The 131,132-nt window shown below is 48.2% G+C and overlaps 3 protein-coding genes across 4 annotated transcripts; all 3 read right to left on the bottom strand.

The window, feature by feature from the left end:
* Positions 1-16,273: 16,273 nt before the first annotated feature.
* Positions 16,274-17,023, bottom strand: LOC134411594 (forkhead box protein L1-like). The gene has a single exon (XM_063145458.1). The coding sequence runs from the start codon at positions 17,021-17,023 to the stop codon at positions 16,274-16,276; it is 750 nt and encodes a 249-aa protein (XP_063001528.1).
* Positions 17,024-20,507: 3,484 nt separating this feature from the next.
* Positions 20,508-58,171, bottom strand: TMEM201 (transmembrane protein 201). Its single transcript, XM_063145520.1, has 11 exons — positions 58,054-58,171; positions 45,615-45,735; positions 45,096-45,290; positions 42,303-42,479; positions 41,205-41,590; positions 39,792-39,995; positions 27,454-27,677; positions 26,683-26,754; positions 25,549-25,827; positions 23,853-23,984; positions 20,508-22,906 (listed from the first exon to the last, which is right to left on the bottom strand). Exons 1-11 carry the CDS (start codon positions 58,164-58,166, stop codon positions 22,809-22,811), a joined length of 2,001 nt encoding a protein of 666 aa, XP_063001590.1. The 5' UTR covers positions 58,167-58,171; the 3' UTR covers positions 20,508-22,808.
* Positions 58,172-61,888: 3,717 nt separating this feature from the next.
* Positions 61,889-89,737, bottom strand: SLC25A33 (solute carrier family 25 member 33). Of its 2 annotated transcripts, none has more exons than XM_063145125.1 (7): positions 89,702-89,737; positions 75,396-75,575; positions 71,795-71,872; positions 68,390-68,490; positions 65,406-65,472; positions 64,179-64,462; positions 61,889-62,389 (listed from the first exon to the last, which is right to left on the bottom strand). In XM_063145125.1, exons 2-7 carry the CDS (start codon positions 75,440-75,442, stop codon positions 62,187-62,189), a joined length of 780 nt encoding a protein of 259 aa, XP_063001195.1. In that variant the 5' UTR covers positions 75,443-75,575; positions 89,702-89,737; the 3' UTR covers positions 61,889-62,186. The 2 variants fall into 2 exon arrangements, with proteins under 2 accessions (XP_063001195.1, XP_063001194.1); XM_063145124.1 differs by lacking the exon at positions 89,702-89,737 and adding an exon at positions 88,597-88,650.
* Positions 89,738-131,132: the final 41,395 nt, after the last annotated feature.

Raw genomic sequence — 131,132 nt, 5'->3', positions numbered from 1 at the left:
CCTGAACCAAAATAGCCCTCTAAAAAAAATGAACCAATCCAGACTACCCTCTGCCAATCAATCAATTAAAACTTTAGTTGCTTAATCTAGTAATTCAACCCATTAAAACACGTAGCCCTAAAGCCCTTTCAAAACTGTACACAACTGAACAAGTTGCTACATACATATGCATTAAGGGAGGGTGTTGAACCTCTTTCTTGGGGGCCACCTTCATGCAGTGGGTGGGGCTAAAGCAAAGGGGCGGAGCAAATGGCAACAGGGCGGGCCCCAAAAACAGAGAAGACCAGCTTATTTTTAGTTTCAAGCTCTTACTGTCAGTAAACTAAGCCTTAGGCTTTCAGAATGAGGAAGCCACGAAAAAGCCACGAAACCAGCAAACCATTGCCAGTTGGAAGTGGGGTGGTGGTGGATAAGCAGGAACCACCTGGTATGGGGACGAGGGGGTCCAACTGGGGAACCCCCAGACGGCCAAATGAGGATGCAGTGTAAGCCAGATATGGGTCCAGACCTGAGGTTTAATACAACCACATTAGACACTTTCTGATGGCAAATATTTCCATGATATTTCATTCATTTCCCTACATTTATTATGTTTTTATACTGCCCCACAAGCAAAGCTGTTCTGGGTGGTTTGCAAAAGTTTTTAAAAATACATTATATAATTTAATTTTAATTAAAGTTTTTAATTTTTGTGAACCGCCCAGAGAGCTCCAGCTAAATGTAATTAATAAATAAATAAATAATATAAAAGTACAAAAACTATTTACATAAAAACATATAAACAGACAATGCACACAGAGACAACATTTACCTAAAAACAATGTTTAAACCATCAGCCAAAGAGAACCCCGGATAAAAACTCATTATATGTTGCCAAATTTAGCATCTAATACAGTGCCTTTCCCATAGGATTCACAATGCCTCTGTTTTATTGTTTCCAACACTCCAACCACTATACTGCACTGCCTCTCAGATCGGTGTGATGTTTACCATTTAATTTTAAATTTATTAGGAAATGTTTCTCTTGGTCCTGCAGGCGTATGACTCTGAAGCAGGGAACTGCTGAAAGCAACTGGAAAATTAGGATATCATACACTGGAGACTTTTGATATTGTGCTTTTGACCAGCTTCATTCTGTTTTATTTATTTATTTAATTGATTAATTAATTAAAAACATTTCTTGGCCGCCTGTCTGGGCAGAAGCCCTCACAAGGTGGCTGACAACAATAAAATACATAAGAACAGTTAGAAATATTCTAATAAAATAAAAACAGACACAGTTTATGGGGGAAGCTATGTCTGGGACAAAGTTTTGGTGAAAAGTCAGGTATCCTTTTAAATGAAGAAACAATAGAATCAGTAATCCTTACAATATTTATTTATTTATAATATTTATATACAGCTCTCCATTCAAAATTTCGGAGCGGTGTGTGTATATATATATGCTTTACGGTGGATTCCTGCATTGAGCAGGGCATTGGACTCAATGGCCTTATAAGCCCCTTCCAGTTCTACTATTCTATGATTCTATGACAACAGAAGTTTCTCTGTGGTTTTTTAAAAATTCAACCCTCAACTATAGATGTGCGGATATTTCTGAAACTTGCTGTTTACTGGCAGGCTGCTTTCTGTTCTGCTTCGCTGCAGTCATGTTTTGATTCATTATTTTCGCATGCCAGACACAGGACCTACTGTGTATTTTATTATTAAACAGGCAGTTGCCAAGTTTTCAGATGCCCATAATAGCTCAGGAGCATTTTGATTATCTGGTGATGATGGGTTGGACTCAGAACAGGTTATTAATTTCTTGGGTGGAAAGAACAGTATTATATATATGGGCAAATGCACAAAAAAGCAATGTTTAGAAAATTATATTTCATGAGTGTATCCCATCAATTAAATGGGTACATTTCCTTCCTAAAGTTGGCTTCTACTGAATCCCCCCCTTTAACCTAGTACACTCCTAAAATTATCTCCAACTCTGATAATATAAAACCTTCCAGTTTCTCTCTACTTGATTTCCACCTACCAAGAAACCTGGCTGTTTCACCAAAGGGTGAAGACGGTTCCAGTTACAGCTGAATTTTATGTTTTCAAAAACAGGGGATCGATAATTGTCAATTTCTTTGTTTATCCCCACAGTCCTAATGGAAGACCCAGGTATGATCTGAAACTATCACGTTCTGGCGGTGCCTAATTTGAATGCCTGCAACCTCCTCCCATATTTTATCTGAAGACTCCAACCATGCAGGCTTCCAGATTTCACCGCACTCAGCCTTTTCCCCCTGTCTTCTATCCTGCTTTCTGTACTGTCTTGAAGAGATCTGCAGGTCTCAAAAGTTTGCATGTTGTTGGTGACCTTTCAGACAGCTCAATAAAAAAAAAAAGGTACAACCCTAACATGGAGTTTGGAACAAAACAACCAGAAATTAAATTTCACGAATGTACTCCATCTGTAAAATGGGTACATTTTGCTAACCTCTCCTCTAAGGCTTAAAATGCTTGCCTGCTTAATTCCTTGGTGCTCCAGAGAACTTTGGCTATGGGGTAGTAGCATAGATATGTAATAAGTAATAATAAATCATTTCTGCCAACAGGTACATTGGACATGCGATGATCAACACATGGACCTCTTTCAGCCTGTGAGCCGAATTCCTCTTCGGGAAAGCCTTCGGTGAGGGCAGCACCTTCCAGCAGTGTGTGGAGCCAAAGGTAAGGGCCAAAATCCCAGAATCATCAGCCTAATTTTGCTTCGGGTTCTGAATGCCAGTTATTAAACCTTAGGAGAGGTATTTCTGCCTTTGAGAAATGGAGGGGGGCGGGAAATGCCATGTGAAAGTTGCAAAACCACCAAATGGCCAGATTTGGCTACAGGACTAAGGCTCAGTACTCCAAACCTGCAACTTGCAGGGACAGGTAGAGAAAAGATAATCCTTCCACCCCACTCTGGCCAATAGTCACAGAAAAGCCAAGATAGAATCATAGAATAGTAGAGTTGGAAGGAGCCTATAAGGCCATCGAGCCCAACCCCCTGCTCAATGCAGGAATCCACCCTAAAGCATCCCTGACAGATGGTTGTCCAGCTGCCTCTCAAAGGCCTCTAGTGTGGGGGAGCCCACCACCTCCCTAGGTAACTGGTTCCATTGTCGTACTGCTCTAACAGTCAGGAAGTTTTTCCTGATGTCCAGCCGGAATCTGGCTTCCTGTCACTTAAGCCCATGATTCTATGTCCCCTTTCCCTTCCTAAATCAGAAACAAGTCGTCATAAATCACAGTATATTTTTACAGGAACACGCCCAGGGTTGTGTGTAGTAGCTTTTAAAACAACAACAGAGAAACACAACAGAAACATGAACACCGTATCAGTGCCACACGCGGCTCAAACATTGTGAAGACGCTTTCCCAGTTTCAACACACCTTTATTTTGATAGAAAGAGGGTTAACATTGCAATGGAGAAAGATGATTCTTGCTAGGTGTGCAGGCTGGACATATTTCGGTTTAAAGAAAGACAAGAGCAACGCGGAGCTAGACTCATGGAAGGGAGGGGACCCTCACGGGTGACTTCAGCCAGACGCTCTTTTTACTCTGTAAGTATTGTGTTTTTAATTGCTTTTCTTTGTGTTTTAATGTATTTGCTTCTTACAGTTGTTTTCAACATGTTTTGTCAGTGACTGTAAGCCACCTAGAGTGTTTTTTTCCAGGCAGAAAGGAGGGATATGAAATACAAATCAAATCAAATAAATAAGCAAATGAACAAATTGCTCCAACAGCAACTGGATAAATGCACGCGTTTCTCATCCACGGGGCTAGAAAATAAAATTACGCCTAAGAGGAACCGTGGAGGAATAAATCAGGCCAAAAGGATGCCAAAGGGGGTGATTTCTACATAGGTTTTTTGTATATGCGGCATCCTTTGCCAGAAGCCGTGGGGTTTGGCGTCTTTCGGGGTGCAGCTGGACGAACGGCCCTGGGTACCTCCGGAGAGGTCTGAGCGTCGATTAGAACGCAACCATTACTGTCCATTAGGCAACGTGGGGGGGGGGAAGAAACCTCCGTTTTCAGAGCCTTTTCAAATCCCTCGCGGGCACAAGCGACAACGAAAATGCGCTTGAAGGCCACCTCTTAATTGCAGCCACAAGACAAACAGGAAACCTCACGCAGTCTTTGGAGACGGCGCCATCGGCGACAGCTGGGCAGCTGTTTTGCTGCGACAGCTGCATCTTTGGGTTCTGCTGAAAAAAGCACAACAACTGTAGAATCGTTCAGGTGCACGGGGGGGATTTAAGGGGGGGGGGGTCGTTCCAAAGCAGGACTGGATTCAGGGGCGTCGGCAAGGGTGGGCACGGTTGGGCAGCTGCCAAGGGCCCACTATTCAGGAGGGGCCCACTGAAAAGCCCCCCTTGGAGCTGCTCCTTCTCTTCACCATGGCAACCTGCTTGTTCACTGGATCTCGCTTCGGCCTAGACAACAGTGATGGTGAGAAGGAGGAGAAGATGCCTTGGCCTCCTCGCTCACTACCTCTCTAGCAAACAAGTGGGATAAAATCAGAGCCTCCAATAGGGAGGCAGGCAAAGAATCTGCGTCCTTTTGAAGCCCCCCGAACCATGCTTTCCCGAGGGCCGGAACGGTTGGCTGGTAAAGAAAACGGCATTCGATTCACCCTGGTTCAGCTGCTACCCATGTCATCGCCATGTGGCAAAGGCTGAAGAAAATCCGTAGGCCTTTTGGGGATGAAGGAAGAACACAGCCTTTGTTCTAAAATGAGCATCCTCTTTTAATTATCATGATATGGAGGTGGGGAGCAGACAGCAGGAGAGAGTTTTTAAAGCCCTTCCTGGGGGCTGTCCATATGCAGCCAAAGCTTCGTGGTGGCTGCAGATCTGTGCTGTGTTAGTTATAGGACGCAGCCGCAGATTTGCAGCCACGGCGAGGCTTTCCCGCAAAGCTGTGAAGAGAAAAAGTCAGGGGCTTGCTCTGACTTTTTCTGTGGGAGCGAGGTCACCACGGCTCTTACGCCGTCTGACCTCACTCCGTGGCCGATCGGGGGGGGGGGGCGGTCCTGGTGGAAGGTGACTGGCGATTGGTCGCTGGAAATCAGGAAGAGTGGCTCTGGTATCCGGATGACTGCCGGAAACCCCACACTCTCTCCTCGGCATCAGGATTACCTGATGCCCCCTCGAGTAAGTAAAACCGGGGAGTTTGTGGGGAAGGTGGCACCTTCTTGGCTCTGTGAAAACAGCCCCCTCGGTTTCCGGGCCCAGTCCAAAGTGCTGGTTATGGCTTTGAAGGCATGACAGCATTTGGGAGCAGCGTGTGCTATGGGCCGCCTTCTCCTATATGAGAGAAGGCGTTTTGAGATCATCTACGAAGGCCTCCTCCTCGGTTTCACTGAACGCAATCAACCTGGACAGCTTAAAGATGCTGCAAAACCCTCACTTGATTTCCCTTACTATTTACATTTTCATCCTGTGATTCCGCGTGCAACTAGAGTTCAACACGAGGTTGGAGAAGGGGGTTTGACATCTTCCGTAAGAACTTAAGAGGAGCCCTGCTGGATCAGACCAAGAGTCCATCACTCTATTCCCACAATGGCCAATCAGCAGGACACGGGTGCAACAGCACTCTCCCACCCAAGTTCCCCAGCAATTTACTGCCACCTGTGGACCTGTTGCAAATAGGCGTTGAACAGCCTCCTCCAATCCAGGGCGATTCGGATGTCTCGGACTACAATTCCTATCATCCACAACCCGCATGGCCCTCTAGCCCAGCATTGCCTACACACCAGCCTCTGGATGTGCTGGAAGACACCTCCCACTGTCCACAATGAGCAGGTCCAGCTGCCCTGCTGGCTGGGGAAACTGGGTGTTGTAGTCCAACTTGCCTGGAGAGCATCAGGTGAATGCTGGTGTGTAGGATAGGGGCATAGAACTTCTTTCAACTTGAGGGCCAGATTCAATTTTGGAGATGCTCAAGGACAGACAGTCCAGTGGTGGGTGGGGCTAAAGGAGAAGGGTGGGGCCAAAGAAATAGGGCGGAGTTAAAAACACCAGCACGTTCTTCCTTAAAGTTCTTAGGAGAGGCATTTCAAACTTTTAGAATTGGGGTGGGGGGGAGAAAACACAAAAACTGGGAAAACACCAAATGATTGGTCATTGGGGAAGTGGGCGGGGCTAGAGGAAAGGGGTGGGGCTCCTTAGGGAACCCCAGACATTTGCTGGATGTTTCAGAAATGACCATGGAGGGTTTGATTATTAACAGTTCCAGAATTGCCTTGGCAAGGTATTTTATTGACACACGTCACTTTGGAAGACAAGAATTGTCTGAAAATCAGGGGTGGGAAATGCATTAAACAAATAAAAATGAAAAATATTCGAACTCCTGCAGCTCAAAAACAGCAGCTGAAGGCTTTGTAAATTGCTTGAATGCATAAATCAGCAGATCAGACTCGTTAAAGAAATGACCCTAACTTTTTCTAATGGCTCTATTGCTTTCTGGATATATCTTTTTTCATATTTAGTAGGCTGGAGAACTCTTGTACTTAGCATTTGAAATTTTAACAATTACGTAGTAATAAAAATATATAAATATATAAATGAAATAAAAGGAACATGTGGAGCATGGGATGTTCAGGATGGAGGCTCCTCCCCTGCACTGCACTTCACTAGGAAGGACAAATATCAAACCGGTGAAGCTCTCCTTATGGAGCTTTACTGGGTGAATTTCTGCCTGTCCTAAGGATTTTAAGACGCCCCGGGAGGGAAATTTAAAAAAAGCAAAGAGGGAAATAAAAAAACCCGGTGGCAAACCAGGTGCAAAAGAGGAGGCGGTCTCTGGTTATTTGGCAGAAGGGGGAATTTCCAAAGGTGCAAATTCTCTCGCACACCTGCTGATGTTTCTTTGGTCTTCTTTTGCAGCTTTGCAACTACAGAAGGAAAAAGTCAGCCACCTTATCTCCTCCTCTTCCCTCGTAGGCAGGTTGTTTACTTCGAGACCTGCTGCATTTTAAAATAAAATAAAACAAAAAACCGAAAACCAAAAGGAAGTTAGACAAGGGGGATAGAGAGAGAAATAGCATTTCCCCTTCTCCCCCGAAATTACCGCAAGCCTCTCTCAGGGAGAAACAAAACCTAACCAGCATTGCTGGGAAACTGTTGGCCAGCGAAACCCCAATGAGAGAAGAAACCCAGCCAAAAGGAAACGGCTTTCCACCGCCAGCTCAGACTCAAGAGTTTTGTTCTGAGTCCGTAGGTGAGACAAACAAGATCAAAAAGAAAGGGCTTTGAAGGTTGGGCGCTCGCGCCTCGAACGCCCCCTGAGATCACGCCGCACGGATCGTCAGCCAACGATTTGCACAGCCTGAGAATCTCGGCTGTTTTGAAATTTGAATAAAATTTGAAGGGAAAAAAAAAAGGTTGCTAGTCCTCAAGGGTGAAAGGATATGGGGGGGACATAAATAGAGCATGTGCAGAGGAGTGCTGTTGCATTAACCGCCGCTGAGAGGGGGGGAATTTGGTCTGGCACTTTCTTGGCATGCAGGAAGTGATGTATGTATTATTGCATTTATATCCTACCTTTTTTCCTCCTCCTCTCCATTTTATCTTCACAACAACAACCCTGTGAGGTGGGTTGGGCTGAAAGTCTGCGACTGGCCCAAAGTCACCCAGTGGGTTTCCATGGCCGAGTGGGGACTAGAACCCGGATCTCCCAGTCCGACACTTTAGCCACCACACCACGTGATGGCATACAAATAGGATCCCTGGTTGGCCGCTAAAAAGAAAGGCGTTGATAGACTGCACGAAATTTTGGTCTCATCCAGCAAGGTTTTGTAAGTTTCACTAGCACGTGCCACCTGTTGATAACTGTTTCTGAGTGTGGGGATAACTTCTTGGGACAACTGCTTCATGTTAAGTTTCGCACCGTGTTCCAGATCACAGGGGAAAAAACAGAATTGGATGGTGGTGTGTTTCTTCACGGCCAGAACGAGGAGGTGGGCCCCGGTCTCTTGTACCATATGCAGATACAAGAGGGGAAAGGGTGGTTTAAAGACATTTGTAAAGTCAGCCCTAGGAGCTGATAAGAACATCAGAAGTGCCGTGCTGGATCAGACCAAGGGTCCATCTAGTCCAGCACTCTGTTCACACAGTGGCCAACCAGCCATCGGCCAGGGATGAACAAGCAGGACATGGTGCAACAGCACCCTCCCACCCATGTTCCCCAGCAACTGGTGCACACTGGCTTACTGCCTCGAATACTGGAGATAGCACACAACCATCAGGGCTAGTAGCCATGGAGAGCCTTCGCCTGCAGGAATTGATCCAACCCCCTTTTGAAGCCATCCAGATTGGTGGCCATCACTACATCCTGTGGTAGTGAGTTCCACAATTTAACTATGCGCTGTGTGAAGAAGTCCTTCCTGTTATTTGTCCTGGATCTCCCACATCAGCTTCATGGGATGACCCCGGGTGCTAGAATTATGAGAGAGGGAGAAAAATGTCTCTCTATCCACATTCTCCACACCATGCATCATTTTATACATGTCTCCCCTTAGCCTCCTTTTTTCCAAGCCAAAAAATCCCAGTTGATGTAACCTTCCCCCAGTTGATGTAACCCAATGATTTACTCATTGCGCAAGGGTGTTGAGCTCTTCCAGCCCTGGGCCCGAACTTTGGGGGTGGGCGGCAAAAGGGGCATGGCCAAAACACCAAAAATATCCAGCAGATTGTAGCTTAAAGCTCTCACAACCAGGAGCTAAGTCTTAGCAGAGGTATTTCACTTTTTAGAGGGGCAAGATAGGGGGTGGACAAGGCCAGCGTTAAGGGTAGGCGCGGCTGGGCGCTTGCTCAGGCCCTACACCCTAGCAGGGCCCACTGTCACTGACGTGCTCCTCTTCTTCACCTTCCTCTCGCTCTGGTCCAGATGACAGTGCTGGTCAGGAGGAGGAGGTGGAGATGCCCACAGCCATCTTGCTCCGTGGCTCTCACCTTGCCAACTAAGTGGTAGCAATGATGACGAAGAGGAGAAGCTGGTGACAATGGTGGTAAGGAAGTAGATTCTCTGATGGAGGGGACCCATTGAGGTAGCTGGCCCTGACTTCAATTACCCTCCATTGCTTGGGCAGATACGTCTTCTGGTAGTAGTAGTAGTAGTAATAATAATAATAATAATAATATTTCTTACCCGCCTCTCCATTCTGATCAAGGCGAGGAACAACAGTAAGTATAAAATACATAAAACTGAATTAAAAAGTAATATGCATTGTTAAAACATCTTAAGATCATTTTTAAAACACCCTATGGCTGCGAGAGCCGGACCATAAGGAAAGCTGAGAGAAGGAAGATAGATGCTTTTGAACTGGGGTGTTGGAGGAAAATCCTGAGAGTGCCGTGGACTGCAAGAAGATCAAACCAGTCCATACTCCAGGAAATAAAGCCAGACTGCTCACTTGAGGGAATGGTATTAAAGGCAAAACTGAAGTACTTTGGCCACATCATGAGAAGACAGGATACCCTGGAGAAGAGGCTGATGCTAGGGAAAGTGGAAGGCAAAAGGAAGAGGGGCCGACCAAGGGCAAGAGGGATGGATGATATTCTGGAGGGGACAGACTTGACCTTGGGGGAGCTAGGGGTGGCAACAGCCGACAGAAAGCTCTGGCGTGGGCTGGTCCATGAAGTCACGAAGAGTCGGAAGCGACTGAACGAATAAACAACAAAACAAAATTACACTGGGTAGGCCTGCTGGAAGAGATAAGTCTTTATAGCTTTCTTGAATGCTAGTAGACTGTCAAGTTGCCGAATCGCCTCCGGCAGGCTATTCCACACAGTCTGGGAGCAGCAGAAGAGAAGGTCCTCTGGGTAACAGTTGTCAATCTAGTTTTTGCTGACTGAAGCAGATTCTTCCCAGAGGGCCTGAGTGTGTGGGGCAGATTGTACAGGAGAAGGCGATCCCGCAGGTATCCTGGACCCAAACCATGTAGGGCTTTAAAGGTGATAACCAACACTTTATACTTCGCCCGGAAACTAATTGGCAGCCAGTGAAGAGATTTTAAAGCTGGTGTTATGGCAAAGAGGCTAAATTTCTTGACGCCCTGAATGACTCTGCCCTAGAACACTTTGTCATGGAACCGACCAGAGGGGAGGTGATGCTGGATTTAATCCTAAATTGTGCTAACCCAGAGCCTAGTGCAACCCACTGGAGACAGTAACCGCAGTGCCATCAATTTAAAATTCATATTTAAGTCAGAAATGGCCCAGGAAGTCCGACACAGCCGCATTTGACTTCAGAAGAAGGAACTTCTCTAAAATGAGAGAATGGGTAAAAACTAAAAAGGAAGTTCAAAAGGACGATTGAAGAAGGCTAAATTTCTCCAAAATGCATGGAGGTTCCTCAAAACCACAAGTTCAGCTTGAATGGAAACTGCAGGTCAGGAAAGGTAGCACCAAAGTCCAAGAGGTTGCCAGTTAACAAGTAACAGGGAACACACCCCCCAAAATAGTATTTAAGACCTCTTTGTGAACAGCTAAAAAGGAGGCCCATGAAAGGGAGTTTATAGAACTCCCTTTCATTAGATTACACTTGGCCCACTTTTTGTGTAGCTACTGCTACTAAGAAAAGGGACTTTTCTGCTGTGGCACCCAGATTATGGAATGAGCTTCCCAGAGAGTCTCTCCTGGCACCTACATCGTGCTCTTTTCAGCGCCAGGTAAAGACCTTCATATTTCCCCAAGCATTTTATTCCTCCAGTTTCTGTCCTTTTAAACCTGTTTCTGCATTCTAAACCTTGCTACTGCTAGGTTCAAGTTGGTTATTATTTCTTGTTTTATACTTTAGTTTTAAACTTTAATATTGTATTTTACTGTCCTGTATTCCATGGTTTTCAGAGAGCTTTGGCTATTGGGTGGTCTAGAAAGGTAATAAATAAATGTATGAAAAGGGGCTCACCACCAAAAAGGCCCTGAGTCTCCCGTGCCTGCCACCAGGATTGACATTAATGGTGAGACTGAGTGAGGTCTCTGGCAACTGATTGTAAGGCCTGGGCAGGTTCATACAAGTGCAGTGGGTCCTTTGCATAACCTGCTCCCAAACTGTTTCAAGGCAGCGTGGGCAGAAATTAGATCTGGCCTTACTGGCGGACCTCATATAACATTAGCAGTAACAAAATAACTGCCCCCCACAACCATGACAAAATCGTGCTGCTGAAATGAGGAAAACCTGGGGCAACCAAGAGTGGACGCTTGTGTAGAAGGAATGTGAGCTCCATTTCATTCTGGTTGTCAAAACGCACTCCTGAGCTTAGAATCCTTTAATTCCATGTGTCTTTCGCACCCAGCGCCTTACAGGCAGGGCTTTAAAATTAGTCCTACAGTGCCACATAGTGGCAACACGCCGTAAAACGTGACAGAATATTTCTGGAATCTTTTATAAGAAAAAGAAGCACTTTTCAAAGACGAAAACTGGAACATAGCCAAGGAAGCATTTAAACGGTGCGGTCCCACACGTGTCTACTCAAAAGTAAGCCCCACTGAGTACAATGTGGTCATTCCCAAGTAGGCACCAGCCGTTCTTCTCCAACCTTGCACTCTCTAGACGTGTTGGGCTATAAATCTCATTACCTCCAGCCAGCATGGAAGCTGGATGTAGATGATGGGGGTTGTAGTCCCACACACCTGGATTGTGCCGAGTCAGGGGCAGGCTGATATATATCTATTTTCTGAGTACACGTGCAAAGGGTTGCACTTTGGAGGATGCAATGTCCTCGCTGGCAGTAAGAGCTTTATGCAGAAATATACAATTTTTGGCTCCACACACCAAATCTTGATAAAATAGTTAAGAGCAGAGACACCACACTGACAACAAAGGTCTGCATAGTTAAAGCAATGGTTTTCCCCGTAGTAACCTATGGCTGCAAGAGCTGGACCATAAGGAAAGCTGAGTGAAGGAAGATAGATGCTTTTGAACTGTGGTGTTGGAGGAAAATTCTGAGAGTGCCTTGGACTGCAAGAAGATCAAACCAGTCCACACTCCAGGAAATAAAGCCAGACTGCTCACTTGAGGGAATGGTATTAAAGGCAAAACTGAAGTACTTTGGCCACATCATGAGAAGACAGGATACCCTGGAGAAGAGGCTGATGCTAGGGAAAGTGGAAGGCAAAAGGAAGAGGGGCCGACCAAGGGCAAGATGGAGGGATGATATTCTGGAGGTGACAGACTTGACCTTGGGGGAGCTAGGGGTGGCGACGGCCGACAGAAAGCTCTGGCGTGGGCTGGTCCATGAAGTCACGAAGAGTGGGAAGCGACTGAACGAATAAACAACAACAACAACAGAATGTGGGTCCCACAGCCTATGCGGCAGGGTCTTGCTATTTACTGTTTTACTCTGTACAGCACCATGTACACTGATGGTGCTATATAAATAAATAATAATAATAATAAAAGGGATTCAGACATCAGTTCTGCTCTAGAAGTACACTGCCACTGGTCATGAAATCCCCACTGAACAGTCACAGCTACAAGCCTTTAACAGATTTCTTCTAATTCTCACAAGTTTCTAGTCCTCTTTCAACGATATCCACCCTGTCGCCATCATCACATCTTTCTCGGCAAGTACAAGCCACAAGGAATATAGAAAGAGCCCTACTGGATCAGACTAAGGGTCAAGCTAGTCCAGCGTTATGTTCACACAGTGACCAAACAGCTGCCCACAGAAAACCACAAGCAGGACATGAGCGCAACAGCACCCTCCCACCCATGTTCCCCAGCAACTGGTGTACATAGGCAAAGTCTTCAAAGGACATTCTCTGAGGTTGTTTGAGCAAATGCATTATTCGCTCTAGCCAAAAAAAAAACAAAAAAAGGCAAACTCTCCGGGTAAAGAGAGTTTTTGCCAGTGAATAGTACATTAAAAGGGACATTGCGCAACATAAAACACGTTTATTTTCCAGTAAGACTAAAAAAGACGAAGTAACAATTTTGGTATTTATCAACCAGCAAACTTAAACAGTGCAAGAGAAGATGCATCCACACACTTCACGCTACAACTAAAATGATCTCTGATTTGTTTTTCATTTGTGTGTGTATGTGTGAGTGTTGTTGCATTTGAAATATAGTTTTCAACACAGGGAGTGGAATGAAAACAACCTGTGGAGATTTCACCACCATTTTCAGCTTTCCACAACACAGCTGCAGAGTACACCCATACAGAACACATCTGGGGTACATTTTAAAACACACACACACACTTGCACTAAAAATGAAAAATTACATTCTTTCCCCAATATATTTTAAAATTAAAATAAAGAGCACAGTCCTGTTGCAGAGATCTGTTCATGTTCAGACCTGAATCTGGATGTTTTACACATGCTCAGGTCTCCGTTCATGCGAACGGAGGGGAAAGCAAAGTATTCGTGAAGTATCACATGCACAAGTTGATTCACTCCAATGAATGACTGAATGGAGAAGCATTTCTTGGGGCTGAAGTTCCATCAAGATTGCCAACTTTTTTATCAGCCTGTGCTCCTGTGCATTTAACAGTGATTTGGTATGTAGAGATTAGCACGCAGCTTTGCTTATCTCCATTTTGTGGTAAGCGTCCACATCTTGAATTCTGCAGAGCGCGTTTCTCTTAAAGGCACAGGAGCATATAGGTGTGTTTCCCTCATCGGTTGGCAACCCTGTGCTTTATATGTGGGCTTCATAGCTCCTGCATCTAAGTAATTGGATCAGGTTTCTGTATCTAACTCTCCCTTCTTTCGAGTTCAACGTTCTCACTGTAAATTGTATTCTGCCATAAAAGTAATTCAAAAGGCATAAAGAGCCAACTTTTGATTCAAACTTCAAGCACAAACTACATAAATGTTAAAGGCAGCCTCCATATTTTTACTTTTTAAACAAATACCTAAACTCCACACCTTTTCCTAACAGTACTGCCAACTTACCGAGAAAAGATTGCTCTGTACCCTACCCTGCCCTTCTGCTTTTTAGAACAGAGAACTTAATCACTCATTAAGGCCTGCAGAGTTCACCTTTGTTAAAGGCAGAGGTGCAGGACCCAGTGTAAGAAGTTGGCAACTCCAGGTTCAAAATAATCCTCCTACACTCAGACATAGCAAAACTTGAACCATCCGTTTTCCTGCCTTTATCACTCAACGTCCCACATTGCAACAGGCAAAAAAACCTACAACCATAACCAGGTGAAACCCATGGAGAATACTTTCATTTTACTCAGACAAAAATGTAAACTTTAAATTAACACTTGAAAAATCCCCCAGACCAAAAGACACCAGTAAAAAACACACACAGGCCTTGTAACAAAATATGTTCTGCAGTCAACCCGGAATAGAAAGTGTCTAAACTTTTCAATAAAGAAGTGTTTTTCACACACAAAAACAGGGAAGGGATGTTTTATTTTTAGGCCCTACAAAACCTTAATTTTTTAAAAAAAAATGGTTTTGTGGAAATGTGAGGGAAAGATTGAGGGCGTTTCACAGAACACAGTTTGTGGAAATATAGGGGGGAATTGAATTAAACAGGTCCCCAAAGATGTAACCCACAAACCTGTTATTCCGCCGTGGAAGGTGGCTCCTCCAACTTTTTTCAAAAAGATAAAGACAATTTTGTAGGTTTTCCTCTGCAAGCTGCTTCTTAAATACCATTTTCATGTTTTAGAAGGCTCCAGTTTTAGCAGGCTCCAGTTAGAAACCAAAAAGGCCTCTCAGGCCTTTTCCCGTTCTTTTCAGACTTCGAGGTCTCCAGATTTTTCACCTGAAAACAATTCTCACTGATTGCAACGGAGCTCGTGGAGGCGGGTGGCTCCGAGGTCAGTCCGGCAGTGAATCCGCTCCGGGTTTCAGTCACAACTCTAAAGGAGCTGTCCAACCTCGGAGAGCTTCTTTAGAATTCTGGCTGGTTCTGACTGAAACCCGGAGCGGATTCGCCGCCCCACCGGCATCGGAGCCACCAGCCTCCGCGGCATGAAGGTCTGAGCCAGGCTTCCTCAAACTGGCGCCCTCCAGATGTGTTGGACTACAACTCCCAATGGCCATGCTGGCTGGGAGTGATGGGAGTTGTAGTCCAACACATCTAGAGGCCTTCAGGTTGGGGAGGGCTGGTCTGAGCCAGGGGAGAGCAAAAAGTCAATCTCCATATAATTTTGGCCTTCAACTCCCAGCATTCCTGACCATTTGGCCATGTTTGCAGGGGCTTCTGGGAGTTGAAGTCCAAAACGTTCGAAGTGCTTCCTTCTGTCTACCCCTGGTCTAAGCAAGAAACTCCCATTGAACTAAATGGAGCTTACTTCCTAGTAGATATACTTGGGATCAGGGGTCCTGGATGCCACCTCTCTCTTCTCTCCCCCACTCTCATGCTTCTAGCAGCAACAGAACAGGTTGAAATTCAACAGGCAAAGCTCCTAACTGCATCTTCTAATTGCATTCGCTCCAGGGAAAAACTGCACCTGTTGGCTGCCTACCTGCCTGTGTTTGTTTATTTTTTTTAATGATCACTGTCATGGTGGCTGCTTTTAGCATTCTTTGGATTAGGGCTGCCAATTTTTCAAGCAGCCCTCACGCTTCTGCCTGATGTTCAGGAATTTAGCAGGTCAAGCTATTCAGAGTGTAGATTCAATCCTCCGTTAAACCTCTGAAAATTAGGGCACCATTAGAGGCATAGCAGCAATGGGTGGCTGAAAAGTTGGCAACACTTATGGACTACCCCATAACCCTCCTACTCGATTCAAAAATCAAAGCAAAAAATGGCCATGGGTGAGGTGTAATTTCATAGTTCTTGAGATCTCTCCCCTTGACATTCTTGTAAAAGACAACCCTTATATACCTTTACAGGCTTAAAACAAACGTTTGCCAACTGACCCGAAAAGAGGTGGCCTGACCTGCTCTTCTGCCTTTAACAGCAGTTTCGTCAGCAGAAGCTAGCCATCAAGTTTTTCAGCACCTAGGCATAAACTCAATCACTTGCAGACAAAGTGGTGATTAGAAGGCACAGGAGCAGGGTTGATCTAAACAAGTTGGCAACTCGGATCTCAAGAAAACCTCGAATTTGGGAAAGCTGTTCTGGTCAGTGCTTTCCAATTCTGTGCTTGAAGGTCTGAGGGCCAAGCTGAGATAGGACTCCCCCCACCCCATTCCCAAACACCGAGAATCAGAGCTAGAGGACGCTTTCTCACAGGACTAGAATCTTCAGGCACAACAACCAAAACTGTTCATTCGAAATTGCGCCTGATGGGTTCTCTCCCACTCCCCGCCCCCCCTTTTAAAGTGAGCATCAAAGGTCCATGCCGGTGTAGGATCTCTCCTGCCAGTTCCAACAGTGCAGAAGCGACACATTGGGGGGCGACTCAAAAGAGGCGACGGATCTGGTGGAAACGGGACTCAGCTGTTGGTGGGCTGCCCCGCCGGGCAGCAAAAACCTGGGGTAGGCTCCATAGTCGCCCATGGGGCCCATCCCTGGAGGGCTGTTGTTCATCGGATACGGCGGAGGGTGCCCCACAGCTGACGCAGCAAACAGGTAGGCGGTGGGAAGGCTCTGGTGACCGTAAGGCAGGAAATAAGAGCCCGTCCGGGGCTCCGGGTAGGCGAAGCAAGCTGAGGCCGTCGGGTGAGGCGTAGGGAGCGGGACCGAGGAGGAGAGATCCCGCGGGGGTCTCCGGACCCGTCTCCGACGGCGGTAGTTACCCCGCTCAAACATGTCCTGGAAGGCCGGATCCAGCGTCCAGAAGTTGCCCTTGTGCTGGGCTCCCCCGCGGGGCACTTTGACGAAGCATTCGTTTAGGCTCAGGTTGTGGCGGATGCTGTTTTTCCACCCTTTCTGGCTCGGCCGGTAGTAGGGGAAGCGCTGGGAGATGTACCGGTAAATGTCGCTCAAGGGTAAGCGCTGCTCGGGGCTGTCTTGGATGGCCATGACGATCAAGGCGACGTAGGAATAAGGTGGCTTTTGGAGAAGCGCTGCGTCGCTGTCTCCATCTGCGCGCTCCTTGGCCACCTCGATGTCGCCGGCGCTCGCCGGTTTCTCCATGCTTTGCTCCCTGCTTCTGCCTAAAAGAAAGGATTAGTGGATCGTGCCCTTCATCGGCAGCAAACCTCACTCCTCCCGATGGGCCCTCGAACCTGTCCTTGGTGGTCCAGGAGCGCCAGCCTGTGCGCGCCCGCACCGCATCATATTCGCTCTTTCGTGCACTCAGTGAATTTGTTGGTGAATCCACTTATGTTCCTCTGTAGAGTAGACCCATTGAAATGAATGGGGCTCGCTAGTCAGGGCAAACCCGAGCCCCGTTCTTTTCAATGGGTCTCCTCGAAGCAAGATTAAAACGCACCACCACCCTTTTCTTACCTCTCCAAAGCGCGCCGCCGTGCGTAATTGTCCCTTTCCCCGTTTGCGCCCTCGGGTCCGTCGGGGTGGGGAGCGCAAAAGGCAGCGTTGCAAAACGTTCGTTCTTCAGTGACGGGGAAGGGTCAAACGAAGAAGAACGGCCAACGCTGCGGGGAAAGGAAATCCATGAAGATCCAAAAGAATGGGTGCAAACACATACAAAATAAAACTCCTTTTGGATGGAGAAGACCGGAGGTTTGGCGCTTTAAAGACAGATCGCCGTCGTGGGATTTAAAAGGACCCTTGCCTTGATGCCCACTTCTTCGCAGTCTCTCTCATCAGATCACAATTCCTGGAGGATTTTCCCCCCCTTAGTCCTTTTCCTTCTCCTTTTGGTTTCCAGAGTTGTCAGCTCCGCAGGAAATCTTTCCGGCTCCGCTTCGCCAAACCGGGGACCGCAGCCACGTGCGCCTTGGCCAACGCTTTCCGCCTGCTCTGTTTACGCCCTTCCACCGCTTCGCTGACCTCAACGGGCTCGGGGTTCACAGACAGGTCACCGAAATATGTAACGATCATAAAGCACCCGAGTACGGACACGAGCCAAAACAATCCTCAAGGCAAAGAGGGACGTACACCCGCGACACATCGCTCCTGTCCTGAAAGGCCGCCAAGAAACATTACTTTTTAAAAAAAAAATTAAAAAGAGGCCTTCATTTGAACCCTGCACCTGCCTCCGATGCTGGGTTCCAGGCAAAAGCTTGCCAAATTAATAACAGCCAAGCAAGGTCGTCTAGAGCATGTGCAGAGAACACCTTTCCCTCATTCCCCTAGCTTCCACATATTTGGAATGGATAAAATGTGCAAAGCTGCAGGGAAAATGGGTTTTGGAGCATACGCAGAATCCCAGCTGTTCCTCTAATTCAGCAAAAGGGGCAGGGCCAAAAACACCAGACATGGGTTCAACGCCTCCAAGTTACTTAAAGGCGGGGATATTTACCCCACATGTAGAAAGCTAGCTTGTCAGTAGGTGAAAGGGTTCTGGCAGGGACAGGGCCTTCCGAACGTTGGTGGACTGCAAGTCCCATCAGCCCTAGTCAGTACAGCCAATGGTGAGGAGTGATGGGAATTGCAAACCAAAACATTTGGAGGGCTACACATTCCCCATCCCTGCTGTAATACCACTTAAGGAGCAGCGGCTACCTAAGTAGAGAACAAAAGGCACTCTGCCCATGTTCTTGGGGCCTCTTGGTTCCTACTTTGCACATTCCCTTCGCACCACCTGTTTCATAGGACAGCTGAAATTCAAAAGCACAGAAAATCGCAACCAAGAGGCCCCTAGAGTGTATGCAGAGTGCTTCCCCTCCTCGACTTCCTACTAGCCTGGAAAACACTGGATAAGAAAGCAAATGGAAGAGCAAGCCAGAGGGCTGGAACTTTAGCATGCAAAAATGTAAAGCACAGATCACACCCACCTTTTGCTGTCGGGCATTCTCCAGGTGTTGGACTACAACTCCCATTATCCACAATGGGAGTTGTACTCCAGCACACTTGGTGGGCAGCAGGTTGGCAGTCGTGTGCGCCCACACTATTTGAAGTGGTACAGCCCATAGGTTGAAGGACCTCAAGGCTTAAATCAGGTCTTAGTATCTTGAATCTACACTTGCTCTATGAAGCAATTTCTCCTAAACAGGGCTGCTGGCTCTTCAAATCCCTCATGCTTACCTTAAACCTGGAAGATTAGCAGATCCAACACTAGCCAGGGACCAGAGAGAGCTGGGTTCAAATCCCCGCCCGGCTATAAAGCTCACAGGCGACTCTCAGCCCTAACCTACCCCGTAGGGTTGTTGTGAGAACAAAAATGGGATAAAGCCCTCTGCAATGAGCAGCGTAGAAGAAAAGTTTGAAAGGGAGGCGGGGATTGAAGCCGGACGTAAAGGTTCACCTTTGCCATTCCTTTGCCCCCATAACGATGGAATAAAACACTCAAGGTTCACCTTTTCTTTTATTTTTATAATGAAAAATAATCTCTCAAAACACAGAACATAAACCTCCTGGAAGAAAATCTATACCTCCAACCTCCCACACCCACAAATTGTTAACTGTACAGGGTTGCCCCCCCCTCTTCCCCCCCCCCCCCAAAGTCCAGACATACCTACAAAATATACAACTTTTCCCAATGGAAAAGAAATCAAGCCTCAACCATTTCACCTCTCAACCAACTCTCTCCCACCCACCGCAACCCTAAAATTCAAGCCGAACAGGACACAGTGTATTTGATTAAGAGATACCCCTGAAGGCGGTTGCTTGTACATTCAGCAGGCTTCTAGTCCTCATAGAGTTCTGACAGGTGCTCGCGAGACTCTGCACGACAGGACGCATTTACACGGGGCCTGTAAACCTGGAGTTTAAATGGCCATCATCCCATGCCCCGCCAGCCACACACAGTGCCGTAGATTGAGAATAGCGCACATGTGTTTCTCTAGGAAGCTGCTAGGCGAAAAAGCATTTTCCAACTATGGAAATTTGGCTGTTTTAAAACAGATTCCCCCCCCCCCCCCGTTTTCAATCGATAGTCCTTTAAACTCAGAAGCTTCTTGTATCCAAGTTCAAGACGAGGCTGAGAAAAATCAGCCTCCCCGGCAGACACAATGAAGTTTCGTCTTTTTTTTTTAGAGAGAGGCGCCGCGCCCCAAAATATTTTTAAAAATTGGCATTATCAAGTAGTTTTCCTGCACCACGATGAATTTTTGTTTGTTTGTTTTAAGACAGTGAGAAAAAGCCAGCAATAACAAGACGAACAGGGCATTATAAATTGCCTTAAGGCGGATAGAAATTAAGACATGGATGTGGCATTTTCAAGACACCTTTTCCCCCCCCCCTCCCATTTCATGTGTTGCGCACTGTGATTGAAGCGAACAATTTGCACCAGAGTGAAAACGGCTGTGTATTCTAGCACCATAACCAAAGGACTGTTTTTCTACTCTAAGTAGAGAGTGCCAAATAACAGTTGCTTCCCCCCACACCCCGCGGAGAATCCAAGGCGGTTTGCAAGAGGGAAAGCTGCCGGTGGTATATGCACTCGGCTCTGCTTTGGCCTCTGATGAACAGGTTTGGTAGGTTTTGGGTATGGCTTCAAAAACCTACTGGACCTGTTTGCCCAGATGCAACGGTGCGACGGGGGGGAAAATAACAGCGTGGGAGCATCACAGAAAGCAAAGTGTCACACAAACCATTTTCAATTCACATAAAGCAAACAAAAAGAAACAAAACCACATCTTCCGTTTTTAGTCTATGCCAGGGCGGGCAACTCGGATTTTTTTTGCCCTACAAGTCCCTGGAGTTGTAGGTCAACACATCTGGAGGGCTGTAAGTGGCCCACGAGTGCAAAAACAGTATAAGCAAGTGGTTACTAAGCTTATTGAAAAACAATATGCAGGTGTCAAGAGATATTCTGAGGGTGTCAAAAGTGCATGTGGCGAGGTGGGAGAAATTACGGTGGGAAAACAAGGAAAATGAGGTGAAATACTTAAGAGGGGGATAGTGGGTGAAGTGCTGGCTGGGATCTTGAGGTCTTTTAACTCTGAATAGGTTATCAACCCACAGAGAAGAATACAGCGATTACAACACGTTAGAATTGCATTGCCAAGCTATCTACCTGGGCAGACAAAATGGCGGCTCAAAATGGCCGAGGTGTGGGAGAGAGGGGAGCACATGGCAGTTGCCTAGCAACCAGGAAGTCTCCCTTGCCGCTTTCGGGATAGAAAATGCGTTCAAGATGGCCGCCGTCGTGGCTTCCTGCCCCTGCCCCACGGCGGCTAAATTTACACTGCAACCTGTTTGAATGGGTTGTTTTTTTTAAAAAAAGAAACAAAATTAATTGTTCCGCAGGGGGAAATTTCTCAGAGTTAAAGTCAAGTTTCCATCCAGGTTGACTGGTGATGTTGGATGCCTACAAAAAAATGGTACACCAGGGGCAGAACTAGGTCCGTATCGAGAATTACCGTTTGGGGAAACGTGGGGGAAATCTTTGGAAGTAGCACCTATGACCTTAGTAACAAAGAACAGCAGGTGGAGGCGGCCAAACCGTGTTGGGACTCTACCATTTCAGACTGCAGGTAGAGGAGCATAACCAACTGAATGGTCCTTTATATATAAAAAAATGAAAAATCCCCGCATGCAGAAAACTAGAGAAAGAAGCGTTCTAGCCTTGCCTCTTCCCCAAACTGCTAGCTTTCTAGATGCAGGGATTATTATTTTCGAGTCAGGTAAGCCCCTTCACCTAATGGTCTGGAGTGGTACAGTCCCAACACAGGTCGACCCCCTTCGGTGAGCACCAGGTTTTTGAGTTTTCAAACATATGCAGGATTTCTTCAGCTGACCTATAGCTCAGGTTTTGGCTACTTAAGCAGGGAAGGAAACAGAAGTTGTGGTTTTGCGCTAAGAGATTCCCCTGCCCCAAATGTTCCAGGCTGGTGGAGAGAGGCCTCTGGAGCAATGCAGAAACTAATTTCTAGCCACCAAAGTCACGTACACCCTCTCAGTCCCGGCTGCAGCGTTTCCAGGACAGCATGTTGAAGAGAAATGTTCTCAGAAAGCTACCCGGATCAGCCGTCATGTATCCCAGTGACAACGGAACGTCTTGTTTACAGTAGAAATGGCGCCTCTTGGCAAGGTAAAATGGAGTTGCAATATTGGATCGTTATTTTTTTTTTAAAAAAAGAAACACAATTCATTAACAAAACTTCGCAAATGGGTTTCCGACGTACAGCAACGGGGGTCTAAATGGGGGTTCCTTCGGCACCGGAAATGAACCAGAGGGCAAGTGGTTTAAGGTGTCCACGGCGAGAGAGTAGGCGCCACGGAGTACCCCACGTCAACACAGACGTTTCTCTCGGTTTCTCCCAAAGAGACACACAGTGAAGAGCTTTCATCAGGGCTAACAAGGCCGGAAGCAAAATAGAGCGGGATTATCAAGGAACAGCAACTAAATGTCCCAGTTCTTCCCACGGATCAGAATTCAAGAAGGGTTTTGTTGGCGGCAAGTGAGGAAAAGCACCCAAGGGCAGGACCCGAGTCTGGCGCGACAACTTCACCAAACCTCTCCCGCAAACCGGTTCTGTACAACTACGGGGAAAAGGTACAACGAACTGGAAAAGCTCCGCTCTGGCTAGATATCTCTCGTCTCCCACCAACGGTCACGCTAGTTCCCTCGATCGATTCGTTGTTTCTAAAGCGTTCTGCTCGCAGATAGCGGCAAGGTCAATAGGGAGAAGACGGAGTCCTGTGCGGGGAAGAGCAGTCGGAAGTCGTCTGACAGGCCGACGTAGCGGTGGAAAGCAGCGTAGGCCCGTAGCCACGGAGATGCAGTCGGCGGAGTCCTTCTCGTCTCGGGACTGCTCTCTCGGGGTCTTTGGAAGAAAAGAGCGTGGCGGCTGAGACGGAGATGAAGAAGAGGAAGGGGGGGGATTCACCACCGCCCCGGAGACGTGGCTCAGCACAGGTTTTGGTAGAGGTAAGCCGACGTGAAGATGGCGTTGACCGTCAGGCTCACGGCCAGGAGACCTCGGAGAGATGAGCGACCCAAGCAGCCTGTACAGAGAGGCAGGGCGAGAGAAAAGACGAGGAAACACAAGAGCGAACAGATGAAAAATTCAGTTCTACGACCTGCACGAAACGGCACTCCTTCAAAGGGCTTCAGAGCCTGTTAGCCCGAGGGTCGAATTCCGTTCCGGAGCTCTCGGGGCCTGCGTTCGAATGGTGGCAGGGCCGAAGGCAAAGGGGGTATTTTAGCTTACAGCTTTTACTGCCAGAAACTAAGTCTTAGGAGAGACATTTCAACCTTTCGGAACGAAGGAAATTGCCGGAAAACCACCACAGGATTGGTGGCTTGTGGAAAGACAGAGCGATGCAGACCTCTGAGCATCCCGTGAGGACCAGATTAAGTCTGGATTTGAATCTCCAAGGCTTCGACAAATGCTATTGTGTAAGTCCCTGATCATTACACAAAATAAAGTCCTGCCGTATTTTATAAAAGTCAGATATTCTGACTTTAGGAAAGGAAAGGAACCTCTCGTGCAAGCACCGAGTCATTACTGACTCTTGGAGGGACACCACAGGCCTTATAGCGGGGTGGTTTGCCGTTGCCTTCCCTGGCCGGTATTACCTTTCCCCCAGCTAACTGGGTACTCATTTTACCGACCTCGGGAGGATGGAAGGCTGAGTCGACCCAAACCAGCTGCCTGAAACCAGTTTCCGCTGGGATCGAACTCAGGCTGTGGGGAGAGTTTCAGCTGCTTTACCACTCTGCGCCACACGAGGCTTTACCTCTAGGTAATTTCTCTGGTTTAAACGTCAGAAGTTGCCTTAAGATAGGTCAAATTCTTTAGCTCGGAACTGTCTATTTGGATTGGCAACCCGGGGATTCGGGACAGAACCCAGAGAGGCCTTCCGCAGGTTAACCCCCACAGAGCTACGGCTGGCTGCTCTGTTTAACACGCGTTGGCGGAGCTGCGCAGTTACGCCCACAGGCACTCACCTCTCCAGCCCGTCGGCTCCTCCCCTTTCGTCGTGGTGTCCACCACACAGCTGGACGAGTGCGACGAATGGTCCCCTTTCTTAATGGAGGCGTTGCTGCAAATGCTTCCCGCTTCGACCACGAAGCGCGTATCTTAAGGGCAGAAGGCGGACAGACAAGGGTTTGCACGGGCACGCCTTCCAGCCTCTGTGCGCTTTGTTACGCTTCCCTAAAAAAATATTAGATGCTTTTCCAGCCGTTGCCCTAAATGCCTGGCATTAAAACAAGGAGTGTTGAAACACTTTCGGCCCAAGGGCCGGATTCCATTTTGGAGAAGCTCTCGGGGGGACTTACTGCTAGTAACTGAGCCGGAAGAGAAGCGTTTTAGAATAAGGAAACCATGCAAAAGCCAGGAAATCACCAAATGGGGGAAAAGTAGGAACTACCTGATGACATGGAGAAGGTGGCCTCGTGATCTAGGGAATCCTGGAGAGCCAGACTGGGACCCAAAACGGTCTGGATTTGGCCCCCAGGTCAAAGGTTCAACGCCCCTGCTGTAAATGAACACCCCTTCCATCCCAAGGCTTGCTTTTATCGGTTTGGTTCAAGTTGGCTCATTCTACCGAGGGGATGGGCAGACGGTACAGCTCCAGGTGTTTTGGACTTCAGCTCCCAGAAGCCCTTGCCAGCGAGGCCAACGGTCAGGTATGCTGGGAGATGAAGTCCAAAAAATGGGGATGTCCAAAACCTCCTGTCCACCCTTGCTCTAAATCACTTCATTCCAAACCAACTGGATCCCTTATAGCCAGAGAAAGGGTTATGGGCAGCTATAACAGACCTCGCAGGGAGGGTTTTTTAAAAACAACAACAACCTTGTTGTAGGAATTGAGGACTTCAGTTAGAATCCAAAGCACTTTAGGACTTCTGGAGTCCAAACTTAAGACCCTGGTTAGGCCTCATCTAGAGTACTGTGTCCAGTTCTGGGATCCACAATTCAAGAAGGACGCAGACAAGCTGGAGCGTGTTCAGAGGAGGGCAACCAGGATGAACAGGGGTCTGGAAACAAAGCCCTATGAGGAGAGACTGAAAGAACTGGGCATGTTTAGCCCGGAGAAGAGAAGATTGAGGGGAGACATGAGAGCACTATTCAAATACTTAAAAGATTGTCACACTGAGGAGGGTCAGGATGTCTTCTCGATCTTCCCAGAGTGCAGGACACGGAATAACAGGCTGAAGTTACAGGAAGCCAGATTCCGGCTGGACATGAGGAAAAGCTTCCTGACTGTTAAAGCAGTCTGACAATGGAACCAGTTATCTAGGGAGGTTGTGGGCTCTCCCACACTACAGGCCTTCAAGAGGCAGCTGGACAACCATCTGTCAGGGATGCTTTAGGATGGATTCCTGCATTGAGCAGGGGGTTGGACTCAATGGCCTTGTAGGCCCCTTCCAACTCTGCTATTCTATGATTCTATCACCCTGCTGTCCTGCCCACGCAAGGCCGAAGGGCCAGTTCCCTTACATTTATATCGGTCCCAACCAATCCAGAAGCTTCTTACTGCCGGCCAGTCACAGGGGCCCATGTCGCACAGCTCCATTCCTTTCCAAACTTGAAGACAGCTCTCAGGTCTGAGCGCACACAGTCTCCAGCACCTACCAAAGACGCAACCCAGCCCCACAAGTAAGGGGTTACCGGTTCAAGTCCCCGAGCGGTACGTACCCCGCGACCCCGGATCGCCGAGGTTCCGTTTTGCAAATGCGGGCAGCTCCGAGGCGAAAACGGCATTTTCCGAGTGGGCGAGGTCTTCCCCGTGCTGGGCCTCGCTCTGCGCCGGGAAGAGCATCAGCCGTTGGCCTTTCAGGTTGAGGCGCGCAGGACTGATGAGAGGCCGGCGGTAACGCAGCGAACCGGAGCTGGAGGCAACCGATCCGGCCACAGACGGTGCCGGTGATGGCACAGGCGAGGGGACGCAGCTCCCAGAAAGGAAGGAGAAATATTCTGGAAAATGGGCGTGGAGAAAATAGATGGGAAAGCGGTTGAGTACTTGCAAGGAAAGGGTTTTTTTATTATGTTTTATGCTGCCCTTCCTCCTGCCAAGGGACTTAGAGAGTGCCATGTCAGGTCTGGGCCCAATTCAAAGTGCTGGGATTAACTGTCAAAGCCCTAAATGTGTTGGGGGCCAGGTTATCTGAAGGGACACCTCCTCCCATATGTACCTGCCTGGACCATAAGATCATCCTCAGGGGCCCTTCTCCGCGAGCCCCTGCCAAAGGAAGTGAGGCAGGTAGCTACCAGGAGCAGGGCCTTCTCTGCTGTGGCACCCCGGCTGTGGAATGAGCTCCCTAAGGAGGTTCGCCTGGCGCCTACGTTCTACTCCTTTCAACGCCGGGTGAAGACCTTTTTATTTTCCCAGTATCTTAACAGTTTATTATCTTAGTCTTTTAACTTTGCTGTTTTAAATCTGCATTTTAAATTTCTTCATTGCTGCTTGTAATCTAGCCTCAAGCCTTTGAGGTCTTTAAAGATTAAAAACAGCGCTTTGAATTGGGGAGTGTAAACAGACTGGCAGCCAGAGCAGACACCCAAGTACGGTCATATCATGATAAAATAAATAAATTTATTACGGTCATTGACCAGAACCAATAAAAACATTAATAACAAAAAGACAATCTCATCGGTCAGCTCATAACCCGCTAACTCAGTTCCCTCTGGGAATTGAGCCTTGAGCAACCAAGCTTGAAAAACCCTAGGAGAAATATCTGCAGAGAGAAATTGCAATTTGAATAACCTCTAAAATGTCACACGCACGCGCACACACACATCGGCTTTTGCACACAGTGTCTCTGCTCTCACCCGACGCGGGCGACTCCTTGGAAAGAGACGTCTGGGATGGGGGCCGACTTCCGCTGAACAAGTAGCCAGAATCTTGGAAATAAAAAATAAAAATTAGACAGAGCTCCAGCAGTGAGTGCGTAGGAAAATGCTAAAGGTAGGGGTGTTCAGTTTCAGATTCGTAGGGCAAATCCGCCCCTCCCCAGATGGCCCCGCCCCTGTCCCTGACCACGCCCCTTTCCCTGACCACACCCTCTTTCCCCTGATTTTTTTGGTAGCTCCCCAGTTTCTGCACGGGTTTTCCGCCATTCCAAAATATTGAAATAATGGGCTCAAGTGACAGGAAGCCAGATTCCGGCTGGACATCAGGAAAAACTTCCTGACTGTTAGAGCAGTACAAAAATGGAACCAGTTACCTAGGGAGGTTGTGGGCTCTCCCACACTAGAGGCCTTCAAGAGGCAGTTGGACAACCCTCTGTCAGGGATGCTTTAGGGTGGATTCTTGCATTGAGCAGGGGGTTGGACTCGATGGCCTTGTAGGCCCCTTCCAACTCTACTGTTCTATGCTGCCCTACAGGTTTCTGGAACACTGCTTCAATCAGTCCGCGATTGGCTAACGAAGGTCTTCCTCGGGGTGACAGCATAAAAAAGAGGGGCTTGGAGCTGCTCCGCCATGCCTTGCTTGTGAGTTTTGGGACCCTGAACTGGGCCCAGTCCTATTTGAAGAGCAGTACCTAGGTAGAACCTTGAGTAGGCAACAGAGACGGGTGAAGCAAGCCATGCATGCCATACCAGTCCTAGCCAGAGAAGGGATAGTGCCCAAGGAGAGGGCCCGGTTCAGCCGTCCGGGCAGAGACGAGGACGACGTTCGCCGTGGGGAGCGGAAGAACTGCTGTTTCGTCAACTGGAGCACGCTGGGAGGGGTTGGGATGAACACGGATGGAGGAGGAGGCGGATAAGGGAAACCCAATTCCGGACCATGGGTGAAGACTGCAATGGAGTCCCCGGAGAGGTACCTGTGAATGAGACACAGAAGACGAATTCAAGCAGAGAGCCCCAGAAATCCTGCTTCTCTCGAAAATCACCTCCAAGAAACAGGCCAGCCTCTCAGTTCATTCGCAGAGACGTCACACGAATCCTCACGAACAACCCTGCGCGGTAGGATAGTCTCACCCCCACCTGTTTTACAGAAGGTGTGATTTCTGGCCAAGATGATTGAGAGCTTTGCCAAGGCCACCGAATGAATTCTAACCGGAAGTTTCATAGAATCATAGACTAGCAGAGTTGGAAGGGGCCTAAAAGGCCATCCAGTCTAACCCCCTGCTCAGAGCAGGAATCCTGATTCCCATCTCTTCTCTCTAGCTATGCTAGACCGCATTGGTTTATGTAAGAGGTTTGTAAAGGGTCTAGAAGAGAGAGAGACCCCAAAATGTTGGCATCTGGAACTCTTTTTCTTTAAAAACAACCACCACCCAACCAAAATACCTTTTGGCGAACAGAGGAGTATTTAACCAACCTTGGATAATAGAAGTCATATTCTGAAAACTCTGTATTTCCATGTCGAGATCATGGCTGTGTTTTCCATTCCCTGTACAATCTGGTTTCAACCAGAGATTAGGAAAAGGACAGCTAGAAAACAGCACTGGATTGTATTCAGTATAAGTCCTGCTTAGAGTAGACTCATTGAAAGGAATGGGTCTCAAAGTTAGACTAACAATGGATACAACCCGTTGTCTGCCCAGTAGAAGGGTCTGTAAAAAGCGTCCAACGTCGACTCCGGCCAACTCACAGCAATCCAGGTCTACTCAGAAGTAAGACCCATTGACTTCAATGGGGCTTGCTCACAGGTGAGCGGGAATTAGGTCTCGCAATCTTGCCTTTTTTTAAAGAGAGGATCACGTTGCGAAACTTCTCCTAATACAAAATGGGTTGTATTACGGATGCCCTAGCAAAGGATTTCCGAAATGCTTAAATGGTTCAACACACATTCCAAGACAAGTTTCTAGTTCTCATTGTATTTCGGCTGGTTTCTTTTTTAAAAAAAAAAAGTGCGTGTGCGTGTGTGTTTTAATTTAAACACTTTTATATTCTGCCTTTCTTTTATAACCAAAATACACAGGGCAGCTGTGATCTTCTGAAAACAGGAGGGCTGTAACCTCGAAAGGTTTCACCCCATACAGCCTCTCTGGTATTCCCCGTGACCCCTTGCTCGCAAAGGGACGTATTGCCAACAGCAGCGGAGGAGGTGATCCAAATTGATCCAAGCAGAGCAGATGGAGAAAGCGAAGAAGCTACAGCGGTCTGGCTGAAATTCAACAGAAAGCACAGGCTTCTATCAATTCCTCCGCCCCGTTAGAAAAGCACAGTGTATTTACATATTAATACTTTGCCAATTGAGTTTTCACCAGCCGAATCCAAGGACTCGCCCCAAATTTCCTATATAGGACAGGAATCCGTCCGCTTCTGTGCAACATCTAGTGCAGGCGGGTTTCCCTAGAAGGCCCCGCCCCTTTCCCCGCCCACCACAACCATGGTTTGCTTGGTTGTATTTTGTGCAATTTTATTTCCCCTATTCTGAAAGGTTAAAATGCCTCTTCTAAGGTTTCGTTACCAGCAGCAAGAGCTTTAAGCTCAAAGAAGCCAGCAGGTTTTTAATTTTTTGACTCCGCCCCTTTTGCCACACCCACACCAGAATGCGTGCCTCCCCATGGGTTCACTGGAATGACATTTGGCCCTTGGGGTGGAAGGGGTTCAACAACCCTGCTACATTCACACACAGAAGGCTAAGCAATTTGTAAGGGGAGAACCAGTGTGGTATAGTGGTTAGAGTGTTGGACTAGGGCTCGGGAGATCCGGGTTCAAGTCCCCACTCGACCACGACTGGGTGAGACTGGGCCAGCCGCTAACTCTCAGCCCAACCTACCTCACAGGGTTGTTGTCAGGGTAAAGTGGAGAACAGGAGGAGCATGTAACCTGCCTTGGGCTTTGCAGTCCTCCGTGCCACCAGAAAATCTGTTCTGGAGGGTTTCCCAAACCTCTAAAGACGCCGAGAGTGTGCGGGAGGTGAAGGGAACACCCCCCCAAATTCCTGGTTCTGCAGACAGAGCTACTTCCACTGGCGGAATGCCACAATTGGATTCAATGCAAAATCCTCCTTTCCCGCTAGTATCCAAGGTGGTTTCTGTCAAGCGAATAAAATCCGTCAGATAACAAGGGCATCAAAACTAAAATAAATATCTGTAGCTTGTACCTGCAAATTCTGCCACACTCCTCGGATTATTTCAAAAGGGCACCTTTTTATGGACGTTCCGGCAATATGTAAACCACAGTGATTGTTCTGTTGGTTTCAAGGCAAAAGATTGCTTAAAATCCTTCAAAAACACAAACAGAAGGTTCCAGGACTTCAAACTACTCTGGGTCCTCCAGGACACGGAGATACTTGGCTAGACTGTCCATTGCGAATGTTGAAGCCTCTGCAGCCGTTTCCCGCTTGCAAAGGGAAACTTTGTTTCCTCCGTTACAAAAACACGCGCTGCAGGGGAACGGGACAGCGGGCGAGCAATCCCATTAGAGAAATAAAGCCATATCTAGGGCTGTTCCGAGTCAAAAAGGAGCCTAGCCCTTTCTCTCAAATTAAATAAAAGGCAATTTTTAAAAAAAATTAAAATAATGCCAAGGGATGTCCTTGCAGAAGAAAAGCGTTTGATGGATGTAACACAGCCTATAAAGCAAAGGCTACTGAGTAAATTAGCAGAGCACTAAAATGACATCCATATGTCATTTGCTAGGGAGGAAGACCCACTGAACCGGACACGATTTACTTCCCCGTAAACCTGCCCAGGGCTGGGCCACCTTATCTGTGCTTGTTCGACATCAGCGCACGGGAAGCCACGCAGATGAGAGCCCAAAATTATTCTGATCTTTAAAAAGAGAAAGAAACGGATTCTTCTAATGGTGACACAAGGCCGAAACGTCCGTCAGCCTAGATGTAAATGGGGGGGGGGGACATCCCTCGGCCAGTTCTTGTGAGACTCTCACGGCCGCTGACGCAAGGCTCTGCATTCCTATTCCGGCATCTCGGATAGGCCTGCTGGCCCAGGTTCATCTGCATGTCTCCTTGCCATTGGCTAAGAACATCTGGGGGGGTGTATCCCCCCCTTGGAATGCAAAAACAGCCCCAGCTCTCTTTTGCCGCTGCACATGGAAGATAAAACTTCACGGCGAAAATAAAGATAATTTCTTCTTCTCCTTAAGAGCGGAGGAGCGCAGGTGGCTGTCGCGCCGATGGATCCGAGGCGCGGATCGCTGCTGGATATGGAAAACGAAGACTCCCCCTTGCTGAAGTAGGGCTGCAATAAATAAAGGAAGGGACGTTGGGTGGGCTCTTAAATCTGGGATGCTCGTAATTCAAAAGGCCTCTCTGTCTGAATGGGCCCCTCCCTCTGGAGCCGGACAGGAATACCAGGCTAGGGAGGAGGCAGTCTTACGGATCATGATCCAATTCTTAAGAGATCGCTTGGAGCCCGTCTACCGGCTTGTCTGGTTGCTGCACTCATCTGGAGATCCCCTCCCGGTGGTGCCCAAAATTTCGGAGGTCTGGTCCGGGGTGGTTCAGGAAAGGGGGATTTAGCGTCACAGCGACCCCTCTTTTGAACCACCACAAATTAAGACAGGCAGCGAACCACGTGGGGGTGTGTGTTTCCAGCTCCTAGGAAAAACAAGGTTTCCCAGGAAGGGAATAGCATCTTCTATTTTACAAGTGATCACTACAGTCTTTCGTTAAGCCGCGTTGTTGCACATGGCTTAGAAATTTCGTTTCCCGCGAATTCGTAAATACCGTCAAATAATATTGACGAATCGATCAGTTGCGTCCCTTTGGCCCATCCAGACTTCGCAGCCGCAGCGGGGAGAACTCCGCTTCGGGCGTTCCATCCCGCAAAAATAATAATTAAAAATAAAAAGGACAGGCCTCGTTATATAGCTCAGTATCGTCACCGGATGAGCCGGACTCCAGCCAGACGTCAGTCAAAGCGGCTGGGATATGGGCGTAAGGGGTCGGCGGCAGGCAGGAATGAAGGACAAACTAGGCTCACAGTGCTGTGAAGGAGGCCGCAGCACAGGGACAGTGCTCACGTTTGGCAGGTAGAACAGGTCGGGGATCCAACTGCCCATTAAAAATGGACCTTGAGTGAAAGGTGATGGGGAAACTAGGAGGCAGGAATGCCAACCAGGAGAGACAATACTGGGTTAGGCAGACCTTCAAATGCCGTTGGACTACAATGCCCATCAGCCCCAGATAGGAGGGCTTCCAGTCAGGGATGAAGGAGCTTGCATTCCAACATCTGGAGGGCCGCAGTGTGCCCGTCCCTGGCTTTACCTATATTAGTTGTCAAGGAAAATTGCAGCCAGACGCGCTTTTAAGTCAGAGCATTTAAAAACCAAATCGAATAAAGCAAATCGCTCTGATCCCAGCCTCTCAGCCTTGTATTGAAGCAACAGCCCGGTCGCCACAGGCAAACAGGAATGTGATGCGGGCGAGCACATGGAATTCCGTGCAGCCGAGTGAGTGGGCTGGTAGAGGAAGGAGGGAAGGCTCAGGGCTGCCAATGGGTCCAGCATAGAAAGGCCCTCCAGCTGCCTAGCTACATTTTTGGGGAGGGGGGGCCTAATAAATTTTGGAGGATTATTTGCCAGGCTGTGCTAAACGTCTGTGCGTGTAGTTGGCAGAACTCAACAAAAGAGGTGTCACACAGCCTTTCGGGGGAGGAATTCTAGCACACAAGATTATTATTATTTTCAGAAACTTTCACACTTTAGAACAAACTACTAGTCCTCATGGGTTTAGAAGGGTTCAAGATCTGTTTGCTGCAAAAGAGGTGCTCAAAACGAGTCGCCCAACCTAAACCCATGGGGGCCAGCGAAAGTTGGGAAGAGGGTCTCTTAAATTGTATTTTGAGTTTGTTACGCACAGCCGCCGGTAAGGGAAATGAGGTTGGAACGGTGGAAGTAAGCGATGGAACGAACAACAAAAAGGAGGCCAGAGAGTCAAAGACACCCGTTTCCAAAAAAAGGTACGGCTAAGGAGCCCTTTATTTTCAAAAGTTGGCAGCTTGAGTAGTGTTTACAATAACGAGAGAGTGTTAACTAGACAATCAGGCACAGTTATGCTATAGAATGTATGAGATTTTTTTAAGAAATCTTAAAATGGTGGACAATAATAATAATAGTTAATAATAATTAATAATAATTAATAATATAAATAAAGACATATCCATTTGAATATGGGACAGCGTACAGTGCTGAGAACATCTGCTAAGTAATCACACATTTTCACTCTGGGGGGGGAGTCAAGTTTGCAGCGACGGGGAAGACGCTTAATTCATAAAACAAGAGCAGGCAAGTAGATTTTAGTACCCTTTCGTTGGAGGGGTAGAGAGAATCCAGGCCAAATTTGGGGGGGAAGGAGGGGAGGAGAGAAAAGAACCCCCAACTCCACCATCTGATCAAGGTTTGGAAACTTTGTGGGTCTAGTCCCGCTAAGTATCAGCATGCACGTTACGGGCCGACGCGGAGAAAACCCGCCGCTACCCTCACCCGGAGACTCATCTGTAACGCGGAAGAACGGCCACCGTGTTGATCGGGGCCGTCGCGCTGCAGATGTCTGCGACCTTCCCAGCAACCGCCAGGAAAACCTCCCAGCGCGATGGTCCTGATCCACACGTTTCCCCCGTGGCAGAAGTCCTGTCTTACAAGTCCAACAACAACAAAAAGACACACACGAGGTCACACAATGATGCATTAATTAGGGTGACCCTATGAAAAGGAGGACCGGGCTCCTGTATCTTTAACAGTTGCATAGAAAAGGGAATTTCAGCAGGTGTCATTTGTATATATGGGGAATCTGGGGAAATTCCCTCTTCATCGCAACAGTTAAAGCTGCAGGAGCTATACTACAGTGACCAGATTTAAAAGAGGGCAGCTTTAACTGTTGTGATGAAGAGGGAATTTCACCAGGCTCCCCATATAAGCTGAAATTTCCTTTTCAATACAACTGTTAAAGATACAGGAGTCCTGTCCTCCTTTTCATATGGTCACCCTACATTAATGCTTCTCCAGCACTTTAAATTTATTTCCAAAAGCAATTGAGAGGGGACTCAATCTGGATAGGGGCTGTGTGGCGCAACAGGAGTTAAGTCTTCTCCTAAGAAGGGAGGAGTTATGTCCCCCACCCTGCCACGGCATTCATTTTCCAATGGGACCATCCTAGGTTTTGCTACTGAGTGTGTGTGTGATTTTGATTGTGGAAGTAGCAATGGGGAAGTGGGTGAAAGTTACACACCTTTCCCCCCTATTCCACGGTCCCCATCCAGATCAGCTTCTTTCTCCCCCAATGTGTGCGCCTGGAAATAAATTTAAAGACAGACCGAGTGGCATTCACTCCTCTTCGGCACAATGGTTACTTTGCCCCAAACCAATCCACGTGATCCTGCTGGTTTTAAGGGATCTTTACAACAGAAAAAAATCGGCAGTTTGCACCTTGTTCTCCATGCTAATTATTTCTTGGCAAGGCTCAAATTTGAGCCAAATTAGCCCCGGAATCAGGGGTCAACCACAGAAAAAGCGAATCAGTGTAATAGAGTTTCTGAGCCTATTCAAAGTGCTTCTCTTTCACTCCCGAGTCTTGATTCCTGCCAGTTCCTATATAACAGGATTTAAAGGGCCAGGCCTCCAAAAAAACAGCTGGAGGCAGCCTAGCTAAAGTTTAGCTATGACTGAATCCGCACAGCTGAGCTTACTCCAGAGGTTGGACTTACCTTGTAGTGTCTGCAAGAGTAAGACGTCAATGCATTTGCCTGATCACAGAGTGTGTGGCTAGCATGCCCTGCCGCGTCCCAGCCAGCGCACCAGAGCAAAGGATTGTGGGATAAACACTCCGAAGCTTAGTTTGGAGACTGCAACAAACCATGGGCAAGCAAGCTTAACTATGATTTAGTCACAGATCGGAGAGACAGAGGGGATTCTGCCAGGGGACGAGGAATCCATGAACGCTCCACGGGCCAGAAGGGGAAATTCGGTGGGCTGCATCAGGCCCGTGGGCCGGAGGTTCCCCATTCTTGGTTTAGTGCGATGTCTGAACGAGAAACCATAGTTTGTGAACGGCTGGCAAATGTGAATCTGAAACCATGGTTTGAAACAACCATGGTTTTGTGCGGCGTCTTGAGTTGACAAAACCGTCGGTTACAGCCATGGAGGGCTGAATGAAACAGTTCTCCAAAAACCGTAGCCTCGTTCACAGTCGGCCAATCCGAGGGGGCCGTATGGGGTGGGAGGAGTCAAATTTTGGGAAGGAGCTGTTAGTGGGTGCACTTACCCATGGTGGCGAGTCACTGATGGGTTTCTCATTTCGTAAAAACTTTACGCTTTGGCTGCCGTCAGTGACCGTTCTTCTTGACTGCTGCCATCTACCCCACGGCATTCTGGGCGGGGGGAAATGGCAGCTACCAAGATGAGAGCCATCACTGCCATGGCCGCTACACGCGACAGAAAACCACTGCTGACACCAACTGTTAGCGCCACCCGTCCAACCCGTTTATAAAAAAAAGTTCACTCTCCCTGTATCCAAATCGCTCTGTTTCAGGGACCCTTTTTATCTCCCCAGTTCAGTTCCCCAGGGAGAAATTGCCTCAGCTTTATAGGCACTGCTCTGACCTCCGAAACTGCCACACCTCAGGGAGAGTGCGCGTATATGAAACAGGGCACCAAGGCGACAGAAATTGAAAGCAACTTGAAACTGTTTCGTCTCTACATTTGGGAATGCAAACCATGGTTGAGTTCGCGGACCATGGCTGAGTTTGCGAACCATGGCTGAGTTTGCGAACCATGGCTGAGTTTGCGAACCATGGTTGAGTTTGCAAACCATGGTTGAGTTTGCAAACCACGGCTGAGTTTGCAAACCAGGGTTTGTCATGATGCCCGCATAGAGCCATAATATTGCAACAGCCACAGTCAGCTCAATCTTGCACAATTTCCCCTTCTACGCCATTACTGAAAGAGAAATCACACACAGAGGTCCAGGGTCCATCACAGAGCCTGGCAAATTCGGAGGTTGATGGAGAGGGTTGATTCTCACACACACACACCCCTCAAAACTGGACACTGTTCCTTCCACGTCAGGTTTTCAGAGGCATCGCAAGAAACGGGTATTTTTTTCCTCGCCTGGGGTGGGGGAAATAAAGCTACACTTTGCTTGGTGCACGTTGAATGCACAAGCAAGCAAAACGGGGTGTGCGTCCCCCTTTTCTCCCCGCCCGCCTTCAAATTTTCAGAACTCCCCCTCGAAAAATCTTTTTAAAACAGCGCAGAGCTGTTCGTTTCAGTGATATACACGTTACATATAGTAATATTTGAGAATAAATAATCCCACTCAACGTTACATATATGTGCACCGGCTAACGAGACTAAGCTAAACTCTGCCGCCTTCATTTCATGGCAATGTTGCGTGTGCTTATTTTACAAAACAAATGATTAAAAAAAAAAAATCAAAATTAAAGCTGCATTGAAAAAAGAAAAGAGGCATAGGGAGGTATCAAAAAGACATTGCCGGAAGGGGATGTATGAGAAAGGAAGGGAAATGGAAGAAGGTCGTGTGTTAAATCAACGGGGAAAAAATTAATAGGAAGGCAAACACACACATGAAAAAAGAGAAGGAAAAGAGCATGCAAAGACGTCCAGAGCAGCAAAGGAGGAGAAAATGCATCAAGGGTCAAGAAGAGGACGAGTCCCTCCAAATCAGCTGCTTTCTGCATCTTTTGAATATGGGGCAAACTAGTATAATGGGCGTCTTCCCCCACTCCGTTGGGGGCGTGGGAAAAAGCCACGGGAGCGTGGCTTTTTCTCACGCGGCTCACGCGCAGTAATGCAAGAAGCCCTGGAGAAACGCAAGCTGTCACGCCTTCCCCCCTGCGTCAGGGCGGCCTGGGTTTCTGTGAGGTGGTGCCCCCCAGCGGCTTGGAGGAGTCCAGGCTGAACCCCACAAACTTGGCTTCGCCCTACCGGAGAGAAACTGGGCTGCCTGGCTTCCACGCAACACGAGACAGGGCTCATCGGTTCTCGCAGAGGAGGGAAGACACATAACACTAACCCGTAGTTTATTTAACTATGGTTTGTCCAACAGACAAACGAACAAGCCATGGTTTGTCTTTTCACTCCCTGGCTTGTTTATTTCCCCCCTCTTTTGCCGAATTTCGCCCATAAATGGGAGTAATGGTGTGCAGAACAGCTGGGTTTTATTTGGTTTTTTTTACCACTCTTGCTCACCGTCTCTGTTGCCTGGTGAAAACACCCACGAACAACCCTGGTTCTGGGTTCACACGTAACAACAACCCATGGTTTAAACTACCTAGAGTTCACCACCCAACAACAAACTATAGCTTCCCTTTTTGGGGTGGCTTGTGGCTAACAAACCAGGGCTTGTCGCCACGGCTGTGTTCGCACATCACAACAACCTGGAACACAACCCCCCAAACCATGGGTTAGCATTCTGTGCCAACCAGGCCAGCAGCCCAAGGATGCAAGAGTATTTAAATGCCTGCAAAGTTTAAAATACGGGCTGTGCAGCTCACAGAAACTCTGCACACGACGTGTGTGCCCCTTGCATGCACCTCAGCTTCCCAGTTTGACGGACTGACGCAATTTTGGGTGTGTTATGCAATGCTGCTTTATTTTCTAACCAGCGGAGGCTGGTGGCTCTGATGTCATTGGGGCTGAGAATCTGCTCTGGGTTTTAGTCAGAATTCTAAAGGCACTATCCATGCTGCTTGAACCCACTTTGGGGGTTGGGTCCTGCAGCTTGGACAGCGCCTTTAGAGTTCTGGCTGAAACCCAGAGAGGATTCACAGCTCCACTAACGTCGGGGCCACCAGCCTCCACTGATTCCAAGGTGTTCACATGTCCAAGACTGCATATCCAATGGAGGCGCAGAGGAAGATCTGGGAGCATTGGTGAAGCCCTCCCCCCCCAAAGCACGGAGGCTATGTAGGATTTATTTTTTCTCCGTCTAAATATGCATAGGATTCTGCCCTTAATGTTTTTTTAAAAAAATTAATTTTAAATTGGTTGCGTGCTAAAAAGGGTGCTATAGAAATAACAATGATAATAATAATTATTTATTTATTTAAAACACACACCAAATATTGGACAGCATATTAGTTCATAAGGCAAACGCACGTCCAAACCAGGCAGGGAAAGTGAGATAGGGTATTCCGGTTCACTGGAAAACCTACCCAGACACCACACAGGTTGGGCACTGATTTCTCTCTCCCCCTCCCCGGACTCCCCACCCCCCCAAAAAATCAGAGGACATGTAGATGGGAATGGGAGGCAGGAAGAAAAATGGATCCTTTGGGAAGTGCATGAAAAACACAGGGCGGACCTACAAGGCCTTACACCAGGAAAGGGCAACTTGAGGGCCTACAACTCCCAACATCCCCCAAGTTTGGCCATGCTGGCTAGAGCTAATGGGATTTGTAGGCCTGGATGTGGCTCAACCGTGCCTTACGGTTTGCAGGAACTAGATATTTCGGTCAGATCGCTCTATGGCTAGCTACCGTCGTCACACCGTTTGCCCTCTGAAACCGCTATTAGCCAGACCACGAGGTCGCCATCTTTGGCAGTGCTGAGAACCATGGCTCCCTGCATGGCCGTACAAAAGCACTAAAGTTGTAACACGCGTGTCTTTTGAGCCTTTGCTGGCACCTCAGCTGCATAAGGCCGGTTGGAAGGGAAACTGACGGGCACAGGAATCTCAAAGAGTCTTCTGCACCGTCAAAATTCGTGCGAGTTCAACTCGGACAAAAGAGCCAGAAGTGTCCAGAGTTGGAAGATGACTGAGCGGGCAAGTGAAGCGCCACCTAGTGGCTCCGTGCGGCCTAGCACTGGCCCAAGGCTACAACTGTAAATGTTAAATATTAAAGCTGCCCCTTGCGTTTCTCGTTCCGCTACCAGGATTTGGAATGGGGGAAAAGGCACAAGTGCGGACATGTAGCAAAGACGTGAGATAGCCCCGGCTTCAAAAAACGCAACTTTTGATCGAAAGGAAGAGTTATTGCTTAATTAAACCATATATCCCAATAATCCCTGCTACTGGACATTATGTTAAAGGGATAGAAAGGAGGCAGCACGCCGTTAATTGAGGACAGGTAATTAAGAGCAAGGAAGGCTGTTGGGGGGGGGAAATGTGTGTCCCCCTCCATCCTCTCAAAACTCCACTGCATTAAGGGCTTTGTAGTGTTGCGATGAAGTGCGGCCTTAAAAACGCAAGTCAGTATAAAAAGAAGACACGCCAAACAAAAAACTCACTGCACACAACCTGAAAACGACCCCCCCCCCCAAAGGCACTCCGCAGAGCGTGTCTACACGACCCATTTAAACCAGTTTCGATCCCGTTTTCGCGATTGCGGCTCTCAACCGGCCAAGGAATGCCGGGAAGCGCGGTGCCGTGGCGCGCCGCAGCCATCCCGGCCACGAAGTCTGAGCCCTCGCAAAATAAATCGATTAAAAAATACACGCGTCTTGGGATCCTTTCGGGAAAGCCGCGACGACGAAAACGGTGGCGAAGCAGATTTGCAGCTGTAGCGCAATCGTGGGGCGTGTTTAGACCGAAAAGCGTCCTACAATTTCCAGCATTCCCATGCTGGGAGTTGTAGGACTTTTTCTTTTTCCCGTCTGAACATGCGTAGGACTGCCCCCTAAGGTAACGGCTAACGTAGTGAAACGTACACGCAGGTATACACCACGCAAAAGGAGAGAGTAGGATCTCCAGGCCGATAGCGAACGAAAGTGGGACGGATGACCTGGGTTAAGAGATGCATTTCGGAGTTGGATGTAGAATGAGGGAGAACCGAGGCAGCGACACAGAGATCGGCAGCGCCCGCTACAGCCAGCAGGCCCGAAGCAGAAAGGAGACTCTTCGCCGTTGCTTAAAGAAAAAGAAAGACGGGGAAGAGAAACCAAATGAACTGAAAAAAAAGGTAGCGGTGGCAAAGGAAAGAGAAGCACAAGCGGCAGTCGTGAATTTGAAGGCGTGGATATATTTTTTCTCCTCCCCCCATAGTCACTGTTCGGGCTCTGACCTTCGGGGCCGGGGTCTCCGCTGGCCCGTCGGTTTCCGCGTGGCCACGGCCGCGGCGAAGCCCACGAGGCAGCACAGGGCGGTGGTGGAGAACTTGGCCGTGTCCAGCCAGCTGGGGGTGTCGGCCTGCAGGTACTTCTCCGCCAGGTGGAGGCCCATCACCACAAGCCAGAGGACGGAGGCGAAGGCGTCGATCCGCCGGAGCCTGTGGGGAGAAGGGTTGGGGGGGGGGGGGGACAGGCATCAGAGGTGGCCTCAGCTGGATGCGTGGCACGTACAAAACGTCGGGCCTGTTCAGAAGACGTCTTAAACCCTGCTGGTTAAGGCTTTTGGTTAAGCAGCAGGGTTCGAGGGGTCTTGAGCGACGCGTTTTGCTAAACCCGGCTCACTCACGAGCCACAGTCGGACTGTCTGCAGCAGGATTAGCGGCTCTAACCGTGGCTTAAAGAGCTGTGTGCGACGGCACGGCTTGCGGTTAGTGCTTAACCCTGGAGAACCAGTGTTTCGCTAACCACAGAGCCTGACGAGTCGTCTGAACGGGCCCAATGTGTGACGGGGAAGGCGGGTCACGCCCGAGGGAAGCCAGAGGCCCACCCCGATGCTACGGAAATAACCATCCTTTAAGAGCCATCTTTAGAACCTTTTAGAATCAACATCCCTTAAGAAGTTCAACTGGACTCATAGCCCATGCTGCAAATCAAGACAAAACACAGGCGAGACGTAATTTCCAATTCCTTCGTTAAGGCATCGATAGCGCTGGGGTATCCCAACGTATGAACCGCCCAGAGAGCTTCCGCTATGGGGCGGTATAAAAATATAGCAAATGATCATTGTTTGAACAGGGGGTACGTAGGCGCCACTCGCAAATGGACAAATATATTTATTTATTAAATTTATATACTGCCCCATAGCCGAAGCTCTCTGGGCGGTTTACAAAAGTTAAACAAATATATGGATAATTGGTCTGATTTTCTTGAAACTTATATGTAATTTCCTTCTTTTTTTAAGGAGGCTGTACTTGATGGATTATTATTATTATTATTATTTATATACTGCCCCATAGCCGAAGCTCTCTGGGCGGTTTACAAAAGTTAAACAAATATATGGATAATTGGTCTGCTTTTCTTGAAACTTATGTGTAATTTCCTTCTTTTTAAAGAAGGCTGTACTTAACGTATTATTATTATTATTATTATTATTATTATTATTATTATTATTATTTATATACTGCCCCATAGCCGAAGCTCTCTGGGCGGTTTACAAAATATTGATATTTCTAAGAATATAATTCCTTGTTCCTTTTTCTCGTCACGATTTGGTTTCGTTTTGTTAAATTTACAGTAAAAAGGGGGGGGGGGGAGAAATGAATAAAAAAAAATGTTGAAATGAACTATAAATGCAAAGAAACAGATACCTGATCCGTCCCGCCAACAGCATGGCTAGAAAACACGTCAGGAGGCCGAGGACCACCACGGCCGTCTGGTGGTTCTTCCCGTAGGACCAGGCGTCTCCCAGCGTCTCCAAGGCTTGCTCCGGCAACAGCTGGACCACCTCTTGCCAGCCGAAGAAGTCCAGCAGAGTGTCGTTATTGGAAGGTGGTGTAGGTGGTGTTCCGGTCCCGTTCTTGGCGGGCCCCGGACTCGCCGGAGCAGGAGGGCTGGCGGGCCCCGGGGAGAAGGGGTTGCCCGACCCGTACAAGGCCATCGCCACGAGGACGGCGCAGCTGAGGAAGGCCAAGAAGCGCAGCGCAATGACCTGCTTCGGTGTGGTGGCGGAGGCAGACGCCGCAGCGTAGAAACTCTGCGGAAGCGAAGGACAGGCGCGTATTGAGCAGGGTGGGGTCCCTCGCAGGTACAGAGGGGTCAGCTTCCATGACTCCTTGGCGGGCAGAACCCAACTGATTGGCCTGGATCACACAACACGACAAGCCAGAGTAGGGGTTGAGTGTGGGTCGTTGTGGCATTCTGGCTTGTTGTGTGGTCTGAACCCAGCCATGAACCGCGAACAACCCACAAAGAGAAGCCACGGTTTGTCGTTGAGGGTATGAACTGCGGGTTGTTTATTTTTATTTATTTATTTATTTAACGGCCAGGGAAGGCAACGGCAAACCACCCCGCTCTTAAGGCCTGCCAAGAAAACGTCAGCGAAAGCTGGCGTCCCTCCAAGAGTCAGCAATGACTCAGTGCTTGCACGAGAGGGTCCTTTCCTTTCCTACATTTATAGACCGCCCCATAACAGCAGCTCTCTGGGCGGTTTACAAAAGCTTTTAAAAAGGAAACATTAAAAAGTATATAAAAGAGTCTGTGGTTTCACAACCCACGGTTTGTTAGCGTGGCTGGGTTCAGACGACGCAACAACTCACGATTCAACAACCCATGGCTTAATGGCAACCCGACCCCAACCCCTACTCCGGGGTTGTCTTTTTGTGGGCGCCATTCTCTGGGGAACACCTGGAAGGAATCCGCGGCCGTCGCGGCCCGTCCTGGCAGGACGAGGACCACCACTACTCTACCTGCATGTAGGTCTTGTCCGTCTTCCGGTGGCTGAAGTGTTGGCGGAGCAGGAGGGCACGGAGCTGACGGTTCTGGTGCTTGATGTAGTATTCCACCGCGGCTTGGCACGGGCGGCACAGCTTATAGGTCTGCTCCAGGTGGTGCTTGTACACCTCGATCTCTTCGTCGTATTTGCCCTGAGAGTGGGAGAGCCACCACTTAGCTGGCAGGTTCAATCCCCCACCGATCCATATAACCCGGTGTGGGTGTGTTGAACCTCTTTCCGCCCGAGGGCCGCGTTCCATTCCAGAGAAGGTCTCGGGGGCCGCATTCCAGTGGTGGGTGTGGCCAAAGGGGCGGGGCCAACATACCAGCATAACGCATACGCTATGATGGGACAAGGGAGAGGGCTTTCTCTGTTGTGGCACCCCGACTGTGGAATGCCCTCCCCTTGGAGGCCCGACCAGTGCCAACACTGTGGCACAGAGCGGTAAAGCAGCAGTTTCTGCAGCCAAAACTCTCCCCACGGCCTGAGTTCGATCCCAGCGGAAGCTGGTTTCAGGCAGCTGGCTCGGGTCGACTCAGCCTTCCATCCTTCCGAGGTCGGTAAAATGAGTACCCAGTTAGCTGGGGGAAAGGTAATAATGGCCGGGGAAGGCAACGGCAAACCACCCCGCTATAAGGCCTGCCAAGAAAACGTCAGCGAAAGCTGGCATCCCTCCAAGAGTCAGTAATGCACGAGAGGTTCCTCTCCTTTTTTTTCCAAGTGCAAACACGGCTTTTTAACAAAGCCTTTAATGGTTACATTCTCTAAGATGGCACATTGTTTAAACTGTTTTTATTGCTTTTAAATTATGTACTGCTTTAACTTGGTTCATGGTTTAATTTGTTTTTAGCTGTGTATATTAATTGTTTTATACTGTATGCTTTTCTCTGTACGCCACCCTGAGATCTTAATGACATATTAATACAAATGTTTTACATAAATAAACAAATAAACTTTGTTTAAGGCTCCTAAGGCCAGCAAGTCAGCCTCCTGAGGTCCCAATCCGGTCCTCCAGCGTTTCCCCCCAAGGCCACGCCTCCGATCTCTGGCCCCACCCACCAGTAGGCGTCCTGCCCTTTTGCGCAGTTTGCCCGCCGTTCTAAAAAACTGCGATGACTCTACAGTGGCTGAGCTAAGAGTTTTAAACTAAAATACGCTTTTTTTAAAAATAAAAATGGCCCTGACCCCATTGGCACTGCCCGCCACCAGAACGCGGCTGCCAAGAGCTTCCGTGAAATGGAACCCGGGCCTCGCACTGCAAGAACGTCAACACTGCTGAGAACGGTTATTAGCCAGCCCTGAGCTCTCTGAGAAAGGGCGACGTATAAATCAAACGAATAATTGAAGCAGAACCGGGAACAAAAGGAACTCCGCTCTGTCTGGGCGCTGACAAAGAACTACCAGCCGTGGGTTTCCTTCCCTTTCCAGCGATTCTTCCCCTGGAAACTCAACCCAGAAAAAGAAAAAAAACACCCAAAAGGTTCCAGAGACCCACGTGCACTCGGCCATACGGGTTCCCTTTGCCCTGAGGCCCGCCAAGACAAAAAGCTTCTTGTGTTACAGCCGGGGTGGAGTAACGTAGCCTTGGCTGCCAGCACCCACCGGCCGGTTGCCATGGCATCTGAAATAACTGGGGAAGACATTTCATTTCAAGCGGGGAGACGCCCACCGGTGTTTGCCGGCTGGAGACGGAAGGAGGGAGAAGGAGGGACACAAAAAAACCTAAGCCGGTTTGGAACAGGCGGCTAACGTCGAAAGAGCTGCCAATGCCCTCCCAAGCCAAGCTCAAGGCCTTATTATCGGCATATAAAGCCCTATACAACGTAGACCAGGTTTCCTGAAAAATTACCTCCCTCTATTAGGGCCCATCAGTCCATACAACCTTAAGGGGAGGCCAGGCTGTTTCTACCACAGCCTGCAGAGCCTCGTCTGGCAGCAACCCAAAAACGGGCCTTCTCAGTGGTGGCCCCTTCCCTCTGGCATGGACTGCGACCCGTCATGTGCTTTGACCTGTCCGCCTAGGCTTCTCCCAAGCCTTAATTTGTCTGAATGTTTATTTATTTATTTATTTTAGCATTTTTATCCCACCCTTTAGGTTCACTACTGGCTGTCGTGTTTCTCAGAACACTCCTGCCTTCGATGGGACAACGAGGCTTGCTGAGTCATCCACAAAGCTTTTATTAAGCAACAAACGTCTCTTCTACCTGAAGAGAGTCTAACCTCTGGGAAACGTTCCCCTAGGCAAAACTATGCAAACTAAGCAAGACAATTGTCTGTTCAAGAAGAAAAGGAAGCCACTTCCCAAACTTCAGACTGCCTGGTGCGGAGGCAGTTTCTGGTATAATCGAACTGACTTTCTCACGCCTTCCTTCCGCCCCGTGCGCTTGAGCTTTCAGCGGACCCTAGCATCAGCTAGGTTGTCGGGATGCTCACCTCCGGAAGAAGGCTCACTTTGCACTGAGTGTGTAGGATTTGGCCTTGAGAAGATAAGCTCTGGAGAGGGCTGACAATCGCCTGTGAGAGCTTCTTCCCCCACTGGTACAGGCTGGCTTCTAGTTCTGAACCTGATTCTGATTGATTACCTGAAACATCTTCTCCCAAAACAGGCGCAGTGGGGTTAGACATGACACTGGCGTTAAGAGCTTTGGGCTAAAATAGGTGGCTATTTTGGCTCTGCCCACCCTGGAATGCAGCCCCCAAGAGGTCCCCCGCCCCTGTTCTCGCCGTTTTGGTTCTGCTCCCCGTCCCCCGCAAACGGGGATCCTACCTCCTCCCTGGGTGTAAAGGAAGCCAGCTGCTTGATCTTCACAGTCTGGTGGTTGTTACACTTCCTGCAAAGGAGGACTTGGCTGCTGACCCACTGCTGGGGCTTCGTCGGGTCATAGAAGGCACTGGCCCCGGAGACGACGTGGTTCAGGTGTTCCATGTACTGCGCCGGAATGGGCTTGTTGTAATCTCCGTTCTGCCAAGGGAATCGACAAAGAGAAGCCGTCCGTTACTGAAAAGGGCTCTACGCACCGCGCGCTGGTCCGCAGATCGTGGCCCCACGCAAAGTGGAACGGGACCAGCTCCTCAGCCCCAAAAGCAAGACAGCCCCTGCCACGCAGCCTTAGAATCTAAAAAGGCACGACACAAAAGGAAAAGGGGATGCGGAGGGAAGAGAAATTAGATGTCCATTAGTGGCCCGTTAACAGAACTGACTCACTTTGGGGGTGGGGTGGGGAGGCAGGGTGGTTAATAGGACAATTTAGCCTCATCCCCACAGGATAGCAATCCCGAGACATACCTCTTGGAAGCCATTATATTGCTCACAGTTGGGGCAATCCCAGCAGTTGCGGTTGCCATACGGCACTACAGTGTCTTGGTTACAGAACCAACAGTTCACAGTCATGTGTGTGGGTTTCTTCCTGGCGAGCGGGAGAAAGGAGGAAAGAAAAGGTACAGCGTCAGATTTTACACATCAGGATGGGCCCTGAAAGGTTAAGAGAGAGATGGATACAGCCGTGTCATTTCAAAGATGTGCAAAGGCTCAGGAGTGCAAATTCATGGGGGCTCCTCAGAGGGCCACGCCCTTTCCTCTAACTTGGCTTTTCTGCAATCCCCACTCCCCGTTCTAAAAGACTTCATTCCTGGCAGTAAGTGCTTGAAGCTAAAATCCACCCCTTTTGCCTTCAGGAAATGGAATTCAGCCCTCGGTCTGAAAGAGGTTTGACAGCCCTGGAGTACAGGACAAGCAGAAACGCCAGGGCTTCTCTGGTTCCAGGTCCCATTCTCCTTCATCTCCTGGCTGTAATTGGGATGGACAACATGCCGCACTCCGGATGTTTTGGGATTACAACCTCCCGCCAGCCTCAGCCAGCAGGGCCAACGTCAGGGACGATGGGAGCTGTAGTCCAAAGCAGTCAAAAGGCACCCGTGGCCCTACCTCTGGTTTAGACCTCTTTTGATTGGCGAGAGCCATTTCATGCATGCAAGCCGCCAGACAACACAGGTTGCTTCAACAGCGTCAGCTTCAGGTCAAAGCAACTGGAGGTGACTGAACATGCAAAGATTGGTGCTCTACTCCCTGTGCAGCGCGGCCTCCACTTCCCTTCAAGGAGGGCATGCCGAGGAATCAATTCAGCAGTTGCGGAATACGGAAGAATCGGCAAAATGGGTTCCCCCCCCCCAACAGTTACATAGCCTGCCCCAAAAGGACCTCCCGCTACATAGGTTTTAATCCTAAATCACTAAATGTCAAGACGTAACACTAAGGTCATACGAACATAAGAAGAGCCCTGCTGGATCAGGCCACGGGCCCATCTAGTCCAGCACAGAGCGGCCGACCCGTGGGAATTCTGCAAACAGGACCCAAGTACAACAGTGCCCTCCTACCCATGTTCCCCAGCAACCAGTGTGCACAGGCAGGCCTTTGGAGAATAATCTGGTCCTCCATCTATGTTAAGGACTTGTAAAATTGTCGTGTATTTTAAACCTTTAATGTTTCAATATTGTATTGTATTTTAATTTTGGGATATTTCTTTTCCTAGGTTTTAAAATGTACGTGTTTTAAATTTTGTAAGGCCACCTTGAGGCCCAGTATTGGGCAAAAGGTGGGATACAAATAAATATAATAATAATAATAATAATAATAATAATAATAATAATAATAATAGGAACACTGCCTCTGATCTTGGAAGCTAGTAGCCGTTGATAACCTTATCCTCGTCCAGGACTTTGCCAACCCCCCTTTTCAAGCCATCCAAACTAGTGGCCATCACTCCGTCTTGTGGCAGTGAATCCCATAGCTAAATTTCGTGTTGGGTGTTAAGTTTGTCTTCCTGCCCCAGGCAAAAACCCTTTACACAAATAGGTACATCTGTGCGCTAGAGAAGCGTAGGGCGGTATTGATGTCCCCATCTAAGAACAAACAACATTTGACTCTTTTATTCTCTGAACCATCTCCTGCAGCAGCTGAACATCTGGTTATTATGTACCTTCGCTACAGATTTAATTAGAAATCCTAATTCATTTGAATCGGTGGCAGGTTTCTTAGACATCCCCAGTCCTGGGAAAAGAGCTACTTGGCTAGCCTACCTCCTGAGTGGCAAAATTCCAGGATGTAGTCACGAAGATATAAGAAGAGGTTTATCTAGCCCACATTCCTGTTCCCCAAAGCGGCTGGCCGGAGGCCACTGGGGTAGCTCACAAGCAGGCCCCGAGGGCAAACATCCTCCCAGTCCCCCCAGCAACTGGTAATTCAGGGGTATGTGGCCACTTATATATTATAGGGTCACCCTAACTTATAACTGTCATGACTCGTAGCCATCACTATTAAAACCAATGGATAGGCCCAGATGGGGAGAAGGACAGAAGCATCGCGAGGTTGCCTAGCAATGCAGGCCGCTCCCACCTAACCCCTTCAAGGGCCTAGGAAGCATAACCTGTGGTTGCTAGGCAACCCAGAAGATGCTTCCCGGGAGAGGGCGGTGGGATGGAAGTATTCTGCGGTTACCTAGCAACCACAGGATGTGCTCTGCAGGAAATGATGGCTAGGCCTGAGAGAAAAGAAGCCTCTTGTGGTTGCTTAGCAACCACAGGGCCTGCTCTCTGAAAAGCTTGCGGGTTGACCTGGAAGCAATTGGAGGGCACAGTCCCACAGTTGCCTGGCAACCACGAGAGACTTCCATCCCTCCTTTCTTTATTACAGACAAGAGGGAAAATTACTTTCCCTCTCTGCCCCCCAAAATTATTTATTTATTTATTACATTTTTATACCGCCCAATAGCCGAAGCTCTCTGGGAGGTTCACAAAAATTAAAACAACAATAAAACAACCAACAGGTTAAAAACACAAAATACAAAATACAGTATAAAAAGCACAACCAGGATAAAACCACGCAGCAAAATTGATATAAGATTAAAATACGGAGTTAGAACTGTAAAATTTAAATTTAAGTTAAAACGAAGTGTTAAAATACTGAGTGAATAAAAAGGTCTTCAGCTGGCGACGAAAGGAGTACAGTGTAGGCGCCATGCGGACCTCTCTGGGGAGCTCATTCCACAACCGGGGTGCCACAGCGGAGAAGGCCCTGCTCCTAGTAGCCACCTGCCTCACTTCCTTTGGCAGGGGCTCACGGAGAAGGGCCCCTGTAGATGATGTTAAGGTCCAGGCAGGTACATATGGAAGGAGGTGTTCCTTCAAATAACCTGGCCCCAAACCGTCTAGGGCTTTGAATGTCAATACCAGCACTTTGAATCGGGCCCAGACCTGGACTGGCAGCCAATGAAGTTGTAAAAAGACTGGCGTGATGTGATCTCGCCGGCCAGTCCCTGTTAGTAACCGTGCTGCCCTGTTTTGTACCAGCTGAAGTTTCCGGACCGTTTTCAAAGGCAGCCCCACGTATAACACATTGCAGTAATCCAAACGAGAGGTTATCAGAGCATGGATAACTGTAGCTAGGCTATCTCTGTCCAGATAAGGGCGTAGTTGGTATATCAACCTAAGCTGATAAAAGGTGCTCTTTGCCCCTGTAGATGGAGAGCAGTAAGCGTGGAAGAGGCAGTGTGGCATAATGGTTAGCATTGAACCGGGACTCAGGAGACCTGGGTTCAAGTCCCCACTTGGCCATGGAAGCTCACTGGGGGACTTTGGGCCAGTCACTGACTCTCAGCCTCACCTACCTCACAAGGTTGTTGGGAGGATAAAATGCAGAGGAGAACCACGTGAGCCACCTTGGTTTACTTGCAAGAGAAAAAAAGGTGGGTTATAAACTTGAGTATTTCTTTTTGCCCTCCCTCATAACGGAGGCAGAAAATATGGCATTCTTCAAATGCCTCCTGAAAACACACTTGTTCACCCAGGTTTCCCCTGGGCTGCAATTAAATTAATTGTGCCGCTCCATCCTACTGCTGCATGTTTCATTTTATTGGAATTGTTTTCAACGTTGTGTTCTTAAGATTATACTTTAAATAAGATTATTAGATTGTAAGCCTATGCGGCAGGGCCTTGCTATTTACTGTTTTACTCTGTACAGCACCATGTACATTGATGGTGCTATATAAATAAATAAATAATAATAATAATAATAATAATAATAATAAATGGGATTTCCATATTTATACGTGAACCGCTTCAGGATTTTATTACATTTAGCAGTATATAACTATCACAAATAAAATAAAATGATAATAAAAAAATAACGACGCAGAGGCCCAGGAGGCTAAAAAGCCACATAGCTATCTAGGCAGGACTGGGTTGGATTTTCAAGAAGGCCTTCTGGATAGGGAAGAGTCACTGTCCCAAACCAGAGCTAAGAGGAACACTGTAAACAGTTCACGCGCAGAGTGACGAGGGCAGATGCGGCCCAACAGTTGTTTGAAGTTATGTCAGGCGGCGTGCGTTATCCGGGGTTTGGGGTAGGGGCACAAGAAAGAAGAAAAGAGGGATTCATGCGTTACAATGAACACTTGTGAAGCAGACGCGCGCCACTTGAGCGTTAACCCTTTAGGGCAGGGGGCTGATAAAAAAAAAAAGCGTCCAAGAATACTTTAAAAAAATCTTTGAACGGAAAATCTTGCGTTAAGCGTTTCTCGTTTTAGATTGGCGCATACCACCTTGGCAAATAAGGCAATAGAGAAGCGTTCCAAATGAAACCCAGCGGTCCTGTTCAGACGACACACTAAGCCATGGTGGTTAAGCATTTTGACCTAAACATTACGTCTTAGCGTCAGAAAGACTCGATTGAATCATGTGACTGCCCCCCCCATGTGCACTCTTCCTCACTATATTTTACACAACTCAGAGTTACCAAAGACTCACTCTTGCTGGTATAATCTTCATATTTACAACCAGATGAAGGTTTCATTTTTAGAACAGCAACTTTTCAGATTAGTTTTACGGTCATATCAAAAAAATACAGATTTGGTTATACTATTAGATAATTATGAAATTATTGCGAGGCGAACTATCTCCAGTTTAATAGGTTAATCATTCATATTTGGACCACTTTTCTGCTGTACTTTATCGGAAGGAGAAAAATAATCTTACAGAAACCTCTGGAAGAGCATGACATTGTGAATTGATTAATGGAATTCATTTAACCAAAAAATTTAAACAGCCTCATGCTACATAATTAAAAACTAATCCTTATTTCATGATGAATAACTTTTGGACTATAATGTATCTTAAATAGAAAACTAACTTTAGATAGATTTTTCCTCAAAATGCATTTTATTAATAAAATCCGATTTAAATTTTAAAAATCATTGATTTTTATCCACCCTGCTTAGCGTGTCATGTGAACCATGGCTAGACACGGCAGCTACATAGAATCATAGAATAGCAGAGTTGGAAGGGGCCTACAAGGCCATCGAGTCTAACCCCCTGCTCAATGCAGGAATGCACCCTAAAGCATCCCCGACAGATGGTTGTCCAGCTGCCTCTTGAAGGCCTCTAGTGTGGGAGAGCCCACAACCTCCCTAGGTAACTGATTCCATTGTCATACTGCTCTAACAGTCAGGAAGCTTTTCCTGATGTCCAACTGGAATCTGGCTTAAACACGGTCACTAACCCTTTGCTGTAAAAGGGCTAGAAGCCTAACCATGGCTTGGTGTGTTGTCTGAACAGGCCCAATAAATCCTTGGAAGCTGTGGGCGAGCCATCCCAAATCAACCAGGCACAGAGAGAAGACGGAGGAAACTCTATCTGTTGAAGCTCTGCCTGTTAAGAGGCCGGGAGATGAGGAAGGCCAACAGGACCCCTTTGCATGCCTGATTTAGGATGGTGCATGGGGAACTCAACAACACAAAACCCTTGACGGAGAAGCCAAGCCATCAGGTGGTTTCTCCATGAGCAACTCCACCATCTTTGCAATGCCTGGTCTTGGCAAAGTCAAAATAGCTTTTAGATTCCGTGCAGTTGCCTCCTGTCTGTTTCCACACGGTTCCACCACAAGGGCTCTTTTGAACTACAGCTGTTGGTGTCACCAGCTGATGCAAACCAGTGGGGAAAAAGACGCCTGGAACTCCCATCTGCAGGAACTCAAGCCCAGCGCCAAGACTCACGTCCCCAGCTGGCTCAGGCCTCGCACAGCTGTTTCCGCTGAATGAATGCACAGACGGACGCCAACCAAAACATCATTTATTTAATCCCGTTTCTGTCACCCGGTCGCTGAAGTGCTCCGGGGTGTGTGTGTGTGCGCGCGCAGAAGGAAACGTAAAACCGTGAAACACAATCACGAAATAAACCCTGGCGTAAAAACAGAAGACGCTCAAAGGTGTGTCTGCCAGAGGTGCAAAGATCTAGAAAAAGCACTTGGGCCATTGTGAAAAGCTTAGGACAAAAATGCCGGACCAGGTGCCACCACTGAAAAGGCCCTCTCCTTAGCCACTGCAGGAAACATGCGCTATAGAGAGGACCTCTTGTCAGTTCTAAACCCACAGGCTTCTCGGTTGCTGCCTCCCGATTTACCTGCCAAAGGAGGTACATACTGGCCTGTTCCTTGTTTTCTGCAGCAGTGCTAAGAACGTCCTATTTAGCCTTTACGGATTATTATTTTTACATGTCATCTTTCTACTTTTATTCTGCTTTTTCACGCTGATTTTTATGAGTTTTTTTAAAAACACGCAGCTGCTTTTAAACTGTTTTATTGCTGGCTTTTATTATCGTCTGTCCCCTTCATAGATCACTGTTATTATAGGGCACGTTAACTTTTGTTATACATCTCATTTAACTATATGCAGGAACTGTGGAGCATATTTGGTTCTATAAATCACATATGTAATTAACTCAAATTAAGTGGGAAGAATTAAGAAAATCATAGTCCCCAGGCCAGGTTTCTGAGAGAGCCAATTTTAAGGGAGAATTCCGTAAATTTGTATTACAAAAATCATGGGCTGAGGCCTTATTACCCTATTCGATAATCCAGCCCTGGTAAAAAAACACCAAATGCCTGAAATCTCTGCTGCCAGAAAAATTAATCAATTGCAGATTTTCTCAGAACAACCAAAAAGAGCTCACGGCGCCCTCTTCTCTTGATGTCGCTAATCTTCCTTTCTGAGCCCAAAGGCAGAATACCGTTCCGGAGAAGCTCTCGGGATGCTAGCATTCCAGTGGTGGGTGGAGCCAAAGAGACGGGGCAAAAAATGGCGGCGTATTTTAGCTTAGCGCCCTTGCTGCTGGTTGAGGCGCTTCAACCTTTTAGTACATGGGGGGGAGAGAGAAAATGGCACAAAAGCCGGGAAACAACCCAATGATTGGTGATAGGGTGAACGGGGCATGGCTCTTGGCAGAATCTCGGAGGGCCAGGTGCAGCCCTCGAGCTGACGTTCTGCTCCCCTGTTATACATGAAAGTTGCCCCAAGAGACAGATTTAACACTTCACCAAACAGCAGACAACAAGCCAGACCCAAATGGGAATTTCAAGCCACTTTGGGTACCTTAAATTAAGGTTAAAAGACTGGAAAAGGATCAAATCTCCCCTTCGGACAAATTACGGCAAAGTGGGGGCTCTTCCTTTTCAGACTAAGAAGTTCTAATCTCCCCCACACCACTACATTCCTGACCCTACAGCATCCGGAGCTCCGGAAAAACGGCTTTAGAAAGCTCAGAGAATTCTCAATCCCCTCCACTTGCAGACACAATGACGATGGAAGCAAAATTGTTTTCAGCAGCCTCCCAGATTTTTGGGACCACAACTCCCAGCATTCCTGTATGCTGGCTCAGGTTGATGGGAGTTGAAATCCAAGACATATAGAAGGCCCATTTTGGGGGTTATTTTTGTCTGATGTTTGTCAGTTCGGCTTGCGTCAAAGCAACCAGCGAAAACGACCCCGAAGTAGGACAACAGACAGAATTATCAGACAGCTCAGTGCATCGTTAAGAAGCCCTCTGTCGGATCAGCACGAGGTCTGTCTGCCCCAGCACCGTGTCTCTGAGAGAGCGGCAATTTTACAAGCAATGACATGAGGGCAACATGTCAATGCTCCCATGTAATTCAGGAGCGCACAACTCCCACCTGTGTGTGTGCCCAGTGCTGGTCTTTCAGAGGTCTGCTGCCCATGTACATGGCGGACGTACCAAACCATCACAACCGATAGCCATGGACAGATATCATAGAATAGCAGAGTTGGAAGGGGCCTACAAGGCTATCGAGTCCAACACCCTGCTCAATGCAGGAATCCACTCTATAGCATACCTGACAGAGGGTTGCCCAGCTGCCTATTGAAGGCCTCTAGAGTGGGAGAGCCCACAACCTCCCTAGGTAACTGGTTCCATTGTTGTACTGCTCTAACAGCCGGGAAGTTTTTCCTGATGTCTAGCCGGAATCTGGCTTACTGTAACTATATCCCCTCCCCACCATTAATTTGTCTAAGAAAGCAAAACTTCGCTGTTTTCACCGCAACTTTGGGCAGCCTACGCCCTCAGCTCAGAGGTCGTTCCTGCTTCCGTGAAAAAATGAAGGCGGTGGCAACGGATCATGTAAACCGGGACATCGATGGAACGATAAAGAACCAGGACATCGAGATAATGATAAATAAAACAATAAACCGCCCTGCCAATTTTGATATGTCAAACACCCAACTTTGCTACCCACCCGCCCCATCTTTTGAAACGCCAAATTCGGCAGAAACAAGCAGGGCCTTTCGAGTGGTGGCTCTCCGGCTGGAAAATCTTCCTGGCTCATCTGCCCTTGAAGAACAGGGAGCAAAACTACTGCGAGAAGGTAAACACTACTGCCGTTTTCCTTTTTGCCTCCTCCCTGCGGGAGAATAGATAGGAAAAGCAACATTCAAATATTTAGCTGGACGTGCAAATTCTATTTTCTTTATTTGAGTTGTATTCTGCCTTTCTACCAAGAAAGTGGGACTCAAGGCAGAGTGCAATTTAGGAGGTACTTCTCCTTGCACTCATGCTGCCTGGAAATGCCTCCACTTAATAATTTGTGCCCGACGTCTGTGCTTCAAAACGCAAGCGGGTGCAGAAATTCAATGAACGTCCCTGTAACAGCAAAGATGAAAGATAACGGGAAGGCAAAAGCATCCCAAATAAGGGGAATTGTTTCATAAGGCACAGAGCCAGGGTGTTGTTGTAAGCAAGACGGCTGGGAAATCATAAAGCTCAGCAGAGAGCCCTGGGCAAGCCACCGTTTCACCTACCCTACCTCAAAAGGCTGTTGTGAAGATAACCTTTCCCCATCATCTTTGAGAGCCCTGAGTAAATACAGACGCCATTTACTCTTTGTAGTGCATTAATTCCCAGGCTGCACTGTGCACAACAGAACAATTAATTGGCCCGACGAAATAACAAGCAAAGCTCCCATTCACAAAAACCGCACCCCTGCATGAGTTGCCGTTGCACCCTCCCTCCCCATTTCCATGCAACGGACTGCTGCCAGAATGGGAATTCTTCCAAGCCTCTGCATGAGCAGCAGCTGCATGGAAATAACCCTCAGAGGTAGCAGGATTAGCTGCTTCCTGTCGCCCCGAGAGGACTCTGCCCGTCGCACCCCTGCATGTCCGGAACGCTCATTCATGGAGAAACACAGGAGTCAGGGAGAGTTCCTTTTGGGCTTTGTAAAAAGGAAAGGTGCAAGACACAAGAGCGGAACATGCCTTTGATTTTAATTGGGGGGGGGGGAGTGTGCGCTTCAGCTGCCAGAACTTTGGGGGACACTGTCGGGAGCGCACGGCTGCACCCACAAAACAAACACAAACTTGAAATTGGCGGCAAGCATTTTCAAACCCTCTTCCAGGAATTCTGTTTACCCAACAGCAGGTTGCGGCCGGCGGGGGAGAGAGAAAACCCCGCTGTACACAGGAAAGCTGTCCCCCCCACAACAAAACTCATTCTTTTCATTCCACCAAGAACATGCTATCAGATGAAAGAGGCCAAATTTAATCTTTTGCCTGCAAGGAAAAATTCACTGTTTGCTTTTCGGGAGGGTTGCTTTTCTGCTGGCTTTATCCTGTCATTCCTCTGCACCAGAAGGCAGAAATGACAGCGCCCCGCCTGGGGCGAAGTATTTACCCCATAAAATCCAAGATCAAATTGGTTTCATTGAGAAGAAAGAAAGAAAAGAAATCAAAACTGCTTCGCTGGAAGTTTTACACTTCGTGAACATCAGAGAGTAGGGGCTGAGAGACTGACCACTCTGTCTCATACAGGTCTACTCGAAAGTAAGTCCCACTGAAAGCAGGGGAGGTTCTTCACACCCCATGGGCAGCCTCCGACCTGCAACATGGCAATAACACCACCAGCCTGCCTTACAGGGACGTCGTAATGATTCTAAAACAATAATGTATCGTGATCAGCCTTGAACCACATTCAAGAGGCAGCTGGACAACCATCTGTCAGGGATGCTTTAGGGTGGATTCCTGCATTGAGCAGGGGGTTGGACTCGATGGCCTTGTAGGCCCCTTCCGGCTCTGCTATTCTATGATTCTATGCTTCTCTACAAAATGCTTGTTATTATCTGTTCTCTCATAGTCGCCCTCCAGCTCGAGGGTTCTTTGAGTGGGAAATCAAAACAGTTAACACAACATAAAACTTATACCAATGTACAGCATCAAAAAAGAAAAGAAAAAAAAGAATTCAACGTGTTTCAAAGGGGTATTTTCTCCAATGAAAGCAGAGCAGCTCTGTGAGACACAGAGCTCTGTGTGACCCCAAAACTTGACTCCATAACCAGGCAACTAAGAGTGCAATCCTATGCGTGTTTAAACAGAAAAAACCCTACTACAACTCCCAGCATTCCCCAGCCAGACATACTGAGAGTTTTCCCCCCTGTCTAAACACGCATAGGATCGCACCCTTAAAGAGGAAGAGAAGTTTTAAGCTTTATACCACTCAAACCTTTTTTACTTCTTAGTATTTTCATCTTCCAGCGTTTTGAGCTCCCACTCTTGGTATCCACTTAACATCCCAGCTACTGAAGCCGAAACGTTTAGCACGAAATATATTTTGAAAATACTGTTGTTAGTCTATCTCCTTTACATATTTTATTTTATTTTTATTATGACATTTACATCCCACCTTTTTTCCTCCAAGGAACCCAAGGCGGCGTACATAATCCTCGTCCTCCTCTCTGTTTCTATCCTCACAGCAACAACCCTGTGAGGTAGGCTAGGCTGAGAATGTGTGTTGGGCCCAAAGTCACCCAGTGGGTTTCCATGGCTGAATGGGGACTCGAACCCAGGTCTCCCGACTCCCAGTCCAACACTCTAGCCACTACACCTCACCATTAAAAAAGAAAAATAAACTGGCTAGGAAATACTTTGTGAAGAGAGTATCTTATCTTATATTAATGCAATACCCTATTTCTTCGATTCTAAGACGCACTTTTTCCCCCATATAAACATCTCTAAAAATGGGGTGCGTCTTAGAATCGCAGGTGTTTCTTTTTCTGTTGGTGGTACTGAAATTAGTGTGCATCTTATAATCGATGGCGTCTTACAATCGAAGAAGTACGGGTATATTCAATTAATATCACATAAATTATATCTTATATTTCTAATAATGTTATCAATATTAATAATAATAACAATAAAAGTATTAATAATGCTATAGATACGAGGAAGGGCTGTAGCTCCTGTTTTGCATGCAGAAGGACTCAGGTGCGCTCCGCGGCATTTCCAGGTACGCCTGGAAAAATTCCTGCCTGATATTTGGGACAGCAGCTGCTGCCAGTCAGTGCTGACAATACTAAATAGACCAGTTGGCTGCGCTTGTAAGGCGGCTTAAATCTGCTCTTAATCCAGAAACCATGAGGACCGGAATCGCACCTTTGTTTTTAGGAGAAGGACCACAGGGCTCAGCAACAGAGGATGCTCTTTGCATGCAAAAGATCCCAGATTCAGTTCTTTCAACCTAGTATCCTTCAGATGTAGGGGAATGTAAACTCCATCACCCTGGCGCAGGGGACGATGGGGTGGGAGTCCTATACACCAAGAGGGCGCTAGGTTGGGGAAGGCTTGCCTTGACCATGCTAGGTCTGAATCCCAACAAAATGATTTTTAAAAAGTAACAAATAACCTCACAATCACACGTTCTGGGCATCCCTTTTATCACAAGGAATTTCTGATCCAGGAAAGGGAATTGTGTGTGTGTGTGGGGGGGAGATAGGAGATAAATAACGCGATTGTCACTTTCTCCTTTTTTAATTATTATTTTTTTACAATCCCATCCATTGTGCTGTATGCAATCCTTGAAATCTCCGTATCGCTCCTTGCAGCTGAAAAAGTCAGTGAATATATCCCACAAAAAGCGGACGCCGGAATTAAATGGTTCAAGTCCTTACTAGCAGCGTCCCCCAACCTGGCGCCCTCCAGCTGTCTTGGACTGCGATTCCCATAACCCCCCAGACTGGGGATTATGGAGACTGCACTCCAACACATCTGGTGGGCGCCAGGTTGGGGAAGCCTCAAGGTGCCTCGAGGCTCTTTGTTGGGTTTAGACGCGTCCTCAATCGCTCGCTTTCTTGCCCTCCAAACAAAAACCCGCCCGGAAGAAGGCTAAAAAAGCCGCGTTCGTCCCTCCTCCAAGGCCGGATCAAGGCCAGCGAAGGCGGCAGCCCCGCCCAGCCGATCCGGGCCTCGCCTCCGAGCCATGCCTGCCTCAGACAGGGCTGGATAAAGCCGCGTGGTGGGATTAAAAAAAAAAAAAAAAAAAAAAAAGGAGGAAAAGAAGAAGAAAAAAAGGGACTAGAAACATGCATGGGGGATTTTAAAAGCCTTTGCGCGGCTTACCTGCGGGCGATTTTGTACAGCAGTAGTCCCCCGGCGGCGCACACGGTCACCCCCAAGCCCCCAGCCAGGCCGGCGGTAGGGTAACCGGCCAGCAAGGCGCCGACTCCCTCCATGGCCGCTCTTGAAGCAGGGGAGGGAAACGGAACCGCGGCTGGGAAGGGAAGGCAGCAGGCAGCCGGCCGCGTGCGAGCGAGAGCGGAGCCGTCGGCGCCTCCCGCAGCCCCTTCCGAACGTTGGGAGCCGCTTTCGAACGTTGGGTGGCGAGCTTCAGAACGTTGGGAGCGCCTTCAGAACGTTCGGACTCGCAATCAGAACGCTGAGTAACAGTCTTTGGAACGCCGGCTGGCCAATCGCGTCGCCGCTCGGGGTGCCTCTTTCGAACGTTCGGGCGGCGCGCGTGGAAAAAGGAGCAATAAAAGGAGCGCAGGTTCAGGTCGGCGGCTCCGGTCGGCGCCTTTTCTCCGCCTCCTCCGTGACCTCTCCCACTGCTGCTGCTGCCGCCGCCGCCGCCGCCGCCGCTCCTCCTCTTCCAGCAAGCACGGATCCGCCCCCTTCTCACATGCACGCGAAGCGCCACCGCCTGTGATCCGCGGGCGATATTCTCCGGGATTCAGCTCCCGTTCATTTCAATGGGTTTACTCTTTTCAGTAGACGCGGTCCCGCGGCCCCGATGCACGCTTTTCCTGGGAGTAAGCCCCAGTTGAGGAAGGGGTTTTACTTCCGAGTAGGCGCGCATAAGCCGGCCGGAGTCCGTCCGTCCGTCCGTCCCTGTCCCCCCCTCGCGCGCTTTTAACCGGCTGAGCGCGGAGGATCCGGGTCTCCCGCGTCTCGGCATCCCCACGACCGCCTTTCATGCCCCCTTCGCTTCTCTCCTCCCCGTTTGCCTGCGTTCTGCGGCGGCCGCTCGGGCTACTTATAGAGAAGGCTTCGTGGTCGAGGGAAGCGGGGGCGCGCGGGGGCGTTCGTGACAGATGCGTGAAAGGGCAAGATCGTGCCAGGCGGGCTGTGTAAATCAGCCTTCTTGCGGGGAGAGGGGGCGAGTCAAGCCCGGGAAGTCGTGGCGGCCTCCGCCGCCTCCTGGGTCCGGCGGGAGCGCGGGTCGTGCAGGATATTTTTGGCTGGCGAATCTTTGCCCCCTTTTAGGACTTAACCCTATGCATGTTCAGTCACGGAAGAAAACTGCTTGTGGGAATTGTAGGATCCCCCTTCCTTTCAGAACATGCATAGGATTGCACCCTTAGAAATTTTATTGATAATAAAACAAAAAATAAAGGATATTTAAATATTTTAAATGGCACTTTTTTTTCTTAAAATGCCATTGTAGCTTTTTTCCCCACTGTTTGTAAGCCTCCCAGTGAACTTGAGTTATGGGGCAGATTTAAAATATAATACCGATTGTAAGACGCACACTAATTTCAGTACCACCAACAGAAAAAAAAAACACCCTAAGACACACCTGTGATTCTAAGACGCACCCCATTTTTAGAGATGTCTATATGGGGGAAAAAGTGCATCTTAGAATCGAAAAAAATGTATTATTATTATGATTACTAATATTATGAGGGAGACACGAAAAAATAAAGGATATTTAAATATTTTAAATGGCACTTTTTTATCTTAAAATGCCATTGTAGCTTTTTCCCCACTGTTTGTAAGCCTCCCAGTGAACTTGAGTTATGGGGCAGATTTAAAATATAATACCGATTGTAAGACGCACACTAATTTCAGTACCACCAACAGAAAAATAAACCCTAAGACACACCTGTGATTCTAAGACGCACCCCATTTTTAGAGATGTCTATATGGGGAAAAAGTGCGTCTTAGAATCGAAGAAATAGGGTAGTCTTAACATGCAATTGAAAAGTTGGTTCCGGACTTAAAGTAGGGTGACCATATGGAAAAGAGGACAGGGCTCCTGTATCTTTTTTATGTATTTATTACGTTTATATACCGCCCCACAGCCGAAGCTCTTTGGGCGGTTCACAAAATCTTTAACAGTTGCATAGAAAAGGGAATTTCAGCAGGTGTCATTTGTATGCATGAAGCATCTGGTGAAATTCCCTCTTCGTCGCAACAGTTAAAGGTGCAAGAGCCCTGCCCTCTTTTGTATCTGGTCACTCTACTATAGCTCCTGCAGCTTTAACTGCTGTGATGAAGAGGGAATTTCACCAGGTCCTATATACATACAAATGACACCTGCTGAAATTCCCTTTTCTCCACAACTGTTAACGCTACAGGAGCCCGGTCCTCCTTTCCATATGGTCACCTTACTAAGGCATACCTGGCGGGCCATGGTATGCTCTAAGCATTAATTTTTTTGTTTTTATTATTCTGCAATCACGTTTTCTTTTAAATGTTGCATTTTTAATATATCTAAATATATTTTAATATTGTAAACCACTGAGGGTCTTTAATATATTCAGCGGCATATATATACCACAAATTAATAAAACGTTTGTTTTGTTTTATAACGGATGGTTTTATTGCTTTAATCGATTTGCATGGGGCCTGTAAGACACCTTAAATGCCATTTTTGGGGTGGAAAGGCAGGGTAATAAAAGACAGAATCCCGTGCATATTTAAGAGAGGAAAGTCCTTGGTGAAAGAATTTCGAAAGGGTAGCCATGAGCTCCTTCAAAATGCTTGGAGTTCCACTATTTATTTGTTGCATTTTTATATATCCCAATAGCCCAAGCTCTCTGGGCGGTTTACTAAAATCAACGCTGGTAGAAGGCCTGCTAGAATGTATACCTCTCAGTAGGAAAGGTAGCACCAAGTCCAAGAAGTCACTGGCATGGTTAATGAGCAGTGTGTCAAGGCAGCTACTAGAAAAAAGAGGGTTTCCTTCAGAAAATGGAAATCTTGCCCAAAGGAGGAAAACAAAAGGGGACACAGATAAGATGCAAAAAATCATTTTGAGATGCTTATCGCTTACATCATCAAGGCCAACAGTAAAGAATTCCTTAAATATATGAGAAACAGGAAACCAGCTAGGGAGGCAGTTGGGATGATTGGATGGCCGTACTAAAAAGGAGGATAAGGAGAGCGCAGAGAAGCTGAATGAATTCTTCTCATATGTCTTTTACTGAAGAAAACATAGGACAGATTTGGGGATGTTTTGTATTTGTTTGAACTTAAAAAGTTACCAGTCCTTCAGTAAAGAGTTAATTAAGGCTGCAATCTTATACCTGCTGCCAGTTAACCCGTGAATTGTTGCCCTACCCAGGGTTTGTCTGGTAGATGATTGAACCAACTGTTTTAGCAATTCGCGAGATGTCTTTTTTCCTCCTTCGCCTGCTACCTCCTTTTGTGACATGTTAGGACTGGCACGTAGATCAGCTGGGGTTTTGGACCACTGCCCACTGCCTCTGTAGCCTGGTGAAATCACTCCTGAAGAACCTACGGTTCTGGGTTCAGGCATAACAACAACCCACAGTTTAAACAACCCAGAATTCACAACAAACCATGGGTTCTCTTTCTGGGTTGTTCGTAGTTAACAGCCATGGTTTGTTAACATGGCCGCATTTGCACATCGTGACCCATACCATGGGTTAGCATTCTGTGCACATCCAGTTGCTATCTTATGAATGTGCATCTGTCCATATGTTTGTGCTTCACCTAAGAAGAACCGTGCTGGATCAGACCAATGGTATATCTAGTCCCAACACTCTGGCTACTGTGTGAACACCCAGCTGGGACCAGAAAGCAGCACATGCTGAAACAGCACTCTCCTGCCCATGTTCCCCAACAACCTTGCGCGAGAGCAATAAAATGTGCGACGGGGTTGGGAGCATTATGGAGGAGCCGAGGTAGGTATGTAAATTAAATAGTGTGATTTAATTTAATCGTCGTTTTAATTTCTGAGCCTCGCCTCTTTTAAGTTAAAAAAAAAGAAATAATTATTTCATCTATTAATATTAACATCAACAAACTTTCAGAAAGCATGAATCCAGAAGGACAGACAAAAGGGGGGGGGGGACACTTTAAAAAAAAAGAAAGAGAGAGAGCAGATGTCAAACAAGCGATCCGTCAATTCTCAACTCCGTCTGTCTTGCGTGAATGTTTGAAACGGTTCATCGTGAAGAAACTGGCCTTTGTAGTCTCTGTGTGCTTCTAGTTTAAGTCCCGGTCTGCTACTTAACTCGGTCTTCTAAGAGGTACACTATTAACTCATAAGTAGACAAGACAATAGCCGTGTTTGGGATCTGCCTCATGAGTTGGGCAAAAAGTCCTCTGTAGAAAGCAAAATATCCTTCCTCGCGGAACACCAGCCGTGCCGTCTGAACAAACGTCTTATATCTGGTACCTTCCTCTCGTAGCCTCGTCCGTATAACCTCTGTGGCGGGAAGAACAAGAGACAAATTTATTTATTTATTTATTGCATTTCTATACCGCCCAATAGCCGGAGCTCTCTGGGCGGTTCACAAAAATTAAAACCAAAGTATAAAACAACAGTATAAAACCATAATACAAAATACAATATAAAAGCTCAACCGGATAAAAACAGCAGCAATGCAAAATTACAAATTTAAAACACCAAGTTAAAATGTATTTATAGATTGTTAAAATGCTGGGAGAATAAAAAGTTCTTCACCTGGCGTCTAAAAGCATATAATGTAGGTGCCAAGTGAACCTCCTTAGGGAGCTCATTCCACAGCCGGGGTGCCACAGCAGAGAAGGCCCTGCTCCTGGTAGCACCTGCCTCACTTCCTTTGGCAGGGGCTCACGGGGAACAAAGCGTCAGTGTGTATGAGCGTGCAGCCCCCCGACGTTTCTGGGGGGTTTGATTTGGAGCCTGAAGAGAGCGAGGTGGGCGCTCTCACAAAATGGCTGCCAGGGGCGTTTTGGTGGGCGTGGCTGGTTGTTTCCCAGAAATGGGTGAGACGAAAAGAACCCAAAAGGCGGAGGAAGCACCTGGAAGACGCCCTTAGATGCTAAGCGTAGAGAACAGGAGAGGCGTTCCGTCGGGCACTGAGATCCCGATCCGTGTATGGCTTTGTAGGTCAAAACCAGCACGCTTTTGCACGTCCCAACTCTGGCATGATCTCCCCCGGCCTTGAAACGGTTAAAAAGTCTCTCTTAAGCCTTAGTGAGTGGGAGGAAGAGGTTTAAGTTAAAATATCCTAGTACTCTGGCCACACACCCCTTCCACACACCAGTGGAATGCAGACATCGAGAGCGTCACTGAGATGGAATTCAGCCCTCGGGGCTGAAAGAGATCTACCACCCCTGGACTAGAAACCCTTTCTTTAAAAAAAAAAAAAAATGAGCAAAGAGATTGTCAACTCCACATCCTAAGTGCGTACGCGGAAGGTCTGCCCCGTATCGTTGCTCAGTAATGGATCCCAGGCAGGGTCTTAAAGGCTGGACATCAGGAAAAACTTCCTGACTGTTAGAGCAGTATGACAATGGAACCAGTTACCTCGGGAGGTTGTGGCCTCTCCCACATTAGAGGCCTTCAAGAGGCAGCTGGACAACCCTCTGTCAGGGATGCTTTAGGGTGGATTCCTGCATTGAGCAGGGAGTTGGACTCGATGGCCTTGTAGGCCCCTTCCAACTCTGCTATTCTATGATTCTATGAATTACACTGGCTGCCAATATGTTTCCGGTCGGAATTCAAGGTGTCGGTAATGACGTTTAAAGCCCTAAACGGCTTGGGACCTCGAGCGCCTCTTCCTACCGCTGCCTGCCCGAGACCTGAGATCTGTCGGAGGGATGTGCGAGAGGCCTTCTCTGTTGTGGCACCCCGGCTGTGGAATGCCCTCCCACTTGAGGCTGACCGGCTCCGACACTGGCTTCATTTCGGTGCCAGGTCAAGACATGGCTTTTTAAACAGAACCTTTGAGGGCTAAATCCACCAGCTTGCACATTGTCTTGTTTTAATTGGATCCTACTGTTTTAAAATTTCATACTGGTTTTCACGAATGAGTGGCTTAATTTGTTTTAGAACTGTATATTTATTGTTCTATTTTATAGGCATGGTTTTATCTGTACGCTGTCCTGAGATCCTTGTGATATAGAGCGGGGTTATAAATGTTTTAATAAATAAATAAAATGCAGAGTAGCCAGTTTGTCGATGCTTAAACCTAGGTCTGGATGGGAGACTGGCACAGGGCACCACGTACCGTGTGGGTAAGCAATGCAAGAGGCACAGCCCTTGGAGACGGCCGCGGCCACCATCAGCCCGATGAAATTGGTGGAGCTCCTCTCTGGCCCGCCAGTGGGAGAAGAGGCCAACCGGACGCCGCTGACGTGCTTTTTCAGGCTCTCGTAAATAACGAAGCAGATGATGGTCTCCGAGATGCCGGCGTACGAGGCGGTGAGGCCTCGGTAGAAGCCCCGGATGCCTTCCATCCGGTAAACGTAGCGGGCGCACTGCAGGGCGTTCTTCTGCTTTGACCCTCTGACCCTGGAAAAGGAGACAAGAACCAAAAGGCCAATTAGAGGAAGAAAAATACACAACTTCAAAAAACAAAACAAAAACGGTGTCTTTTATTCCGCACCCCACTCAAAACAGGAATAGAGTGAATTTGGCTCAAATGTTTTATGGTAAACGGGCAGAAAATCTGAACAACGCTCCCTGGACGCTAGCTAACACACACACACACCCTGGTTCGAGTAAAGCTTGTTAAAATGTTCCTCTGTATAGACACATTTTCAAAAATTCTTTGCACAGAGAAAGTTGGCACATTCTAAACTAGCCTCCTTGACTTGTTTGTTTTCTACATGCAGGGAGTTCTTCATGGGAGGGGGGACGTTCAAACAGGGTCACTTTCCCCCCGAGCTAAAGTGGGAAGAGCTGTCAGAGTACAGCTTCCTGGACTACAACTCCCCATCAGCCAATGACCAGAGATGGGAGCTGTAGTCAAACATTTTCGAACTCCATAGTCGGGGATCTTTTTCGTCTTCCGTTCTCTCTCGTGCTCTCAGGCGTGTTTTAAGTATTAACTGCATTTCCAGAAAAGTAACTAGCTCTGGAGGAGAAGGCTATCAAGGGCTACTAACCCTGATGGCTGTGTGCTACCCTCCAGTATTCGAGACAGTAAGCTTGTGTGCACCAGTTGCCGGGGAACATGGGCGGGAGGGTGCTGTTGCACCATGTCCTGCTTGTTCATCCCTGGACTACAACTCCCCATCAGCCTCAGCCAATGACCAGATGGCCAGTTGGCCACTGTGTGAACAGAGTGCTGGACTAGATGGACCCTTGGTCTGATCCAGCATGGCACTTCTGATGTTCTTATTACTGCTTGGGCTAAAACACTGCCCATGTCGCTAGTCCTGAATGTAAGCCATGTGGAGGTGTTCTTAGTTTGACCACGGTGCTGTTTCTCCGGGTTAGCTGCCTTCCTTACCTCCTTTCTAGCTGCATTCTGGTTTTTACCATCCAGATGGGATTCATCAGTGAATTGGTGATAAAGGCTACAAAAAAGAAGAAAGGGAAGGAAATGAAAAGGGGGGAATTGGTCAGTCTGTCAACGAATAAGTGGGAACAGAAACAGAAGCTAGGGGAAAGGACCCAGGTTCAATCCCTGCCATCTCCAATTAAAATGATGAGGCACCAATGATGGGGGAGAGCCACTGTGGTGTAGTGGTTAGAGTGTCGGACTGGGAGTTGGGAGAGACGGGTTCTAGCCCCCCCTCAGCCATGGAAGCTCACTGGGTGTCTTTGGGCCAGTCCTTGACTCTCAGCCCAACCTACCTCGCAGGGTTGTTGTTGCAAGGATAAAATGGAGCAGAGGAGGGGGGTTATGTTGGGTTCCTTGGAGGAAAAAAGGCAGGATAGAAATATAACAGTCTTTTAGCATTCAAGAAAGTTATCAAGACTGATCTCTTCCGGCAGGCCTATCCAGTAGAATTTTAGGATATTTTTAGTATGTTTTTAGGATGCTTTCAGAATGTTTTTAAACAGTGTATGCCATGTTTTTAATCAGTATTTTATGTATTTTATGTTTGTTGTTCCCCGCCTCGATCCAATCAGAGAGGCAGGTAAGAAATAAATTATTATTATTATTATTATTATTATTATTATTATTATTATTATAATAAATAAAAAATAAAATGTGGAAACTGCAACCTAAAACCACTGTGAAACGGAACCAACCATCTTGACCTAGTCAGACTTGTTTAATCTTGGGTACCTGGGGGTCTTTGGACTACAACCTCCATCATCCCTGGAGGTTGCTGGCTAGATAATAATGGGAATTACAACAACTGCAGAGCCAAAGTTGGGAAAGAATGACCTGGACATAAATACATATATGACCTTAGACATACATATTTTTCCTTGAACCTCTCTTATTTCCGCACTTTGCAACTGGTTAAGGATAGATTGGTTGGTTTCTTGTTTTGGCTGCCTTATCATAGAATCATAGAATAGCAGAGTTGGAAGGGGCCTCTAAGGCCATCGAGTCCAACCCCCTGCTCAATGCAGGAATCCACCCTACAGCATCCCTGATGGATGGTTGTCCAGCTGCCTCTTGAAGGCCTCTAGTTTGGGAGAGCCCACCACCTCCCTAGGTCACTGGTTCCATTGTCGTACTGCTCTAACAGTCAGGAAGTCCGTTGTTGCACTAAATGTCACCGCTACCATAGTCAGCGAGTGTGTGTGAGCACATGAACATGTATCCAAGCATTAGACAGACATCTAAATGCATCTTTCCCTTTTCAAATCCCATTCTCATTTTCAGAAATAATAATAATAATAATAATAATAATAATAATAATAATATATTTATTTGTTCCCCGCCTCTCCCTCTGGATCGAGGCGGGGTACAACACAAATAAAAACACCGTAAAATACATAATTAAAACATTTAAAACTAATACATTATTAAATGCAGCAAATTATTAAAAAGGCATCTGTCTATCTCAGATAAAGCCCTATGGCTGGTTGCCTATAGTGGATAATAGGTGGTACACATGCACCACCTATGAAAGTCTGTAGATGGCACTGTGGAGTCACCCACTGACAACAGGAAGTGATGAATCTTGGGATATATGGGAATTCCTTGGGAGTGAAAGCTTGACGGATTTTCCCTGATCAATCCTGGCAGATTTCGTTCAGCTTCTCCCTGAACCTCCCTGGGCAGGTTCAGCAATTCGATCCAATACATGGATTTTGAGAGGGGTTTTAATGGCAGCGATTTACGCAAATGGGATCTCCCACCCACCCCCGGGGGGGGGGGGTCTTTAAATTTGCGCAAATGAGAGGTCATAATTTCTTTTCTTTTTTTATCGGAGGTTTTGCGCAATTTGCATTTTCTCAATTCTGTGGCCCAGGGAAACTCCCCTCCCCCTCCCCCTCCCCCCCAAAAGATGCCCATTTCTCTCAGTAGCTTTCTGAAACGGCACATGTCTCTTATAGCTGAGTTATATAAGCTGCCGTTGTAATACTTGTTTATCTCAAGCCCGTCTCTGGCCTGAGCTGGATAGCAGCTTGTGTAACCGAAGAGCTGCCAAGAGAGAGCCATCGCTCCGTGACCGAGGACACCTTTGGTCCTATGCCAAAAAAAACCAATGCTACTGAGGTGGAGTGTGACTGTTGCCACAAAACCAACGAAGACTCTTGTGGCACCTGAAAGCCTGCCAATTTCCTTATGGGGCAACGTTTTTGGTCGGCTGGAGCCCTTGAAAGGTGATAAATTGGTTAGGGCAGTCTCCAATGTTAGTCCTACGTAGAGTAGACCCATTGAAAGGAACGGGGCTGACGTTAGTCTGTGACTACCTTAAATCTTATTTGTTTCAGTGGGACTAGTCTACGTAAGACTAACATTTAGCTTTGGGGCAAAAATCCGCCTGGGTAGCGGACGCATCATAGCCGAAGCTCTCTGGTTGGTTTACAAAAGTTAAAAGCAGTGAACATTAAAAACAAATATACAAAATTTAAAAGCACAAAAACAACACTATCCTTTTAAAATAACTATTCTGGGATCAGTTAAAAAACAAACAAACTCAGCCCATGTTGTTACCTGCCTGAGAGAAGAGAAAAGTCTGGATCTGGCACCGAAAGGATAACAATGTTGGCGCCAGGTGAGCCTCGTCGGGGAGATCATTCCAAAATTGGGGGGCCACCACTGAAAAGGCCCTCCCCCTTTTCACCCCAACGCTAGAAGGGCGCAGCGGAGAGAAATGCGCAATTTCACTGCCGCTGGCGAAATGGCGTATTTTCTCTGCTCTAGAGCTCAGCAACCGAACAATTGGTGGTTGGGAGAAAGGGGGCGTGGCCAGGGAAAGGGGGCGTGGACGCCTTTAAACCCACAAAATTTGGCCCGCGGACTTGAGGTGCGACACCCTCCCGATAGAGAGGGGGGAATTGGAAGCGATAGCGGATACAGACCTGCAGAGCCCGCTGAACAGACATGTACGATGTTGCTGTTGGGGGTGAAGACGTGGTTAAAGCGCTCCTTGGCTTTGGAGTAGCACGCAAAGTACACCGCCCTGCAGGAGACAGAAGAAAAAAGCTCCGAGTTCAGCTCATGTATTAGCCGGAGAAGCAAGGCGGGGGGGGGGGGGGGAATTCCGGTTGACAAAACGGGCTTCCCTGCCAAGCGGTACTTTGGGGGGGGGGAGGGCATAAGAAACACCCAGAAAAACCTTCTGCATCTCCTGTCTGTTTCATACAAATGGATGGAGAGGGGAAATGCACCAAAAGGAGAGGCATTTGAATGCACGGGGTCCCCCCCCCTTGTATAAACGAAACTCTTCCAGTTGTTGGAGGCTGATGGGATGCAAGGGGGCTTTTCTGCAATGGGGGTTGCTGGAGGGGACCGACAGGGCAAGTGGGCCACAGCTGAAACAGAGGATGCTCGAGTGGAGTGAGAAGAGTCTTGGAGAAATAGCCAGAGGTGTTCTGGGGTCACAGAGTCTTGGAGAAACAGCCAGAGGTGTTCTGGGATCATAGAGTAGAGAAAGAGCCCAGAGGTGTTCTAGGATGGTTCAATTTGGAGGGGTTGTGTGTTGCATAGTTTTGCTTATTGCTGCATCTCAAGCTGAAAGAATTAACAGGGCACGAGACAATTTATTATACACTCGCAGACATACACATCTGAAGAAGTAGGCAGTGTCCACGAAAGCCTATGCCAAAATAAATGTGGTAGTCTTTAAGCTACCATAAGACTCTGTTGTTTTTATACGGATGAACACAGACAGCCAAGCTCAATTTAAAGCACACACCCGGGGGGGGGGGGGGGGCAGGAGAATGGGAGCGACAGCCACATTCTTCCGAAAGGCCTAACCGTATTCCACTCATCCAAAAATGTACAAGCTTTCCAGTTGGCCAGAACTCTTCATCAGGCCAGGGGGGTACAAAAACCCCCCAAAGGCTCTTCCATTGCCTGATTCTTGTACCACCTAGCCGGATGAAGAGTTCTGGGGAATTCAAAAGCTTGAACATTTTTGCAGGGTTTTGTTTGGTCTTAAGGAAGTTATCGCCCCAAATGAGAATGTATATTTTTCATGAACCAGCCCGGCTAACTTTGGTTGAATTTTTGTTTTTTTTAAAAAAAATGTATTCCACCAAGACAAGCAAGTGGGAACTTTGGTGCATTCATTTGTACAAGCCAAAAACGGTTAACTTCATCTAAGATTTCTTTTTAAATGTAGATGAAAGCTATAGGTCGTGGTCTTTGGAACACTGGGCACCACACTTCAAGAAGGATGCAGACAAGCTGGAGCGTGTTCAGAGGAGGGCAACCAGGATGATCAGGGGTCTGGAAACAAAGCCCTATGAAGAGAGACTGAAAGAACTGGGCATGTTTAGCCTGGAGAAGAGAAGATGGAGGGGAGACATGAGAGCACTCTTCAAATACTTGAAAGGTTGTCACACAGAGGAGGGCCAGGATCTCTTCTCGATCCTCCCAGAGTGCAGGACACGGAATAACGGGCTCAAGTGACAGGGAGCCAGATTCCGGCTGGACATCAGGAAAAACTTCCTGACTGTTAGAGCAGTACGACAATGAGACCAGTTACCTAGGGAGGTGGTGGGCTCTCCCACACTAGAGGCCTTCAAGAGGCAGCTGGACAACCCTCTGTCAGGGATGCTTTAAGGTGGATTCCTGCATTGAGCAGGGGGTTGGACTTGATGGCCTTATAGGCCCCTTCCAACTCTACTATTTTGGTAAGTATTCCTACAGCTTGGGGGCTGCAGAGACATTCTTTTCCCAACTCCCCCAACCCTGCCCTTTAGAGAGAGCCATTAGCAGAAACATTCCAGCTTTAGAACAAGGCTGCTATTTTCATCTGAAAGCCTCCAACACACACCCCTCCCCAAAGTGGTATCTTTCAACTGGAACCCGGCACTGTTGCCCTCTTTCAAGGACAAGCATTCCAGAAAACGGGGGCAGGACAGGCACGTGACAAACCACCTGCCTTTGCAGCTAGGACAGGAATATAAAAATTGCTTGCCCAATTAAAATCGCTACTCCAGAGAGAGGATCCGGAGAGTGCAAGCTCGTATAAAATGTCGAGGGATAGCGAGGCGCTGTTGGGGTGGTGCACGTGTTAACACTGAAAGAGAAAATGCCCCATAGAGGAGAGCCATGGAGGGGTGTGTGTGTGAGACACAGAGAAATGTCTGAAGAAGAGAAGATTGAGGGGAGACATGAGAGCACTCTTCAAATACTTAAAAGGTTGTCACACAGAGGAGGGCCAGGATCTCTTCTCGATCCTCCCAGAGTGCAGGACACGGAATAACGGGCTCAAGTTAAAGGAAGCCAGATTCCCGGCTGGACATCAGGAAAAACTTCCTGCCTGTTAGAGCAGTACGACAATGGAACCAGTTACCTAGGGAGGTGGTGGGCTCTCCCACACTAGAGGCATTCAAGAGAAAGCTGAACAACCATCTGTCAGGGATGCTTTAGGATGGATTCCTGCACTGAGCAGGGGGTTGGACTCGATGGCCTTGTAGGCCCCTTCCAACTCTGCTATTCTATGATTCTATAAAATCTTGCAAAATTTGCCCGTTTCAGGAGCAACACCAGATCAATGCTAGAGCAGCCCCTTCTCTGGTTAATGACCATCTTGTTCAGCGCCCCCTTTCGACTGAGATTATCGCCAGATACCGTATTTCTTCGATTCTAAGACGCACTTTCCCCCCCATATAAACATCTCTAAAAACGGGGTGCGTCTTAGAACTGCGGGTGCCTTTATTATTTCTTGGAATCAAAGCTTCTTTTTTTTTTCTGTTGGTGGTACTGAAATTAGTGTGCGTCTTACAATCGACGGCGTCTTAGAATCGAAGAAATACGGTATTTCAGATACACTTTCACGCTGAAAGCCTTGAGGTCTAGAAACCTTACCTTTAAAAAAAAAAAAAACGAAAAGAAAGAAAAAAGAGCCGAGATTATCAGGATACGGAATTTCGTACCCAGTACCAACTTCCATGGCCACCTAGTGCGAAGATGGAAAATATACAAAATGTGGAGAGCTCCGGCTATTGGGCGGTATAGAAATGTAATAAATAAATAAATAAATAAATAAATAAATAAATAAATAGCCCTGGGAACAGGCTCTCAAGATGCACAAATATTTAGCACAAGGGTGGGCTAAAGACTTGATACCACGCTGCCCCAGGACATTGTAGAGAATTTAGGATCATAGAATAGTAGAGTTGGAAAGGGTCTATAAGGCCATCAAGTCCAACCCCCTGCTCAATGCAGGAATCCACCTTAAAGCCTGCCAAGTCCTTTAAGTGCTTTGAAAAAATAAATAAATGTGCTTCACGGTTCCTCCTCAAGCGTTGTACCTGGATGGTGCGACTCCAACCAGGTTTGGCCCCAGCCCACGAAAAAGCGACCTTGGACCCTCTTTCTCCAAAATGGATCTGTAAGGGGGTGGGGGAAAGGGGGGAAGGTGGAGGAAAGAAAGAGAGGGGTAAACGGTTAAGCAGTAACGCACACCTGCGAATGGAGAGCAAGACCATCGTGCTAAGACGCGCCCCAGGGTGGATAAAAATCAATGATTTGTTTTACAAAATTGGATTTTTTTATTTAAATCGATTTTTTTTTAAAAAAAAAATGCTTTTTGAAGAAAATCTATCTAAAGACAGTTTCTATTTAAGCTACATTATAGTCCAAAGGTTATTCATCATGAAATAAGGAATAGTTTTTAATTATGTCACATGAGGCTGTATATTCATGCAATGTTTAAATTCTGGGGGTAAATGAATTCCATTCATCCATTCACATCCTCTTCCAGAGGTTTCTGTAAGATTATTGGGCATTTTTTTCTCTCTAGAAGATATTATCACAGCTGCTTGGTTTTACGGTTCTGAAAACGGTGAATTTGTGCCTGCAGAGATCACAATCCCATTGCGCCTTTGCAAATCTATGTACACAGAATCAATCCCTTACCTCTTAAGTGCTGAGTTTCAAAAAGATTCAATGAATAGAGTGCACTTTTGGGAGTGTGGGTGTGGAGTCACATGATTAAATCGAGTCTGAGTAGTGATTCAAATCGTGATTTAAATCAAATCCACCCTGGACGCGCCCCTATTGAAAAATCCTGATAATCAGCAGGACTGGTGTCAAGAGTAGGCGTGATTGGGCACCTGTCAAGGGCCCACATCCTAGCAGGGGCCCACTCACCAGAGCCCCTGGAGTTTCTCTTCGTCACCATTGCAACCTGCTTTTGAGGAGGAGGAGGAGGAGGAGATTTCGCAGCCTCCTTGCTCTCTCAGGTCTGGATTCCTCTGATATCCAGTTCTTTGTTTGTTTTGAAAGCCTGCCAAGAAGTTGGTAAAATGCTTTTCTGCATTTTCTCCAGGGAAAAAGGCTTTCCTCTCTGCGGCCAACATGGAAACACAAGATGCTAGTCCCTTAGAAGGCGAGTAATAAAACTGGCCGCCTTCCCCTGGCCCCCCCCTCCCCCCCAATCCCACAAGCACGATTAAGGCCTCAGCCCACGAAAAAGCGACCATGGAGCCAGTGTGGTGTAGCAGCTAAAGTGTTGGACTGGGAGTCGGGAGATCTGGGTTCTAGTCCCCGCTTGGCCATGGAAGCTGGCTGGGTGACTTTGGGCCAGTCACAGCCCCTCAGCCCAACCCACCTCACAGGGTTGTTGTTGTGAGAATTTATTTATTTAAAACATTTATATCCTGCCCTATATCGTTAAGATCTCAGAGCGGCGTACAGATAAAAACACACAGTCTAAAACAATAAATATGCACAATTAAAAACAAATTAAACCATGATCCAAGTTAAAACAATATATAATTTAAAAGCAGTTTAAACAGTTAAAACAATGTGCCAGTGAGTTTAACGATCAAAGGCTTTGTTAAAAAGCCATGTTTTTACTTGGAGTCGAAATGCAATCAATATCGGCGCCAGTCGGCCTCTGAGGGGAGGGCATTCCACAGTCGGGGTGCCACCACAGAGAAGGCCCTCTCCCTTGTCCCATCACAACGTAAATGTTGCATTGGTGGGATGCGGAGAAGGGCTCCTCCAACAGATCTAAGGTCTCGGGCAGGCATATATAAGGAGAGGCGCTCTCTCAAGTATTGAGGTCCCGAACCGTTTAGGATAGAACTGGAGAGGAGGAGGAGGAGGATTATGGATGCTGCCTTGGGTTCCTTGGAGGAAAAAAGGCAGGATGTAAATGGAATGAATGAATGAATGGTTGGTCGGCAACTACATTTTTGAAAGGGCCAGCTCAAAGTGGGCCAAGTCTTTTAACTCCGCGATCTCTTGCTGATTCTAGCAGTGCCACAGTGCCTGGGTAACCAATGCCACTCTCGCATGATTCGCGCGGACTCGGCCAGGGCTGCCCGCCAAAGCAATTGGCTCCGTCGCGGCGATTTGTTTGCCGAAAACGTCTAGCAAGCTGTTTTGCCTGGTGTCCGGCCGTATTTAGCGCAATCCAAGAAAGAAGGAAGCAGGCAGCTCCCGTGAATAGAGAGTCCAGGGCTCAGGGTTTTCACCCAGTGCTGCTCTCTCCCAGGAACATAACAAGAACCGTGCCGGATAAGACCAAGGGTCCATCTGGTCCAACGTTGTGTCTACACAGTGGCCAACTGTCTGCCCATGGGAAGCCCAGAAACCATTGGCTTGTCTCCCGTGTTCGGCCTACCGAGAGTAGACCCATTGAAATGAATGGGGCATTAAGTTAGACGGATGTTGGGATACAACCTCTTAAGCTTAAAACAGAATAAAACAAAATAAACCGAAGCTGGCGTGTTCAACATTGTGGTCAAATGCTTGACTAAGAACATAATCAGAGCTCTGATACTGGATCAGACCGAGGGTCCATCTAGTCCAGCACTCTGTTCACACAGTGGCCAGTCAGCTGCCGACCAGGAACCCACAAGCAGGACACAGGTGCAACAGCACCCTCCACCCATGTTCCCCAGCAACTGGTGCACGCAGGCTTATTGCCTCGGATACTGGAGGTGGCACATAGCCATCAGGGCTAGTAGCCATGGATAGCCTTCTCCGCCAGGAATTTATCCAACCCCCTTTTAAAGCCATCCAAATGGGTGGCCATCACTACATCTTGTGGTAGTGAGTTCCATAGTTGCATTGCGTGATGAAGTCCTTGCTTTTATCTGTCCGGAATCTCCCACCAATCAGCTTCATAGGATGACCTCTTCCTTATAGGGTTCTTCATTCATTCAAAGCATCATCATTATCATCATCATCATCATCATTATTATTTGTATCCTGCCTTTTGCCCAATGCTGGGCCTCAAGGCGGCCTTACAAAGTTTAATATATACATGGGGGGGGGGGAGGGAAACAAAACCATAAACAATTAAAAAACACACAACAAAATTATAAGACATTAACATAGATGGAGGGCCGGATTATTCTCCAAAGGCCTGCTGGAACAAAAAAGTTTTCGCCTGCTTCCGAAAGCCCATCAAGGAGGGAGCCAGCCTAGCTTCCCCGGGAAGAGAGTTCCAGAGCACCGGAGCAGCCACCGAGAAGGCCCTTTTTATACCGCTCTTCAGTCAAAAGGAATGAGAATCAGTCAGAATCCCGCCGCCCCCATCTCAAGCCTTAGAAATATGAGGATAATGCAGATCCGTACGGATTTCCGAGGGGACGTAAAACACTTTGAACACTCAACACGAGGTATCGAAAAATGATGCATACATTTGGCGAGGAGAGAAAGGAGACCATTTCACAGCTCTTCGCTATGGAACAGGCCAGTCTCCTAGACTTTTTTTTGTGTGTGTTTTTAAACGAATAAAAGAAATCTTAATAAAGTAAAAATCAGGAGGGGCCCAAGCAGGTGCCCAGAGAAATGTCCGTGAACACACTGGAGAACCCAGGAGCAGAGAACTTAAATACGGCAGTCCAAACTGGCAGCCGTCAACCACCAAAGCCAGGGTCAAGCTGTCATACTCACTTAAGAACCCGAATGAGGCCCGGAGAGACGGATGCCGGCCGGACCATTCCTTCGCCGCTGAGGGTCCCCAGCTGGACTTGAGGGTAGTAGACGGCCCGGAAGGCCAATTTCGAAGACTGGAGCCTCGTCTTGATGACTTCCAACGGACACGTGAAGATGGCCCCAACCGTCCCACCACACCTGAGGAAAACCAAGGGACGAAAGGGTCAGGAAAGGAGAGGAAACCGAAATCGACACGCGATCCGTTAAGGGTAAGCCGGTTTTGAAAAGTTTCGGAACACCAGGTTGGAGCGCCACATCTATTTACCGAACGGATGAAGCCCATGACCAAAAGAACGAGGTCCAGAAGCAACCTCAAATGGAAGGGGTTGATGGTAAAACCTGAGAAGTAATAACCCAGAAGGTGGCCCAACGTTCTAAGAACATCAGGAGAGCGTTGCTGGATCAGACCAAAGGCCTTTCCAGTCCCGAATTCTGCTTCCCCCTGTGGCCAACTATTTAATTCTTAAGAATATAAGAAGTACCATGCTGGATCAGACCAAGGGTCCATCTAGTCCAGCACTCTGTTCACACAGTGGCCAACCAGCCGCCGGCCAGGGATGAACAAGCAGGACATGGTGCAACAGCACCCTCCCACCCATGTTCCCCAGCAACTGGTGCACACAGGCTTACTGCCTCTGATACTGGAGGTTAGCACATAGCCATCAGGACTAGGAACCATGGATAGCCTCCTCCTCCAGGAATTTATCCACCACCACCCCTTTTAAAGCCATCGCTACATCTTGTGGTTGTGAATTCCATAATTTAACTCGGCGCTATGTGAAGAAGTCCTTCCTTTTATTTGTCCTGAATCTCCCACCAATCAGCTTCGTGGGGTGACCCTAGGTCCACCTTCCACCTTCCAACCAGGATGATCAGGGGTCTGGAAACAAAGCCCTATGAAGAGAGACTGAAAGAACTGGGCATGTTTAGCCTGGAGAAGAGAAGATGGAGGGGAGACATGAGAGCACTCTTCAAATACTTAAAACGTTGTCACACAGAGGAGGGCCAGGATCTCTTCTCGATCCTCCCAGAGTGCAGGACACGGAATAATGGGCTCAAGTTAAAGGAAGCCAGATTCCGGCTAGACATCAGGAAAAACTTCCTGACTGTTAGAGCAGTGCGACAATGGAATCAGTTACCTAGGGAGGTTGTGGGCTCTCCCACACTAGAGGCATTCAAGAGCCAGATGGACAAGCATCTGTCGGGGATGCTTTAGGGTGGATTCCTGCCTTGAGCAGGGGGTTGGACTCGATGGCCTTGTAGGCCCCTTCCAACTCTGCTATTCTATGATTCATTCAAAGCATTTTTAAACTGCTCTGCAGTCAAAAGGCACCCAGAATCAATAGTTACGACATCCCCCGCCAGTAATTAAAAAAAAAAAAAAGACACACGACAAGAGGAAAATGACTGGGAGGGAGGAGGAAAAAAAACCACGATGGTGACTACAACTTCCATCATCCCTGACAGCAACCCATGCTGGCTGGAGATGATGATGCCAGGAGACCCGAGTTTGGGAAAGGCAGGTTTATAAGGTTGTATGAAGGAACCTTACAATGCGTCCCAGAATCCTCTTGTGAGGCAAAGAAGTGATGCAGCAGATTTGAAGGGCATTTTTGGTTTTTTGGCAAGTTTGTATAAACACACACAAACCCTTTCTTTCTCAGGCTTTTCAAACAAGGGTCGCTTACTTACAGCCTTGACACACATAAAAGGAGTCACTGCAGCTTCTGACCTTTAAAGCCTTAAACAAAGAAAGCCGCAAGGCCGTGGTTCATTACCCCTGAGGATTAATTCAGATTACGGCCACAGGGGCTGTTGCCAAATTTAGTTATCCGGCCTGCCCTCCCACCCAGGGAAGAGGGAGGGAAATCCACCCATCCAGCTTTGAAAAGAAGACAGAAGTATTGGTGGAAAAACACAGGAGGGTTACAACATCTATATGGATTGGGACCAGGCCACCTGAAAGACCGCTTTCTCCCACAAGAGCCTGCCTGGGTTTTAAGATCCGCCAGCATCAGAGTCATGTTTAGTGGTGGAGTGGGACAGGGCCTTCTCAGTGGAGGCTCCAGGCAGAATTCCCTGCCGAAAGATGGCTATGTTCACTGTCCACCCGCCAACCAGCAAAGACCTTTTTATTCGAGGACTTTGGTTTGTAACCTGGTCTGTCAGCTTGGGTGTTATTTCTCTTTATTCTTTTAGAGTCGGGTTTCCCTTTAGTTGGGTTTTTAAAGCATTCGGTTCACGATTGCTTTAACCGGGTTTTCTTTGTAACCTTTGGGTTCTCATTACTGTTGAGTGCCATTTCCTTGGCGGAAAGGCGGGGCGGAGAAAACTATCAAACCAATCCATGCCAAGTCGTCTGGACCCCGCACGTAATTCCGTGAATGAGGCATGCCAAATTACACAATAAAAGCCTCATCTGGACGCACCTTTGAGCCTTGGACCTACTCAGCCGCCGGCCGACAGGTCTCCCCTAAAATGGCCAGGCCACCCACCAATGCCTCAAACATGACGGAAACAGGAAACCCAGAAGGAAGTATCATTTCCCCCTTTGCTACCTCCCCCACTTAGAAACGCTGTCCCAGCAAGAGAAAGGCCGTCATTCCCTAGGAACAGGAAAGTATTTTTATTTATTATTTATTTATTGCATTTTTCTACCGCCCAATAGCCGAAGCTCTCTGGGCAGGTTTACAAAAATTAAAACCGTAGAAACCACTCAAAATATAAAACAAACAGTATAAAAGCATAATATAAAAACATGGCCAGGATAAAATCGAGTAGCAATGCAGAAATTAATACAGATTTAAAATACAAATTTTAAACGGCAAAGTTAAAATTAAATTGCTAGGCCGTTAAAATGCTGAGAAAATAAAAAGGCGCCTAAAAGAGTATAGTGTAGGTGCCAGGCGAACCTCCTTAGGAAGCTCATTCCACAGTTGGGGTGCCACAGCAGAGAAGGCCCTGCTCCTGGTAGCCACCTGCCTCACTTTCTTTGGCAGGGGCTCATGGAGAAGGACCCCTGAGGATGATCTTAGGATCCGGGCAAGTAGAATCATAGAATAGCAGAGCTGGAAGGGGCCTACAAGGCCATCGAGTCCAACCCCCTGCTCAATGCAGGAATCCACCCTAAAGCATCCCTGACAGATGGTTGTCCAGCTGCCTCTTGAAGGCCTCTAGTGTGGGAGAGCCCACAACCTCCCTAGGTAACTGGTTCCTTTGTCGTACTGCTCTAACAGTCAGGAAGTTTTTCCTAATGGTACATATGGGAGAAGGCGTTCCTTCAGATAGCCTGGCCCCAAGCCGTTTAGGGCTTTGAATATTAATGCCAGCACTTTGAATCAGGCCCAGACCCGGACTGGCAGCCAATGAAGCTGGAAAAATGAAGCTGGCGCGATGTGGTCTCGTTGCCCATACTCTTTCTGCTGCCAGGAGAAGACTTTTTTATTTCCCCAGCATTTATCATCCTCGTCTTTTAACTCTGCTGTTTTAAATCTGTAAAAAACCTCTGCATTGCTGCGCGGTTTTGTTCTGGTCATCCTATGAGGTTTTATGCTGCGATTGAAGTTTCCGTGTACTCTGTGGCTTTAATTTCCATGGGTCGCCCAGAGACCTTTGGCAATTGGGCGTTATAGAAATGGAATGAAATGAAATAAATAAACAGGAGATTTATTTATTTATAGGAGAAGCGGCTTTCGACTTCCAGGCCGTTTTTAATCCATCTGACCTTCGCTTCGGCGGTATGGAGTCAGCCCCGCTGAGTCGGGAAGAGAGACCGAATGACCGACACGGAGGAGCCTTCGACGACCAGCTGTTATCCGCGTTGTGTACAGACACCGGCTTTTAAGCTCTGTAAATACGGCTGCGGGAGACGGCACTTGGGTTGCAATTTTCTCCCGCCCCCCCCCCCCCGGCGACGGTACACAGATCCTGCGTTGTTCACGTGCCCACAGGGGCAAGAACAGGCCTTTGGAACCAAGCGAATTTGTTCCAGGACGCTCCGATTTAAAAATGCCTTGGGGGGGGGGAATTTCTCTCCAGGTTTGACTGCGCAGCCGCAGCGCCGGGACCGCGCAAAACAGCAACTCGAAGCAGCCGGTTGTTAATTTGGCCTCTTGATGTGTTACATTTTGGGCTTGGGGTGTGTGTATATCCTGCATTCTGGTTGTGGGCGGGGCCAAAGGCAAAGGGGCGGGGTCAACATGCTAAAAATATCGGCATGTTTTCGCTGTAAGTGCTTTCGGGGAGGCATTCCAAGCTGTTAGGATATTGGTGGAAGACAGTGCAATATTTAGGGACCACAGAAGGACTCACAGTCAGGGTAAAGGGGTGTGGCCTTCTGGGGGAACCCCAGTGGACAAGATAGGGAGCTTAGCAGGCCGGATTTGGCCCTCAGGCCCGGGTTCCTAAACCCCTGCATTACAACATTCTGAGATGGCAGACATGGGTCACAGGGGAAACCGAAACGTCTATTCAGGGGCTGGGGGAGATACGAGGCAGGCTGGGCGGAGCGGCCCACAAGTTCATTCTTGATGTCCACATTCCCATGGAACGAGCAACCAGAAGCAGAGAGGAGATGGGGAAAACACAGCACACTGTGTATCTCCCTGCTGTGAGCTGCAATTGCAGATGACAGCTGGGGTTTCCCTGGTGCAGATCAGAGATACCGGCAAGGGTTTGAGGAGATCATGGCAGAGGTTTCCCCCCAGTGCAGGTCGGAGATAATGGTGGGGATTTCCCCCGAGGGGGTCGGAGATAATGGGTGGGGATTTCCCCCTGAGGGGGTCGGACATAATGGGTGGGGATTTCCCCTGATGGGGTCGGAGATAACAGGTGGGGATTTCCCCCAAGGGGGTCGGAGATAACGGCGGGGATTCCTCCAGATGATGGGGCTTGGAGACTGAGCTCTATCCCCTGGAGGAATCCAGGATGGCTTCATAGGCTGGGTGGCGAGCCTTTGCAGGCCAGAGATTCCCCTACCCTGCCTTAAGATATAGGAACATAAGAAGCTGTCTTATAGCGAGCCAGACCCTTGGTCCATCTAGCCCAGTATTGTCGACACTGATTGGCAGCAACGGCTCTCCAGGCAGAAATCTTTCCCAGTCTCACCCGGGGATCGAACTTGGGGCCTTCTTCATGCCAAGCCTGTGCTCCACCAGCGGGCTACAGATTCCTCCATCTCACGTTACGGCAACCTCCCAAACCAGGCAGAAGCACCCCCGAAACGACAGGTTACGTTGGTAAAATTGGCTCCAGCCCCTGGGGCTCCCTCACCGCCCCAGTTACGCATGTTTAAAAAAAGAAAAACGAAGGCACAGAGACGCCTTTGCGTTTGAGTGCTTCCTCAGCTGGCTTTTTATAGAGCTTCTTAGCAGCTAAGAATGTCACCAAAGGAGGCCACTGGGGGTCATGTGAAAATTATACGGAAAAGCAGAGCAACGAGGGACGGAAGGAGCCCCCGGAAACAGCCGAAGGCCCTGAGCTGCCGGCTTGTGGCCTAGCCACCGCCCTTTGCCCTGGCGGGTGCCCCGGATGCTCCGGTTTACGGTATACAGCGGTGTCAATTAACCAGAGAGCCTTAACCAGATTTTAACGACTCATCCGTACAGGATGCTTCAAGCAAAACGCACCGGTTTGTGAACAAACTCCGCGGCCCTGCTACGCAGGCTTCCTTCTAAAAATAAGGCACAATGTTACCAGGCGTTCCCGTGTGCTCTGGCGTCCGCTAGAAGCGTGACGAATGTTTTGATGGCGCGAGCACTTACACACACACCCCCATACGCCCCCGCGAGCGACGCTGTTCGTTTTTGCTAACGCTCCAGTTTCTCATGGAGTCTTGGCCCGCGGCCACGGATCGCCGCCTCTTTCCCCCTCTGCCACACTTGAACTCCTTTCACCTGTCCCTCCCGAGAATGCTCCTTGCGCTCTGGTTTATACATATACGAGCATCGTTAAAAGGGTGGGCCCCGTCGCTCAACGGAAGAGCGTGTGCTTTGCACGCAGAAGGACCCGGGTTCGAACCGGGCATCTACCAGGACAGGATCTAGTGGAGCTTGAAGAGAGCTGAGCCCCCGGAGTTTGGAAAGTTGCTTCCAGCTGGAAGCTCAGGTTTCCCCACGCCTGGTATTAGGAGGGCTTCAGCCAGGCGGATCGACTGGTTAGATCAGGGGTGGGAAATGTGAAGCGCTCCAGATGCTTTGGCCTACAAAGCCCACGATCCCTCACCACTGGCTAGGCGAGCTAGGGTTGATGGGAACTGTAGGCCCAAGCAATACCCCACCCCAGGGTAACATTAAACGCCTTTTAAATGAACCCAAAATGGAATCTCCAATTAGCAACCTTTTAAAGAAGAAGTAAGATTTTTGTTTAATATGTTAAGACAGCAGAAGCTACAACAATATACTTTCCACTCTGGCTGCAAAATTATTGTTTTAGCCCTGCGCAATCCTATGCTTCTAGGACTTTTTTTCGGCCTAAACATGCATTGGATTGCTGTGAGTTGCAGTATTTTTATCAGCTGAAACATGCATAGGAATACATCTTTAGTAAATATCCGATTGGTCAACTCACATTTATTTAATCGGGCAGCAGCCCAGAGTCACAAACCTTATCTAAGTCACCTTTAAAAACCCTCCCCGCAAGGTAGGCCATGATTAGCCCCATATTTCAAGGTGGGGTGCAGAGAGAACAGCGCCCCCCCCCCCAGCAGGCCTAAGGGAGCCGTTGCCTGAGACACGAACCGCAGGGTGGACGTGGACGTTTGAAACTAAGAGCTTTCCAGAATGTGCAAGCAGCCCCACAGAAAATGTGCGTTGCAGCATCCTTGCAGCTGCCTGTCAGCAATAACGGCTTTGCAGACGTCCGCGAGGATTTCAACCGCGCCGTTATCGAGCCATCCCGTGCTCCGGAACGGACGGTGCAAACTGGCGCGGCCGTATAAATCATCCTCCGTGTAAACCATCATTTCTGCATCGCTTTTCCATGCACACACGTGCGTGCGCGCGCACACACACACACGCGGGTTGCGTTCCTTTGCTGCATTCCTCCAGGAGAATCACTGCAGCGTAACACGCCTTACCCAAAAGGAAGTTTTTGCAGCATTCTCACAGAGCCAGGATCTCAGTGTCCGGCATGAAGAATCAAAGGGGATCTAAAATACGCAAAACGGGGTCAGGGGGAGGTTTAGAGAAAGGGTGTTCTTGGCGGTGGTGGATTGGATTAGCATCACAAACCAGCTTCCGTTTTATCTACCAGGGTTTCCACCGAACATGACAAAACCAAGTTGTTTAGGAAAAAGGCAGCGTGGCAAAGTGGCTAGAGCAAGCATAGAGATGTGAAGACCGAAGGTAGAATGGGGAACAACAGAAGAATGAAAAACAACCAAAAAATTTGGGGAAGAAACTTTTCTCCCTCTCTGATTCCCCACCCCCACCCCACGGCTGAATTTTCAGCTAAGAGCTTCACCGCAGGCATCCAGGCTGAGCAGCAGCACAGGGGAAAAGGCGACCGGCAGACTTTCCGTCTCCCTTACGTAACGGAGTAACTGGATGCGCCCGGAACCTAATGAGGTTGTTTCATCCTGGATTGCAGCAGGCAACGAAGAGTGTGTGTATGCGTGTGTTGGAAGAGAACCAAAAAGAAAACTCCTTTCTGAGAAAGAGACGTTGCATTTTAAAAGGTGAGATCTGGTCACGCTCCCTTGGGCAGATTCCCTCAACCGCGTCGGACTACAACACCCATCACCCCCAACCCTACTGGCTGGGGGTGATGGGAGCTGTAGTCCGAGGTCCGCTGAAGCCAATTGGATTATTTGCATGAAAAATTACATTTAGGATTGCACTACCCTGACGAAATCAACAACAACTGATTTAATTTCATATTCTTGTCCCTGTTGGCTCTCCGCTTTCTACGTCCTTCCCCCTTCCACTAACATTTCCCAGAGGTATAAATTGCAAGCCCCTGGGGGCAGAGACTTCTCCCATACCTTATAGAACACCGTTGGCATAGATCGCACTGCGGAAAATAAAGATTAACACTAGTCATTAAGATGAGTGGTGTCACTGGACGCAATCCAGGTGGAGAAAACACTGCATTTAAAAACAAAAGAACAACAAACCCGACCCGCACATAACGGTATATAAATAAATAAATAAGCCCCCATCCTATGGAACTCTCTGCCTCTGGAGGTCAGGCAGGCGCCAACTTTGTAATCCTTTCGGCGCCTCCTGAAAACGTCATTATTCCAGGAAGCCTTTCCTTAAAGACCAGCCACGGTTCACTGTACATTCTTGCTTCTTTTAAAATCTATTTTAAAGTGTTTTATTCTGTTTTTATTTTATCTTGTACACTGCTCCGAAATTTTCAGTGGGCAACGGTATATAAATATTGTAGATAAATAAATAAAACTGATGGTTTTATTTAATGCATGGATTGTTGCCCAAGATGACGGAACAAAATGTTAGTTTTCACAACCTCCTGGGATGTCTGTTTCCCTCCCTGTATCTAAATACTTTTGTGGCACTGTAGTGCCAGTCTATAGAGAGGCAGGTTTGTTTTTTACCACTCCTGCCCAAAACAACCCTGAACAACCCACACTTCTGGGTTCACACATAACGACAAACCATGGTGTAAATAGCCCAGAGTTCAGAACTCACCAGCAAACCATGGCTTCTTTTTCTGGATTGTCCGAGGTTAACAAACCATGGTTTGTTAGCATGGCTGGATTCCGTTAGCCACGGAATAACGGGCTCAAGTTAAAGGAAGCCAGATTCCAGCTGGACATCAGGAAAAACTTCCTGACTGTTAGAGCAGTATGACAATGGAATCAGTTGCCTGGTGAGGTTGTGGGCTCTCCCACACTAGAGGCCGCTGGACAGCCATCTGTCAGGGATGCTTTAGGGTGGATTCCTGCATTGAGCAGGGGGTTGGACTCGATGGCCTTGTAGGCCCCTTCCAACTCTGCTATTCTATGATTCTATGATTCACATAACGCAACAAGCCAGAATTCAACAACTCAAAACATGGGTTAGCAATCTGTGCGGACCCGGCAAAGGAGTTTGCAGGGTAACAAGTCAGTCCACCGTTTCTTTTCTGATCCTTCCATCTCCTCCTGCCTGGAGGGCATTTGCATTTTTTTGGAACCATCGAAGAAGCACACATTTGTAAAAACACAACAGAAAAAGTTGGAAACCGCGCGAGACTTCCTTCTGAGTAAAACAAACACACAGGACAGGCAAGGATGCTTCCTTGGAAGCATGTTCCATCTTTTTAAAAGTTGAGCTTGAATCCCAAATTCAAGGAACTTGGATCAGAGGTCTTCATCACCATAGATGCAAAACACACGCTGGAAGACACAGAAAGTGTGTCTCCACGCCTCTCCAGCCCTGTTGGGAGCCAGTAATGATGCAACACTTGGAACATGTGTCCTTAACATCACTCTGCCCAAGAACTGGTGCAAAGCGGAGAAGGCAGCTTGGGACACATAGCCAGGAGGACGCAGTTCAGAATGCACCCTTTCTAAGATGTAACTATTATGTAGCGGAGCGAGGCCAAAGGCCAAAGGCGGTCGGCCAGGATCAGGGTGAGACAGCAAAACGAGAATAACAACACATTCAAGGGACCAGGGAGAAATGTATGGTGTGACGTGGTTTTACTGTTATCGCTTTCCCAAATGTCTATTTATAAGCGCAAAAGGAGAAGTTTACATCCCTCGATGGGTATATCAGCGCTGTGAGCGGAACTGGTGAGTTTACAAACGCAATAAAGAATCGGTTTTCATTTTCACATTATACCAACCGGTAGATAAATGCAGGCATGAGAAACATACGACCTAGGACAGCCTCTCCCAAGCTGCTGCTCGCCAGATGTTTTGGGACTACAATTCCCCTAACCCCTAACCAATGGCCATGCTGGATGGAGCTGATAGGATGCCTAGGCTAGGGAAGGTGGTTCTAGGAGCACTTTCAAAAATTGCACATGCATTCTAAACGGAGATAGGGAACATGGGAGTTGTAGTCAAACATTTCCAACAGAACAGCCATGCTGTGAGCAAATCGACGGAGTTTCCTAACCAAGTGAGGATTTGAACATGGGTCTCCACAGCCCTAAATCCAACATTAAATCAGGGGCAGGCGCCCTGGCAAATGTCTTGAACTACAGCTTCCATCAGTGGTCAAGGACTATGGCAGTTGGGAGTCCAAAACATCTGGAGGACAGCCGATTTCTTACCTCTGATCCAATCATAACGGCAGATCTCTATATGAAATGCACTTGACATTCTAACGCACTACACAAATACTAAATGTTTTCAATGGCAAGGAATTCCCGAACTCAATCAAAAGTTGGGTACAGAATCCATGCTTGTCTGTGCGAGCACACCCTAAGTGAACGCTTAAATTCTTGCTAGCATCTGACACACTGCGACTGGGTTTGGAGGTTCGATTTTGCATTCATAGGTGACGCGTGTGAAAAGGAGGAGAGAAATACGTCTGACGACGGGGCAATGAACAGAGAAAAGAGACAGGTTGAAAGAAGGAGGGGAAGAAGGATGAATGGAGTAAAAGGGGAAAGAAGGAAGGACGGAGAAGGATGGATTTGAAAGGGGAAAGGTAAAAGGGGATGAATGGATGGAATTGGGGCATTTAGTTTAGAAGAAAGGCTAGTTAGCGCAGACGTGACAAGAGGTGTACAAATGGCATGGAGAAAGTGGACACGGATATATTTTTCTCCCTCTCACATCATATCAGTATCTGAAGCGGATTGGTGCCTACTCCGAAGGAGGCCCGGAAGACAGCAACAAGGGAGAGGGCCTTCTCTGTGGTGGCCCCCCAATTATGGAATGATCTCCCCAACAAGGCCCGCCTGGCGTCAACATCGCTATCTTTTCAGCGCCAGGTTAAACCTTTTCTCTTTTCCCAGCCCTTTAGCAACATGTGATGAGCTTCATTGATCCTGGATCTGTTTTTATAATTGTTTATAAAGCTGTTCCTAGAGGTATGTTTTGGTGTCTGTTACATGGTTTTGTGGTTTTTAAATTCTGTATGTTCTAATTGTTTTAATATTATGCAAGCCGCCCAAAGTGCTTGTGCTAGGGGGTGGTATAGAAATGTAATAAATAATAATAATAATAATATAATAATAATGAGATTCAGGACAGATCAAAGGAAGGAATTCTTCGCACAGCGCATAAATTATGGAATTCATCACCACAAGATGTAGTGATGGCCACCAAGTTGGACAAATTCCTGGAAAAGGCTAGCAATGGCTATATGCTACCTCCAGTAGGCAGAGGCAGTAAGCCTAGGTGCATCAGTTGCTGGGGAACATGGGCGGGAGAGTGCTGTTGCACTCATGTCCTGCTTGTTCATCCCTGGCCGATGGCTGGTGTGAACAGAGTGCTGGACTAGATGGACCTTTGGTCTATCCAGCATGGCTCTACTCATGTTCATATGAAGAAAGAAAGGGGCGAAATAAGTAAACAAATGAGAACAAAATGAGGAGAGACTAAGAGGCACGGAGAAGAGAGGAAGACGAGGAAGTGAAGAAGAGAACTGGATGAACAACAAAAGGAGGGAAAGTGTTCAAAGAAGAGCTAAAAAGAGGTCGAAAGGCCTGAAGACCAAAACATACAAAGAAAGACTGAAAGAGTTAGGTATGGTTAACCTGCACAAGAGATTGTTAAGAGGCAATAGGATATTTTAGGGGGTTTTATTTGTTACATTTATATCTTGTCTTTCCTCCAAGGGTGGGCAATTTGGGGTCCTCGTCATATTTCGGCCTACAACTTAGTTGCGTTCCTCCAGATGTTTTGCCTACAACTCCCATCAGGCCTAGCTAGCATAACTAATGGTGAGGCATGATGGGAATTGGAGGCCAAAACATATGGATGGCTACAACACGCCCGTCCCTGGCAACACATTCCACTTATATTACAAGAAAGGGATTCTGAGTAAATGTTAGGAAGAAGTTGGCGGCACACCGATGGGACAGTCCGTCCAGGGAAGGCAGTGGACTCTCTTTTTTTTTTAAAGCGGAGATGGATGTCCAAGATCACTGCAGTTGATTTCCTGCACTGGTGAGGGGTTGGACTAGATGACCTCTGAGAAACCCTCCAAATCTGAAAAGTTGATCTGGTCCAGCACTGACCATCCTTATGGGAAGCTAACCAAAAAGAGATGAGGAGGAGAAAGAGAAAAAGAGAGAAACGAAGAAGCAGAGGAAGATAAATAGAGTAATAGAAGGAAAAGGAGGCGCAGTGGTGTGTTGGACTGGAACTCGGAAAACCTGAGTCCTAATCTCCACTTGGCCATGAAAATTACTGGGTGACTTTGGGGCAACCGCTGACTCTTAGCCTCCCCTACTTCACAGGGCTGTTGTGAGGATAAAGTGGAGAGGAGGAGGATCATGGGAGCCACCTTGGATTCCTTACAAAAGGGGAAAAGGTGGAATAAAATATAAAATAAAAATAAGGATAAATGGTGTAATGGAAGGGGAAAGGGGGATGAAAGCAGGAGGAAAAGGATGAATGAAGAAAGGGGGATTGGATGAGGGGGGAAGAGAGGGAGGATGGATGGAGAAAGGGGGTGGAAGAAGAGAAATGATGGAGAAAAGGAAGTGTATGGCAAGGAGAAGCGAAGGAAGGGGGATTGGGGAAGGGGAAAAGATGAATGGAGAAGAGGGGGAAGGAGGAGGAAAATGATGAATGGGGATAAGGAAGTGTAGAGGAGGGAGGAAGGAAGGAAGAGGGAAAAGATGAATGGAGAAGAGGAAGTGTATGGCAAGGAGATGCGAAGGAAGGGGGATTGGGGAAGGGGAAAAGATGAATGGAGAAGAGGGGGAAGGAGGAGGAAAACGATGAATGGGGATAAGGAAGTGTAGAGGAGGAGGAAGGAAGTGGTGGAGGAAGAGGGAAAAGATGAATGGAGAAAGGGGGAGAGAAATGATGAATGGGGGAAAGGAAGTGTATGGGGAGGATGGGAGATTGGGAAGAAGGGGGCTGTTTTATTCTTTTACTATGTACATTGATGGGGCTATAATAATAATAATAATAAATAGAAAAGATGGGGAAGGAGAAATAGAAGAATCAGTGGGGAGAGGAAGAATTGAAGGGGAAATAAATAGGAAAAAGAAGTTTTTCGAAAAGAGGAGGAGGCGGAGGACTCACCCTCCCGCGAAGAGGTGGAGCAGCGTGCTGTTCTCCTGCGCGGCCCCGGCCATGCCTGCCTCCGCCGGGCTGGTTCAGTGCAGGCGCCGGAGCAGCTCTTGCTGCTGCTGCTGCTGGTGAGGAGAATGGCCCGACTGAGCTGCGCCTGCGCCGATCCAGCCCTCCCGGTCACGCGACGCCGGCACCCGACTCCACGTGCGGAACGGGCCAACCACGAGGCCGCCTGGCCGGCGGCGAGGTAGGCGAGGAGGGGGCGTGACCCGGGCCAGGCCGCCGACGTCGCCGCGTTCCGAAGGACGCGATAGGCTGCGGCGCGCGGGGGGCGTGACGGGGGCGGCTGGCGCAACAGAGCCCCACGGCGGATGACTTCAGAAAGGCGGGGCGGGGCTTTCCCGCGGAGTGGGCGGGGCCTTGTCGTTCGAGTGTGTGTAAGTGGGCGGGAGCGTTTTTATGAATGGGGTATTGGAGGGCAAGGGGATTGGCTCATTCAGAGAGTTGTGGGCGGGGCCATGAGGGGGCCCCTTTGCAAAAGTGGGGGGGGGAGGCAACGATTCTAGGCGCGTTTTACATAGGAGTCAGAGAGTAAAATCCAATGTAAGTCCTACTTAGAGTAGAGCCGCTGAAATAAATGGGACTGAAATTAGTCACGGCTAACTAAATCCCACTCATTTCAATGGGTCTACTCTACGTAGGTCTTACATCGGATTTTAAACAGAAACCCAGTTGGATTTATTTCTGAGCAAGCCTTGTGCCGGCTCAGCCTCCATAAGAAAGGCTGAGATCCTAGGCATATTTACTCAGAAGTAAGAATCTCCCCGTTGGATTGAATGGGTTGGATCCAGACTTAGATATACTTAGAGCAGACCCACTGAAATTAATTGGCCGTAATTAGTCAAACTAACCTAATACCCAGTGATTTCAATGGGTCTACTCTGACTAAGTCTGGATCCAACTCAGTCATCAATCTCCCAGAGGAGCAAAAAATGAGGCTGTGATCCTTTACCCACTTCTCTGGGAGTAACGCCCACTGCATGCAATAGTAAACATGCATCAGATTGCTTTTTGCATCTGGGTCCACCCCGCCCCCCCAGCCACTATTATACACCTGGCTCAAATCGGTGGACTTCTAGTTGGAGATCCTGAAGCCTGCCCACACCTGATGGATCCAATCCGATCACACCTTACCTGCCAAGCAAACAGAAGGGGGGGGGGGGGGAGGAGAGAACCAGGAGAAGAAAATCATGTTTTAGTATCACTGTTAGCTTTCTGTTTGCAGAAGGAAGCAAAGATGAACTGGCCAGCCCAGAAGGACAATAGGTGCAATGCCAGACTGAGTATAGTTGGTTCCGGAATTGATATATTCCCATCTGTCAGGTGACTGAATTAAACATCACCATCACACCCTTTTTTTCCTCCTCCCTCCCAGCCTCTTTCCTTGTATGCCGTACCTTTTTAGATTGCAAGTCTAAAGTGTGTAGAAATGATTTTGCTCACAATAGCTGCCATAAACAGCTATTTCCACAAATTCAGAGCCCGGTCCCGGAGCCCGGTGAGTGCGTCCGTCCCTACCAATGCATGCTGGGAGTTGTAGCACCTTCCCGCACTCGACACTAGGGCAGTGCACAAATTGGCAGCTTCTACGTAAAACGGCCGCCATCACTTCGAAATTCCGAAGCCGAGGCTTACTCAGCCCTCCGTCTCATCACCACCACCATTGCCTGAGGCGGGAGGTGGCTGAAGGAGCAGCTTGCAATGGCCAGAAAGGAGGAGGAACTCCATGGGGGTCTTGTCAGCGGGCCCCTTCTGGGATGTGGGCCCTTGTCAAGGGCCCAACTGTGCCGACTCTTGACGCCAGCCTGCAAGAGAAATGCTTTGAATACAGAAGGAAATTAACTGCTCGGCCCTGTGTTTTTTAACTGTTCCTGGAGAGTGGAAAACTCTCCGTCCAAACAACCCTCATGTTGGTTGACGTATTTCCAGCAAGCGATGGACACATGAACCTTGGTCACATGGCACCCAAACCAGAGGGCAACTCGAGCGACCTTCTGTGGTCAGGTCTGTTTTGCAAGCCGGGTGAGCAAATAGACAAACACACACACACACACACAGCCCGTTGGTCTCATGAGACAACCTTTCAGAGAGGCAGCTGTCAGTCACGGGACACAGACACCCGCTGGAGGGGATAATTTTGGAAGGAGGTTCTATCTGAGAGGCCTGGAGGAGGCCGTGGTCTGAGAGACTGTGAGCACTGGCATCCAGAAACACTATACGGCCACCTTAGCAAACAGCTCACGTCAAGAACAACAACTTGATAAACAAGGCTGTGGTTAGAATCACAGAATAGCAGAGTTGGAAGGGGCCTACAAGGCCATCAAGTCCAACCCCCTGCTCAATGCAGGAATCCTAAAGCATCCCTGGCAGATGTTGTCCAGCTGCCTCTTGAATGCCTCTAGCGTGGGAGAGCCCACAACGTCCCTAGGTCATGGGTCCCATGGTTGTACAGCTCTAACAGTCAGGAAGTTTTTCCTGATGTCCAGCCGGAATCTGGGTTCCTCTAACTTGAGCCCATTATTCCGTGTCCTGCACTCTGGGAGGATCGAGAAGTTTTAAATGGAATTGTTTTATGTGTTATTGTAAAGCGCCTCGATGCCAGAAATGGTGAGGCGGCGCTATAAAAATGCTTTAAATAAATAAATAAATAAATCCTGGCCCTCCTCTGTGTGACAACCTTTTAAGTATTTGACGGGTGCTTTCATGTCTCCACTCAATCTTCTCTTCTCCAGGCTAAACATGCCCAGTTCTTTCAGTCTCTCTTCATAAGGCTTTGTTTCCAGACCCCTGATCATCCTGGTTGCCCTCCTCTGAACACGCTCCAGCTTGTCAGCGTCCTTCTTGAATTGGGGAGCCCAGAACTGGACGCAATACTCTAGATGAGGCCTAACCAGGGCCGAATAGAGGGGAACCAGGACCTCATGCGATTTGGAAGCTATACTTCTATTAATGCAGCCCAAAATAGCATTTGCCTTTCTTCCAGCCACATCGCACTGTCGGCTCCTATTCAGCTTGTGATCTACAACAATTCCAAGATCCTTCTCATTTGTAGTATTGCTGAGCCAAGTATTGTATTTTATATTATGCTTTTATACTGTTTGTTTTATATTTTGAATGGTTTCTATGGTTTTAATTTTTGTAAACCGCCCAGAAGCTTCGGCTATTGGGCGGTATAAAAATGCAATACCTCTGAACGTGCCTTTTTTGGGCCGTCTTGGCTACCATGCAGATACATCATCTGAATAGTACAGGTATCAACCGGGGCTGCTCACACAACACGCTAACACATACACTGTAGTTGTTTTTGAACTATAGGTTGTTTGTTGAACCGGGGATTAGCATCTTGTCCAAACCTAGGATATTTTCCATAGGGTGGCTTGTTAACGACTTTGAATAACTCAACAACAAACCATGGGTTCTCAAGGTGGCTTGTTTGGGGGGAAAAGCAAGCCACACTGCATGGTTTTCAATCCACCATGTGAAAAATGCCCTGGGTTCAGACAACACACTAACCCATAGTTCAACAACAACCCAGTATGGGTTAGCGTGTCGTGCGAACCCAGTTACTATCTTTGGCCAAGCCTAGGTATTGTCTCAAGGCAACTCATACTGATAGCACTATTCCCAACAATCTGATTGGACGGCCATAATAATTTCTACAGGAGTAGCCACGTTTGCTGCAGCAAAGTCTACAAAAAGCCTTCTTGCGCCTTAAAGGCATACACTTTTATTCTGCTATAAGCTTTTATGGGCACTGTCCACTTCACCGGATGCTGGAAGTGTTAACCCCAAATTGGAACATATGCTGAGTGGAGCGGGGCGCAATGTAAACCGTGAGGTCAGAGGGAACTGAAATGCAAAAAGTAAAGACAGGGATAATTACCTTCACAGTTGCCATTCCCAAAACGTTGTTGGGTGACTGATAACACAGACATCACTGGTGTGCTGAACCGATTAATATACTTCATGTGATTAAAATAACAATAATACAACCTTTATCCTTATTCTGACCACTGGACATAGAGTTGAATATCTTGATGAAATGGATTTCAGCCCTTTCTCTGTTCCTTTGAACAAAGGCATTTCAAAGATGATAATTTCCTTATATCTCCCCCACCCCCGTCCCAATAAGTGCTTTGAGAAATGAAGTCAAAGGTATGCGGAAGGTTATGAAATTTGGGGGGAAAGGGGAAAGAGGCGGGTTGCTTCATTCAAGTTCAGGAATCGTCCTGTTGCTCTTCGGCATTTCAACAGAAGGTAGACCCGATAAGAAACTTGTTTGCAAGGCAGCCCGATGATCATGTGATTTATTTATTTTGTTGAGGGACTACCTGGAGGTAAACACACACCCCAGTTCAGATGATAAAAATGTCACCTTTATCCTAGTAGCAACATTCCCCACCCACCCACCCCAAAACCATCACCACATCAAGCGCTTGTGTTTACGCCCAAGGACACAGCCATCCCACGTATCCTTGGGAGCTTTAATGTGGTGCCCATGGGCACCAAATACAGTCGCAGATGCCTCCTGATTTTTATTTCAGTTCTTAAGGTTTTCTTTAAAAAATTACTTTGCTATCTTTAGGGTGGAGCTTGTGCAAGATTCCGGCTGGACATCAGGAAAAACTTCCTGGCTGTTAGAGCAGTATGACAATGGAACCAGTTACCTAGGGAGGTGGTGGGCTCTCCCACACTAGAGGCCTTCAAGAGGCAGCTGGACAACCATCTGTCAGGTATGCTTTTGGGTGGATTCCTGCATTGAGAAGGGGTTGGACTGGATGGCCTTAGAGGCCCCTTCCAACTCTACTATTCTGTGATTCTATGAAGTTAGGGAAAATCTTTACCCTCCACCCCTCATTAGTAAAAGCGTCCTGGGTTAGGGCTATAATTCTGTGATGTCTCCCAGCAACCCCCCACCCCCTTCAAAATAGTTCACACACAACCCCTAAGTATGTGTTCATATGCCACAATTCTCTGGTTGGGAAGGAAGGAAAAGCTCAGAATTCCACAACCTGAGAATCACCATTTTAATTTAAAACACACACACACACACACATACACCAAAGAAAAAGGTTTTTAGTCTTTATGGTTAAATGACCCAAAGTTAACCTAACAATAAGTGTAAGTTAACTTTGGGTTGTTTAACCCACAATTAACCCATACAGCCTGTTCACATGTCATGACAATCCACCGTGGGGTAATTCACCTGCGAGGCTCCGAGATTTGCACCAGCTGACATTTTGGTTATGCAAACTGCATGGGGGGTGGGGGGGCACACCGCGGCTTGTTGTGCTGTTTGAATCTGGCCATCATAGGTTATTTGTGGATTAAACAACCATCTGATAACTCTAGAACAGCCCATGGGTTGATGCAGGTTGCATAGTAAAAATGGTAGGCAGCATATGCCACAACCCACCATGGCTTAAACAAGCCATGGTGATTGTGTGAACTAGGACATGGTATCCAGGTTTGCATGTCATAGAAACATCTCCAATCGGACTGATCAAAGGTTGGGCATTCAAAAATTATTTATTTATTACATTTGTATACCGCCCCATAGCCGAAGCTCTCTGGACAGTTTACAAAAGTTAAAAACAGTGAACATTAAAAAGTATATAAAATTTAAAACCATCAGAAACATAAAAACAACAGTACGAAAACAAAGGTATCCATTTAAAAACAACAGTTCTGGGGTCCGTAAAAACAAACAAACTTAGCGTTGTTAACTGCTGTTCAATGCCTGGGAGAAGAGAAAAGTCTTGACCTGGCACTGAAAAGATAACAACGTTGGCACCAGGCGAGCCTCGTCGGGGAGATCATTCCATAATTGTGGGGGCCACCACTGAAAAGGCCCTCTGCCTTGTTGCCAACCTCCGAGCTTTCCTCGGAGTAGGCACTCAGCGGAAGACCTTAGATGTTGAGCGCAGTTCATATCGGGAAGCATGTGGTGGAGGCATGCAACCCATGGTGAATTCAGCCACGATTTGTCACCGTTACTTGCAAACTCGGTCAGTATGAGGTAGCTCCCTATGTATACAGATCGCAGAATTCAGCTTTGCATGGTACAGAATCTGTTGTTATTTGGGAATACAAAAGGATACAAAACTTCTTAAACTTCCTTTCACCCACAGGCCTCACACATCAGCGCAGCACGGGGACATCCGATAATGCTAAGCTAAGCGGCTGACACACAGGTTGCCAAAGGGTTATTTATAACCTCCGAGCAGCTCCGGGACAGGACTGGTTTGTTCACTTCGAAAGCCTGCCAAATAACCTTTTAACAAAATGGGGAGGGGAAATTGGATCTGCTTTGGAGGCCTGATCTGGGCGTAAGAGGGGCAGAGAAGAAGGTGACTCGGAGAAGGCCAAACAGGGCACTGCATCAGCCTTCCCCAACATGGCGCCCCCTAGACACGATGGACTACAGATCCCATTATCCCCTGCCAGCATGACCAATCTGCAGGTTTACATGTAAATCATCATCATAATATAATCATTGCATGTAGGTTTACAGGAGTTGGTTCGTGTGTACCTGCGAGTACGTGTAATGCTGCCGTATACTCGGTCAGACCACTGGTCAATACAGCCCACCCAGTATTGTCTAGTCTGATAGGCAATTATCGTTTTTACTGGAGCTGCCAGTGACTGGACTTGGGGCCGTCTTTATGCAAGGCATATGGTCTGTCTCTGAGCGAGCAGGCCTCTTTTACAATCTCATATAAGCAAAAAAGGACAGACCTTCCTTCATCCTGTAAGTAATTTATAACCTAACACTGGACAATGTACAACAGGAGAAAAGGATGTAGTAGTAGTAGTAGTAGTAGTAGTAGTAGTAGCATTAATATTTACATTTTTATACCGCCCAACAGCCGAAGCTCTCTGTTGGGGGTGAAGGCCCCAAATGTGGAATAATGTGGGGGCCCAAAACATGAAACGGGAATAATGGGCCAGTTCAGAAGACACGGTAAACCATGGCTTTGACCATGGTGGTTAAGCCAGAAAGCCAGGCCGTGTTCAGAAGGCACCTTAAACCATGGCTTTAATGACAGCGAATAAGGCTTTTTGCTTTATTCACTGTGATTAAAGCCATAGTTTAAGGTGTCTTCTGAATATGGCCTGGCTTTCTGGCTTAACCACCATGGTTAAAGCCATGGTTTAAGGTGCCTTCTGAACACGGCCTGGCTTTCTGGCTTAACCACCATGGTTAAAGCCATGGTTTAAGGTGCCTTCTGAACGCAACCTGGCTTTCTGGTTTAACCATTGTGGTTAAAGCCATGGTTTAAGGTGTCTTCTGAACGCAACCTGGCTTTCTGGCTTAACCACTGTGGTTAAAGCCATAGTTTAAGGTGTCTTCTGAATGCAACCTGGCTTTCTGGCTTAACCACTGTGGTTAAAGCCATGGTTTAAGGTGTCTTCTGAACACGGCCCGGCTTTCTGGCTTAACCACCATGGTTAAAGCCATGGTTTAAGGTGTCTTCTGAACATGGCTTGGCTTTCTGGCTTAACCACCATGGTTAAAGCCATGGTTTAAGGTGTCTTCTGAACACGGCCTGGCTTTCTGGCTTAACCACCATGGTTAAAGCCATGGTTTAAGGTGTCTTCTGAACATGGCCTGGCTTTCTGGCTTAACCACCATGGTTAAAGCCATGGTTTAAGGTGCCTTCTGAACATGGCCTGGCTTTCTGGCTTAACCACCATGGTTAAAGCCATGGTTTAAGGTGCCTTCTGAACACGGCCCGGCTTTCTGGCTTAACCACCATGGTTAAAGCCATGGTTTAAGGTGTCTTCTGAACATGGCTTGGCTTTCTGGCTTAACCACCATGGTTAAAGCCATGGTTTAAGGTGTCTTCTGAACACGGCCCGGCTTTCTGGCTTAACCACCATGGTTAAAGCCATGGTTTAAGGTGTCTTCTGAACATGGCTTGGCTTTCTGGCTTAACCACCATGGTTAAAGCCATGGTTTAAGGTGTCTTCTGAACACGGCCTGGCTTTCTGGCTTAACCACCATGGTTAAAGCCATGGTTTAAGGTGTCTTCTGAACATGGCCTGGCTTTCTGGCTTAACCACCATGGTTAAAGCCATGGTTTAAGGTGCCTTCTGAACATGGCCTGGCTTTCTGGCTTAACCACCATGGTTAAAGCCATGGTTTAAGGTGCCTTCTGAACATGGCCAGTGTGTGTGAAGGCGGCCCAAAATGTGAAACGTGCAACAGGAATGATCTCCCAGGCAGTTAACAACCTATGCTGAGTTTTTAACTGACCCCAGAATAGCTGTTTTAAATGGATATTGCTTTTTTTATGCTTTTAAGTTTTTGTATATTTGTTTTGTGATGTTCATTGTTTTTAGCTTTTGTAAACTGCCCAGAAAGCTCCGGCTATGGGGCGGAATATAAATGTAATAAAATAAATAAATAAATAAATAAATGATCCGTGCGAGGGGCCTCAAGAATGAAATAACGTGAGGGCAACGGGAATAACATTAGATCCTGGAATAACGCGAGGTGGCCAAAATGTAGAACAGGAATAACGTGAACTAACGTGACACGGGAGTCACGTGAAACAGGAATAATATGCGTGAGGAGGCCCCAACAAGAGCTCCGGCTATTGGGCGGTATAGAAATGTAATAAATAAATAAATAAATGAATAAATAAACATGTCTAAGGGCCCAAAACATGGATGTAGAACAAGAATCATGTGAGATACTGTGGAAGTGAAATAACGTGTGTCATGGCCCAAAACATGAAACAGGAATGAGATGAACGTGAAGCCAGTATAATTTGCGTCCGGGGCCAAAATGTGAAATAAAATGAGGGCCCCAAAGTGTGAAACAAGAATGGATGCCCAAAACGTCTGGATTCAGTTGCAAGGTTTCCCGGAGGAAGCAGAGAGCCAAAATGGCCTCCGTGATCCAAGGAAGGCCTGAGTTTCTGCTATTTGCCCCCTCTCGCTTTCTCAATTCAGTATTTCAGTCATGTCGCGGCCTGGATGTGAGAGCCGTCTCGACATGGTCCGTTGCGCAGTAACCAGGCAACCCAAGTCTCTACAGTGTAGGCAAACCGCCAATGGACCAAAGAAGAAACAAATGGACAGAGACCATCTCAGACAGCCAGAAAGGGGGTGGCGGGGAGGCAGAAATGACTCTCAGAGCAACCAAGAATCCAGTTGCATTTGCAATCAAATGTCGCCCGTTAGTTCCAGCTCTTTGGGGCATTTATGCAAGGAACAATTCCCTTGACTAAATTGCAAAACTCGGGGAAGTAGGATAGGTGTTGTCTTTTTTTAAAAAAGCAATAGGCTTATCTTTGCAGCTGTAACAAGATCTTCGGGTTATGTTGACCCAGTGTGCAGCTGCTGTGAGAAAAGCAAAGTCCATGTTAGGCATAGTTAGAAAAGGAATTGAGAATAAAACTGCCAGTGTCATACTGCCTTTACACAAATCGATGGTGCGACCACGCTTGGAATACTGTGTATGGTTCTGGTCACCCACTGTGCCTTAAAAAAAAAGTGTTGGAGATATGGAAACGGGGCAGAAAAGGAGAATGTGGAGAGGGAGACGTTTTCTTCTTCTCCCATAATACTAGAACCAAACGGGGTCATCCCATGAAGCTGACTGGTGGGAGATTCAGGACAGATCAAAGGAAGGACTTTGGAACTCGCTACCACAAGGTGTAGTGACGGCCACCCGTTTGGACGGCTGTTAGTCCTGATGGCTATGTGCTACCTCCAGTATCAGATGCAGTATTTTATTATTTATTTATTTATTTACATTTATATACCGCCCCATAGCCGAAGCTCTCTGGGTACATCTTGCTGGGGAACATGGGTGGGAGGGTGCTGTTGCACCTGTGTCCTGCTTGTCGGTTTCCCATTGACAGCTTTTGGTGTGAACAGAACGCTGGACTAGATGGACCTTTGGGCTTGATCTACACTAGCGTCTTTTATTGGTATTGCAGCGCACTGAAAACTGTTGGCTGCACATTATGCATGCTGTCTACTGCTTTTCTATGTTCCCTGGCAACTGGTAATGACCTCACGGCACACTGCCTCAGATCCTGGGGGTAATATATAGCTATCAGCCTTTCTAGAAGAGGCTTGTATTGTGCACTCATGATTGCTCACTCACACTACTTTGCCGAACGTTTGCATGAAGTCAACATCTTCCAAGGCCTCTCTTGTTTTTTGCAAGCATTTCCCCGGCTTTTTTTCAGATGGAGGAAATTGTGATATTATTTAGAAATGGCAGAATGAGACTCGCGTGTATTTGCCCAATTCCACTATACCACATTGCCATCTAGTGGCTGTGTAATGAAACATACAGAAAGGCAGAGAAAGAAAATCTCCGGGGGGGGGGGGGGAAACACCTGTAAAGGATACCGCAATGAACCTGAAAGCAGAAACTTCCGTAAAGGTGCAGGTTAAAAGCCTCATGTAGAAAATCCCCAATAGCCATTGAGAGCCTTATCCTCCATCAAGTTGTCCAATTAGCACTTGCTAGTATATAAATTTATAATGTCAGTATATATTAGTTGGTGTACAAATTTAACAAATAAACAAATAAATAAATACTGGACTGGCAGCTAAAGTAAGAAATGACATGGATTATATTAACAAATAAATACTGGACTGGCAGCTAAAGTAAGAAATGACATGGATTATATTAACAAATAAATAAATACTGGACTGGCAGCTAAAGTAAGAAATGACATGGATTATATTAACAAATACATAAATACTGGACTGGCAGCTAAAGAAAGAAATGATATGGAATAATAAGGATTTTATTTTGTAATACTCCCAGCTGCCACCAGGTGGTGGCCAAAGACTACAGTCCTCAGGCCAAATTCACATTGTCAAGGGTCCTCCTGAGGGTGTTTTCCCCATAAGAAAACTTGTAGGGGTCAGGGTGGGATTTGCTCATCCTTTTGGATGCCTGGCCTGCCGTTACACCCTTGTGAGCAAATCCCTTCCATGCGGCTGAGGCAGCTTTTCCTCTGCACATTGCGTGATGTGGAGTCACTGTGGCAGCCATTCAGGAATGCACTGCTCTTCTCTGGGATTGAACCTGTCACGATCGGGGAGCAAGAAAGGGAGGCACAGGGTGGGGTGGGGGGGTCAAGCAGCCAAGAGGGCTGAGGGTACACCCTTCTGGGGCAGGGAGAACGGGAGGGAGGCTTCTCACGTCCAAATTAACCACGCAACCTCTAGTGTTTCACAGAGGGGAAAGAAGGACAGCTAGAGCAGTTCTTTTGATCCTCAAAATCACAATATCCACCTCCCTTTGAATAATCCCACCCCGCCGGCAGCACTAAGTACCAGGCAGATGAATTGGGGCCCAGTCCCGGTTGCCCCTGAGACCCCCGTTTTCCCCGGAGGTCTCCGGGGTTTCCCGGTACGTCTGGTCACCCTAAAAGGAGCCACCATTTTCATTTCCCAGAATGACCCTGACGCAGACTTGTCTCAGAACTGCCATGAGTCAAAACTGACCACCCTTGGATCTCTGTGCAGCTGCCTAGCTGCACCCAATGCCCACGTCCCACATCCCACCCCCCGCCGTCTTCGGCAGGCAAAAAGGAACCCTCCTCCACCTTGTGATAAGAACCCTTCCTGGCCCACAGCCCTCTCTGTTCCCCTCTTTCCTTGCTCCGGAGGTTAACCCCGGATTCCCTTCGGAGTCAGCCGACGGCGAGCAAAACCCTTTCAGTTCACCACCCGGAGTCTAAAAAAAGGCTCTGTTTTTGAATGGCGCCTATTCACCTCCCGTATGTCACACGCACACACAGAGGGATATAAATACATCGAACGCGTCTAGACGGCATTTAAACTTGGCCGGGGAGCACCTTTGACACCAGAAAGCTAAAAAAAGGGCCCCACTTCAGTGTACGCGTGCGCGTGCAAGAGCAAGATAAAGGGACTAGTTACCGCGCTGTCTGCTGGTCTCCTATTCTCATGGAAAGAGACACACTGGCAGCCTTTGCTATGGAGGGTGGGGGTGAGGGACTCTGGAGACCCTCTGCCCTTATAAGCCTGCCGGGCACCATGCCCAGAGGAAATACCTTACCCCAAATCCCTTCCTGTTGCTCTCTTGACGCTCCCTTGAGCAGGAGGGGCTGTACACTCCCTTCTCGCCAGCCGTCTCCGGCTTGGTTTTGCCAGCCAGGAGATCCGTGCTGTGGGCCGGTATTGCGCTCTCTCTGACGCCCAGGAGAGCCCACGGTGAGCGTTCTTTGGAGGCACACCAGGCCCAGGGCAAAGGTTGCTGCGAAGAAAGCAGCGCAAGGCCCATTTTGAACGCAGAATCCTAGAATCCTAGAATGGTAGAGTTGGAAGGGGCCCATAAGGCCATCAAATCCAACCCCCAGCTCAAGGCAGGAATCCACCCTAAAGCATCCCTGACAGACGGCTGTCCAGCTGCCTCTTGAATGCCTCTCGTTTTGGAAGCCAGCAACCTCCCTAGGTCATTGGTTTCATTGTCATACCGCTCTAACAGTCAGGAAGTTTTTCCTGATGTCCAGCTGAAATCTGGCATCTTGTAACTTGAGCCCATTATTCCGTGTCCTGCACTCTGGGATGAATGAGAAGAGATCCTGGCCCTCCTCTGTGTGACAACCTTTTAAGTATTTGAAGAGTGCTATCATGTCTCCCTTCAATCTTCTCTTCTCCAGGCTAAACATGCCCAGTTCTTTCAGTCTCTCCTCATAGGGCTTTGTTTCCAGACCCCTGATCATCCTGGTTGCCCTCCTCTGAACACGCTCCAGCTTGTCTGCATCCTTCTTGAAATGTGGTGCCCTGAACTGGACGCAATACTCAAGATGAGGCCTAACCAGGGCCGAATAGAGGGCAACCAGTACCTCGCTCGATTTGGAAGCTAAACTTCTATTAATGCAGCCCAAAATAGCATTTGCTTTTTTTGCAGCCACATCACACTGTTGGCTCATATTCAGCTTGCAATCTACAACAATTCCAAGATCCTTCTCGTTTGTAGTATTGCTGAGCCAAGTATCCCCCATCTTGTAACTGTTCATTTGGTTTCTTTTTCCTAGATATAGAACTTGGCATTTATCCCTATTAAATTTCATTCTGTTGTTTTCAGCCCAGCATCCCAGCCTATCGAGAAGGTCCCAGGTACGATCCAACTCCAGGTAGGGTTGGAAAAATCCCTGCCTGAAAACCTGGAGAGACGTTGCTGCCAGTCAGTGTTGACAATACTGGGCTAGGTGGACCAAGGGTCTGACTTGTTAAAGGCAGTTTCCTACATTCCTATGAAGGTACAATTCGGGCACGTATCGCCCAGGATGCAGAATAAGCACCGGGTTCCTGGAAGCGATCTATCCAGACGCGCAACACAAAGATATGAAAACAGCTGGTTTTTTTCTAGCTCACCTTCCAAATCATTTCAAGGCAGGATTGTAGCTCAGCAGTAACGCTCCCCGTTTTGCATAGGGTGACCCTATGGAAAGGAGGACCAGGCTCCTGTATCTTCAACAGTTGCATAGAAAAGGGAATTTCAGCCGTTGTCATTGCTACGCATATAGCACCTGGTGAAATTCTCTCTTCGTCACAACAGTTAAAGCTGCAGGAGCCCTGCCCTCTTTTGCATCTGGTCACTCTAGTAGAGCTCCTGCAGCTTTAACTGTTGTCCAGCATCAGGACAATGGAACCAGTTATCCGGGGAGGTTGTGGGCTCTCCCACACTAGAGGCCTTCAAGAGGCAGCTGGACAGCCATCTGTCAGGGATGCTTTAGGGTGGATTCCTGCATTGAGCAGGGGGTTGGACTCGATGGCCTTGTAGGCCCCTTCCAACTCTGCTATTCTATGATTCTATGGTTCAACACAAGCAAGGGCGAAGAGACGGTCGTGGTGTAAAACAGGCTGAAACATTCCCCCAGCACCCTCTGTCTCTTGCTGCCTTCTTCACACAGCTGTAGGGGTTTATTAGCGCAAGAAGCCGTGCGTTCCAGACACAAGAAGCATTATTTAGTCTAGAGGCTCTCAAAGGAAGTATCCATTTGCACGTGAAACATCTCTGGAATTTCTCCCTCGCTCGCCCGATGTCTTCCATGCACAATCTTTGCTCTATCCAGCCTTTTTCACACCCTGGATTGGGCTGGTGTCTCCTCCGCTATTCCCCTCTCGCCGGATCCTGGTGTGGGTGCAAAAGGAGACGTTGATGGCGTTGGTGACAGAAGAACATCCTTTTCTTTGTCCTAACTTCCTACATCGCTGGGACTTGGGTTTGCTGATCTGGAGGTTGGGCCACATTTAGAAGCAAGAACTGAAAGCAATTCCCTTTGTTTTATTTCACTCAATAGCAGCTTCTAAAGGAGAGGGTGGCACCTGAAGCACACACACACACACACCCGGGGCCACATATGGGCAGGGATGTCTCCTCATCCTCCCAAAGGTGAAACAGGGACGTGGACGGAGTAGCAACTGTAGCAGGGCACTTTCTGGAAGACCGCGTGGGTGGGCGAAGGTGGAGGACCTCACGCCACTGTTTACTCCTTGAAACACCAATCCAGTCGCCACTAGAGCAACGGAAAAGGAAAACCCTGATCACCAAAAAACGCCCACTTGAATAAAAAGGTCTCAGAAAATGCCTCTGAAGGTGCTTTTTCCAGATTTCTGCAGAAAGGGAGTGGCAAAGCACGCCTGAGACCACCACCAACGCTTCCCATAGGGTGACCATATGGAAAAGAGGAAAGGGCTCCGGTATATTTAGCAGTTGCATAGAAAAGGGAATTTCAGCAGGTGTCATTTCTATGGGGAAATTCCCTCTTCATCACAACAGTTAAAACTGCAGGAGCTATACTAGAGCGACCAGGTATACAAGAGGGCAGGGCTACTGCAGCCTTAAATGTTGTGATGAAGAGGGAATTTCACCATAGAAATGACACCTGCTGAAATTCCCTTCTCTATGCAACTGTTAAAGATACTGGAGCCCAGTCCTCCTTTCCATATGGTCACCCTAGCTTCCCCCCATCCCCTTGTTCAGGTTTTACCTCTTGGAAGAGTTGCTCTTGGCAAATTAGATAGGGTGACCAAATGGAAAGGAGGTCAGGGTTCCTGTATCTTTAACAGTTGCATAGAAAAGGGAATTGCAGGTGTCATTTGGATGCCTGCAGCACCTGGTGAAATTCCCTCTTCATCACAACAGTTAGAGCTACACTAGCTATACTAGAGTGACCTTGAACAACATGGAGGACAAAAAAAACCCCACCATACGTGAAACCAAACAATTGGAGCAGGATTGGGAAAGGCCCAATCTTGATTGAGTCCCAAAGGGATGGACTCGAATTGGCTGGCTGAATTTAGCGATTTCAGGCTGAAGCCTAAAAGAGAATTTCAAGGCAAATGCTGCCCTGGTGCTATGAGCAGACATCTAAAGAAAGGGCTTATTTTCTAGTCTGCTTGTACAGGGTTAAAGGAACGGAGACAGAATAGGATGGGAAAAGCTGAACAAGCCCGTCTCCCAGGTGCTGGCTATACAAAGGTTTTCCAGCTAGACAGTTGGCTCCAGTCCGTCCTTTTTCTTTCCCCCATGATTTGGGCATCAGAGTTCACAAGCTTTCTCCGGAAAGCCGGAGTCATGTACACCTGGTAGCCTTCCCAACTCGGCGCTTTCCAGATGTGTTCCGTCACCCGCTGCCAGCACAGCGGCCAGGCTGGCTGGGGATGATGTGAGTTGTATTCCGAAGTATCCGGAGGACATTAGGAAGCTGCCAGATCACCTCTGTGACCTCAGCACCAGTGCAGCAGGAACACAGGACGGGATTTTTTTGGGTGGGGGTACGTTGCGCTGAGAAATCTGATGGCACTTTGACATTGGGGTTCAGGTTCAACCACTAAAATGGGGTCAGGTGGTGAGAACCTCTTTCTGCCCGTGGGCCGAATTCCATTCCGGAGAAGCTCACGGGGGCCACACTCCAATGATGGGCGGAGACAAACTCCAGGTCTGAGGTTTCGCATCTCCGCTCTAAGCGAAAAGCCTCGTTGGCAAATCAGACCGATATCAATGCGACAGGCCCATTTCTGGCTGGCGGAGCTGAGATTTGAAGGGCGCGCCAGGAGACCGCTTGCAAGGCGGCTTCGCTTTGGGTGGGGGGTGGCGAGAGCCCTGTTATGGCTGGGTTGAGCTCAGTCCTGGGGCGAACGATGGGGCCCATCCGTACAGCAGAGTCAGAATGAAGACAAAGACCGGAAGCGCGGTATGACCAACCTGTGAAAGAAAGGCAGGCCAAAAGCAGGGTCCGTGAAGCCCAGGCCAGCGGCCAAAACCAATCGGAACCCAAGGGAAGAGGGTCTTAGCAGCAGCACAAGAGATCAGGCCAAAGAGGAAGAAAACGGCAGAAAAACTCGCTTGCAAGGTAGCTGGAATAAAGTCCTTGCTTCAGCGACCAGCAAGCCTCAACCGAGAGCTGCTAGAGCCTCCCTGCTTCAGAGGAGACCCTTGCCCTCCAGTAGACTGTTCCTCTCGAGGAGCTGGTTCGCAGGGGTGCACTTCGCTTCCGAGTGGCGTCCTGCCTCCATCTTCCAGTGCTGGAGCGCTCCATAGACGGCCGGTCTCCTATTCCGACTCTATGGGGAAGGTTCGATCCTCAGGGATTCCTCAGCCCAGGCCCTTGTCTTGACGACGTTGGGAACGTAGCGCGGTGCGGCACGAGGCAGCGCACTGCAGCACCTCCGAGCATGTGCAGAGAGCATTTATTTATTTATTGCATTTTTCTACCGCCCGATAGCCGAAGCTCCCTGGGCGGTTCGCAAAAACAAAAACCATTCAAAGTATAAAACAAACAGTATAAAAACACGATATAAAATACAATAAATCATTGCCCAAACCATGTGCTCTCTGCCATCCTACTGAGGCGGTTACATTTCATGAGAAATTTGATAGCCTGTGTCTTTTCGGTTCTAGTTTTCTGAGCCTGGAGGGGCATTCAGTGGAGCCTTTAGTCATGAGATCTAGTAACTTACTTTTAGTGGAAAGCTAAAATGAAATAAATGTAATTATATTACCCCGGAACAGTCAGTGCATGATCTACTATCCAAAAATAAATCAAACCATCACATTAAATCTTTACAAGGAAAAATAATCTTAGAACTACAATGGGTTCCCCAACTTTTAGATGTGTTGGACTACAAAAGAGCCTCGTGTGGCGCAGAGCGGTAAAGCAGCAGTTTCTGCAGCTGAAACTCTCCCCACGGCCTGAGTTCGATCCCAGCGGAAGCTGGTTCTCAGGCAGCCGACTCGGGTCGACTCAGCCTTCCATCCTCCCGAGGTCGGTAAAATGAGTACCCAGCTAGCTGGGGGAAAGGAAATCACGGCCAGGGAAGGCAACGGCAAACCACCCCGCTATAAGGCCTGCCAAGAAAACGTCAGCGAAAGCTGGCATCCCTCCAAGAGTCAGTAATGACTCAGTGCTGGCACGAGAGGTTCCTTTCCTTTCCTTTTCCTGGACTACAAAACCTTCCAGCCCCAAGGATGCACAGCACGCTGGCGGGGTAGGTGGGAGGCAGGAGGGGGCAATCGTCCTAGGGCATCCCAGCCTTCCCCATTCAGTATGTTCGTCACCTGAGCGACTTGACCCCAAAGCGAAGAGAGTTCCACCGTCTCTTTTCGCCATTTTAACAAGCTTCCTGGCCAGCCGGCCTTGCCTTGAATGAACAAAGGACACCCTCTTAGAAGGTTTTCCTTTCCTGTCTGCTCCAGCAACGTTGACCGTAGCCTTGCCACATGATAAAAAAAAAAAAAAGGATTCTTGTTGTCGGGCTATAAATAGGCCCGTAGGCTGGTGTCACCGAGGCTGTGCGTTACTCACCACCGGTGTGTCAGCCAAAGTTCTCTGAGTCCAGGAAGCGAGAGTCCTCCAACGGCTCGCATCTTTTCCGCTGCTGTCTTTCCCCGAAACCTTCTTCCTCTGCACAATCGGTCAGGCGATAGCCTGGAGACCCCCGGTGCTCCCGCGGTGGGCCTGCAGGCTTCCGTAGGAAGCTCAGGAGGAGACTGGCTCACGGACAAGCCTGAGAAAAAAAAGGACCCTGCTGGATCAGACCAAAGGTCCGTCCCGTCCAACTCCCTACAGTGCCAACCATACCGTGGTGCAACGGTAAGTGTCAGAGCGCAGGGACTCATCATGACGCTCACGATAGACACGGCCCCTAGGAGGGGCCAAAAATACAAGTTGCTCTATTGATCTATGTTGTTGTTTATTCGTTCAGTCGCTTCCGACTCTTCGTGACTTCATGGACCAGCCCACGCCAGAGCTTTCTGTTGGCCGTCGCCACCCCTAGCTCCCCCAAGGTCAAGTCTGTCACCTCCAGAATATCATCCCTCCATCTTGCCCTTGGTCGGCCCCTCTTCCTTTTGCCTTCCACTTTCCCTAGCATCAGCCTCTTCTCCAGGGTATCCTGTATCCTGTCTTCTCATTATGTGGCCAAAGTACTTCAGTTTTGCCTTTAATACCATTCCCCCAAGTGAGCAGTCTGGCTTTATTTCCTGGAGTATGGACTGGTTTGATCTTCTTGCAGTCCAAGGCACTCTCAGAATTTTCCTCCAACACCACAGTTCAAAAGCATCTCTCTTCCTTCGCTCAGCTTTCCTTATGGTCCAGCTCTCGCAGCCATAGGTTACTACGGGGAATACCGTTGCTTTAACTATGCGGACCTTTGTTGTCCCTCCTAGTCTTTTTCGTACCACAAAAATACACCCCAGCAAGTCCGACTTATTTCTAAAGACGGAAGTTGCCATGTGCAAGAGAAGCAGCGCGATCAAAACAGGCCCCCTGAACGGGCCCACGTGCGCATTGTTGACTTCCTCTTTCAAAAGAGGAAGCAATAAGGGACAAACACTTAATTTTAACTTAAATTTAAATTATACTGTTTTAACTCTGTATTTTAAGCTTATATCAATTTTGCTGCGTGGTTTTATCCTGGTTGTGCTTTTTATATTGTATTTTGTATTTGTGTTTTTAACTTGTTGGTTGTTTTATGATGGTTTTAATTTTTGTGAACCGCCCAGAGAGCTTCGGCTATTGGGCGGTATAAAAATGTAATAAATAAATAAATAAACAAAAGTGCAGGCAGAGAAGCGACGGTAAGCAAACGCGATTCCCCCCCACCCTGCGATGATGCTCTATATTCTGCATTCGTTTCCCGTCAACAAACGGTCATCTTTTTGCACAAGTGCCTCGTTTCATCTTGGCAGCCCAAAGAACCTGATTGATGAGTTAGACCTGGAGGAACCAGAACCCAAATCCAACCCCAAAGTAACACACGGGGCCCAGGCCCGGTGCTGCCATAGAGGCAACTTAGGCGGCCGCCTAGAGCGCCAAGCAAACGAGGGCGCCGAACAGCATACCCGGAAGCTGCTCTCCTAGAGTGGCTTCCCGGTGTGCTGTTCCAAAGCCACCGCCCCAGCCTCCGCCCAACCCCAGCATCCTGGCTCCTTCGAAGCCAGGATGCTGGGGTTGGAGGCGGAGGCTTCAGTATGGCGCGCCAGGAAGCCACTTCCAGGCGCGCCGCTGCAAAGCCTCTGCCCCGCCCCCCAACCCCAGCGTCCTGGCTTCAAAGCTGGGAGCGGGAGGGAGCGGGCGGTGAGTGGGCGAGCAAGGGGGGAGCTGTAGCGGTGAGTGAGCGAGCGGGGGCGGCGGGCGAGCGATGGGGGGAGCCGGAGCGGCGAGCGGGCAGGGAGGCGGGCGGGGGGGAGCAGTGAGTGAGCGAGCAGGCGGGTGGGCGGGTGAGTGAGGGGGCGGTGAGTGAGTGAGCGGAGGGGGGAGGCTTCCGAACGCGCCTGCCTAGGGCGCAATATAGTCTGGCGCCGGCCCTGACGGGGCCCTCTAAAGAGGGGAGAACACAGAAGACCGTTACGTCCAAAGTTTGAAAACTGCCTACCTGCGCTGGGAGGGACGAACAAATGGAAAAGTACAGGCCTGTTGCTGTCATTTTCTGCTTGGGGTTTTTGTCTGCAAGTCACTTTTGGAAACAGGTAGGCCATGCTTTGGCCTCATCCGGACCTGTGTCTGTGTCTTCCATAGGATGACAGTGCAAAAAAGACGTCAAGCTGAGTTTGGCGTCCAGCCACCTTCTCGTCACTTTGCGGGCACGCAGTTTCCTGCAAGAACCACACAGAGATGCAACAATTAAATATTTTTTAAAAAAACCTTCATTCCCCTCCAACCCTCCAGGAAACCAAGGGCAGATGTTCCTTCCTAGTCCATGCCTGCCGCACAGCTGCTGTAGCCTGTGGTCGGGGTCGCTTAGTCAGTCTGTCTCGGAGGGAACGTGTGAGACGCTGAGGTTTGCATTTACTGGAAAGGATTGCCAATTTGCGGCTGATTAAACCGACTCAGAGTTGAGTGCGTTCCCGGAGGGTCTGCAGCTCAGTGGTGGAGCACATGACGGTGCACTTCAGAACATCCCGGGTTCTGTCTCCAGCATGGCACCCTTCAGATACTTGAAAGGTTGTCCTGGAGAGGAGGGGCCAGGATCTCTTCTCAATCCTCCCAGAGTGCAGGACACGGAATCATGGGCTCAAGTGACAGGAAGCCAGATTCCGGCTGGACAGCAGGAAAAATGTCCTGACTGTTAGAGCGGTAAAACAATGGAACGCATGACTTCGGGAGGTTGTGGGCTCTCCCACACTAGAGGCCTTCAAGAGGCAGTTGGACAGCTATCTGTCAGGGATGCTTTAAGGTTGATTCCTGCATTGAGGGAAGCCCCGAGGGAAGCTCAGAGGGTGGCAACAAAAGAGAGGGCCTTTTCTGCGGTGGCCCCCCAACCGTGGAACAATCTCCCTGACGAGGCCCACCTGGCGCCGACATTGTCATCTTTTCGGCGCCAGGTCAAGACTTTTCTCTTCTCCCAGGCATTTACCAATATGTAATGACCGTGGGTCTGTTTTTTGGCTCATTGTTTTTAAAGTTGTTATAGGGGTTTTAACTGTGTGTGCTTGTTTTTGTGTTTTTTAACCTTTGTATATTGTTTTTGTTTTATCTTATGTGAACCGCCCAGAGAGCTTCGGCTATGGGGCGGTATACAAATGCAATAAATAAATAAATAAATAAATAATTGAGCAGGGGGTTGGACTCGATGGCCTTATAGGCCCCTTCCAACTCAACTATTCTATGATCTCCAGTTAAGAGAAAGCCCGTTGCCATGTTGCTGCCAGATGACACTCTGCAGGATGTGGTGCAGACATGATGATCATGATTCAGCGGCTCCCGCAACAAAACGTTGCCGTATGTCTGCTCAGGGCCCCAGCCACCTATGCCCTCTTCCAGAATACTCTGTTCCATTCCTCCTCCCCCTACCCTCCGTGCCCACTGCCCATGCTCGGTTCTCTTCAGGCTGCTGTGGTGGTGGTGGGGCTCCACGTAGGGCTCCCCACGGCAAAACATTTTGTTGCACTTCCGCAAAACTTTGGGTTCCCCCGAGCCTGCTGGACGTCCGTGTTGTGAGTCGATGGCACTGGTTTGATTAGATAAGGTCCGCACTCAGAGTTCGCTACTAGTATAGAATAGGGCTGTTGATTTGCGGTCAGAGGAAAGGAGGCGGGGCCAGGAAAGGAGGCGGGGCCAGGAAAGAATCATAGAATAGTAGAGTTGGAAGGGGCCTATAAAGCCATTGAGTCCAATGGCTGTCTAGGAAACCCAAGAGGGCCAGATTGGAACATCAATAGGATGATGATGATGATGATGATGACGACGACGACGACAACGAGAACTGTGTCAACCTAACTATCTTGTTCCCGGAAATCGTCTAACTCTGAATACATTGGGGAATTCTAGAAGCTATTATCCAGCCTCCAAGATTCCTTAACTTTGGTTAGACAGAGAAAGTGAGACCCCCTTTTGAGGATGGCTTATACTGGATTTAAAAACACTCACCGATAAATAAGGTTAAGGCAGTTCACCCAAGGCCTTACAGTGAGCCAGTGGCAGAGTTTCAAGACAGACGCTCAGCAAAACCTTCCTTATCCAAAAACCACTCCCTTCCCGTCCTACGGAGCGGCTGCGATGAGCCACCAGGGAAGACAGCCAGACCAGTAGGCTGCAATGGAATCACCGGGTGCGGCGTGCCGATTGCTATCAGTGCCCGTGGCAATTAACAAGTCCGCTCGCCCTTGCTGGTAAGCGACGGATCCAGAGACGCCGCTGGGAAGTGCCAGAAACAGACATCAGTCCCGTCTTCGCCAGCAGCAGGCCCCTGTGCGACCGTGCCAACATTGTATAATCTCTCTGCAAGATGTCATGCATCTGGCAAGCAACACCGGTTGGCTAGCATCGGGCCTGTTCCGGCCTGCAAAGCCTGGTGAAGAACAACGTTATATTATGACAACACTTGGCCAGGAACGGGCCTCTTCCGGCCTGCAAAGCCCTGGTGCAGAGCAGCGCTCTGTTACGGCAACACTTGGCCAAAACCTGGTGAAGAACAACGTTAAATTACGACAACTTTTGGCCAGGAACGGGACTGTTCCGGCCTACAAAGCTCTGGTGAAGTGAAGAACGAATGCTTAAAGTTAATTTTCAGATACATTGAATGTCTCACTTGTTCTTTCTTCCAGTGATTTTAACATTAAGATGTTAAGTAGAACAGGTTTGGCTTAATTGTGGGCTGTGAAATCAGACATGTGACCAAGGCCATGTTTGGTGGGCACGCCCGCTTGGGGGCTGGGCCTGTTGGTGGGCACACCCCCTTGGGGGCTGGGCCTGTTGGTGGGCACGCCCCCTTGGGGGCTGGATGTGTTGGTGGGCATGCCCCCTTGGGGGCTGGATGTGTTGGTGGGCACGCCCCCTTGGGCGCTGGACGTGTTGGTGGGCACGCCCCTTTGGGGGCTGAGCATGCTGTTGGGCACGCCCCTTTGGGGGCTGGATGTGTTGGTGGGCACGCCCCCTTGGGCGCTGGACATGTTGGTGGGCACGCCCCCTTGGGCGCTGGGCCTGCTGGTGGGCACGCCCCTTTGGGGGCTGGGTGTGTTGGTGGGCACGCCCCCTTGGGGGCTGGGCCTGTTGGTGGGCACGCCCCCTTGGGGGCTGGGCCTGTTGGTGGGCACGCCCCTTTGGGGACTGGGCATGTTGTCCTCCTTTTTGGTTTCCAAAATATGGTTACCCTAAGAACAATGCTCTGTAGGCCACAAGACAGAGCATGTGGAGTTTGCTGGGTACCTCTGAACATAAGTCACAGCCATTAGGTAACGGGTGCCCTCCACGGTATTTTTTTACTCCTGGTGGAACACCAGATAAGGCACCTCCATCTACCCAAGCCAATGTTCATAATACCCCAAGGACAATCCCCAAATACAGGCAGTTGCATTGACCTCTCTCTCTCTCTCTCTCTCTCTCTCTCTCTCTCTGCAAAGCTAATGGGTTTGAATTGCCCATTCAAGAACACCCCCCCCCCAAAAAAAACTTTGCATTACAACAGGGATCGCTCACAACAACCCATTATTTCCCCATCAGCTCCGGTCGCTCAGAGGGAACAGGGAAGTCCGAGGCAGGTGGCAGGTGACAGCCTTGTCCCTGCTGATTAAAAAAAAAACTCCTGGCGTTTCGTCCCTGCTGGCCCAGGTTCTGCTACACCGCTGCCACGGCCTACAAGAACCCCTCTGTCAAACCGGACGACACTTTGCACGCGCCGCTGCCTCTCTCTCTGGCTTCCCTCTATCTAAAGTGTGGCCTTGATTAGCTTGTGGTCCTTTCTCGCTTCTCCGCAAAACCATATGGGCAACGCTGCCGGCGAGGTAGTCCGCCTCAGCGTGCCAGCACATGGCGGAGGAATGAACCACCGGCCCTGTCTGGCTGCGCCTTCGACAGGAAGCTGCCCAAAACGCGCTCCGAGGCGCTGCTGCCCGCGAGAAGGAGCGTGCCTCGGTCACGACATGTGGAGGCAGTCAGAGAAGGGACCTGAAAAGCAGAGGAAGTGAGGGTGGATGGGAGCGAAAGAGAGAAGGAAGAGGCTTTGAAAGCAAAGCAGTGGCGGAGGTGGAGGAGGACGCAGCAAGGTGGGACGAAAAGAATCCCAAAGCCTTGTGGGAAATCAACAGTGCGAAAGATGCTCAAACGAAACAGCAGCAATTAAATACATCCTCTGTCTCCAACGTCTCTCCGTCTTTCTGCTAGGGACCCATTGGTTGATGGGCTTCTATGAAAACATTTAGAGTTAAATGAACTCTAGAAACCAATTTATTCATTTTATACACACACACACATCTGCACACATTCCAACATACGGAATCAACTGAAAACAGCCCAAACTCTTTTCTTTGAAGTGGTTTCAGCTCCAATTTGTCCCATTAGTGGGATTTTCCATGCCTGCACTCCTTTGCTTTTGAACAAAATGGGGGATTCCCAGCTCCTCTGCACTGTTTAGCTTGGGTGGCGGTTGGCGACCACATGGGGAGCGGCATTAGGAACCCAAAAAAAGATTTCCGTCGTCGATACCCTGCCCAGTTCCTCTCCTGACCAGCGGTTTAACTGAATGCCTCCTGGAAAGAAAGAAAGAAAGAAAGAAAGAAAGAAAGAAAGAAAGAAAGAAAGAAATGTTTCCCAAGTTTGATGTTAGTTACAAAAATTACAAACCTAGAGCAGTGCATGTCAGAAGGAAAAAGGAGAGGCAGCTCAAAATTATGCCCCTCCCCTAGGCAAAAAATATGCGCTTGCGATCCTCCTAGCATCCTCTTGTATGCGGAGTGGACAGTGGTGCCATCAGGTCTTTGGGGCAAAATCTAGGGCTCCACTCAACAGAATAAGTAGGGGAACTAATCCTGTATTTCTCCCCAAACGAGGCCCAAGTGGCCTCAGTGGCACGGAGTGCCTTTTACCGACTTTGGTTGGCGGCCCAGCTACGCCCCTATCTAGACAGGGATAACCTGGCTGGAGTTGTCCATGCTCTGGTAACCTCTAAATTAGATTACTGCAATGCACTCTACGTGGGGCTGCCTTTGAAGACAGTTCGGAAGCTGCAGCTTGTGCAAAATGCAGCGGCCAGATTGATAACTTGGACTAGAAAGTTCGAGCATATAAGACCCACTCTGGTCCGCTTGCACTGGCTGCCTGTATGTTTCCGAACCCAATTCAAGGTGCTGGTTTTAACCTACAAAGCCTTACACGGCTTGGGACCACAATACCTGACAGAACACCTGTGCCGACATGAACCTACCCAAACACTACGTTCAACATCTAAGGTCCTCCTCCAGGTGCCTACTCCAAGGGAAGCTTGGAGGGTGGCGACAAGAGAGAGGGCCTTCTCTGTGGTGGCCCCCCAACTGTGGAACAATCTCCCTGATGAGGCCCGCCTGGTGCCGACATTGTCATCTTTTCGGCGCCAGGTCAAGACTTTTCTCTTCTCTCAGGCATTTAGCAATGAAAAGGAGGACAGGGCTCCTGCATCTTTAACAGTTGTATTGAGAAGGGAATTTCAGCAGGTGTCATTTGTATATATGGAGAACGTGGTGAAATTCCCTCTTCAGCACACCAGTGCCCTGCCCTCTTTTAAATCTGGTCACTAGTATAGCTCCTGCAGCTTTAACTGTAGAGATGAAGAGGGAATTTCACCAGGTTCTCCATATATGAATACCCAGTTAGCTGGGGGAAAGGTAATAACAGCCGGGGAAGGCAACGGCAAACCACCCCGCTATAAGGCCTGCCAAGAAACCGTCAACGAAAGCTGGCATCCCTCCAAGAGTCAGTAATGGCTCAGTGCTTGCAGGAGAGGTTCCTTTCCTTTCTTTCTCCATATATACAAATGGCACCTGCTGAAATTCCCTTTTCCATGCAACTGTTAAAGTTACAGGAGCCCTGTCCTCCTTTTCATAGGATCACCCTAGACTAGATGGACCCTTGGTCTGATCCAGCATGGCTCTTCTGATGTTCTTATGTCCAAACTGTTTCCCCACCAACAAGAACAAAACTGGGTTTTCAAAAAGATAAGGAGCTTGTTAAACCGAAACCACGTCAACGTTGTTTTTGGATGCCACTCTCAGACCTACCCCTGAGAGTAGCAAAATCTAGACTTTGCCTACGCAGGCAGTAGGCCTCTGCCATGGGACGCGGCCAAACCCTGCGAGGAATACACATCTAATCACTTTCACACTCGCTTGGTGAAAAAGGAAAACACACACACACGTACTGAAGGCAAAGAGAGACTCCAGCATGGTTGAAATAACTCTGCTTATTGTCGGCCGTCCAAGAACAGCTCGGCCTGATCATAAAACAGCCTCTCACATCCATGCGGTTTTGCGTCGCTAGGCGACAAGATACACAAAACACACCGGCTCGCACGGGGCACCGTAAAACCTAATATCCCCCTCAGAGCCGGACTTCATCTGAAGAAATTGTATCACCTAATTAGAACGGAGTTTGCGCTCAGTCGAGCAAAGAATTTAAAATCTCTGCCCCCACCTCCAAATCCTTCCCTAATGCCGGTTATACGTCGAAATTGCAATAAAATTTGGGGGAGAGGCCTCTCCCAGGCCTAGCAAGAGATTTTCCACAAAAAGCATTCGGAGGGTAGAGTCACTTCCTTTCGCCGCTGCGCGAAGAGGCAGGTGCGGCCCGTTCTCCTCAGCCTTTTTTTACCAGAGGCGCTACCCCAAAGCCCAAGGGAAACGTGAGGGGAAAAGCTGTTTAAAACAGGTTTCTCAGTGATCCTTCCCGAAGGCCTGTTTTTCCTTCAAAAAGGGCGAAGCGAAAATGCCTCGCGATTTTCACAACCTGCTATTATATTTATTTCATTTCTAGACCGCCCAATAGCCAACGCTCTCTGGGCAGTTCACAACGTTGTAGGGGTTCGGTTCGGACGTTTGCGCGCTATCAATTTTATTGATTGATTGATTGATTGATTGCATTTCTATACCGCCCAGTAGCCAAAGCTCTCTGGGCGGTTTACAAAAGGCAGATTTATGGCAAGCGGTATGCCAGCCTGCACCAGGATATGTTGAAGCGGTAGTTTTATGCAAACTGTTCCTGGTGAATCCTTGGAAACTTGTGAGGGAGTGCAGGGAGTCCCCAGTTAGGGGACTTTGCAGAAGATGTTTTGTAGAAGGGCACTGGAAAAGACCCCTGCCTGAAATCCTGGAGCATTGCTGCCAGTCAGTGTACGTAATATCAGACTATATGGACTAACAATCTGATCAAGTAAGGCAGCTTAAATCAGCGCTTGATTCAGAACCATGAGGACTAGAATTCTATTTCTGTTTTGAGTGGAAGGACCATGCAGCTCAGTGGCAGATCACCTGCTTTGCACGCAGAAGGTTCCAGATTCAACCTTTTATTTCCCCACCCACCCCTCCAATTTCATTTACAGAAGCAAACAGGACTGGTAACTTGAATTTTACTTCAGCAATGGGACAATGTCCTTCACCACACCCGAAGGTAGCAGGCGAGTTTAGAAAGTGGCTCAAGAGAAACGGCCACGTGGCTGCAAGTGCCACCCCCTAGTATCTGCCGCCTGAGGCAGTTGCCTCGTAATGCCTCACGGTAGGGCCGGCCTTGCTGAATTCAGTATCTGGGTCAGATGAGGTGGGAGACAACATCTCTTGCTCGTGTGTTCAGTTCATGCAGTGGAGCAAGGCTGAGTCCCCAAGGGTTTTAATTGTGGGGCAAAATAGAAATATAAGAAATGAAATGAAATAGGTAAAGATGATTGATAGATGATAGGTGTTAGATAGAAGACAGATGATTGACTGATGATTGATTGATAAATGATAGGTGATGGATAGTTGGATGATTGATAGATGTTACATCGATAGATGAATGATTGGTAGATGGATTGACAGTTGATAGATGATTGACCTGTAGATTATAGATAGTTGATTGATAAATAGGTGGATGATTGGTAGGTGATCCATAGATAAACAGATGATAGATTATTGAGAGATGATAGGTAGAGATCAACACATCTTCCTGCATTTTGGACTCTCCTTGGAGGCATGGCTATGTCATGCTGTGGACCTTGCCCTTCAAAATCTACCACTGACCACTATTTCCAGCATTTTGGATGCTTGTAAAGCTTTCAGAGGCAGACAGTAGCCGGGGCTGGTGGTTTGCACAGATTTTTCCAGGAAATTTAGGGGGACAAATATCTCTCTGCAGGTCACTGGGTCCTAGCAGGCCTTCTCCTCTCTGAGGTTTCTGGAGAAATCAGGCAGCTGCGGGCGTGTGAAAAGGGAGTATCTTTTCCGCTACAGTCTGTACACTCTAAAGGATGCAGCTGCATCCTCCACACACCGGGGATTTGGTTTACACTGTGTCTCTTTCCCACCCCAAATGGATTCCTAGTACGAAACTCTGTGAAGCGCAGCTTTCCGCAACCTGGTGCCCTCAATGTCTTGGACTACAACGCCCATTATCCCAAGCCAGCAGGGACATGGATGGGCAGTGTAGCCCAACTTTTGTAAACCGCCCAGAGAGCTTCGGCTATGGGGCAGTATATAAATGTAAGCAATCACGTCAGGAAAGGCTGGCCAGTTACACATTCCATGACCGGCATCGTCCCCCAGCCTGACATTCGTGAAGCCACCTGGGTCACCTGTCCAAATTCAGCCCCAAATGGGACCACCTTTAACATTATTATTATTATTATTATTTATTTATATAGCACCATCAATGTACATGGTGCTGTACAGAGTAAAACAGTAAATAGCAAGACCCTGCCGCATAGGCTTACAATCTAATAAAATCATAGTAAAACAATAAGGAGGGGAAGAGAATGCCAACAGGTACAGGGAAGGGTAAGCAGGCACAGGGTAGGGAAAAACTAACAGTAGAAAGTAACAGTAGAAGTCTGCACAACATCAAGTTGTGTCATCAATAACAGTGTCATTACCTTGTTCCGTGAGTCTTTTTGAGGGGGGCGGGCAAGAAGAAGGGGCTTTCAAACCAGAGAAAAGACGCTGCGTCGATGATTTTAGACTCTGGATTTTCTGGGACTGTAGATGGCCTTGTGTACGACATGATAGCACTCTTCAAATACTTAAAAGGTTGTCACACAGAGGAGGGCCAGGATCTCCTCTCGATCCTCCCAGAGTGCAGGACAGTGCGATATGGCTGCAAGAAAGGCAAATGCTATTTTGGGCTGCATTAATAGAAGTATAGCTTCCAAATCGCGTCATTCCCCTCTATTCGGCCCTGGTTAGGCCTCATCTAGAGTATTGCGTCCAGTTCTGGGCTCCACAATTCAAGAAGGATGCAGACAAGCTGGAGCGTGTTCAGAGGAGGGCAACCAGGATGATCAGGGGTCTGGAAACAAAGTCCTATGAAGAGAGACTGAAAGAACTGGGCAGGTTTAGCCTGGAGAAGAGAAGATGGAGGAGACACATGATAGCACTCTTCAAACACTTAAAAGGTTGTCACACAGGGGAGGGTCAGGATCTCTTCTCGATCCTCCCAGAGTGCAGGACACGGAATAACGGGCTCAAGTTAAAGGAAGCCAGATTCCGGCTGGACATCAGGAAAAACTTCCTGACTGTTAGAGCAGTACGACAATGGAATCAGTTACTGGTGAGGTTGTGGGCTCTCCCACACTAGAGGCCTTCAAGAGGCAGCTGGACAGCCCTCTGTCAGGGATGCTTTAGGGTGGATTCCTGCCTTGAGCAGGGGGTTGGACTTGATGGCCTTATAGGCCCCTTCCAACTCTACTATTCTATGATTCTGTGAACCTTGTCTGTTGCGACGCAGCAAAAGTCGAAGGACATCCTGCGAGGGGGTCTGCGAGATGGATTAGGAAATCGTCCAGGTTGCTGGAACAAGGAAGGCGAAAGATCAGACAGGGAGGGACGGTGGCTTCAGCCCAACCTATTGTTCTTAGCTGGGCTGCAGCCATCCTCTTCCTGCAGCCAGGTGCTACCTGGATAATCCATATTGTCCACCGCACACCACAAGCCTTTCTCACCCACCCACCCCGTCCCCTTTTCCCCAGTTCGCACATGCCAAAGCAATTCTCATCCTATTTCTCCAGCTGCCAGCGAGGGAGGGAAATTCTTGAGACAGCTGATCCAGCTTCCTGGCTAGTCTTGGTCTCACCCCTGTGCGAGGCGACTCAGAAAAACCCACCCAGCCCCGGAGAGGACGGCAAACACACACTTCTATTTTTTACAAAACAGTCAGCCAGGAGGGGGTCAAAAATGCAATGAGTTTTTTTTTTTTTTAAAAAAAGCAGTAACCCATGAAAAGGACATGCCGATCCATCCAGTTCAGCCTCCTTTCAACTTGGGGAAGTTGGATGGATCCATGTCATGCCCTGCATGGAACCGGAGTCGGGAGATGAGGGGGAGGTGGCAGAGGCTGGACCCAGTGCAGAGGGGCCTGGCTCAGGAGAAGAGAATGGACTGGCAGAGGCTGTGGCAGAGCCTCAGGGAGAGGAGCCAAGGCCAGCAGGAACCTCTGCCAGCTCTGAGGGCTTGATGCCAGCAAAGACTCTGGAAGAGCCGCAGGGATCTGGGGAGGAGAGGGACCAGCCCAGTTTCAGCCAGTTAAGGGCGGACAAGTCCACCCGACGGCGGTCTAGCCGGCTTCAAGAGAAACGCCAAGCAATCAGAGATCAGCTGCGGAACGCTGACTCAGCACTCTGACTGAGGATAAAAGGAGCAGCCAGGAGCCCTGCCAAATTGTCAGAGATTATCTGAGCTCTTCGGTGGAAGCTGGCTCCCAGAGCTCTTGAGCACGCACCTCGCTCCAGATCCCGAGTTCCTGAACCCAGCCTTGACTCCCGGACCCCGTGACCACGCCTGACGACTTCCGGAATCCTGTGGTAACCTTGGACTGCCTCTGACAACATTTATCCGTGCCTACTCCTGTGACCTTTGGACTGCATCTCTGGACCTTGCTTCCGAAGTCTGTAACTGCAATAAATTCCTTGTTACTAAGATACCAACTGTGTGAGCTTATCTTTGTCAAGCCACTTGGCAGCTTTCCCGGACAATCCAGATGTTTTGCACTTCAACTCCCAGCAGCCGCAGCCTGCATGGATAATGGGGGTTGTAGTCCAAAAACGTCTAGAAGGCACTAGGTTGGAGAAAATCCTGAGCTGGACAGGCCAAAGGCCTGACTCTGTATAAGTCAGCCTTCTTATGTACCAGTCCTTTATTCAGAACCTTGAGGACTAGGATCTTTTTTTCCCTTTTTTTTTTAAAAAAGGGGGGACGAGTTATTACCCCAGCCAGCAAAGCCGGCTGCATTGTAGTCCAAAATACCTGGGGGGTTGGAGGGTGGAGGGAGGGCAGGTTGGTGATGCAGCTCATTGTACAACGTTCTGGTAGTTCTTTCATTAAAAATAATGATAATTACACCAACACAGTTTTATCCCAGAGGAGCACAAAGTGGTGGCGATGCTTTTGGGTTTCCCTCTGCGACATTTTATCCATACAACCGGGAGGTAAGGTAGGGTGAGAGAGAGAGATCGTAACTAGCTCAAGCAAATTGGCTAAAAGACCGAAAATAACACTTTTGGGGACTGCTTTTAAACAATCTTCTTTTTTAAAAAACAACAACAACACACAAACTCAATCAGAAGTAACACGTCAGTGGAACAGGGATTCCGCCCGCTCTCCCTTGCTGCACCTTATGCCTGGATCTCTCCTCCAGGAAAAGAAAAAAGTAGAACTGGTGCCACCTTCTTTGCTTCCTTAAACCCAAGTTCAAACTCTGAAATCTTCTTCTTCCTCTTGTCCCTCTTCTTCTTTTTCCTCCCTCCTTCTCCCTCTTCTTTCTGCTCCTTCCCCTCTTTCCGTTCTCCTTCTTTTTCCCCTACACCCCCTCCTTCCTAGAGCCTCGTGTGGCGCAGAGCGGTAAAGCGGTAGTTTCTGCAGCTGAAACTCTCCACACGGCCTGAGTTAGATCCCAGCGGGTCTTCTTCCTCACCCCCCCAGTAAATAAACAGGGTTTCAAATTCCAGGACTGTTTCGGAGGCTAGCACCGCCTGTCGAGACTGACAGCGGCTCAATGAAACGGTCATAAATAAAAATGGCATGGTTGGGCACTTGTTGACGGTCCATCCTCCGTTGCCTACGGTCCATTGCCTACTGACAAGAATTTCCTGGAGTTGCTCCTCCTCTTCCCTGCTTCAATCTGCTCGTTTGCCTGCCTCTCACTTTGGCCCAGACAACGGCAGTGATGAGAAGGAGGAGTAGGAGACACCACGGCCTCCTTGCTCCCTGGCGCTCTGCTGGACAGGAAAGAGAAGGAGCTGGTGACAATGGTGGCAGGAAGGCAGACACCTTGAAGGAGGGAAGTCCATGGAGGATGTCTTTCTCAAGGGCCCTCCAAAACCCGGAGCCGGCACTGCTGGGGAACACAAGTGGGAGGGTGCCATTGAACTTCTGCCCTGCTTGTGGTCTCCCCATGAGCATCTGGTTGGCCATGATACGAAAAGAATGATGGACTAGATGGATCATCTCAGAGTGCAGGACATGGAATCATGGGCTCAAGTGACAGGAAGCCAGATTCCGTCTGGACAGCAAGAAAAATGTCCTGATGGTTAGAGTGGCACGACAATGGAACCAATTACCCAGGGAGGTGGTGGGCTCTCCCACACTAGAGGCCTTCAAGATGCAGCTGGACAGCCATCTGTCAGGGATGCTTTGAGGTGGATTCCTGCATTGAGCAGAGAGTTGGACTCGATGGCCTTGTAGGCCCCTTCCAACTCTACGATTCTATGATTCTATGACATTTGGTTTGATCCAGCCTGGCTCTTCTTGCGTTCTAGCAACCGTTAGCCCGGTCCTTTCGCAGCGTTCCCACTGACACACAAACAGGATTCGTCGTGTGAAGACCAACCAAAAACTTGTAACTGGCTCCAGATTCAACACTGATCAACGACTCACATCCATAACTGGACAGCTGCAACTTGCAACTTAGCCTCAACCGAATCAACACCCGTTGTTACACGTAACGGCACCCACACAGACAGAGCCCCACATTTCTAGCAAATGCCTTCATCGCCGAAGTACGGACCTTTCGTTCCAGAACAGCCCTGCGTTCTATTTTTAAAGACAACCTTTTTGGAACATCTCCCAAATAGGCGTGAAACTTTACCGCGCGCGTGTTTTGCTAGAAAGCTCCGGACAGAACTGTCTCGGGAGAAAGCGCGAATCGGTTTTCGGCGCAGTACTAGGATCAGGGCCAACTATTTCCTTTTTAGAAGAGCAGAGAGAGAGAGAAACACAACACCCTGTTCTCAGGACATCAATGTCAGAGTTCAGCACTAACAGCCAACAGGAGGACTGTTGAAAACAAAGGCGCGGAGCTGGTGAGAACATAAACCCAGACGAGGACTTGTTATATAAATATCACACTGTGGTCCTCTCCAGAAATAGCTTCCCACTCCGTTTTCTCAAGGTTTGGAAGAGGACCGCAGGTGGTTTTCACATTACCGAAGAAAAGGCACGCTCTCCTGTTGGCTGATCCCCCAAACGCCTGATAGCTGAAGGGCCCCTTTGTCCGAATCAATATTTTTTATATACACATGATTCATTGACGCCCCGGTGCAGTTAATGACGTAGATATTGTTATATCACTATAATACCAGCTCTGCATGTGGTGCTTTATGCTTTAATTATGTTCCATTTGTAACAATGAAAATACATCCTGCATATCAGATATTTACATTACGATTCATAACAGTAGCAAAATTACAGTTATGAAGTAGCAACGGAAATAATTTTATGGTTGGGGGTCACCACAACATGAGGAACTGTATTAAAGGGTCGCAGCATTAGGAAGGTTGAGAACCACTGGCTTAGCATGTAGTGTGAACCATTCCTAACCATGGTGGCTACGTAACCTCGGTTTAAACACGCTCAGGAACCATTTGCTGTAAAAGGGTTAGCGGCCTAACCATGGTCCAGCGTGTCGCCTAAACAGGATCACTGATGGCTACCAATTTGGTTCGCTTTAAAAGAAGGGGGTTACACAAATTCCTGGAAGAGAAGGCTATCAAGGGCTGCTAGTCCTCATGGCTCTATGCTACCTCCAGATTCCGAGGCAGTAAGCCCGTTTACACAAAGGGAGAGAGTAGCACCCGGATGCTGTGAAAGGCCATGGCTAGACCAGGCCTATATCCTGGGATTGTCCCGGGATCATCCCTGTGCATCCAAACGACACACAGGAGATCCCGGGAGCAGGCAGGGACGACCCTTCCATTTGCCTGGGATAATCCTTAGGTCTAGCTAAGACCAAAGATTATGAGGAAGAGGGTTTTCTTTAATGAAATGTTTTAGAGCGTCGTGAGATGACTCTCTTCCTTTGTGGTCACCTTGGATGCTCACCCAACTTGCACCTTAGCATGCTTACGTACACCAGTTGCTGGGGAACATGGACGGGAGGGTGCTGTTGTATCCTGCTTGTGGGTTTCCCATGGGCAGCCGGTTGGCCACTGTTTACTGGACTATCATAGAATCATAGAATAGCAGAGTTGGAAGGGTCCTACAAGGCCATCTAGTCCAACCCCCTGCTCAATGCAGGAATCCACCCTAAAGCATCCCTGACAGATGGACCCTCGGTCTGATCCAGCAAAGCACTTAACTTCCCATGATCTGCGCCCGCTCAACTTGTCCAGCTGCCCAGCACACGGCTAGTTCTGAAATCGCAAATCCATGTTCTCTCCAGCGGACAGAAGGGGAAAGGTTGTTTTCCTTTCCGCTGCACAATTTCTTTATTTTTTTAAACCAAAAACACAGAGACATTTCTGGCAACCGAAACCAGAGTCGGAACACACTGTCCACTCTGGCAAACGCCCGAACAGACAGAAGCTGGGGTGTTTTTTTTTAATCACAAGCGGTGCCATCCGGGATGACGTAGCCCCTGCTGTGAATATCTCTCAAGACTGGCGGGAGCTCCTTCTTACCTTGTGGGGTGTATCATTCGGGGCGGTCCAAAGCTCACTTTGGGTGTCTTTTGGCGCCTCCTGAAAACGTCATTATTTCAGGAAGCTTCTTTTAAAATTTATTTATTTATTTAAAACATTTATATCCCACCCTATATCATTAAGATCTCTATTTTAAAGTGTTTTATTCGGTTTTTATTTTATTTTACCTTGTACACCGCTCCAAAATTTTCAATGGGGAGTGGTATATAAATATTGAAAATAAATAAATAAAATAAAATAAAATAAAATAAACCCTGGGGGACTCTGACTTCCTGAGAGTCCGAAGGAGGGAGAGAGTGCACTCTATCCTTCCTCTGCCAGCCTCCTTGTTCACTCGCCTGTATGCAATTTCCAGTCGCCTGTGGTGATCAGGCTAGGGATGAAATATTATTATTATTGGGGAAAAGTAGCTGCATACACAAGCAACTCTGCTCCCAAGAAAGAATCAACACAAGCTGTGGTGTTCTGTGAGCTCTGGTGAGTGGCTGTAGCTCAGTGATAGGGCACCTGTTTTGCATGCGGAAGGTCTCAGGTTTGATCCCTGGGACAGGGATAACCTAGCTTCAGTCGTCTATACTCTGGTAACCTCCAAATTAGATTACTGCAATGCCCTCTACGTGGGGCTGCCTTTGAAGACGGTTCGGAAGCTCCAGCTTGTGCAAAATGCAGCGGCCAGATTGATAACTGGAACAAGGAGGTTTGAACATATAACACCAATTCTGGCCTGCTTGCATTGGCTGCCTATACATTTCCTAGCCCAATTCAAGGCGCTGGTTTTAACCTATAAAGCCCTACACGGCTTGGGACCACAATACCTGACGGAACGCCTCTCCCGACATGAACCTACCCGTACACTGCGCTCAACATCTAAGGTCCTCCTCCGAGTGCCTACTCCGAGGGAAGCTCGGAGGATGGCAACAAGGGAGAGGGCCTTTTCAGTGGTGGCTCCCCAATTATGGAATGATCTCCCCGATGAGGCTCGCCTGTTGCCAACATTATTATCTTTTCGGCGCCAGGTCAAGACTTTTCTCTTTTCCCAGGCATTTAACAGCATTTAACAACGCTAAGTTTGTTGGTTTTTTAATGGACCCCGGAATTGTTGGTTTTAAATGGATACCGTTGTTTTTATACTGTTCATGTTTTTGATGGTTTTAAATTTTGTATACTTTTTAATGTTCATTGTTTTTAACTTTTGCAAACCGCCCAGAGAGCTTTGGCTATGGGGCGGTATATAGATGTAATAAATCAAATCAAATCAAATATCCAGGTAGGGTGCAGGAAAGAATCCTGCCTGAAACCCCAGAGAGCTGCTGCTGCCAGTCAGTGCTGACAATACTGGACCAAGGGTCTGACTGAGTATACGCTGCTTCCAATGTTCCTATGATGCTAGGCGTTTCTCAAAACTCCACGACCTCTTACAACCAGGCTCAAATCCTGATTCCTTGCCTTTTCCTCTAATCTGGCGCCTACCAGATATGTCGGGCTTCAACTCCCATCATCCACAGCTGGGCGGGGATGGTAGGAGTCGTAGGCCAAGACATCTGGAGGGCCTCAGGTTGTGGAAGGCTACTAACGTAACACAAAGATAAGAAAACAAGCACAAAAATAGAGGATTCAGGACTTCAGTCCAGGGGATGACATCCTCCCCTCCTGGGGTCTACGGATGGCCCCGCCTCCTTCCCTTGACTCCACCCCATTTCCCCCAACCACTGGTCACTTGGTGGTTTCTCAGCTTTTATAAAGCTTCCCCCCCCCCCATTCTAAAAAGTTGAGATGCCCCTTTTGTTTCTGGGAGCGATAGCTTGAAGCTCAAACGTACTGGCATTCAGGTGGGCGGGCGTATTCTTGACTCCACCCCTTTTGTCCGGCCCTGGAACACCCCCCCCCCGAGGGCATCTCTGAAATGGATTTCGGCCCCCTGAAAGAGGTTCACCACCCCTGGTTTAGAACTTGCTTATTGGTTAGTTTTGTCTCCAGTTTGTCCCCGCTCACATCCCTCAACTCCCAGAACCAGCTGCTGCTTCAGCAACTCCGCATCTCGCCGGCTAAATAATAATAATAATAAAAAAACAACTCGCAAAAACATGACCCGTCTGACATGCAACATGACCAGGAAAGGACATGCAGAGGAGCGCAGGACGGCAAGGCCAAACAGGAACAAACTGTGCCAGGGAACTCGAATTCCAAAGCAGGAGGAGAGGTTTTTTTTTTTAAAAAAAATTACTTAACAGTGAGCAAGCTGTAAAACACACAAAGTCAGACAAAACATTTGGCAGCTGTTTCAAATAGTTCTCTGTCTAAAGGGCGGATGAGGCAGCGAGAGACTAGTAAATCAAACCGGGAGTATGGACAGGAACGGAGGTCGATTCTGGTCGGCGGGGCGTGCGTTTCTCCCTCCACCCTTCTCTCTCTTCTACTAAGATACAGGCAGTAGCATCTTTTAAAGTAAGATTAGCGCGTGGCACATGGTACCAGGGGTTCAGAAACACATGTCTGGGACTTCTCAGTGGTAGCACCCACGCTCTGGAAAAACCTCCCTTGTGCCATTCGGGAGGCAGAAAAGGTAACATCTTTTAAATGCCTCTTGAAAACACGGCTTTTCACACCAGCTTCTCCTGGGTCTTGACTGCTGCTAGGTTTTACTTTGGCTTTCTACATGGCACTTTAAACTTTCTAAAATGTCATATTGTAGGGTGACTCTATGGAAAGGAGGCCAGGGCTCCCGTATCTTTAACAGTTGTATTGAAAAGGGAATTTCAGCAGGTGTCATTTGCATATATGGGGAACCTGGTGAAATCCCCCCTCCATCCCAACAATTAAAGCTACACCAGCTATACTAGAGTGACCAGATACAAAAGAGGGCAGGGCTCCTGCAGCTTTAACTGTTGCGATGAAGAGGGAATTCCATCAGGTGCTGCAGGCATACAAAGGACACCTACTGAAATCCCCTTTTCTATGCAACTGTTAAAGGCACACGAGGCCTGTCGTCTTTTCCATATGGTCACCCTACTTTAGGGAATGATCAACGACAAAGCTGAAACGTTTATGCAGTTGCGAAGGCCGTGAGCGGGGTCACATCTAGTTTGGTCCAGAGTTCAGAAGTAGGGAAAGAGTGCGGTAGCCCAAAGGCAGCCTGGTAGCCAAAGGCTCTCTCTCCTTGCAGACATGACATGAGCTAGCAGATCTGCCTGTAAGAGTGCCTGCTGGTTGCCTCCTCTGACACTCTGCTTGTATTTCGTAAACAGGGCTGGTGCCAAGGGTTGGAACAGTTGGTCCCTTGCCGAGGGCCCACCGACAAAAGCCCCCCTCCTCTTTCCCATGGCAACCTGCTTGTTCACGTGCCTCTCACTCTGGCCCAGACGTGGTGGTGAGGAGCAGGACATGCCACGGCTTCCTTGCTCCCTGGCTCTCAGCCTACCAAGGAAGCAAGCGGTAGCCATGATGTGGAAGAGGAGTAATAATAGCTGGTGACAGTGGCGGCGAGAAGTCACTGAGAGAGGAGGCCCATTGAGGGCATCACGCCTAGGCCCTTCAAAAACCCAGAGCCGGCAAGGTATTTTCCCTTTGCTTCTCCATTCTGAGATGCTTTGAATTCTGATGGAGAATTAATTTGTTTGCCGTGGATAAGGAGCCTATCTTCATTCTTGGGGCCAACGCAAACAGAGTTATCAGAAACCAGGAGATTGGCTAGCGTGGACCAATATTGGCTTCCCGCCCTTCATCAGGATCAACAATGAAGCCGAAAGAGATATAAATTCCAACCCAGCTCAACGGGGACTGGATACCTCTTCCTAACAGTGCAGTTTCTCCGTAAACCTTTTAAGCCGTATACTTGCACCTTCGACAACTAACCCTAAATGTTGGGAAGGCCATTTAATGCTACGTAACGTGTCACTTTTGAAGAGGCCTGCAGCGTTTACAAGCGCGCGGCTTCTTATAATTTAGAGTGACCACATGGAAAGGAGGACAGGGCTCCTGTATCTTTAACAGTTGCATAGAAAAGGGGATTTCTGCAGGGGTCCTTCGTATGCATGCATGCAGCCCCTGGTGAATCTCCCGCTTCACCACAACAGTTAAAGCTGCAGGAGCCCTGCCCTGTTTGTGTCTGGTCACTCTAGTATAGCTCCTGGTGGTTGGAGGAAAGGGGGGGCACTATTTAGTAGGAAACTGGAATTTCCTCTAGCCTGAATTCTGCCAAGCGGCATTTCCCACAAGAAGGTCTTTTCTAACTCAGATTACAATCCGAGCCGCTGTGATTCCCTGACGGATAACCGGATCGCAGTAAAAGCAACATCCAAGGGACATTGGGAAGTTCTGTTTCCCAGGGCTCCTTGCACCCTGCAGTGGCAGAGACCAACGAAATACTTTATTACTCCATTGATATCCCACCCTTTCTCCTCTTGCAAGGAGCCCAAGGTGGCGTACATGATCTTTCACTTCTCCATTTCATCCTCACAACATCCCTGCGAGGTAGGTGAGGCTGAGAGACAGTAACTGGCCCGAACTCACCCAGTGAGCTTCATGGCCGAGCGGGGACTAGAACCCTGGATCTCCCAGTCCAACACAGTAGCCGCACTGTTTTATGGTGCATTTGTCTTATTTTGTCTTAGCAGCTATGTATTATTTATTTATTTATTTATTTATTTATTTATTTATTTATTTATATAGCACCATCAATGTACATGGTGCTGTACAGAGTAAAACAGTAAATAGCAAGACCCTGTCGCATAGGCTTACATTCTAATAAAACCATAATAAAACAATAAGGAGGGGAAGAGAAAGCAAACAGGCACAGGGTAGGGTAAACAGGCACTGGGTAGGGTAAAACTAACAGTATAAAGTCAGAACAAAATCAAGTTTTAAAAGCTTTAGGAAAAAGAAAAGTTTTTAGCTGAGCTTTAAAAGCTGCGGTTGAACTTGTAGTTCTCAAATGTTCTGGAAGAGCGTTCCAGGCATAAGGGGCAGCAGAAGAAATGTATGCAAATGGCCCATGGTCCAAGCAAGAAATAATAAAGAGACACTAACCACTACACCACACAGCCTTGGGTGGACAGAGATTTTAACAACAATAATAATCTCTCAACAAGAGACATGGGTGATATAGGCTAATTTGCACCTGAATAGCACCTCTGTAGCTCCTTTTAAATTGCACAGGGTTTACACCCAGGGGTTAAATTCTGCCTTGTGGCATCAGAAGATGGGACATTATTTATTTATTTATTTATTTATTACATTTTTATACCGCCCAATAGCCAAAGCTCTCTGGGCAGTTCACATAATCTTCCTCCTCTCCATTTTATCCTCACAGCAACCCTGCGAGGTAGGTAAAGCTGAGCGTCAGTGAATGGCCCCAAATCTTCCGTGAGCTTCACAGCAGAGTGGGCATTTGAACCCGGGTCTCTCCTTTCTTAGCCCAAGACTCTTAACCGCTACCCCCATGGCAGCCGCAGAGGCTGGTGAAGTTCACGGGAGGAGTTTGTGGGAACCGTGCATTCTCGGGGGTGTCGCGTTTCAAAACCGGGGCGTCAAAAACGGCGGCGGGTTCCCCAAAGCGGTTCGGTTTCCCAAGCCACTGCTGACGCCGGTCAAAAAGGAAGCCAGCCGTTGCCAGAGCCAGGCCGCTTGGATCGAAGCACATCAACTCACAGACTGACAAAAGGAGGCAGGCCGCTCGCTGCCAAGAAGAAATTCCATGTGCGTGACTACCGGGCGGGAGGGACCGAGCCCCGAGCCCCAGATAAATACCACAAAAACTAAAACACAAAAAGCAGGGAGACTTGGACCCATTTTTCAAGCTGCCGTTGTCATATTTCAGGCCCGAGCGGCGTCCCTGTGCACAGCCGGACCTGACACAGCTGTCCTGGGCCAGCTTCGAAAAGCGCACCGTCCCAGCACAGCCGGGGCCTGTTTCATTTCCCCATCTTGGGGCCGCATGGTTGCCCCGGCGACGTACATAAAACACCGCAACACTGCAAGGAGGTCATTAGTTTCAGCCGCTCGCTACAGCTGGCCCGGGAGGCTGTTTGGGTGTCTGGAAGCGAGCGTGGACAAAATATCCCCCCCTCCCCAAAAAACCCTCCTCCTGGGATGATTTACGGCCTAGCACAACGCGCATTCCATCAGTGGCGGTGAACGCAATTGTCGGGGGGGGGGAACATCTTTTGCCTACATATATGGTCTCAAATCGAGATGAATTTTTTTTGGGCGGGGGGGGGATCTTTGTGAGAGTTTTCATCCCCCCCCCCTTTTCAACCTATCCGATTCTCACAGGAACTGAATTGGATCGATCCACCCATGAGACTCCCAGGCGCAACTGTAGCCATAGAATCATAGAATAGCAGAGTTGGAAGGGGCCTATAAGGCCATCAAGTCCAACCCCCTGCTCAAGGCAGGAATCCCCCCTAAAGCATACCTGACAGAGGTTGTCCAGCTGCCTCTTGAAGGCCTCTAGTGTGGTAGAGCCCAGGACCTCCCTAGGTAGCTGGTTCCACTGTCGTACTGCTCTAACAGTCAGGAAGTTTTTCCTGATGTCCAGCTGGAATCTGACTTCCTGTATTCTTGAGCCCGTTATTCCGTGTCCTGCACTCTGCGAGGGTCGAGAAGAGTATGACAACCTCCTCTGTGTGACAACTTTTAAAGTATTTGAAGAGCGCACTCATGTCTCCCCTCAATCTTCTCTTCTCCAGGCTAAACATGCCCAGTTCTTTCAGTCTCTCTTCATAGGGCTTTGTTTCCAGACCCCTGATCATCCTGGTTGCCCTCCTCTGAACACGCTCCAGCTTGTCTGCGTCCTTCTTGAATTGTGGAGCGCAGAACTGGATGCAATACTCTAGATGAGGCCTAACCAGGGCCGAATAAAGAGGAACCAGTACCTCACGCGATTTGGAAGCTCTACTTCTATTAATGCAGCCCAAAATAGCATTTGCCCTTCTTGCAGCCACATCGCACTGTTGGCTCCTATTCAGCTTGCGATCTACAACAATTCCCAGATCCTTCTCGCTCGTAGTATTGCTGAGCCAAGTATCCCCCATCTTGTAACTGTGCATTTGGTTTCTATTTCCTAGATGTAGAACCTGGCATTTATCCCTATTAAATTTCATTCTGTTGTTTTCAGCCCAGCACTTTCTTCGATTTGGGATTCAAGTGTGTTTTAAGGGATAAGTCCTAAAACCTGCACTGAAAAATGCAGGGAATTTGAATAAACAGTTCAATTGCCTTGATGAGCCATTTTATCATTCATGTTGACTTGATGGCCTTATAGGCCCCTTCAAACTCTGCTATTCTATGATTCTAGGATTCTCTGCTTTTTCTTGTAACTTTCTGTGGCATGCCTCTTTTCGGAGGTTTTTTTTTGGGGGGGGGGGGCTCTGTTATGTTCAGTGCTTCCTCGCTCAGGTCCAGACTTGACTTTTTTTAATCTTCATAAAAAGTTTGCATCTTTATCAAAAGTTACCAGGCTCAAACTTGACTTGTATATCTAAGGATGCAATCCTGTGTGAGTTTAGACAGAAATGAGTCTGACAACTGAGTTGCAGGACTTTTTTCTATCTAAACCTGCATAGGGTTGCACCCCGAGGGTTGCGTAGAATTGACTGCGTTCACACCACACAAGGACCCACACTCAAGGGAAA

This window comes from Elgaria multicarinata, chromosome 20, assembly GCF_023053635.1.
Source record: "Elgaria multicarinata webbii isolate HBS135686 ecotype San Diego chromosome 20, rElgMul1.1.pri, whole genome shotgun sequence".
NCBI classification, from domain to species: domain Eukaryota; kingdom Metazoa; phylum Chordata; class Lepidosauria; order Squamata; family Anguidae; genus Elgaria; species Elgaria multicarinata.
This window is presented reverse-complemented; position numbering and strand designations above follow the sequence as displayed.

Excerpts from the sequence above, each read along its gene's own strand:
- LOC134411594 (XM_063145458.1), bottom strand. The coding sequence starts at position 17,023 with ATGGAGAAACCGGCGAGCGCCGGCGACATCGAGGTGGCCAAGGAGCGC.
- TMEM201 (XM_063145520.1), bottom strand. The coding sequence starts at position 58,166 with ATGGAGGGAGTCGGCGCCTTGCTGGCCGGTTACCCTACCGCCGGCCTG. Across the intron at positions 27,678-39,791 it reads CGGAGACCCCGGCCCCGAAG|GTACCTCTCCGGGGACTCCA; the intron begins GTCAGAGCCCGA and ends TCTCATTCACAG. Across the intron at positions 22,907-23,852 it reads GGAGCCGACGGGCTGGAGAG|GCTGCTTGGGTCGCTCATCT; the intron begins GTGAGTGCCTGT and ends CTCTCTGTACAG.
- SLC25A33 (XM_063145124.1), bottom strand. The coding sequence starts at position 88,649 with ATGGCCGGGGCCGCGCAGGAGAACAGCACGCTGCTCCACCTCTTCGCG. Across the intron at positions 65,473-68,389 it reads CTGTTCAGCGGGCTCTGCAG|CCTTTATCACCAATTCACTG; the intron begins GTCTGTATCCGC and ends TCTTTTTTGTAG. Across the intron at positions 64,463-65,405 it reads AGAATGCAGCTAGAAAGGAG|GGTCAGAGGGTCAAAGCAGA; the intron begins GTAAGGAAGGCA and ends CTCCTTTTCCAG.